Source organism: Medicago truncatula, chromosome 7 (genome assembly GCF_003473485.1).
Source record: "Medicago truncatula cultivar Jemalong A17 chromosome 7, MtrunA17r5.0-ANR, whole genome shotgun sequence".
Lineage (NCBI taxonomy): Eukaryota > Viridiplantae > Streptophyta > Magnoliopsida > Fabales > Fabaceae > Medicago > Medicago truncatula.
This window is the reverse complement of record NC_053048.1, coordinates 27,389,825-27,511,707: the sequence shown is the minus strand read 5'-3', so window position 1 is coordinate 27,511,707 and position 121,883 is coordinate 27,389,825. Positions and strand designations below refer to the sequence as shown.

Sequence of the window (121,883 nt, the reverse complement as noted above, 5' to 3'; positions counted from 1 at the left end):
GTTAAATATTAAAAATTTCAATGTATTGAATATACAAATTTTTACAAAAACTTGCCGTTAGAGATCTTTAAAGAATGTTTGGGTGGTACTAGCTACCATTTTCCTATCAATAATAATGAATGAAAGAAAAAATTTAGACTTTTTTTTTTTTTAATAACTTGAACAGTTAATGAGTTTACTAATGATATAGAAGCTTTAGAGTTGGATTTTTAGGTAGTGATCCGTGCCAAGTACGGGGAAATAAAAAACAAAATTGATCAAATATATAGATTTTATATTATGTTATCTTAAAGTTATAAGTGTTGTTATAATTTAAATTTGATATGGAAAAAAAATATCATCTTAATTTTGTATATATTTTGAAATATCTAAACATTGTACACAACGATTAAAGTATTTGGATTTATTATACTTATACTAATTATTTGTAGTATAATATGTACTCATTGTTAAACTTAGCATATGTAATATTTTTGCAAAAATACGCCGACGTACTGTATATTATTATTTGTTGACATAATGTATATTAATCATAAAAACTAAAAAATTTGTATTTCTTTTATATAATAGTGAGTGTTAGATTTATACACCTAGTATGTGAATACAAAAGATAAAATTTTTACGGGTGTGTATAAATATAGTTTGGGCTACAGAAACGCCGATTGTTATTTGTTTTTATTTTTTACAAAACCAATGGTCTAATGTAAATATTGTATTTTAGGGTAACAATGATGTAAAAAAAAGTTCCGCGTATTGTTATACCTGAAAAGTGCATCAGTTAAAAGTCAAAGGCAGGAGGATCTGCTTATATAGAAATTGCATGTCCTGTAATGACCAATACGCCTTACAAAGAAATTAAAAAAAAAAACTTTCAATCAATACACAACTCTAGTTTTCTAAATTATAGCAACAACGATTCTAAAACATAACTAATGATCATACTTTTTGAAAAACTTCACGATGCACAACATTTGTGGTCTCCTTGCAAACATTATTATCTTCATCCAAGATGAGCAGCTTCAAACCTTTTCTAGAAGTAACTCGAGAGACAGCGACATAGAGTTGCCCATGCGTGAACACGGGCTTAGGAAGATAAACTCCCACTCGAGATAAAGATTGACCCTGACTTTTATTTATTGTCATTGCAAAATAAAGCGACAATGGAAATTGTTTGCGCCTGAATTTGAAGGGTAGTCCTGAATCACTCGGAATAAGATTCATCCTTGGAATGAATACCCTGGTAGCTGCCCTTTTTCATGTAATTACGGTAGCAACTATCGTGCTCTTCCCTAGATGTGTAACTTTCAGCCTCGCAACAGTACACAGTCCATTGGCCTGATCGATGTTTCTCATCAGCATAACTGGACATCCCACCCTTAGTTTCAACCGGTGATTTGGAATTTCAGAGCTCTTAATACCATTAAGAAATTCCGTTGTGAACCACTCACTTTGGACATCTAAATTTTCACCCGATCAACAAACAGAATCAGAGCTTAAATACTCTTTCTCTTCACCAGGAATCAGTGACATCATATATTCGTTAACATGCTCAACTGAATCAAGCGTTGGTGCGAGTATTCCCCTTTCTTGGAAAAATAGCAGGTTACCAAGGTTATCATTCAGATCGGGATACACAAAGTCTATAAGTGACATCAACGGATTTGTTGTGTCTGATATGAGCAAATCTTCAGGAATTTCTACCTTCATTTCACCATTCTCATCCGAAACGTCGTTGCCGTCTCCAATTGAGAGTATCCACTTGTCAAAATTAGCAATTTCTTTCTGCTCTGCAGGTACCGAAGATGCACCCAATCTCATATTAACAGTAAGCCTCGATACATTACAATAAACCCATATCTTTAATGAATTGATTGATGCATCAACAATATCCTGCCTCGTTCCTTTTCGGACAACAGGCAATATCTACCTGAAATCACCACCTAAAACTACTGTGATTCCACCAAATGGTCTAAACTCGTTTAGGGGATCATTCTTGGACATGATATCACGCATTGACCGATGAAATGCCTCAAAACACCATCAATACATCATTGGAGCCTCGTTCGAAATTATCAAGTTTGCAGCACGCACCAGGTCTGCCCTAGGACTATCCTTTTCCATCGTAAGCGATGATGCCTCATAATCTCAATAGGGACTGTCATCGTCGGGTTCCACCTGGTAATAGAAGATTCACTATACCGCTGGATGCAACATTCAATACAATTAACCCCTTCGATCTAACAGCAATCGACAATGTTTTCATATAAAGGTTTTTCCAGTACCACCGTAACCATATAAGAAAAAGAAACCATAGTCGTCAGAACCAACGGACTCCATGATCTTTTCATGCACACATCTTTGTTCATCAATCAGCATCAGTAACATATCAGCGTGTGTCTTTTTCAGTTCATCTTTGTTGTAATTTAGCTCATCAACGATAAGCTTGTTTGTGAAAGTTGGCATGTCTGCTTCGTTTGGCATGTGCTAGATTTGAAGTCAGTAAGTGACTGTCTGTTTTCTTGAAGCAACATTTCAATTTCAATCAAACAAATGTTCTTCAAGTCATCGTCACCGATACGCAGATCTGTATATTAAATGTAAAGTCACGAAATTAATATTAACACCTTTGCATACATATGTGTGCACGTTGAAGAGAAAGAAAAAATATTAGCTTTATATGAGAATCCTTTATATTTAAACTTATCAATCTAAAAAATGTAGAAAATGTTGAATGATATCGTAGAGTTAGTAACTCTTAGTTTTTTCTTTACTATATCCTAATAAAAGTACATCTTAACTGCTTAAACTACTCTAATCAGCCTTTACTATACCCTAAAAAACACACCCCTCGAAAACAACCTTGTCATCAAGGTTGGAAGGTTGCAATTTGCTAAATTTCTTAATGTGTAATAGTCTTCAAATGCATCACCCTTATCCCTATTTTTTAAAAGTGAAATACTGTTTTGATTCTCACTTTAATTTGAACTCCTTGGTTCTACCAAGATTCTTTACTCCTAGCTAGGTCCAAAACCTATTAATTCTTCTAGTGTCTCTTTTTTGCTACTTTTCTAATCTCATATGTCATCTTATTCCACGTATCATTTTCCCTTCTATGTAGCTTCACACAACCTTCCTTCAAAATCTTTTGTAGGAAAACACTTTGGTTTTGATCCTTTAATTGTCACCACTTGATCCTTGTTTCCCAATCATGGCTTCTCATATCCGTTCTTATCTTAATCCTTACATCCATAACCAATACTATATGTTGGATAGTCAAACTCTCTCCATGTAAAACTTTAGGGGGTGTATTGGATTAGGATTTTAAAAGACTATTTTAATAAAAAAAAAGTCTTTAAAATTTTAAATGACTGTGTGAGATTGTATTGATTATGTTAGATTTTAAAAAACTTTTTATGTAAAAGACTTTATACACTCAAGATTTTAAAGGATTTATCACATTGACTTTTAAGGATTTTATGTGATTTTAAATTTTCAAAGGATTAAATGAATTTTAGGAGAAAAAGAACAAACTTTCAAGTGTGAATGATAAAAATAATGAACAAATAAATATCAAGAAAAATAAAACCAATAAAAACTTCTTTTACTATTATTTTCAAATTTTAAGAATTTTATGGATTTTATAAGATTTTAAGGGACTAAAACACACTCTAACACATTATTTTCAATACACATTTTTTATTTGTTAAAAATGTTATTCCCACAAAATTCAATTGTACATATTTAAAATTATGCCAGCACTTACAAATCTTTTAAAAAAAATATTGTGTCAGCCATTACAAATCGGTCGAGTTTACACGAGTTTACCGAGTGTTAACTCAGTCAAACTCGTTAAACCTTCCGATTTTACCAGAAATCGAGTTTACAAGACTTTTCTTAAGTTGCAAAAAGTCTTGATTGAATACCACAAGACTTTTTCATAATTAAAAAATCTTTTAAAATCTCATAGAATCCTAATCCAATACATCCCCCTTAAATTCAAACAAATATTTCTATCATAATTCCTAATAAGAAATAAATCTATTTGATAACATGAAATCCCACTATTGTATGTAATAAATTTCCTTTTTATTTTCCTAAAGTAAGATTAAAAGACAACTAAAAATCTAGGTTGAATTTACCTTATGCATTTATGTCCCGAAGGCTATACCCTCATTCAAGCCTTTAAAACTTATATCAAACACTTCTTACATGCTCAATTAGATCCCCTCCTAGAAAAACATTTTCTTCTTGTGGTATATCTTGAATTTAACCTTTCAAATCCTTCCAAAATTTAACTTTAGAATATTCTTCCAAACCTACCTAAGATGAGTGAACACTCCTAACATTAAAGATGTCTTATTTCCTTTTAAAAAATAAATAAATAAAGATGTCTTATTAAACTAAAAATTTGTGGGATACAATCAAATCTCACATCCTCTTTACATCCACAATATACTTTTTCAATTCTTTATCCACAATAATGCCTACACCATTTCTCGATCTAACTTTTACAGTTTATCAATGCTTAAATCTTGAACTATCTAATTCTTTCGCATTTTCATCTACACACATAGTTTTTTGTTGGCAGATAAAGTTAATCTTCATTTTAGTCACAACGTCAACTATTTCCATATATGTTGGGAGGAATCTCAATTGAATACCACCGGATTTCGTTGCCTTTAATAAAAAGTCTTGATTGTCTTGATTGAATACCACAAGATTTATTTATATTCTTTTTTTTTTTGTCAAGTAGCCTAGTGGCTAGAGCTCGCACAATTAAATGTGGAGAAGTGAGATGTCCGGGGTTCGAACCCCGGCCCCTACATATAATATGCAATATCCCTACCAACTGAGCTAAACTCACGGGGATGATTTATTTATATTCTATAAAAGTCTTGATTGAATACCACAAAACTTTTTTATTTTTAAAAAGTCTTTTAAAATTCCATAAAAATCCCAAATCAATACACCCCCTTAGACTTTTTTTTAATAACTTGAATAGTAAATGAGTTTACTAATGATATAGAAGCTTTAGAGTTGGATTTTTAGGTGAAATAAGTTTTGAAATTTTTTATTTATCTTTTCATCGATTCGTAATTATTACAGCATTTTTTCTTAAAATCAAAGATAAATAAGTTAAAAAAAATTGGCAGTGTATTTTTGATACAAAATGGTAGTTTCAAGAAGTAAATTAGTCCTTCTTCCCCTAAAAAAAAGTTAAATTAGTTCTTAAAAAAAAAAAAAAAAAAATTAGTCAAATACTTCACTATAAAAAGAAGACTCCATGCTCTCATTAAGGAGATGTGTTGCACTTGTTTGACAAATGTTACACAATAATATTTTGAATTCTGCTATTCTCCCAACACATTTTAATCGCGCCCAACTGAAATGGTAAGTATATCCCTGCGTAAGTTAACTCATGCATCGTGAGTTAACTAGCGCACCTTATAGACTCTGCGTGACTTAAGTAATGCTGCATGACTTAAGTGTATATGACAGCAAAACATAAACATTACCCTTCACTTTTCGAAAACATCCCAAATTCAAAAAATCTCCCCCCAAATGCGATTTTCACCAAACTCAAGCAAATCATCATCAAATCTCGCAATTGAACAAATAAATGTTACTTATTCTACATCGTTGCTTTTTTTTTTTTTTTTTGAAATTTTGTGATTTTTTAAAGAAATTAAACATTTTTAGGTTTTTAGAAATTTGGTTTGCATGTTAGTTTTTAGGATTGTTAGTGGTGAATTAAGTTAGGAACTGTTGTTTAGATGTTGTTTAGAGTACAATGTGGTAGTTTAGGGTTTAGAAATTGTTAGATTTCTTAGTTGTATGAAAATTGCACTCTGTGTGTTTGGTAAAATGTCTCAATGAATTTTTGTTTTGTTTTTTGGATTGCTAATGATGAAATTAGTTAAAATATAGTTTGTTAATGTTGATTATAGTATGTTTGACTACAATGTGGTAGTTTATGGATTGAAATGACACTGCCCAAATATATGTGTTGTTGAATTGGCTGGTCGAGGGTGAGGCAGACTAGAGGGCACGAGATTTGGTAAGGTTGATGCTGCGAGGATCTCACCAGCATGATGGACCCAATACAATATCTGTAACACCCCGTTACCCCAAACAATTTAATAATAAATAAATTCCATGGCATAAGCCCTCAACGGTTGAATGATTAACATTCCAGGGCATGAGCCCTCAACAGATTGAATGACAGAGCATTCCAGGGCATAAGCCCTCACCAATTTGAACGACAAGGCGTTCCAGGGCATGAGCCCTCACCGCTTTATGTTTATGTAATGAACTCGACTTTGTGTATATCAACATACAACTCAACTACGTCAACGACAACAACTGTGCATAATAACTATGACTTACTCCCCAACTTGGTCAACATCAACAACCTATGACTCCGTTACTTAGAACGACAACTTGCAACTTTTACAACGCGAACCTACACCTTGTGTATTCTAATGGAATGCAGTTAAGCACAAATCAGCAATCAACAACAATCAACAGCAACACAAACAATATACAAACAACATGATATAACAATATCTTATGCAATTCAACAATGTCTAACATTTCCATATAATCCAAGTAATGCGTATACATTTATAACATATTAAAAATAACCTCAATTCATCATAATCAGCTTCACAGATTATCAATTAATATCCTATACAACTTTCATTGTTATCCCAAAGTTCAACTCACAACCACTCGGCGACAAAGCCACATGAATCCTACACAAGGCAGTCTTTCTAGTACTAACTCACGAGGCGAGAGCCTCTACTCGCCATGGCGAGTTAAGGTAAAACACTCAAAAATCCATTCTGACACTATTCCAAGTTCAATCTCATTCTAAAATATTTCCTAATCATTATTGTACATGTTCAGGCCCTCATAAACATCTAAGGTTAAACTCACAGCTCAAAATCACAAAATCTTGCAAGCTCTCTGGTCACACTCGCTACGGCGAGTAAACTTGCTTGCTATGGCGAGCTGCGAAGTGCAACTCGCGAGACGAGTAACTCCTGCTCGCGAGGCGAGCGATGAATATCAGTAAGGGCAGATTGCAGTTTTTCTCAAAAATTCACCCAATCCCATGGTTCTAACCCCAAAACTGATTCTAAAGATCAATACATGAAACATCTAAGGTCTGTTCATCATTTCTACGTCAATTCACCCTAATTCTATCATTTAATCATCAATCCTCAACATAACCCTAATTTCCAATTCTCCAAATTTATTCACAACCTTTGTTAAAACAGAATCAGAATTATATAAACTAAAATCATTGCAAGTTAGCCTCACCCTTACCTTAGATAATCGAAATCGCAACCCTTCTAGGTCCTCTTCCCTTTTCTTGACTTTTCTCCCTTTTCTCTGTTGTACGTGAAAACTGCTTCTGACTTCTATTTTCTAATTCTTTAATAAATATTACCTCCCAATATTCCTTAACTCCTCTTAATTCTAATTTAACCCCAAACTCCAAACTAATTCCTAATTCTCACTTATTCTATTAAATAATAAAAATAGCCATTTAATAAAATACACCACACCACAAAATCAACATAAATCATTTGAAAATCATATAAAGGACTTTAAATCAACTAAAAATAATTAAATAAAATTGGGGCGTTACAATATCAACAACATTATCAGGAGTATCAGCAGGCGTAGAATCAACCTTATTATGAGGAGCCTCAACAATATCATTTTGATGCGTATCAGCAGCATTAATATTAGGATCATCAGGAGCGGTCTGGTATTGAGCAGCCTCAGCAGCAGGAGGGTCGGGTCATGCTTAGGGGGTGCCAAGGGTGGAGTACGAGGCCGGAAGATACGGTTGTGGAGGGGCCCCTCTTGTGCCCACGCTTTTACCTCACTTCGGTGAACATGTGGCATGCAGGATATGGGTTGATGCCAATGTAAGTATATTTATTGTTTATTTTACTTCTTTTACTGTTTAATTAACTTATTCTAATGATTATTTTACTTATTTTATGTTAGAATTAAAATTTATGTTAGAATATATTTAATGTTTATTTTACTTATTATTTTTTTAACAATGTTGTTTGTTGTTTTTTATTTTTGTATTACAATTTCGGAATAAGCATGGGAAGAAGTTGAGCCTTAAAAACTTGATATTGCCTCAGTTGGGTGCACAAAACCAATGGTTTTGGGACGAAGTGAATGCTTCCGGTCTTACCCCCTCCTAAATAGTGGGTACGAGAACATCTTTCACGGGTTCGTTTGTGCCCTGTCACAGAGATGACATCAGGAGACCAGCATCTTCCATCTACCTATTAGGGAGATGAACATCACACTAGATGACATGGTGTGTCTCCTAGGCATCCCATCACTGGGAGGCTCCTTCATGATAGAGAGTTAACTCGTGATGAGGGGATACAGATGATACATGAGGACCTACTTTTTATAGCGGAGGCTGCTGTTAAGGAGGTGGGAAGACAATGTGTTGCTCATGTCAGTTTTGGTAAACTGAAGAGGTGCTACAAGGAGCTCTTGAATAGGTGTAATCAACTGATTCAACCTGATACAAAGGAGGAGTATGAGGGGAAGGGTCAAGTTAGGTTGGCCCGTGATGAGTCAATAATTAGTGTTTTTAATATAATATTTGAGTCCGTTTTATTTATATTTGAGTTTATTTTATTTAAGTTTATTTCCTTTTTAGAATTATTCTACTTCAATTGCAAGTTATTTAATTTCAGGAACAAATATTCTAAAGATTGATACTTGGAGCAAAAGAAAGGGATTTGGAGCTTATTCGGGATGAAAATACGAAGATTCGGTGCAAAAATATAACGGAGGTGCAGAGCCGAGGACTTCTATGTATTTAATCCTGAGTCAAGGACCTTTATGACAGCGAGGTGCAAAGTCAGGGACTAAAGTGACCATTTTCTCAATAAAAGTTGTATGTGGAACTTCCTTTTATATAACAAATTTTGTTTTTAGTCATCATAAAAAAATTTGACAGGTTTTGATCCCTATAAATTTTTTAGCACATAGTTTTAGTCCATGTTAAATTAAAATTTGTTTCTATGCTTAAACTTTTAAACTTTTTAATGATTTTTTACTTACTCGTTTAAAACATTATAAAAATTTCATCCGCAATAAGTTAACTCGAAATTTCAATTTTATGTCCAAATTTTTATCCTGAAATTTTAGCGTTTAAAAAATTCATATTTAATTCATAACACGTTAAAATATTCTAATTATTTATAAAAGAGATTATTATAATGTTCTTAACATCCATGTAAAAAATCATTTAAAAATATAAAATTTTAAGTATAATTAAACAAATTTTAATTTAACAAGGACTAACACATACTATTAATCCTTGTAAAATTAATTTTTTTTTAATTATACCTAAATTTTTAATAGATTTTTTACATAATTATTTAGAATATTATAGAAAGTTCCTCCGCAAAAAAGTAGATCAAATATATATATATATATATATATTTTTTTTTTTTGAGTAAAGCTCAAAATTTTATTGTTAGGTCCAAATTTTTATTAATTTAATCTTGAAAATTTGCTTTAGGAAAATTCATATTTAATTCAATATATGTTAAAAAATATAAAATATTTTATAAAATAGTTTATTATGATGTTCTTAACATGTTCGTAAAAAAACATTTAAAAATTTAAAAGTTGAAAGATAATTAAACAAATTTGAATTTAATAAAGACTAAAATTATGTGCTGAAATATTTTACAAGGGCCAAAACCTGTCACTTTTATTTATATATTTAACCAACAAATAAAGCAGAAAGTGAATGAATATGAATGGACTAAGAAGTATTTTATGTTACAGTTTTAATATTGAAACCTAACCTTAAATGTCTCTATGTGTGAGGAAAGACAGTATTAGTTGATTGTGGGGGAGAGATGACATTGCTTCATCGATTTTATCCAAAACACTTACACCCAGGCAAACCGATTAAGCTAATACTGAGTCTCACTTTTTTTCTTCTTCAATAATTAGGTCTCTGTTTTTTTTAAGGAATAATTAGGTCTCTTTTGTTAATTTATTTCAATGGTTCCTTACATAAAATAAATTAATTCAAATAAGTATATTTTCGAATTATGTTAATTCTTTGTTTTTGGTCAAACCAATTATGTTAATTCTAAATATAGTTTTCATTTATATTAATACTAAATATATATTTTATTTATATTTATACTAAATACATATTTTTTTCCTTAAAAAAAATACATTTTATATTTAATTATCTATTTTTGGACATTCTGTAAATTTGAACCTTGATTAATGCGAGATCCTAATCCCTTCCCGATTTCTTCATGACTCATCATATCTAATTTTTTAAGTTATTTTTGATATTTAATTGCATAAGTTCAATTAATTTGAATAGGTACATTTTTCATTTATATTAATACTAAATATTACTGCATTTTTGGTCAAAATATATTTTCTATTTATGTTAATATTAATTATCGTTTACTTTTCATTTATACCAATACTAAATTTTTTTTTTTTATAATTTTTTTAATGCTTTCTCAAATCATTAATTAATAATATATTTTTTTTATTATTGATGTATGCCTCACTAAAACAACGTCCGCTCCATTCCACAATTCCGTTCCGCGCCAATTTTTGGATTGCCCGCGCGCCCCTATATGATATTAATAACTATATTTATAAATTCCTTCAAAAAAACTATATTTATAAATAGAAATAGATGGAGTATCTTTACGTCTAATTTGAACCTTGATTTATGTGAGAGTCTAATTCCTTCATGAATCATCAGAATCATTAAGCGATAATAACTACGTCCATTAGTTAAAGAAAGAAATTGTTGCAATTTATTACACATCTTTTTTTACAATTTATCGTAACATGCGATGCCGGTGGTATTCATACTCGACGATATATTTTTTAAAATGAATCGTGTAATTGCATAGATTAATCCATCGAGTTCATCGAGATACAACCTAACATTTACCAAATTATTGCAATTTATTACATTTTTTTTAAAATTTATTGTGATATGTGACGCCGGTGATATTCATACTCAACGATACATTTTTAAAATGAATCGTGTAACTGTTGAGATTAATCCGTCGATGTACAACCTAACATTTGCTTGCAACAGTTACATGTGATCATCTGTCTCTTTAAATATCCTTGTCTTCCATATGGTATTTCTCTTTCTCTCTCTATTCACTTTTTGTGTGATGAAACTTATAATGCGACTTCTTGCAGCACTTCACTGACAACACTCAACTCACCAAGTTCCATAATTCCATCCACTTTTTCCCGAGAAAATTCCCAGATTTTCTCGCTGTTCTCTCTCTCACACACACATTCTGACAACTTTCATCATCTGCACTCAAATTCATAAATAAAGGTTCTCTTTTTATTTCTTCTCTTGAAATTGGGTCCTACCCTCGTAGTTGATTTTGCTTAATTTTGTGTTTTCATGGTTTTAGTTGTGTTTTTGTATCATGGGGTGGTGATTTGAGGTTTGATCCAAGGAGCTTCTTGTATGTTTTTCTTTTTTCTTGTACAATTGTGAAAGATGGTGTTGATTTTTTTTTTAATTAATTGTGAAAGTTGTTATTGTTTGTATAATTGTGATAGTTTATGTTAATCTTTGTGTAAAATTTAAAGTTGATGATAATTTTTGTGAAAGTTGATGATGGTTTTTGTGTAATTGGTGAAATTTGATGTTAGTTTTTGTGAAAGTTGACGATAATTTTTGTATAATTTTGAAAGTTAATGTTAATTTTTGTGTAATTGTGAAAGGATGGTTAGAATTTAAGGGAATCAGAGGTGAAAGAAACAGAATTTGGGATTTAGTCTATGAAAATGAGAAAGAAAATTGTTTGGATTTTAATTATTTTTATTATGGTTGATTTTCCTGTTTAATGGCATCTACAATTATGATTGATTTTCATGTTTAAAGTCTTATAAAACTAAATTTTATTTCTTTGCAGAGAATACCATTATACCACAAGGTTCTTTGAAGTTGGGTTTGTCAGTATGAAGCCAACTTTGGGTCAAGCTCAAAGTAATTGGGAAGCTGACAAAATGTATGTTACTTATTAAATGCTTGACATTTTTCTTGCTCTTGAATTTGTTTTTGGTTTCTGTGTTTCATCATGGTTTATTTGATTTTGGTTTTGAGGATCGTGTTATGTTGATGTTCATATGTTTGTCTTGTTATGCTTCAGGCTTGATGTTTATATTCATGATTATTTTCTCAAAAGAAGGTTACACAACACTGCGAAAGCTTTTATGGCAGAAGGAAAGGTTTCAACTGATCCAGTAGGTAAGAAACTAACAACTGAGATTTTTTATCATTCTCTATGTTATGTTAATGTGTTGTAAAGAATTAGGTTAAATTGGTTGTTTATCGTTAGTTTATCGCTGGTCTTGTTCATTGTTTTAGGACTTTTTTTTTGTTAAAGCTGAAAGTGGTGACACAATTGAGTATATAGTGAGTTCTTTTTTTGTTTTTCTTTGTGTTTGATAGCAATTGATGCACCTGGAGGATTTCTTTTTGAGTGGTGGTCTGTCTTTTGGGATATATTCATCTCGAGAACAAATGAGAAGCATTCTGAGGCTGCTGCATCTTACATTGAGGTGACCTTATCATGTAACATCTGTATTTATTTCGCTAGAGTATGTTTGGAGGGGAGGACTTGTTTTTCTTTTCTAGCTTAAGGAAGCTATAAATATCTTTTTAAAAATAAATTAAGTGTGATTGAAATGTTAAATGATCATGTATCATATTATTCTGTAAATTTTTTCAAAATCTCACATATTTATACGTAGTCCTCAAAAACCCTCCCATATATATAGCCTTAGTTATTTTAAATATTGGAAGGCGAGCCTTGCCGCAATGCTAAGGTTTCTGCGTAGTGAGTGGAGGTTATGATTTCAAATATTGGAAACAGCCTCTCTGCTTGTTGGGGGGTAAGGCTATGTACATCTAACCTCTCCATACTCCACTTGGCGGGAACCTCGTGCACTGGGCCGATTTTAGTTTTTTTGAATATTGGTTGGTAGCAAACTGGATCTTATATATTAATATATGAATTTGTATGTTGGTAGACACAGCAAACAAAGGCGAGAGAACAACTTCAAATGCAGCAATTGCAACTAATGCAACAGCGCAATGCACAACTGCAGCGAAGAGATCCTAATCATCCTGGACTGGGTGGTTCTTTGAACCCCATGAACTCTGAAGGTATGTTGGGGCAGCCACCTGCAAGTGCATTGGCCATGAAAATGTATGAAGAACGAATGAAACACCCTCATTCAATGGATTCAGATGTATCTCCAAATCTTATTGATGCAAATAGAATGGCTCTTCTCAAATCAGCAACAAGTCATCAAGGGTAACTAAATTTTCTTTTCTGTATAGAAAAAGTATCACAATTAACTTGATCTATGAATTGAACTACTAATAATTTGAGTTATTTTCTGTCTCAGTCAGTTGGTTCATGGTAACTCAGGGAATATGTCTGCGGTATTGCAGCAAATGCAGGCACGGTCTGCTTTGAACAACGTAACTACTTTAACCATATGCTTAATTAGATATTGCATGTGTTTCATTTTTATTTTGAATTCTATCAATTTTATCCATTACTATGATAAGAAAGTTGATAAATTAATTTTACAGGACATCAAAGGAGAAGTTAACATTGGTGGAAGTCCAAAGAATTTTCCCATGGATTCATCAGTTTATCGACAATCAATTCTACAATCGAAATCTGGGTTAGGCAGTGCAGGTATTATTACTCTGTTCCCCTTCATGTTATTACTTCAAATTTCCACTTTTTATGGTCTGGGGATAGTGTTTAAGGTTCCATCTTTGTGTGTGTGTGTGTGATGGTTTAGAGGGACTGAGTGTTATTTAATGCAGCCTTCTATGTTTTATGTGGTGAAAATAAAAGATATATTTTCTGTTGATTTTCTTGATATTCCATTTTGGTTAGTGTAAAGTTATACTCCCTCCGTCCCCATAATAATTGTCACATTTTCAATATTTTTTTTTTCCTGAAATGAATATCGCTTTCAATTTTCATTGCAATATTAATTTGTTTTTTTCCCAATTGTACTTCCATATGAATACTATGTGCGTCACACCTAAGTCAATCAATATCTCCCACTTTGCATTTCTGATAATGATGAATACACCACCAATACTTTTTTTTTTGTGAACAAGAATACACCACCAAAACTTGATAAGGTTAATTGGTAAAATTGCTATTTTCTTTCTTTTATTTATAGTTCTTTCTTAATCTGTGTAAAATAAGCAAATATTACAATTACTGTGGGAAGGAGGGAGTAATTTCCAATATCATCTTCTTCAGCAATGAAGTAAACTCTTTATAGTACGATTTTTGTAACCTTGTAACCAATGCTACTTTTACGGCATTTGTAATGTTGGTTTCATTGAAGTTCGATGTTGATTTTTTGCAGCGATATTCCGCATGGTTTTTTTACGTTTAGTGTATAGTTTCAGTTATGGGGAATCCATTTTTCTTATTGTTTATTTAATTATCTTTCAGGATTAAATCAAGGAGTTACAAGTCTTCCACTGAAGGGATGGCCTCTAACTGTGAGTTGAAATGTTATCCTCATCGTTGTTTTTCTAAAGTTTGTTAAACTTTTTGTGAGAGAAATATGACCTATCCATTTTTAACAGGGAATTGATCAACTAAGACCTGGTTTGGGAGTACAAGTTCCGAAGCCTAATTTATCAACGCAAAACCAGTATCTTTTGGCATCACAACAACAACAGGTCTTGGCTCAGGCTCAGGCACAACAAAACAGCCTTGGAAATTCTAATTATGGTGATATGGATCCACGCAGACTTTCTGGTCTTCCTCGAGGTAGCTTAAATGCAAAGGATGGTCAATCTAACAGGAATGATGGATCTATTTCCTCCCAAATGCAATCAGGTTCACCTAAGGTTGGACTTCCTTTTCAAATATTAAAACTTTATCAATTATCAAAATCAATGCTTGGTTATCATTCATAATATCTTTAAATTTAGTGCACATCATTTGCATATATAAAGAAAATGTGTTGAACAATATGCGGGAAATTCAATTGATATAGTCAGTTATGTGGCTGCTTTTTTCTTTGTAGTTAGTGGCGGTTTTTTTTTTCTTTCTCAATGAGTGAACAATTTGTTCATTCTCTACATGCTCCTGCTTTTGCACAGGCTGCACTCCATGTACGCAATCGCTTACGAAACTTTAAGAATAGACTTACATAAATTTAGCTGAAGTTTGTTGAATTGCTTGAGCGAGAGCACTAAGCATCCTTGAACTTGATATGTGCAAAAACATTCCCTTTCAGTGACACACACATACACACGTAAGTACACAAGAAAATTTTGTGTCACCAAGGGGTCCCAATATGCTAATATCTTATTTCCTTTGTCCTTGCTATTGATTTAGAAAGATGCATGTATGTAGTAGTGCTGTTCTTACTAATCAAATAAAAAAGTAAGAAAAATGTGCTTGAGATGTATATTTATCGGTTTTGTCTGTCTGTGATAAGTAAGCCATATAAATCAGTTCTAAGATGGTAAATGTTTACATTGTTCTATTCTTTTTTGTATATTACAAATTGCAACATATTATGATCTTGGAGGTCAACTCTGAAATATTGATTTTTTTGTTCTTCAATTGTTGTCATACAGATGAAGATGGCCCAGTCACAACAATCACTGTCTCAGCAGCAAGAGCAATTGCAGCAGCATCAACTGCAGCAGGTTGTGTTTAATGTCTCTGCTTTTTCCCCCTTCTTTCCCCTTTTCTTTGTATGGAATGAAACCAGATGAACATGTAACCATTGAGAGTCCTACTTTGGATATGATATGACCTAAAATGTGCTTATAAATGGATTGAATCACTCTCCTTACAAGTCAGTTTTGTAGGGTTGCGTTAGTACCAACCCAAATTTCAAGATGTTGGTATCAAAGCCAATCCTATATCTGAGAAGCGTGGCTATGCTAGTATAGTAATATTATACTTCCTTAGTGCATTATATGTTGCTGCTGCTCCTGCTCCTATTAGATTCATTTGCATCAATTCAATTTTATTATCCCTCCCCAAATTTATTTCATGGCTAATTAACATATTTTTTTAAATAGCAAATATTAGTACTAATGTTATTGTTATGTTGGGAATGGAGATCAAATTATCTTCCTCCTTATGACTCCAGTCCTCAACTCTCCCCATCCCAATGACCAATCCAGCCATATAATTAACATATTATATCTGCTTTGTCATCAGAGTAACAGAAAAAGAAAGCAAGCTTCTTCTTCTGGACCTGCCAATAGCACTGGTACTGGAAACACAGCTGGTCCTTCACCTAATTCACCGTCATCAACACACACACCTGGTGATGCATTAAATACAGCAAGCAGCATGCAACATGTTAACAATGTGCAAAAGAGCATGATGATGTATGGTACAGAAGCAACAGGAGGACTTGGATCATCTTCAAATTTACTTGTAAGCTTTCTTAAAAATTTAGTTTGCATGTTTGTGTTTATCATACAAATGACAATGCATGGATATTTGATTTGGTGTAATTTTTATATTAGCTATCATGATTGTTGACTTGTATGTCATACTTTTCATATTTTGTATTTGTAGCTTGTTAAGAGTCCCATATCGGATAGGTGATGGCCTGACAATATGTTTATAAGTGGGGGCAATCCTCACCTCACAAGCCGGTTTTGTGGGGTTGTGTTAGGCCCAACCACCATTTCTAAGATAGCTTTCTGATCTATACGTTCAATTCAGTTATAATTAAATAACGGCCCTCTTTTGCCAATCATTAATCTTGATGTAAACGTTGGAGAGTAACTGTATTTGCCGCAATGTTGATTTTATAAGTTAAACAAAATATCATGTTTCTGAGTTCTGACACTATCATTTCATAAACCAGGATGATATAGATCGATTTGGAGATGTTGGTGCTTTAGATGATAATGTAGAGTCCTTTCTATCAAATGATGCAGGAGATGGTGGCAATCTCTATGGAACAATAAAACAAAGCCCAGCTGAGGAACAAAAAGAATCTTCAAAAAGTAAGCTTTATGTGTGTGTCTTTCTTCTCTGTTTGCTAAGTATTATGGGAATGTATGATTCAACACACTTTTGTTTCAGCTTTCACCTTTGCTGAATTTAGCTGCATAAGAACAAGGAACATAGTTACTTCTTGTCACTTTTCTTCCGATGGAAAGTTGCTTGCCAGTGCTGGAGAAGACAAAAAGGTAATTCACTTGCATATTCAAGGAACACCAACAGTTTGAATTATAACTTTTGCACTCTTCATCTGAAAAATAGCTTTTAAATTATTTTCTACTCTATAATGCCTTTCTCTTAGTTTGAAATTGGTATATTATTGTGATACCAAGCATCACCCTTTGGTAACATTTTCTACTAAACTTTATAGCAGAAGTATTTTCATTTTTTAATCTCATGAGTTATCTCATTCTACTGTGAGCAAAATTTCATCCAGTTTATAAATTTTAATTGTTGTATACATAACTTTTTCTGGGAGCATGTATCAGGTTACCCTCTGGAATATGGACTCTCTGCGGACAGAGCACACTCCTGAAGAACACAAATTAGTTATTACAGATGTCCGTTTTAGACCAAATTCATCTCAGTTGGCAACAGCCTCATGTGACAAATCTGTGCGGTTATGGGACGCAGCCAATGTAACATTACAGTCTTTTCTCAATTTACCTATTAGTTATTTATAACTTGTACATCTGATGTTTAAAGCATGCAACCATCTTTCGCAATTATATGCACAAAATACGATTTACTCCTTTTCTCTTTCTTTCCTTGCAGCCAACCTATTGCGTTCAAGAATATAGCGGGCACAGTTCAGCCATTATGTCCCTTGATTTCCACCCTAAGAAGACTGATTTTTTCTGCTTCTGCGATAGTGAAAATGAAATTCGGTACTATAACATTACTTCATCCTCGTGTACCCGTGTATCTAAGGTTGGTGAAACAAATTCATTCTGTCATATGTTTTTTCAACAATTTTATGCGTCCCTAGTATTCATCACAATGATGTTTCAGGGAGGGAATGCAAAAGTGAGGTTTCAGCCTGGATCGGGACAGTTACTTGCTGCAGCTTCTGATAAAGTAGTGTCTATTTTTGATGTCGAAACTGACAGACAAATTTACTCACTCCAGGTAAAATCTACCGTATACTTGTTTATCTATATCTATAATATAATAACATAATATAAACAAAGATCAAAGTATATATTTAATTCTTATGAAGGTAGATATATTTGAAATGCTTTATTCATATATTGATTGTCAGTCATGTTATCGAAGTTTCTTGTCCTAAATTTTGTGGATTTTGTTGTTAAATACTCTGTCTTTGTAGGGTCATCCTGAACCGGTGAACAATATTTGCTGGGATACTACTGGAGATATGCTGGCATCTATTAGTCCAAATTTGGTGAAGATATGGAATTTGACCTCAGGAGAATGTGTTCAGGAGCTCAACTCTACTGGGAACCAGTTTTATTCTGGTCTGTTTCATCCAAGCTATGCAACTTTATTAGTAGTCGGAGGGATTTCGGTAAGTGTTTTAATTTAATGAAAAGTTATTTTTTACTACATAAAGTTCACGAAAGTGTCACAAACAGTAAAATGACCGATAAGGATCTCTGGCTAACCAACCACACACAACATGATTGACTATAAACTTGCCATGTGCATGAGGTTTATTTTGTGACAACATTTTTGTTGAATTTATTTCAAAACTATAAAGGCATGTATGATGTCCGTCACAACACTGACGCATGTAGTTTCATTTCATCACTTTCATTTTTTCAAATTATTAATGGTATCTATGTGTGTCAGTGTAGATGTCGTGTCTAGTGGTAGTGTATATGTGCGTGATTCATTGGTTTCTAATATACTGTTTTCTTTATTGCTTTTTTCTGTTGGTGTGCAGTCCTTAGAGTTGTGGAACATGGCTGAGAACAAAAGCATGACAATTCCTGCACATGAGAATGTGATTTCTGCTTTGGCTGAGTGTGCTGCTACTGGAATGGTTGCCTCTGCCAGTCGTGACAACTCTGTAAAGTTGTGGAAATAATTCTCACATTTTATGATCTCGTATATTCTTTTTTCTTTCACTCTTTATTCTGAAAGAATTCAGAGATTTTTATTCAAAGCAAAAAGTATTCAGAGACCTTTACAAATAGTATGAAATAAGGTATAGTATAGAACATGAAACAATTTTTGTATTGTTGTACTAGCAGGATACCGTGCATGTGCACGATATTTATAATCTACAATCTACAAACTAAGTTATTCTACAATCTACATTCTGCAATACAAGGTTTATTTTTATGTATTATTATGCAATTTGACCAATTTTTTTGCATGGGTCTTTTAAGTTATTTTTATTTCATAATCGATCCTTTTAGTTCAATCTCGCTTTATTGATTAAATCTTGATGATAATGTCATTCTTGAACTGAAAAGAAAGACCAAAGGCATGGGTGTAGTTTTGAAAAGGTTGAAAATTTGATGTTTCTTTAATTTTGGCTGTGCTGTCAATCTGACTTAGCCAGCGTTTTCTGGCCTAGCGAGGACTCGCTTAGCCAACTTTTTGCGGTGACAACTCCAAATCAAAAAATTAATGTTTAAGTTTTATTTCTTGTATTTGAACTTTTTAAGTCCCAAATAATTTTTTTAAGGGGTTACTCTTCCTCTTCACCAGAAAACTTAAGAAATCTCTAATTGAAGAACCAATCTAAAATTATATATATATTTTTAAAAACTATTAAAATTAAACCCATTAAATCATAATTATTTAGAGTTCTTCAACTCATTCAAAATTGGATTAAGGAAACCACATTCTTTGCCGGACATTCTTCCATAAAGAACATTCCATCTTTCTAAACTTAGAACCCTATTTCAAACACTTCAAAATCACACATTTTCTTTTGCTCTAGATCCCTATTATCTTCAAACTCGTAAACTATTGACCACTTCATTGATTTTGCAAAGCATGATTTTCTTCTTTACTTAGTTGGTTAAAGAAACAAATATAGAAATATTGTGTTGAAAAATGGTGAATTCAACTTTATAAAAGTTTGAAAATCGTTGTTTTTCAATACATAACTACTGCTCCATTAGTTAGCATGACTTTTTGAAAATATGAATTGTATCGAAAGGCTAATTTTTTTACTAAAGTAATGAAGATCTATTTAATAGGAATAATTTTGCAAAATTAATTTTATTTGTAATATTTCTATTTTGATAGAAATGTAATTTTTTTACTCTCTTTACATAAGCACCCAATTAAATCGCACAACGATACCATATTTTTAGATTAGTTTCTAAAATATCTCTAGAAATTTTTTAGGTGGAAGATTCACTAGAGCTCCTTTCTAACCAGAATATTCACACAAAAAATTCTCTAAAATATTTGTTTGACGATATTTGACATGATTTTATAGGATGCATACATCTGATTTTTCTATACTAGCATGAAAATTAATCTTCTTTTATTATTTTATTTCTACATTTAAAACCTTAACGATGATAGAGTAATTAAACTATTAAACTATTCTTGTGAGCTTAACTAAGTTGTCATGAATAATACATAATATATATAAGCGTGTTCGAAACCGGATCACCACACAAAAAAAATTAACAAATGTATTAAACATTGAACATTGAACAACGTTCTTCGTGTTATCGTGTATAATTCTTAGATTCCATTCCAAATTATCTCTCTCTGCATTCAGAAAATGGAGAACACAACATTGAAACACGTTGATCACGATGAACATGAAGAAGAAATCCCCGATTCCTTTTGTTGTTGCGTTTGTCTGTAAGTTTCTCTCACCATCTTTCAATTCTATCCCATTTTTCCCTTTTGTGAAAAACACCCGTTGTTCAATTTTTTCTCTTTATATCAAGGTTCAATCTTTTCTCCAATTATTATTTACTATTCAAAAGGGTGATCGAAGATGCCTTTATTTTTTAAAATGATGAATTATTTTATTTTTTTCATTAGCTTTAGTTAATTTGATTGGAAAAATTCGATTTTGTTATTTTTGTTCTGAAGTTGATATGCGTGTAGGGAAATGTAAATGTTTATATCTTAAATTTCAATTGAATATCCAATTCACTGAAGATAATGCAAATGTAATTAAAATTTAGAAGAGGAAAAACTCATCATTGGTTGGTTTTTATCAATTAGAGTTATAATAATTCATTAATTGTTTATTCATTTTATTTGCAATTCAAACCCCAGAATGTAATGTGACTCGTTTGATATTTGTTTTTGGTGCTAACCCTAGCGTTCATAGGGGAAAGGGGATTTGGTAATTCACAGTTCGTACGGGAGGTAAATAAAGTCTGGGCTACAAACCCACATGGTTTTTCTAGTGAGCTTAGCTCAGTTGGTAAGGACAATGCATAATATATGCAAGGTCTGGGTTTCGAACCAAAAAAAGAAACCCACATGGTTTGGCCTTGTGTAGGCTTGAGACCTTGGAGTGTGCTCCTCTCAAGGTCTCAAGTACGAATCCTCCGGGTTCCAATTTATGTGTACTAGTCCATATAGAGCTTGGTGGGATTGGTCTCTAGATTAGTAGAGCTTGGTGGGATTGGTCTCTAGATTAGTTGGTCCTTTGACCGGATACTGTTTTTTTTTTTTTTTTTTTTTTTTAAGTTTGGCCAAGAATTGTTCGACGCAGGAATCAAATTCGGGCTCTCACGAATGATTTGTCTTTCGTTAGTCTTGCTGGTTGATATGGATTGCCTGTTAATGAAAATAGAATTTTTATTCTTAAGTTAAAAGGATGATGTTGGTTTTGGACATGTTGGTCAATGTGTCATTTTAAGCTAGTTATTGAGCTACCTTGTTTCTTTATTAAATTATACTTACTGATTTTAACTCTACTTTCATCATGCAGGGATCTATTTTACAAACCCATTGTACTATGTAAGACAACGTTATTTTCTTGAAATACATTGAACGTGTTAGCAGTGTGACGGTTTTCAGTATTTTTTCCTCCTTTTTTGCAGCTTGTGGTTACATGTGCTGTTTCTGGTGTATACATAAATCAATGAGTGGGGTGCGTGAATCTAAGTGTCCAACTTGTAGGCATCAATACTATCACTTCCCAACAGTCTGCCAATTGCTTCATTTTTTGCTTCTTAAGCTCTATCCTGTTGCTTACAATAGAAGGACGAATCAAACTCTTGGTATGTCTATTTCTCTTACTGTATGCATAAGCTCACTTGAATATACATGTGTGATTTCTGCAGTTTACCACAAATATGTATACTCACTAGTTGCTAGTAATTTCTCTCGAAGAAATAAGTGATATAATTATAATATTATCAGAATAACTTGTATTAATGAGGAAATAAAAAGCTTACTCTTATGTAACAAAATTATGCAATACTACGATATCATCATACTAGTATATCTATAGTTAGTATATGAAGAAATTACTAGAAAATTGGCTACTGTACGGTGTAAAGGAAGATATATATATATATATATATATATATATATATATATATATATATATATAAGATGCAAACTGTCAAGTAATTAAGTACCAATGACTCATTGAGCAAGCAAGAGATGTCCTAAAGGGGAAAGAGACTCTAAGGTAAGCCTTCATATGTATAGCCAAATGTTAGCTCATTCAAGTGCATAACTAGGCCACATTCAAAGTATCTAATAGAGAAGTTTTTGAAAGTCTATCCAAGTGTCCTCTACATACTTGATACATGTAGTCATACATTATGTTGGAAATTTCGCCTTCATTGCGGTCTGCCCCTAGCCACCTAATTGTCGCATTTGGGTTGCGTTTACTGTGTTGGGTGTATGGGGGTGTATTTAGTCTCATATTGCCTAGAGATATGGCATGGCTTGTGTGGTGTTTATAAAAGCCTGGGCAACCCGCACCTTACAAGCCAATTTTATAAGGTTGAGTTAGGCTCAACCCAAATTCTAAGATGGTGTTAAAGCCTATTCTAGATCTATTGTTACTAAATATATATTTTATTTATATTAATACTAAATACATTTTATATTTCCAAACAAAATACATTTTATATTTAATTATCTTTTTTTGTACAACAATTAATTATCTTTTACTATTCAGGTCCTTAACAAATAATAAATTTAGTTAATGATACATTTTTCTCGGTTATTGTACCCTCGACGGTAAAATAACACCCACTCCGCTCCATGCTTCCGCTTTACGCCAAATTTTGTGTTGGCCATATTGTGCTACTATCCGAGATTGTGGACAACAAAGTTTATAAATTGGAATTGAGGGAGGACATTCCGACAAAAATTCGAACCTTGATTCATTTGAGAGCCTAATCCCTTCCCTTTTTCTTCATGACTCATCATAGCCAATTTTTAAATTTATTTTTATGTTTTGTTGCATAAAATCAATTAATTCGAGTAAGTATATTTTTCATTTATATTAAAACTAAATATATTTTTTATTTATATTAACGTTAAAAATCAATTATTTATCTTTCACTTTTCATTTATACTAATACTAAATATTTTTTCATGCTTTCTCAAATTCTTAATTATTAAAACATTTAATATTTAACTAATAATATATTTTTTTAGTTACGAAATCTGCGTTGTTAAAATATTATTTGTTTTCCCCCGTGAGCTTAGTTCAGTTGGTAAGGAATTCATAATATATGCAAGGTCTGGGGTTTTTCACCACAAAAAAAAAAAATAGTATTCGTTATGCGCCGTTCAAATTTTGGGATTGGCCGCGCCGTTATTCAACATTGATAACTATGGTTTTTGGTTGGTAATTGATAAATTTATAAATGAACGGGTTAATTAAGTTTTTAGTCACTATTAATATTCACAGTTTTGTTTTTAGTCCTTACAAAATAAAATCACACTTTTTAGTTCTTATAAAATTTTTCATCAGCATTTTTAGTCCCTATAAAATGTTCCATCAGCACTTTTAGTCCCTGGCAAAAATTTTCATCAACTGTTTTGGTCCCTAAAATGCTTAAGAAAAATGTCACAGGGACTAAAAAGTGTGATTTTATTTTGTAGGGACTAAAAACAAAACTGTGAATATTTATAGGGACTAAAAACTTAATTAACCCTAAATGAATTGAAGGTGGACATTCTGTCGGAAATTTGAACCTTGATTAATGTGAGAGCCTAATGTCTTCCTTATTTGTTCATGACTCATCATAGCTAATTTTTTATTTTATTATTGATATTTTATTGCATAAAATCAATTCATTTGAATAGGTACATTTTTCATTTATATTAATACTAAATATTAATGCATTTTTTGGTCAAGAATATTTTTCTATTTATGTTAATATTATAAATCAATTGATTATCTTTTACTTTTCATTTATACTAATACTAAATATATATTTTTTTTCAAATTTATTTTTCATGCTTTCTCAAATCATTAATTAATAATAGATTTAATATTTAATTAATAATATATTTTTGATTATTGTTATTTGCGTCACTAAAACAACGTCCGCTCCTTTCCGTAATTCTGTTCCGCGCCAATTTTCGATTTGCCCGCGCTGTTATAGGGTATTAATAACCATATTTATAAATAGAAATAGACGGAGCAGCTTTCTGTCGTAATTTGAGCCTTGATTTATTGTAATTAAACAACGCGGTGGTATTCGTACTCAACGATAGATTTTTGAAATGAAGGTGTAACTGCAGAGATTAATCCATCGTGTTCGTCGAGATACAACCTAACATTTGCGAAATTATTGCAATTTATTACACATCTTCTTTTTTACAATTTATTGTAAGGTGAGATGCCGGCGATATTCATACTCAACGATATATTTTTTAAAATGAATCGCGTAAGTGCAGAGATTAATCCGTCGAGTCCGTCGAGGTACAACCTAACATTTGCAACAGTTACATGTGATAACCTGTCTCTTTAAATATCCTTGTCTTCCATATGGTTTTTCTCTTTCTCTCTCTATTCACTTTTTGTGTGATGAAACTTATAATGCGACTTCTTGCAGCACTTCACTGACAACACTCAACTCACCAAGTTCCATAATTCCATCCACTTTTTCCCGAGAAAATTCCCAGATTTTCTCGCTGTTCTCTCTCTCACCCACACATTCTGACAACTTTCTCCATCTGCACTCAAATACATAAATAAAGGTTCAGTTTTTATTTCTTCTCTTGAAATTGGGTCCTACCGTCATAGTTGATTTTGCTTAATTTTGTGTTTTCATGGTTTTAGTTGTGTTTTTGTATCATGGGATGGTGATTTAAGGTTTTTTTTATTTAATTGTGAAAGTTGATGCTATTGTTTGTGTAATTGTGATAGTTGATATTAATTTGTATGTAAAATTGAAAGTTGATGATAATTTTTGTGAAAGTTGATGATGATTTTTGTGTTATTGAAATTTGATGTTAGTTTCTGTGAAAGCTGACGATAATTTTCGTGTATCTGCGAAAATTGATGTTAATTTTTGTGTAATTGTGAAATGATTGTTAGATTTCAAGGGAATCTGAAGTGAAAGAAATAAAATTTTGGTTTTGAGTTGCCAGAATTTAGTCCTTATGAAAATGTTAAATTGAAAAATGAGAAAGAAAATTGTATGTATGTGAATTAGAAAGATGATTATAATATTTTGTGTAATTGTCAAAGTTGAAGATAATTTTTGTGCAACTATGAAGTTTGTGTTAACTTTTGTGCAATGGTGAAATGATTATTAGAATTGAAGGGTTTCAGAAGTTAAAGAAACAAAATTTGGGATTTAATTTGTTAAAATTTAGTCTTTATGAAAATCTTTGATTGAAAATGAGAAAGAAAATTGTATGAAGTTTGATTTTTGTTTGAGTCTAATTACTGACGTTGGTTTTTTGTGTGATCATGAAAATTGTATGGAGTTTAATTACTTTTATTATGGTTGATTTTCGTGTTTAAAGGCTTCTAAGATATATTTTCTTTATTTGCAGGGAATATAGCACAGGTTTCTTTGAAGTTGGTTTGTCAATATGAAGCCAACTTTGGGTCAAGCTCAAAGTAACTGGGAAGCTGATAAAGTGTATGTTACTTGCTAAATGCTTGGAATTTTTCTTGATCTAGAATGTGTTTTTTCTTTGTATTTGATCTTTGATTATTTGATTTTGGTCTTGAGGATCATGTTATGTTGATGTTCATATGTTTGTCCTGTTATGCTTCAGGCTTGATGTTTATATTCATGATTATTTTCTCAAAAGAAGGTTACACAACACTGCGAAAGCTTTTATGGCAGAAGGAAAGGTTTCAACTGATCCAGTAGGTAAGAAACCAACAACTGAAATTTTCGATCATTCTTTATGTTGTGTATGTGTTGTAAAGTATTTGGTTAAAATTGTTGTTTATCATTAGTTTATCGCTAGTCTAGTTCATTGTTTTAGGATGGTTGTTTTTTTGTTAAAGCTGAAAGTGGTGACACAATTGAGTATATAGTGAGTTGTTTTTTGTTTTGATTTTGGTTTGATAGCAATTGATGCACCTGGAGGATTTCTTTTTGAGTGGTGGTCCGTCTTTTGGGATATATTCATCTCGAGAACAAATGAGAAGCATTCTGAGGCTGCTGCATCTTACATTGAGGTGATCTTAACATGTAACATCTGTATTTTTTTCGCTAGAGTATGTTTGGAGGGGAGGACTTATTATTCTTTTCTAGCTTAAGGAAGCTATAAATTGTTTTTAAAAATAAATTAAGTGTGATTAAAATGTTATATGATCATCTATGATATTATTCTTTAAAACTTTTATTAATCTCACATACATATACATGTAGTCCTCCAAAACCCTCCATCCATATATATAGCCTTAGTTATTTTAAATATTGGAAGGCGAGCCTTGCCGCAATGCTAAGGTTTCTGCCTGTGCCTAGTGAGTGGAGGTTATGTACATCTAACCTCTCCATACTCCACTTGGCGGGAACTTCGTGCACTGCGCCGATTTTTGTTCTTTTGAATATTGGTTCGTAGCAAACTGGATCTTATATATTAATATATGAATTTGTTTGTTGGTAGACCCAGCAAACAAAGGTGAGAGAACAGCCTCAAATTCAGCAATTGCAACGGATGCAACAGCGCAATGCACAATTACAACGAAGAGATCCTAATCATCCTGGACTGGGTGGTTCTTTGAACCCCATGAACTCTGAAGGTATGTTGGGGCAGCCACCAGCAGGTCAATTGGCCATGAAAATGTATGAAGCACGAATGAAACACCCTCATTCAATTGATGCAAATAGAATGGCTCTTCTCAAATCAGCAACAAGTCATCAAGGGTAACTAAATTTTCTTTTCTGTATAGATTATAATTACAGTTGGCGAAAAAGTATCACAATTAACTTGATCTATGAATTGAACTGCTAATAATTTGAGTTATTTTCTGTCTCAGTCAGCTGGTTCATGGTAATTCAGGGAATATGTCTGCGGTATTGCAGCAAATGCAGGCACGGTCTGCTTTGAACAATGTAACTACTTTAACCATATGCTTAATTAGATATTACATGTGTTGTATTTTTATTTTGAATTCTACCAATTTTATACATTACTATGATAAGAAAGTTGATAAATTAATTTTACAGGTCATCAAAAGAGAAGTTAAAATTGGTGCAAGTCCGATGAATTTTCCCATGGATTCATCAGTTTATCGGCAGTCGATTCTACAATCGAAATCTGGGTTAGGCAGAGCAGGTATTATTTACTCTGCCCCCCTTCATGTTATTACTTCAAATTTCCACTTTTTATGGTCTAGGGATAGTGTTTATGGTTCCATCTGTGGTTGTGTGTGTGTGTGTGTGTGTGTGTGTGTGATGGTTTAGAGGGACTGAGTGTTATTTAATGCAGCCTTCTATGTTTTATGTGGTGAAAATAAAAGACATTTTTCTGTTGATTTTCTTGATAATCCATTTTGGTAAGTGTAAAATTATACTCCATCTGTCCGATAATAATTGTCACATTTTCAATATATATATATATTTTCCTGAAATGAATATCGCTTTCAATTTTCATTGCAATATTAATTTGTTTTTTCCCAATTTTACTTCCATATTAATACTATGCGCGTCACACCTAAAGTCAATATCTCCCACTTCGCATTTCTGATAATGGTGAATACACCACCAATACTTTTTTTTTTTCTTGAACAAGAATACACCACCAAAACAGTTTTCTTTCTTTTTTTTTTTCTTGGCAAAACTTGACAAGGTTAATTGGTAAAATTACTATTTTCATTCTTTTATTTATAGTGCTTTATTAATCTGTGTGAAATAAATAAGCAAATATTACAATTATTGTGGGAAGGAGGGAGTAATTTCCAATATCATCTTCTTCAGCAATGAAGTATACTCTTTATAGTACGTTTTTCTTAACCTTGTAACCGATGCTACATTTATGGCATTTGTAATGTTGGTTTCATTGAAGTTCGATGTTGATTTTTTGCAGCGATATTCCTCATGGTTTTTACGTTTAGTGTATAGTTTCAGTTATGGTGAATCTATTTTCCTTATTGTTTATTTAATTATCTTTCAGGATTAAATCAAGGTGTTACATGTCTTCCATTGAAGGGATGGCCTCTAAATGTGAGTTGAAATGTTATCCTCATCGTTGTTTTTCTAAAGTTTGTTAAACTTTTTGTGAGAGAAATACGACCTATCCATTTTTAACAGGGAATTGGTCAACTAAGACCTGGTTTGGGTGTACAAGTTCCGAAGCCGAATTTAACATCGCAAAACCAATATCTTTTGGCATCACAACAACAACAGGTCTTGGCACAGGCTCAGGCACAACAAAACAGCCTTGGAAATTCTAATTATGGTGATATGGATCCACGCAGACTTTCTGGTCTTCCTCGAGGTAGCTTAAATCCAAAGGATGGTCAATCAAACTGGAATGATGGATCTATTTCCTCCCAAATGCAATCAGGTTCACCCAAGGTTGGTCTGCCTCTTCAAATATTAAAAGGGTATCAATTATCGAAATAAATGCTTGGTTAACATTCATAATATCTTTAAATTTAATGCACATCATTTGCATATATAAAGAAAATGTGTTAAACAATATGCGGAAAATTCAATTGACATAGTCAGTTATGTGGCTGCTTTTTTCTTAGTAGTTAGTGGCGGTTATTTTTTTCTCAATGAGTGAACAATTTGTCCGTTCTTCACATGCTCCTGCTTTTCCACAGGCTGCATTCCATGTATGCAATCGCTTACGAAACTTTAAATAGACTTACATAAATTTAGCTGAAGTTTGTTGAATTGCTTGAGTGAGAGCACTAAGCATCCTTGTACTTGATGTGTGCAAAAAAAAATCCTTTCAGTGACACACACACACACACACGTAAGTACACAAGAAACTTGTGTCACCAAGGGGCCCCATTATTCTAATATCTTTTTTCCTTCATCCTTCATCCTTGCTATTGATTTAGACAGATGCATCTATGTAGTAGTGCTGTTCTTACTAATCAAATAAAAAAGTAAGAAAAACGTGCTTGAGATGTATATTTATTGGTTGTCTGTCTGTGATAAGTAAGCCATCTAAATCATTTCTAAGATGGTAAATGTTTACGCTGTTATTTTCTTTTTTGTACATTACAAATTGAAACATATTATGATCTTGGAGGTCAATTCTGCAATATTGAATTTTTTTAATCTTCAATTGTTGTCATACAGATGAAGATGGCCCAGACACAACAATCATTGTCTCAGCAGCAAGAGCAATTGCAGCAGCATCAACTGCAGCAGGTTGTGCTTAATTTCTCTGCTTTTTTCCCCTTCTTTCCCCTTTTCGTTGTATGGAATGAAACCAGATGAATATGTAACTGTTGAGAGTCCTACTTTGGATATGATATGACCTAAAATGTGCTTAGAAATGGGTTGCATCACTCTCCTTAAAAGTCAGTTTTGTAGGGTTGTGTTAGTACCAACCCACATTTTAAGATGTTGGTATCAAAGCCAATCCTAGATCTGCTGGGCCACCTGTTATCCCGCCCTCTAGCACACTCTCTAGTCCTGGGTGTGAAGGGGTGTGTTGACTGTTGAGAGGCCCCATTAAATGTGATATGACTTGAAAAAATGTTTATAACTTAATTAGTTGCCATCCTTCTCATTAAAAAGCCAGATTTTTGGAGTTGAATTAGGCAAACCTAAATTCTTTGAACAACAGTGTGTTCATCCTTCTATTATCATTTTTTCTTTTAAAGCGGGGAGGAATCTGAGAGAAGTGTGGTTATTTTAGACTTTTAGTATAGTAATATTATACTACATTAGTACATTATATACTGCTGCTGCTCATATTAGATTCATTTGCATCAATTCAATTTTATTATCCTTCTCTCCCATCCCACATTTGTTTGTCAGATAATTAACATATTTTTTTAACGGCAAATATAGTACTAATGTTATTGTTATGTTGGGAATGGAGATCAATTTATCTTCCTCCTTTTCACTCCACTCCTCAACTTTCCCATCCCATTGACCAATCCAGCCATATAATTAACATATTATATCTACTTTGTCATCAGAGTAACAGAAAAAGAAAGCAAGCTTCTTCTTCTGGAGCTGCCAATAGCACTGGTACTCGAAACACAGCTGGTCCTTCACCTTATTCACCATCATCAACACATACACCTGGTGATGCATTGAATACAGCAAGCAGCATGGAACATGTTAACAATGTGCAAAAGAGCATGATGATGTATGGTACAGAAGCAACAGGAGGACTTAGATCATCTTCAAATTTACTTGTAAGCTTTATTAATAAATTTAGGTTGCATGTTTGTGTTTATCATACAAATGACAATGCATGCATATTTGGTGTAATTTTTATATTAGCTATCATGATTATTGACTTGTATGTCATACTTTTCATATTTTGTATTTGTAGCTTTCTGATCTATACGTTCAATTCAGCAGTTATAATTAAAGAACGATCCTCTTTTGCCATTCATTAATCTTGATGTAAATGTTGGAGTAACTGTGTTTGCCGCAATGTTGATTTTTTAAGTTAAACAAGTTATCATGTTTCTGAGTTCTGACACTATCATTTCATAAACCAGGATGATATAGATGGATTTGGAGATGTTGGTGCTTTAGATGATAATGTGGAGTCCTTTCTATCAAATGATGCAGGAGATGGTGGCAATCTCTATGGAACAATAAAACAAAGCCCAGCTGAGGAACAAAAAGACTCTTCAAAAAGTAAGCTTTATGTGTGTGTCTTTCTTCTCTGTTTGCTAAGTATTATGGGCATGTATAATTCAGCACACTTTTGTTTCAGCTTACACCTTTGCTGAATTTAGCTGCATAAGAACAAGGAACATAGTTACTTCTTGTCACTTTTCTTCCGATGGAAAGTTGCTTGCCAGTGCTGGAGAAGACAAAAAGGTAATTCACTTGCATATTCAAGGAACACCAGCAGTTTGAATTATAAATTTTGCACTCTTCATCTGAAAAATAGCTTTTAAATTATTTTCTACTCTATAATGCCTTTCTCTTAGTTTGGAATTGGTATAATATTGCGATCCCAAGTATCACCCTTTGGTAACGTTTGCTACTAAATTTTATAGCAGAAGTATTTTCATTTTTTTAATCTCATGAGTTATCTCATTCTAGAATTTGCTATTCTGTCATATAGTATTAACCGTTTTTGTATGCTTAAAACAAAGTGAATCAACAACATGTTTTCTTAGAGCAACATTTCAGATGATACTAGTTTTAACTTCTAGAAAAGCACTAAACTAATTTTATGAGATTTTTGCTTTTGTTTCCCAAAGGAACTGACATAAACAAACAGGCCTTATATAAATAATAGGATGATGATGATTGATTTAATTATGCATATAATGATGTTTTATTTTCCGTAATCTTAATTTTAATTATCTAAACAACTACTGTGAGCAAAATTTCATTCAGTTTATAAATTCTTATTGTTTTATACCTTACTTTATCTGGGTGCATGTATCAGGTGACCCTGTGGAATATGGACTCTCTGCGGACAGAGCACACTCCTGAAGAACACAAGTTAGTTATTACAGATGTCCGTTTTAGACCAAATTCATCTCAGTTGGCAACAGCCTCATGTGACAAATCTGTGCGGTTATGGGACGCAGTCAATGTAACATAACAGTCTTTTCTCAATTTACCTATCAGTTATTTATAACTTGTACATCTGACGTTTAATTGCATGCAACCATCTTTCACAATTATATGCACAAAATACGATTTACTCGTTTTCTCTTTCTTTCCTTGCAGCCAACCTATTGTGTTCAAGAATATAGCGGGCACAGTTCAGCCATTATGTCCCTTGATTTTCACCCTAAGAAAACTGATATTTTCTGCTTCTGCGATAATGAAAATGAAATTCGGTACTATAACATTACTTCATCCTCGTGTACCCGTGTATCCAAGGTTGGTCAAACAAATGCATTCTGTCATATGTTTCTTCAACAATTTTATACGTTCCTAATATTCATCACAATTGATGTTTCAGGGAGGTAATGCAAAAGTGAGGTTTCAGCCTGGATCGGGACAGTTACTTGCTGCAGCTTCTGATAAAGTAGTGTCTATTTTTGATGTTGAAACTGACAGACAAATTTACTCACTCCAGGTAAAATCTACTGTATACTTGTTTATCTATATCTATAATATAATCTCCTTTAAACGAAGATCAAAGTATATATTTAATGCTTATGAAGGTAGATATATTTGAAATATATTGATTGCCACTCATGTTATCGAAGTTTCTTGTCCTAAACTTTCGATGGAGTTTCTTCCATTCTCTCTTTGCCTATTTCCAGTTTTCTTGTCCTAAACCTAGAAGATTCAATTAGCAGTATGGATAAAAAATATTAACTTGGAAAATTATGGGTGGAACAGCACATTGGGTTGCTCTATAAAGCAATTGTGTTCTTTTTCATTTCAAGGTTTTTCATCTTTGTGGATTTTGTAGTTAAATACTGTCTTTTTAGGGTCATCCTGAACCGGTGAACAATATTTGCTGGGATACTACTGGAGATATGCTGGCATCTATTAGTCCAAATTTGGTGAAGATATGGAATTTGACCTCAGGAGAATGCGTTCAGGAGCTCAACTCTACTGGGAACCAGTTTTATTCTGGTCTCTTTCATCCAAGCTATGCAACTTTATTAGTAGTGGGAGGGATTTCGGTAAGTGTTTTAGTTTAATGAAATGTTATTTTTCACTTCATAAGTGACATGTTCATGAGGTTTATTTTGTGACAACATTTTTGTTGAATTTATTTCAAAACTATACATTTGGACTACCTGCATCACACTCCTTAACTCCTATACTCCTTTATCTTTGCTTTTACCTTTGCTTTCATTTAACATGGATCCGAAGGTAGTATGAATTTTTTACATCTGAAATCATCAAAAGGAAAAAACAAATATGTAATAAATGTAGCACCACCACTTCAAATTGAAGGCATGTATGATGTCCGACACAACACTGATGCATGCAGTTTCATTTGATCACACATTTTTTCAAATTATTACTGGTATCTATGTGTCAGTGTAGATGTCGCGTCTAGTGGTAGTGTATATGTGTGTGATTCATAGTGTATTCATTGGTTTCTAATATGCTGTTTTTTTGTTACTTTTTCTGTTGGTATGCAGTCCTTAGAGTTGTGGAACATGGCTGAGAACAAAAGCATGACAATTCCTGCACATGAGAATGTGATTTCTGCTTTGGCTGAGTGTGCTGCTACTGGAATGGTTGCCTCTGCCAGTCGTGACAACTCTGTAAAGTTGTGGAAATAATTCTCACATTTTATGATCTCATATATTCTTTTTTCATTCACTCTTTATTCTGAAAGAATTCAGAGATTTTTATTCAAAGCAAAAAGTATTTAGAGACCTTTACAAATAGTATGAAATAAGGTATACTGATAGAACATTAAACAATTTTTGTATTGTTGTACTAGCAGGATACCCGTGCATGAGCACGATATTTATAATCTACAATCTACAAACTGAGTTATTCTACAATCTACAATCTGCAATACAATGTTTATTTTTATGTATTATTACGCAATTTGACCAATTTTTTCGCATGGGTCCTTTGAAGTTATTTTTATTTCATAGTCGATCCTTTAAGTACCCAAATATGTACACCGTGATTATTGTTGTTTTTTTATAATCCGGTTCAACTCGGTTAAAAAATAACCATATGGCTGTTAAACCCAGATATGTCCTCAATAGAATCCACCTTTGGGGTAGATTAATTGCTTATTGTGCTATAATTGATTAGTTAGTGTGATTATATGTATGTTAGTATTCCCCTATGGTAATGCATGTATGTGTTCATGTTCAATCTTGCTTTATTGACTGAGAAATGATATTTGTACAATTAATTTCTAACAACTTTTTGACAACTTTCTCTCTTATACTCACATTATATTCTTATTCTTTCTACCTTTTTCTCTCTCCATTGATTTTGACCGATCAAAATAGAGAAAAACAAAGTTGTCATGGAAGTTGTTTAGAAAGAGGTGTACAAATATCACTACTCTTACTGATTAAATTTTGATGATAATGTCATTCTGGAACTGAAAAGAAAGACTAAAGGCTCAAGTAATTTTGAAAAGGTTGACAATATGATGTTTCTTTCATTTTGGTTGTGCTGTCAATCTGACTTGGCCAGCATTTTCTGGCTTAGCGAGGACTCGCTTAACCAGCTTTTTGTGGCTTAGCAAGGGCGCTGGGGCGACAACTCCAAATCACCAAATTAATATTTAAATTTTATATTTGTATTTGTATTTTAAGGGGGTACTTGTTAATGTTTTTAAGGGGTTATTCTACCTCATCAATAGAAAAGAAACTCAAGAAGTCCTTGATTGAAAAACCAATCTAAAATTATATTTTGTAAAAAAAAAAACTATTAACATCAAACCCATTAAATCATAATTATTTAGAGTTCTTCAACTCATTCAAAATTGGATTAAGAACGTTCCATCTTTCAATACAAAACTACCGTTTTGAAAATCCAAATCGTACGAGAGGCTAAAATTTTACTAAAGTGATGGAGATCAATTTAATAAGAACAATTTTGCGATTTTTTTTTTTTTTTTTTTTTTTTTTTTTACATAAGCATCCAATTAAATGACATCACGATACCACCATTTAGATTGGTTTCTAAAGTATCTCTAGAAAATTTTGAGGTGGAACAGACTATGGCTAGATTTTACTCAACCTCCGACAAAATTTCGAATTACTAGAGCTTTTTCCTCTATGAATCGGAACACACAAAAAAAAAATATTTGTTTAACGATATTTGACAGGATGCAAAACTAATTTTTTCATACCAGCATGAAAATTAATTTTTTTTTATTATTAATATTTTTTCTGACAAAAACTAATTTTTTTGAAGAACTAATTTTTTTTGGAAGCAATAACTAATTTTTTTTTTAAATTGTTCATTTATTAATTATCTTTAGTCTAAATCTAAAACCTTAAAATAACAATGAGATTGTAATTAACTAAAACCTTCGTCCTCGTGAATTTAACTCAATTCATAAAATAATATATAAAATATATAAATTTGGGGATCAAAACCCGGCCTCCAAAAAGAAAAAAAATAATAATAAAATTAACTAAAACCTTCATATTATATTTCCAATGCTAATAGTCAAATATTAAATATTGAACATTGAACAACGTTCTTTGTGTACAGTTCTTAGATTCTAAATTCCCTCTCTCTCCTCTCAAAAAAAAAAAAAATTTCCCTCTCTCTGCTTTCAGAGAAAATCCAGAAAATGGAGAACACAGCATTGAAAAACCTTGATCACGATGAACATGAAGAAGAAATCCCAGATTCCTTTTGTTGTTGCGTTTGTCTGTAAGTTTCTCTCACCATCTTTCAATTCTATGCCTTTTTTTTTTTTTGGAACGAGAAACACCCTTTGATATGTTTTTTTCATCAAGGTTCAATTTTTTTCTCCAATTCTTATTTACAATTCATAAGGGTCATCAAAGATGCCTTTAATTTTTAAAATGATGGATTATATATATTTTTTCATTAGCTTAGTTAATTTGATTGGAAAAAAAATCGATTTTGTTATTTTTTTGGATCTGAAGTTGATATTCGTGCATGTAAATGTAAATGTTTGTATCTTAAATTTCAATTGAATATCCAATCCACTGAAGATAATGCAAATGTAATTAGAATTTACAAGAGGAAGAACTCATCATTGGTTGGTTTTTATCAAATAGAGTTATTTATTATTCATTAATTGTTTATTCATTTTATTTGCATTTCAAACCCAAGAATGTAATGTGAATCTTTCTTGCATTTTGATATTTGTTTTTAGTGTTAACCCTCGCGTTCCTAGGTGAAAGGTGCTTTGGTAATTCATGGTTCGTACGGGAGGTAAATAAAGTCTAGTCTAGAAACCCACATGGGTTGGCCTCGTTGTGTAAGCTTGAGACCTTGGAGTGTGCTCCTCTCAAGGACTCAAGTCCGAATCCTCCAGGTGCCAATTTATGTGTATGAGTCCATATAGAGCTTGGTGGGATTGGTCTCCGGATTAGACGGTCCTTTTACCGGATATTTTTTTTTTTTTTTTTTTTTTTATTTTAAAGTTTGGCCAAGAATTGTTCCACACATGAATCGAATTCGGGCTCTCACGAATGATCTGTCTTTTGGTAGTCTTGCTGGTTCATATGGATTGCCTGTTAATGGAAATAGAAATTTTTATTCTTAAGTTAAAAGGATGATGTTGGTTTTGGACATGTTGGTCAATGTGTCATTTTAAGCAAATTATTGAGCCACCTTGTTTCTTTATTAAATTATACTTACTGATTTTAACACTACTTTCATCATGCAGGGATCTATTATACAAGCCCATTGTACTATGTAAGACAACGTTATTTTCTTAAAATACATTGAACGTGTTAGTAGTGTGATGGTTTTCAGTATTTTTTTCCTCCATTTTTGCAGCTTGTGGTCACATGTGCTGTTTCTGGTGTATACATAAATCAATGAGTGGGGTGCGCGAATCTAAGTGTCCAACTTGTAGGCATCAATACTATCACTTCCCAACAGTCTGCCAATTGCTTCATTTTTTGCTTCTTAAGCTCTATCCTGTTGCTTACAATAGAAGGACCAATCAAACTCTTGGTATGTCTATTTCTCTAACTATATAGATGTATGATTTCCGCAGTTTAGCACAAATATGTATACTTACTAGTAATTTCTCTCGAAGAAATAAGTGATATAATTATAATATTATTAGAATAAATTGTATTAATGAGGAAATAAAAAGCCTACTCTGATGTAACAAAATTATGCAATACTACGATAGCATCATACCAGTATATCTATAGTTAGTATATGAAAAAATTACTAGAGATTTGGCTACTAGAAGCTGTAAAGGAAGATATCTATAGTTATATATAAGATGCAAACTGTCAAGTAATTAAGTACCAATGACTCATTGAGCAAGCAAGAGATGTCCTAACAGGAAAGAGACTCTAAGGTAAGCCTTCATGTGTTTCAAAATGTTAGCTCATTCAAGTGCATAACTAGGCCACATTCAAAGTATCTAATAGAGAAGTTTTTGAAAGTCTATCCAAGTGTCCTCTACATACTTGATACATGTAGTCATATATTATGTTGGAAATTCCGCCTTCATTGCGGTCCGCCCCTAGCCACCTAATTGTAGCATTTGGGTTGCCTTCATTATGTTGTGTGTGAAGGGGTGAATTTAGTCTCACATTGCCTAGAGATATGGCATTTGTGGTGTTTATAAAAGCTTGGGCAGCCCTCACCTTAAAAGCCAATTTTGTAAGGTTGAGTTAGGCTCAACTGAAATTCTAAGTTGGTATTAAAGCCTATTCTAGATCTATTGTTTGGCTTCCTGCGTCGTCCACGCTTCAGGCTCATTAGGTGTGTTGGAAATTGTGAAGTGGTGAATTTAGTCCCACGTTGCCTAGAGATATGGCCTGTGTAATGTTTTTAAAAGCTTCAGCAGCCTTCACCTTACATGCTGGTTTTGTAAGGTTGAGTTAGGCCCAATCCAAATTCCGAGACATTATAAGATTAACTACATCTCCTGGACTAAAGCATAAAAAAATGGATAAATTTCTAATGTTTTATGGATATTGCAAATATTATTATATGATTTTGCTGTGTCTTGTTTACTAGATTTTGATTGATCGTGTTTCATGCATACTGTTTGAGAGTTGTTATTGTCATTTCCCTTTCTCAACATCACCTTCTAGTAAATTGTATTTATTGCACAAGAAATTACTTTATCTAGTCATTGGGATAAGTTTTACAATCATTCTTCATTTCTCTTGTTTTAGAGGAAGAGAAGAAATCAGGCTACTACTCCCCTCAATTTGATTTCGACACATGTGAATCACAAGCTAAATTTGGTCATTCATGTAGCCCTTCTTCCTCCTCTACGATAAATCTGGTTTCCAACTCCAGCAATGTCGGAACTTCTGAATGTATGGACCAACCTGGGTCCACTTCCCATGAAGGAGAACCTGAAATTACCGGGACTCGAGTTGAAGAAAAAGCATTGCCTCTGGATAATCTTACACAGCAGAAAATATCTGTTGCTGACGTGATGTGTACAATGTGCAAGCAACTGCTTTTTCATCCTGTAGTTCTTCATTGCGGTCATGGTATTCAATGCATTTAAGTTTAATTTCAAGTATCTCTTTTCAAAGCTATCATTGTTAGAACAGTTAATTAACATTGTTTTTGTTATCCTTTCCCGACGTTTTCTCAAGTATATTGTGAAACTTGTGTCTACAAGTTAGCTGATGAGATGCTTAGATGCCAAGTTTGTCAAATTCCACATCCAAGAGGATTTCCAAAAGTCTGTTTGGAGTTTGATCACTTTTTGGAGGAACAATTTCCTGAAGAATATGCACAGAGAACAGATGCTATTGAACTAAAGGATGTCAAACTCAAACCTAAGACATCTTCCTCTTGTATGTATATTGTACTACATTTTATTTTATATTTTGAACTATATTGTTTTGTATTGACATCATTAGAAATTAGAATACACGTGCATATATTTCAGCTTTCCTTTTAGATTTTTTTAATATGGTTTGTTGGTTTGTCTAAGCAGTGAGAGTTAAATCCTTGCTAGCATTTGCACCTAAGAGAAATAGTTGAAATTTTAGTAAAAACTACAGAATGATATTGCCCTGAAACTTTTCCCCAAGGATTAGAACTCCTACGAGATAATTGTAACTGAAAAGACATTAAGTGATTTAGGTGTAAGTGGTATCAAGCCTATAATACTATTTCATTTTAACCATCAAAATTTATTCAAAATAACTGAATATTATAGATTAAATTACATTCTTTTTATATAGACAACCTAAAACAGTTTTATCCAAATGGGGGAGATAGTGTTATTATGCAAACTGAAAGATATTCACAGAAGAAATAAGAGCCAAGTTCCCAGCTCTGGAGTAAATTCTCTTGGCGTATCTTGGATTATCTCTTGGATTAATTTCCATATCTATTACTTATTGTTATTATCTGTTTCCCGATTTTCCTATTTATTTAGGATTGAGTCTATACAATCATTTTCCTGTGCTGGGACTTAATCCAAATTCTAAGAGTTTACAACTTACCTCATGAACTCATTTTTAGTGATTTATGGGGACTAGCCCCTATTCATTCTTGATGTGGTTATCACTGTTTCTAACCTGTGTCGATGCTCATTCCAAATACATTTGGATCATTCCACATATACAAAATCTGATACGTTGAAAATTTTCATCCAATTTAAATCCATGGTTTAGTTACAACTTAATACTTGTCTAAAATCAATCTAGAGGGGTGCCTTTCGATCAGAGTCAATATTTTTGGAAACTCTAGAATTATTCAGAGCAATTTTTCCCAATACTTACCATTATGGTTCAGTAGAAAGGAAGTACAAACATATAGCATCAACAAGACCTACTCTCTTATAGCCCATGCTAAGAATTTGAGAAGTGTTACAACTGGATTCCCGTTATTCGAAGCGGTACCTCAAATTCTGGATTGTAAGTTTTTCAAGGTCTTTGGTTGTGAGTGTTATCCTTTTCTCGAGGTCTCGTAAATTCTCTAATTCTGTGTCCTAGTCTCCTCAGTCGGATTCTCTTAACAAGGTTTGAGATCAATTGCTTTATTTTTTAATTGTATATTATTATTTTTTAAATCTGTCAAAATTATCCGGTTTTAGATAGAGACGAGGGAAAGAGAAACTTAGACTGAAAATTTTGAAATTGATATTGATTTGATGTGATACAAAATACAAAGCATATTAGAATTTTAATTCCGATTCAATAAGAAGATTATGACATGGAAGCCACTGCAAACATATGATCTATGGATAGATACCCTAAAATACACTGAAGATTCTAACATTCTCAAAACAGATACAATACCGTAGTATACATTCTCTGTTTTTTATACTTGCACTTTGATGTTTCTTTTTTATACTAAATTTCTATCTCTTGGCATTTTTCTAGTTTTAATCATTTTCTTTTTACTTAGGTTTATTGGATAACGGTAACCAAGGAGAAAATATGGAATGGTTGTCTGATCCTGACTCGAAAGCTCACTTTGGAGTTGGTTGTGACTTTTGTGGGGTAAGATCTTTTATTCTCTCATATACTGCTATAGTAGGTCATACCAATTTCCCCTGCTTCATACTAGATAGGTAGTCATCGTTTTACGTGGATGCTTGTCCTTGTTAAATGCATGCTTATGATTGCTTGAAGTGGACCTTTTAATTCTACATATTGTTAAATTTGGCAATTGCATTCTGTTAAAAACCATATTATGTATATGATTCCAATAAGATAATCGATATGATCTTTTTCACTAAATTTCCTTTCTTCTTTTAAGGGAGCATATTTGTTCCTTATTATTTTCAGTTTTCTCCTGTAGTTTTGTAATGAAAACATGGGTTAATACGTAATACTGTTGTCACAGTTTGAGATATCTAGATGAGAAGTCCTATTTATTTTTCTTTGTTGCTTATTTCATATAACTAAGTTGCAGTGGCCTACTATGACTCATTTGAAAGGATAGTCTTCTTAATTCTATAAAGACCGATTCCAAACTAATTCCATTCTTTACTTGGGATATAATTTGTGAACTCCTAAAAACTACTCAGCTGACATATTAACAACAATGTTTGTCAGAACCACAACTTTACACCTGTACCTCAAATATCAGTCTTCCAAAACATTAACCACTGGCAGCACACACATTCCCTAGATTGGTCATGTGAAACTGAAATCATTTAAGAAACAAATTGACATTATAAGTTTATAGATGTTAATGGAGAAGTTAAACAATATAGTTTTTGACAAAATTGAGATGTAGAAGTTAATATCAACTGATTCAATAAGTTATTATTCAACACTTATAGTTCCTTTGAAATTCTTTTTGTATTTATTTTTCTGAGTACCTTTGGAAAAGTTTATGCAAACTCGCTCTATATTTTTAGTTATCTGCATTGTGATAATGTGTGGCTTGTATGTACAGGTATTACCTATCATTGGAAATAGATATAAATGCAATGACTGCAAGGAAAAAATAGGTTTTGATCTTTGTGGCGATTGCTATGACTCTCGCTCCAAACTTCCAGGCCGATTTAATCAACAACATACCTCAGATCATAGTTTCAAGCTTGTAGAACCTGATCCTCGTCGTAACATAATGTTGAGGCTGATCACTGGACAGTTAGGGGACCGTTCTTTCAACATCCAGTCTTTAGGAAACATAGAATTTACAGCCGAAGCACTTGGGTTGTTTGATGGTGGCGTAGATAACCAAAATGAACCTGATGCTACAGATTGAAAATTTGAACCCAAAATAATCATGATCTACTGTTGATGATATTAGCTTTTTCTGATTCAAGAGATGTAATTTTTGGAGCAAGTTTTCCAATAAATTTCCAACTGAATCTTTCTCTAGCTTGTGACAACCTACGACTTAGCAATCAAGTGCATGCAATGCAATTATGTTTGGCCTTAATAGTAGGAATCTCATAGGTGAGTATCTGAAGATATTCAGAAATGTACATATTTTTGAGTTTGCATGAGATATATGAACAAGTTTGTTTTTATTCTATGTTGAATCATAATAGGATGTACTATATGGTTACGAATTTACATAACCAGCTGATTGAACCTGAGTGGTTAATGCGTTGCATCTAAGAAAAAATCGTTTGGTTTTTGTCCGAACTTTGGATTACTATGGGCTATTCTCCTATCGACTAGATGGTCAACACCGTTATTTATTAATTTTTTTAATTACCAATTTGTTACTTTTTCAAAACAACTTAAATTGGGCAACCAACATCCCATTGGCGTTTATTTATTTCCAATGTGGTTAGAGTATTGAACCTAGAACAAATTTTTCAACCAGATGATTCTGGGAAAACCATCCGGCCGTTGGTGTATGTTTGGTTTCAAAAACCTTCATTTTTATTTATACGGTGACTTATAGAACTGTCAAATTTTTTTTTACCTATAAATGGTTTTAAAGATTTTGTACAGGAGAAGTTGAAAGTAAAAAATGTTTTCATTATTTTTGTACACAAGTCTGAAAAACTAAGGAAATCCATTTCAAGGCTTTTAAACGTACAATGGCTGTAGTCAAACACCAAAACAAACACATACTTACATTTTGTTCCACCATGCATGTCGACTTCCAACTTGAATCACAAGTAATTGTGGACTATCTTCATGCCCTTGAGACTATTTGTAAGACATGAAGGGATAGAAAATTTAGTTCCATCAATCCTAACGATGCACTCAAATTTTTAGGTAGACTTTATCCGGAATGAAACATAAGTAAAAGAGATAGTTTTTTTATGAAAGAAGTAAAAGTGATATTTGAAAAGTCAATATTTGTAGTTAAAAATTTAGTCAACATCTATCAATATTTCAATTTTCAACTACATTTTTTTTTTTTTTTTTTATGTTTATATTTTTTGTTTATATTTCATTTCAAAGGAGTAGTTTACTGAGATAAAAGTTATGACAATCATATAATTGCATGATTTTATCTTGACTTAGTTCCAATTATACTTTAAGACAACTTTTTCAATAACAATGATTGTTGCTGGTGTCATTAAAAAGATAAGAATTCAGATTATATATTTTTTTGTTATATCGTTGGTGTCATTGAAATAGATAAACAACATTAGTTTGATTTGTTATAATTTGACATCAACAAAAATTTACATTTATACTTTAAATCAAAATTTCATATAAAAACATCGTTTATAATTTTCAAACTTTAACACAATAAAAATAACGAAAAAACAGACTCGGACTTTTCGCTAGTAACAATAAAGATGAAAGTGACACATAATTGAAATTGTTGTTTGTGACTTTGTGTTGTTGTTGATATGACATTAAGCAGGGATTGATGTCCTTGTCAGCTGTGAGAACATTACACTCAATTCACTTTAATGGCGGGAATGCCTCGGAGTTTACACTATGTCTTCAAAGTAATTTGGTTTGCTTGTGTCTGGATGATTTTGAAGGATCGTAACGACAGAGTCTTCAAAAACACGGGATTAAATTCTTCCATCCTCATTGAGAAAATCAAACTAAGTTCTTATTTATGGATTAAAGCTAACAAACCGTCTTTTAATTTATGTTTTCATGATTGGTGGCAACACCCGTTACACGGTTAGGGTGTTGCTTGTAATTATTTTTTGGTGTTGGAGGTGCCTTATTGCTTGGCATCTCTCGTTGTACTCTTTAAGCGTTGTCTTTCCTTTGCACTCCTTGTGCAGGGGACTACACCATTGTTGTTAATATATATCATTTTGACTTGTGAAAAAAAATAAAAAAATTGATATTTTGTTTTTGGAATGAGGGCGTGGTTAGGATTTTATTAGAAACCAAAATTTTGTAATTTAGAAATTTTTCATGTCTAGAAACTTTTTAATCTTAGTGTGTGTGAACGGGCTGTATCAAGCATATTCTTATTAATTTTTTCTACTCGTTTTCAACTTTAGTCTTATATAAATTTTGATATACTTAGGGCCCGTAAAACAGCTTATGTAAACAAATAAGTTTTTATGTATTATTTATAAGTTTATTAAGGTGGTTTATGAAAAAACAGTTTTTGAAGATACAATTTTTTGTAATTAAAGTTTATTTATTTACATAAACTATTTTCTATAAACTCAAAATAAGTTCAATTTTATTTACATAAACTATTTTTCATAAGCTCAAAGTAAATTTAATCCAAATAGAAACTTATTTTACTTTTATATAGATCAACTGAGACTAAAAACACTACTTCTTTTTAATACTACATGAAAGTTTAAAACTACTATGAATCCTTATTTAAATACCAACAAATCTACCCACATGAAATATCAAGTACTAAGAAAGCTTATCCCAAATAATTTGATCATTCTAAAGGAAATGTTAACAAATATTTCTGTGAGACACTTTAAAACTTTTAAATGGTAATTTTTATATAATCAAATCATTGATAATTGAAGTATTTGATTTTTTTAAGAAATAGTTTCTTTTTTTTCAAATCCTTAAGAGTGCTTTGGAAAAATAGATCCTATCATGTCTTTATTGTTGAGTCATCTCTCATGTATTTCATCCAAAGGTTGAGTTCATAATAAATAAATAAATAAAAAACAGCAGTTTTGGAAAGAGAGAATAACATAGATAAATGGCACAAGATGGCAGGACAGACAGCAGCCGAGAAAATGCAAAAGAGGATTAAGATCTATGTCCTGAAAACACTCGTTAACAATATCCGTAATTTATTTGAACATGAATAGTAAACCCAAAACTAAATCCAATGGACTGTCTGTACAGTACTATTCCTGCAAGATCCGAAGACACGTTTTAAGTGTACATTTAATGTAGAGAGGAAATGCCATGATTGAACTGTAAAGGCAAAATTAGTGGCAGCATTAATCAGCTGAAAATCATATGAGCCTCAGGTAAACTTTAGAAATGTACAATGAGGTCAACTTAAGTGAATTGATTGTCAGAAACTGTGATCATACATCACTATTTATGGTTCATAGGCTTCAAGTAAGTTAGCTAGTAGTACAAATATCAAGAGGAAATGGAAATTTATGGCAACTCTTGCTAAAAGGAACTCTAATCACAAATATTTGGATCTATAAAACTTAAATAGACAGTACGGGTATGTGTTCTATACCATAGAAATATGAAAAGAAAAAAAAAAATGGAAGGAAGAAATATGCAAAAATTTTAAAATTCAAGTTACGATACAACTCATATATATTAACAAAAAATTTATAATTAAACTTAAATGCATGTATAATATGTACAAAAAAAATATGCGTTGATTTGTCTTCATTAATATATAATTATAAAAATCATAATTTACAAAAAATATAATACTATGATCAAAACGAAATGTATAATTTTCTTATCAATCATATTCTATTTTCATTCTTATGTTAAGTTATCGATAAAATAAGCTCTCTCACTCCCTCCCTAGCACAACCTCTAGAAGTGTGTAGAAGCTAAGGGAATAAAATCATTTAGGATACTACCTAAATTCTAGGGATACTTTTTGTTGTAATAGAAGGGAAGGGTCGTAGGAAAAGGCATTAAAAAAAGTTAATTATGAGTCTTATGAGAGAGCTTCTCTCTAGGTTAGGAGTAGTTCTGCTATGGTAGAAGTTTCATCAACTCTGGTTTATCTTTCCTTGCAATTTCCATCTTTTCTCACTTTGTAAGATCTTTGCTAATCCTCGTTTCATCAATAAAATCACAGTTTCCATTTTTCATTTCACAAACTTTATCATTGGTCTGACCTACCGGATTTGATCGAGAGGAGCCAGTGAAATTTAGTTATGACAACACAAATGTCTGAGATCGAGAGGAGCCAGTGAATTCACAAAGCTTCTTCTTGAACCTGGAAAAACATCGTCGTCACCAGTTCTTGAGGAGACGATGTTAGAGTATAAGATGTCGGTGAAGAAGTCTGAATTGCCTTCGTTCGACAGTGACGTTCCGGTTGGATGGATTACTCACGCCGAGACATACTTTGAGGTGGAAGGATCGTTAGAGGACGTGAAAGTGCGATTAGAGAAGGTATGTATGGAAGGTGCTACCATACACATGTACAATTTGCTTCGTGAAACTAAAGACGAACTGACTTGGTGGAAGCTGAAGAAGGCTTTGATTGAGCGATATGGAGGAAGGAGGAGCAATGATTTGTTTGAAGAGTTTAAGGATTTGCAACATATCGGTAATGTGGAAGAATATATATATCACTGAGTTTGAGTACATCTTCTTGGAAGTTGTTCGACTCCCTGAAGATCAGTATCTGGTTATTTCATTGGTGGTCTGAAGCCTATAATACGGTTGAAGACGAGGACTCTTGATCCTCTTCCGCGTATTCAGGTCATGAAAATGGCACACGATGTCGAAACAGAGTTACGAGGCTCGTTGCTTCCTCAAGGAAGGGGAAGAATTTGCTTACGTGAAGGAAAGGGAATCAAGTCAAACGAAACTGGATTTGAGCCAAGCAGAAATAAAGGATCGGGTCGAACCCTGACCCTATCCCCAACCAAAATGTGTCAGGTAGTGAATAAATCATGTCATTCCCAAATAAAGCAAATTCACCTCATGCCAACCCTAATCTTGGAACAAATTAAATTTTGTCACGATCAAACAAAAATGACGGTCAACGGGGGAGAAAAGGCGACCACCACAATAGAGGGATAAAGCATCTTCCCTACTATGAGATAATGGATCACAAGGCAAAGGGTTGTGTTTCCGTAGTGAAGGATATCTTTGGATAAACAACTTATTTAGAGCTTATATCATAGGTGCTTAGCATAATAAACGCTTATATGTAAGTCTTGATAAGCTATTTTATAGCAAAAGATAAGCAAATCCAAACAGGCAAGGTTTTACAACTCGAGAGTTTACCTCAACTAGTTTTAGCTATGTAAACTCGAATCGTAAACTCGACTCGTAAACTCGTACGAGTTTACCTAAAATTAAAATTATATAAAATTTATTATATATATAGCATATGTAAGCTAATATTTAAACAAAACATAATCAATTAACCATATTTAAATAATAAACTCTAACAATAAAAAACAAAATTTATCAATACATTTAAACTCTTTTTCATCTTCAGTTGTAACTTTAACTTCAATTGTTCCATTTTCTCATTTAAATACTTGAACAAATAATATATTTGAATGATTTCAAATCAATCAATAATAACAAGCTTCTGAATGCATTTCCTAAAATTCAATGTATGTCATTGTCACGCATTGACGTAACTTCTGTACATAACAAGCATGGAAAAACCGAGTTATGTTAACCGTAAAGGTAACATTTCATCACCTTGGGATTGAAAAAACAATTGGATTTTGAAAGAAAATGACACAAAAAAAATAACCAAAAATAAAAAAATAAAAAAATTCAAAGGTAAACTCGGACAAGTTTACACGAGTTTAACACGTGTTAACTCGGTCAAACTCGTCAAACTTTCCGATTTCACCAAAAACCGAGTTTACCTTCGAGTTAACACGTTTTTGTCACCTAAAATCGTAAACTCGGGCGAATTTACGTGTTAACACTCGATTTGTGAAACAGTGCAAACATGTCCTAAAAGATAGCATGGAGTATAATTGAAATTAAATAATTATTATTAATATTTTATTATAAAAAAAAAAAAAAATCAGTAAATTGAAAACGTGGTGATCGACCTTGCGCGCGTAAAACAGAAACTCTCAAGTTTATCTTTTTCTATTTTTTTATTTTATTTTTCACTGAAAACGAAGTCTGTGTTTACGGTAATACCCCTCCGTCGCGCCGCACTAAACTATATTCAACTTTCCTTTCACGTCCTCCCGCTTTTTTTTTCATTGGATTCCCCCCATATTCTTCTTTTTTTTTTTTTTTACTGTAACACACCTTTTTTTTTATTTGTTTAATTGTTTAATTTAAATATTTAATTAAAACAAGTACGGCATATATTTTTATATTGTGGCTAACTAAAATAATGACAAGTGCTCTGCCCTCTTTTTTGTATCGAAAAAGAAAAAATATAATGACAAAATCATATTCATACTTTAATTTTTTTTAAAGCCAAAAGATATGATGTAAAAAAACACTACATTTTTTTAAGGAGACAAAATAGATACATGGAACCAAACACAATGACAAAGTGTCTACGGCGAACACCGAAACCATAATCAATGAAGATCGACACCTAAACATTGGAGAGGATGAATAGTCCAATGACAACAATAAAAGGAAAATTTTTGAATTTTTGTTTTATCTATGAGTAGGTTAAATCGTATACTATGTCAATAATTACACCTGTGTAACAACCGTGTTGACCAAAAACAAAATTGTTGCGGTATTTTTTAAATTGATCAAATGCATGTCAACAAGATAAAGTAAAAAGTTAAACCGCACATTATTTTACGAGAAATGATATTTGAACATTCATTTAGTGACAACTTTTGCGATAATTTTCTCTTTCATATTCACATTATTTTTTACTTTATCTCTCTATTGTTATGGTTTCCGTGATAATACCACTTTTTTCTTTGTAAAATATGGTTGTCAAATAAATTGTCATCAAATTGATTGTTCAAATAACACTCCTCTTATTTTATAAAGACAAACTAAATTGTTAAGTTAAACCGCATGTAAAAAGTTGTTGTTAGACAATACACAGCTATGACACCCAACCAAGTCAAAGTATATGACCACACCTTACTAAAGAAAGGAACCGCTATTAACACATCAAACTTTTCATAGAAATTTCTTATGTTATAACCTATATATTATTATGATAACTTAATGGTAAGAGTTTAGCTTTTGTAACATCAACGTACAAAGTTTAAATCTTCTTAGAGATTGTTGTAAAATAAACATTAGTAACAGTGTTTTACCTTCCTGTAATGTAGATAATTTTTTATTTTTCACTTTGTAAAATATTTTGTTTGGTTTTCGTTCTTGTAATTTGAAGATTTTTGGTTTTGGACCTTCATGAATTTTGACAGTACAAAATCGACGACATGGCAGGGGGCTAAACCAAAATTCGCTCAAATTAACAGGGAGTAAACCAAAATTTTCTCAAATTACAGGGGGCGAAATTTGCCATGAAGGTCCAAAACCAAAAAATCTTCAAATTACAAGGATGAAAACCAAACAAAAAAATTTACAGGGTGGAAAACCGAAAATGACCTATATTACAGGGGAATAAAGCACTATTAACCCTTATTATTATTATTTTTTTTTTGTAGAGAAAAAGGGCCAAAACCCAAAAAGAAAGAGAACTGCAAGTTTACATGAATATTCTTAGGCATGCAAGTTCTAGAAATGTCATCGAAAAAGAGACTTGAATTTTTACTAGGAGAAGTCTCCATAACATGAATTTTAAAAGAATAGAGAAAAATTAAAATTAGTTAGTCAATCAGCACTTATATTCCCCTCTTGTCGTGTATGATTGAAACAAACATGCCAGTTCAACTTTAAAAACTCCTGAATGTGGCGCACCAAAGTAGGTGGTTTACCATTGAAATTGACAATCCCATAATTATATCATCCAAAGTTTTTGAGTCGCTTTCAACCTGAAGATGCTGGAAACATTGTCTCTAGGCAAGCTTCATAAGTACTCAAATATTAATGTCACTTCAATCAATAGAAATGTTATACTTTACCACTTTTCAAAAATAAAATTAGCGACAAAATTGTGATAAAAAAATTGAAACCCCATCACTAGTTTTTTGTCACAAAATTTAACGAGGAAATTAAGAGAAATTTCACTCTTTCCATTTTTAAGTTTCTTTTTCCAATTCATGTTTTTTTCAGTACCTTCTATAGTTATAAGGTATTTTTATTTATCTTTTTTAACACAAATAGATTTTTTTTTCAACAATTGTTTCCAACCATAAACATTTTTTTTTTAAGGTTATAATAATTATTTCAATACAAGAAGGCATATGATAATAAATGACGGGACTAGCTAGAAATGTAGCCTCTCTTAGTGAACTCTATCCTGGAGTTGATGAAGAAAGCGGAAAAGAGAGTTTTACAAGATGCAATGACATGTCCAAACTCAGAGACATCGTCTTTACTGGAGCGGAATGCATCACAAGTAATTTTAGAATCAAGCTCGAAGTCGATATTATCTAACGACATGTCACTAAGCCATTGGAGAGCTTCAAATAAGCCCATTGCTTCACCAACCGTAACTTGATGTAAACAAGGAAAACTCGTCATTTTTGCCAAGATGAAAGCACCTTCCTCATCACGAATGCAAATACCAATGCCTATACGGTTGAAATTTGAAGAAAAAGCGGCATCAACATTACACTTGCAACCATAAACATAAACACCATCACATATATATTTAGTTTTGAAAGCTATATCACTACCAAAAAGTTTTGAAAGCTACATGCATGTATGCACGTATTTAAATTTAACGCGCTTAATTGGGCTTAGCTTATAATTTAACACAAAAGTGAAAAGGGGATTTAAATCAAAACCTTTCGGATAATAAATATAAACAAAGTAAACCTAACTTGTTTCTATAGAAATGTTATGAAAATTGATGTTCACACATCACCGTTGGTTGAAAAACACAAGGAAAATACCGAAATACCCCTTCGACAGTTAATTGGAAGTTAACTAGCGGCAGTTAACTACCACGGAGCTTGAAAGTTCAAACCTCATTTTTTTTCAAAGTGAAATTAAATGCAAATTAATTTGTTCTCCCTAACATTTTCTCCATAACAAATAATCAATCAATGAAATTAAATGCAAATTAAGTATAACAAAATCAAACATATTTTTTTGCATATTTGAAATTAATTTGCATTTAAATTTAAGAGAACGAGAGCGACTCCACCAATATTAATGTGTAGATAATATATTGAAAAAAATAAAAATAATTGCGAAAGTATCATAATAATAATTTTGTCTTCAACCAATAACGAAAAATATGTCCCTAAGTTTTTTGATCGCATGCATGCATGGGCTTCACAGATGACAGGTAAAAACAAAAAAAGAAAAGCTAGAATTATTAAAAGTTGCAAAAGGCAATACTTATTGAACGTATAAAAAGAATGGGATGCACTTTTGTTTGTAATAACCGAAGAAAAAGCTATAAAGTGAAACCTAAAAACAATTTTTTTACGGTATAAAATAAAGCACCACTGCATAAAAATGCATTCAAAATAAACTAACTTTTTGTGTAAAAGAACTTAAAGAAGTACTTTTAAAAGAAAAGCGAAGGGTTTATATTTTTTTAGCTTCATGATGTTGATAACACTCCATATTGGGTAGCTTATCTGTTGAACCAAAATGAGTTTTGTATCATATTTTTGAAGTTTTGATGATAACAATATAAAAAAAAAATGGATATATTAACGTGTGTTCAAATATCCAGGATCATAGAATTAAACTCTAATTTTTAAATCAAGTTTTAGTTCTGAAACATCGAGATTTTGAACACTTACGAGTGCATTTGAAGCAAGTGAGAAGATGAAGACTTAAAATAAGATCTGAAAAAAAAGTCAACATTCTGATTAGAAGAGATTTTCCATCAAACTCTGAAGGATTGAACACTATGAAGGATGAAACATCTAAAGGACTGAAGACTCTGAAGGACCCAAGCAGATGAATACCACGTCAGCAGTTGAAGACTCTGATCAGTATGTCGTCTTCTGAAGAAAGGTCACTATTAGACTATTACATTTTGTTTTCATCTGACCACGTGCTGAAACAAACAAAAAAATTCAAGGGGAAAGAGAATGTAACAAATCATTCCATTAGAAGCAAAGAAATTTCGAGTGACTACTCAACCACATTATCTAGTTGAGGCAACATCTAAACGTCTATGTACAAACTTCTCAATGACTCATTTGATGCGCTGTCACTCTTCAACAATGACTCTCAGAACTTCTCCTATATAAGGACCTAAGCAGTTGAAGAATAATAACAAGACTTTTGTCAATTTTCAAGGGCTCTTAGCACACACACATTTAGAGAAATTCTTACAAACTTTTATATCTTAGAAGTCATTTGAACTTAATTTTTTTACATCTCTGATTGTATATCAAGTGTAAAATATAATCTTATTTATTTGCTAAACTCTAATTGTAGAAGTCTCTTTCTTATGTGTTTGAACAAGTAATATGTGAGATTATAGTTAAAATCCCTTGGAAGTACAAGGGAACTGAACTACTCTCGGTTTGTGGAAGGAACCAATATAATTGCTTGTTTTCCCTCTCAGTCTCTCTCTCTCTCTCTCTCATCCCCCCCTCTCCCTCCCTCCCTCTCTCTCTCGATTTGATTTTAATCTGCTCCTTAACTCTGCTTAAGACTCTGAAAAGAATTATGTTCGTTTTATACTTTGAACTGTTTTTTTAAACACTGAAAAAAGTTTGAAAAATGCAAGACAATTCAATACTTCCTTTTTTGTGTTTTTATCACCTTCACATTCGAATAGGAATTACTTTCACCTTCCAATCTAACTCCAACAAACGCCTGGGACAATAAATCGAACCCCACTCACACTCTCCAACCTATCGCCAATCAACATATTCACCATCACTTTAACAAATTCACGATCATCAGCTACCTACAATCTTTCTACAACAGTCTGAAGCTAAGCAAAATCCCCCCATTCACTCCACCACATACTTAAATTAAAACACATTTGTCTGCTCCATCTGTTTTAATATGAACCCACCCCTCCTTAGGCGTTGTTTGCGAGTTTGGAGCGAAAAAGATAGGACGATTTGGAAAAAAGAAAAGTATAAGTGGAAGAAATAGAAGACATTAAAAGGGGAGAACTTTGGGGACTTCATTTTTCTTCATAATACAGAATCCTCCTCGTTTGGAGGAACTAAAAAATTGTATATGAGGGTTTTAGGTGATTTTAGAAGGTTTATATGAATTTTTCAAATCTAATCTATGTTTCATAATATTCTTAAAATAAAAAAGTATATTAATCATAGGCATCTTTTTTAAAGAAACCAAACTAGCATTAATTTAATCCATGCTGTTATTAATCATAAATTTAATCCATATTTTTAAAGGTTCCAAGTAAGAAAACGCACAAGATGACTTAACTTTTTGTTGAAGTTAAATTTTAATTAAAATAAATTTGTAAAACTAAAAAAGTGAATTGGTGGAATACAAGCTCTGTGCAATTGTAGTCATTTATTATCGTGTTATTAAACATTAGGGTTTTGTTAACGAGTGTCCTAAAAAAATTGTTTAAGGATTCTGCTAAAAGAAATTTTGTATTGGAAATGGAATTTGTTAATTTTGCCAATGTAATAATTACATAAATTTCTATATAAACTTACTATTTTTAGTACTCTAACCAATGTCTTATGGACACTCGTTAGCATTTTCGTAAACATTATTCGGAAAATTAACAAACAAAATCTTTAAGACCCTGGGTAGCGAGTGTTCTAAAGGCATTTTCTAAGGATTTTTAATTAAGAAAATATTTATAGAAAAAACTAAAGACTCTAATTTCCAATGCATTGAATGAATCAATTTCTATAAAAATTTACTATTTAAAGGTTGTTAAATGGTTCTCTAAAGAAACTTGTTAGCATTTCCCAACCTTTAATCCTAAAAACCCGAGAAATTTTCTTCTTAAAAAAACTAAATATTTGCTTTTCCTACGAAGTATAGTAAGAATCTGTTTGTTACAAATTATAAGGAAATTGATTTTAAAAAAATTGAAAATCTAGAATTTTTTAAAATAAAATCAATTAAATTTTTTCTTCAAATCTTAATTTATTTTGGCTTAAATATGTAATTCGTCCCACTAAGTACGTGGGTTTTCGGTTTTCGTCCCTGTATCTTTTTTGTTCTAAAACAACCCCTGTAAGTTATAAACATTTTGGTTTTGGTCTTTGATGTTATCAGTTGTTACAAAAACGTCCATGTGGCAAATAGAGGATGACGTCGTGATGTGTGACATGGCAGACAACGTTGATGTGTCGTTCCATATGCTGAGTCACAAAGTTAGAGGGACCAAAATCAACAAATGAAATTTGCAGAGGGACCAAACCTAAATATTCATAGAAAACTTCATTTTCTTCCTTACTTTCTTCTTCTTCATGATCTTCAACACATCCTCGTCAAACTTCATAGAAAACCCAGAAATGCCCAAAAATTCATCAACAAATATTAACATCATCATCGACATTGCAGCACAAGAAATTCATAAAAAAAATTCTTTGAAACCCCCATTTAGCTTAACTAAAAGTGGAGAAAAAAATCGAAACCGAATTCCCACTTCAGGGACTACAAGAACAATTTATAACCCTAATTAATTTACAATTTTACTCTTTCATCGATAAACCAGAACTAAAGTACAGAAAATAAAACAGAGTGTAGTAGTGTTTCAATTTTGATGTGCTATTCACTTAAACTCAAAACTCCACACTCAATAGCGACTAGTTCCAATTTTCAAACCTCTCTTTTTACAACCTCTTAAAATACAACACACAAGCGTAACTGCAATGCCAATCATTATCCACCACCATGTCTCACCAACAACAACAACCTCTGCTAGATCAACAAGAAGAAGAAACCACTTACAATTCATCTGAAAAGGTTGTTGTTGTTGGAACCGACGAAGAAGAAGCCTAGAAGCTGACGTGGACTCTGGAGTACGAAATCCAACGTTTTCATGGAAGAAACAACGGTTATTCAGTGGGCTAGGTTTTCTAATGAGTATAACATTTTTGGATCCTGGAAACTTGGAAGGAGATCTTCAATCTGGTGTAATTTCTTGGTATTCGTTGTTATGACTTCTTATGTGGGCTACTACTACAGGGCTTTTGATTCAGCTAAGTGAAGTTAGATGTTGGATTAAAGAGATCTTCTTGAATGATTTTATGTATGTTTAACTTTTGAATGTTTTTTATGATGAGATTAGATGTTGTTGATGGGTTAATGGTGGTGTAGTGATTATAGATGACAATGATGTTGTTGAAGGTTGTTGTTTTTGGATTATTTTTTCTTCTGAATTTTTCTGAATGTTGATGAAGGCAGTGTTAAAGATGATGAAGTAAAGAGATAGAAAGAAAAAAGATGAAGAATTTTCTGGATTTTTTTTTTGGATTTTTTTAATGAATTTGTTGTCTTCTTGTTTTTTGGTTTTGATCCTTCTAACTTTCTGAGCCTGCATTGAGGAACGATACATAAGCTTCATTTGCCATGTCACATGTCGCCACGTTAGTTGCCGTTTGCCACATATGCGTTTTTGTGATAAGTTATGATGGCAGGGACCAAAAGCGAAACGTTTATAACTTAGATGAGTTGTTTTAGAACAAAAATAGATACATGGACAAAAAACAAAAACACGCAAACTTATAGGGACGATTCACATATTTAAACCATTTATTTATTTATTGTAAAATTTGTGTACCCATACACAAACACACTTCTAACCTTTGATTCATGGTTTAAAAATTGAATGACTTAGATTTAAGGTTGGCAACATGTATACTTTTTGTGGTCTACAAAAGTTGTTTATAAAGCGGTTCCTAAAAAGAAATTGTTTTTTAGGATAATTTACTTATTTATTAATAAAATATATATTAAAACTCCAATAATGAGTTGATGTGTTTTTTGTCAAAAAAAAAAAATTGAGTTGATGTGTTTTTCGTCAACTCCCTTAAAAAATATTTTTCGTCAGCTTCTAAATAATTGTTGCTATAGTGATAGTAATTAAAGAGTCCGTCTCTAAATTAATTGCCATAGGGAGGTTGATGAGCATCATCAACATAATAATAATTACAGGTTTTTATGGCTGAAAGCGGTGCCTCTTAAAGTAGTAATTATTTTTGCTTGGCACCTGTTCCTCAACCGGATTCCTACTAGAGACAAACTTTTTCAACGAAAGGTTTTGCTTGCATCTGAACAGGGGTGTATTGCTAATTATGGTTTTAATGAAGACATAGATCATTTACTTCTCACGTGCGGTTTTTTCGGCAGGGTGTGGCATATCATTGCGGCTTGGCTTGGCTACTCAACAGCTTTCCATTGTCACTTTTTTGAACATTTTCATCATTTCAGTGGTCTGCGTGGCTTCTCTAAGAAATCGATTGAGTCCATGCAGATTATTTGGCTTTCGGTATCTTGGACAATTTGGAAAGAACGGAATAAGAGAATATTCAAAGGAAAGGAGGATAACTTGCTAACGCTAGGTGAAAGGGCAAAGCTTCAATCTTTTTGGTGGTTGAAATCGAAATACATTAATTTTGATTTTGACTATCAAGAATGGCGGTGGAGTCCTCTAACTTGCTTAAACTTTATTTTCTAGCTAGTTGTTTCTTTGTTTCTGCGCCTTATTGACTTGTACATGATTGTTTTGTGTACCCATTGTGCCTAGGCGTTTTGGCACGCCTTGTGCTTTAGCGTCTAGGTTTGTTTAATATATATTTCATTTTAGCTTTTTTTTTTTTAAAAAAAATTGGCACAGGAATAAACAACAAATTTGTAGTAAGTGGAAACTTAAAAAAAAAAAAAAACTTGCAACAGAAAAAAATGCATGTGTATTTAAAAAAATTGTGTAAAACTAGATCTTTGTGTATTTTAAATGTGTTACAAACTCCTTCAAAAAAAATGTGTTACAAATAAAAGGAAATAGTTCAACAATGTTAAAAAAAAAGGTCAGTTGTGAAAAAAATACATCAATCCTTTTTTTAATGAAAAAATGCATTTCAAAAATTTAAAATATTTTAAGACCCAATTTATTAAGCTTTTGTACTGTATATATCATGTCGCATCTCATCACTACATCCAAACCATTCAATTTCAAAAGAACAAATTTAAGGTTAATAATGTGTTTGTGTATAGATACACAAATTTAACAACTTATACACCCTAAAAATCAGCCAAACACATATTATAAATGAAAAAAAACCTATAACAAATAGACTTCAAATATTTATTGACACACAACTGTGTAGATTAAATTTGTTTTCAATTTTTTAAAGCAATTAAAAGTGAAAAAGTATATATGAAATTAAATAAAATTAAATAAAGGAGAGAGAAGAGATAGTAGAGTACTAGAGTACATAAATTGCGTTGCCCCCTAAAACCCCTCAACCCTAAAATTCATTCATTTCACAATCTTCCCTCCACTTTTCCCTCTCTTTCTCTCTCTTCCCGCTTCTCCCTCTCTTTCTCATTTCAATGGGTAAATACATGAAGAAATCCAAAATCGCCGGTGACGTCGCCGCCGTAATCATGGAATCACCATCTCACGCCACCGCCGTCGGTGTCCGCACACGTGCCAAAACCCTCGCTCTCCAGAAATCTCCGCCGAATCACCCTGATTCCTCTTCCTTCCTCCAGCTCCGCAGCCGCCGCCTCCGTAAGGTTCCTCCGCCGCTTCCACCTCGCAAGGACACCGCTCCCGCTGGAAATTTGAGGCTTCGTGAATGTTCGGTTGAGAAATTGGGAAATTTATGTGCTGAAGAGGAAAATGAAAATGGTGATGATTTTGGTGTTGAAGGTTCTTTTGGTGAAAATTTTGCAGAGATTGATGGTAGAGATAGGTATAATCATTCTTCAATTTCGTCAATTTTTGTTTGTTTTTATTCAATTTTTGTGTTGCTTTTTTATTCGTTTGTAAAAAATTGAACTTTTATGATGTTATTTATGTGTTTAATTTTTTTTGGCAGTGTATTTATGTGTTGAATTAGTTGCATGTAAGTGTTGATTTGGTTTTGAGAATTTTCATTTGGGTAATTTCATGTTTCTATTTTTGTATGAAGGAAATTGAAATTCATAGTAGAGAATAGGGTTTTATGTATTTTTCAATTTTATTTTTTGCCCTGAATTTTATGCTTATGTATTTTCAATTTCATGTGATAATATTAAGAATTTTTCAAATAAGTGGGTTTTACAATTTTTTGTATGCATTGCCATTAAAAAACAATTTTTTATATGGACAATTGCAATTAAAAAAACAATTTTTTACATGGACATACAAAAGTCCCAACTCTTTTTACTTCTTCAGCTTTTTAAATTATAATATTAGTTATATATTTTTAAAAAAATAACAATATTAATAATATTTTTATTGTTTTTAACTGTCATGTGATTGTTGGTACTGAGTTAAACTTTCATACAAAAGTCCCAACTATTATTTTTTTTATTGTATGGTCTTAGTCCCTAGATTTTCGTTTAATGTTTTTAACTTTCATTTGATTGTTGGTAGCACTGAGGTAAATTTCTGTTAGTACAAAGGATTGCTCAAATTTGTAACTTCTTGTGATGGGTTCTCTGCAACTTGTATCTTCCTCAGTATAGTTATTGTATTTACTGCTGCATCTTTGTATTTTTTATCTGCTGCATTGGAATCTGTGTCTGTGTTTTTCTTCAATTACAGTCTCTCTCGTACATAGTTTATTAATGTTAGTACAAAGTATAGTAAAATTTGTTTGCTATTATTATCTCCTTACATTAATGAATTGTGGTACAATAACGCAGGGTGTTGACAATGTTTCAATCTTTTTTCATGTTAATTGATTACATAACCAACAAAATGGAAAATAATTTCTGGGACTTTGTTGAAAAAACATAGAGAAGATGCCTACTCTTAAAGTAGTTATGGGGGGTGCATCAGTGTCTCTACAGATTTAGCTGTTGATTAATTGTGATTTAGCTATCTTAATTCAGTCGTATTTTGAGGCCATTTTGCAATTTCCACTCGTTTTTTTTGGGCTATTTTCCACTCAATTTTTTTGGGTTATTTTCCACTCGTTATTTTAAAGGGAAAAAACGAGTGGAAATTACAAAATGGCAAATTTCCACAATCAGTCGTATATTAACTTGAGAAATTAGAATCCCATTTTGTATTTTAAGATTCTGATGACCTTAAAATGAATCTTGAGAGATTAGGAGTGTATGAATTTAACCTTGATTACCTTTGTTTACTATTATTCATCTGGGATTTTCTGCAGGTAGGGAAAATACACATTCACTTGTCCAGTAAGTTGGTACCTCTGAATGAAAGATTGGATGCTCCGAGTTCGCTTTGTAAATTGATTTTACCTAACGTAAAATATGATTTTCCAATCTTCATTAACCGGTTCCAATTTACTGACAGCTTGAATGTGTGTTTTTCATGAGCGAATATTTTTGGTCTTTGTTGAGCATGAGCGAATATTTCTGGTCTTTGTTGATTATGCTTAAGATATGTCATATATTTTGCTCCATAATAGTCAAGATGAAATGATTTTGACTATAACAATACCAGCAGCCATAACTCTCATGTGTCGTGTTAGGAAAGGTGTGTCATATACATTACATGGGGCCTATTTGCAGTTTGATGTGTTGCAGATTTCTGTTTGGTTTTGCAGTGAATGAGAAAGATATGGCTATCTCTTTCCTTGTAATTTTTTTTGTTGCTTGAGCCCACTGAGTCAGGGTTTGTCTCCAATAAATGCCAGTTACTCTTCTAGAGTAGGAGTTTGTCTCTAGTTTCCAATTTGAAAGAGTTTGAGTGAGCAAAAACAAACCTTTTTATTTTCTCACTAATTTTCATGTCAACAGTTATCATGCAGTTCTGGTACAGAAACTTTTGATATCAAGCCAACATTTGCATTTTCTATGACTGCTATTTCTTTTAATTTTTTCCTATACAATTAGATTCCTTTGCTAAGCTATTTTAATAGTAATTTTTTTGTTGTTAACAGAAGCACTAGAGAAAGCACACCTTGTAGTTTAATCAGGGATTCAAGTGTCATTCATACCCCTGGTTCAACCACAAGACAAAGGACGAACCACATAATTCAAGAACACATGCAAAGAAATATTCCAACATCTTATGAAATGGATGAGTTCTTTGCTTTGGCAGAGAAGCAGCAACAAGCATTATTTATGGAAAAGTATGTATTCATCTTAATCTTTTGACCCAATCTTAATCTTTGGATCTGTTTCCTGATTATTAATAGTAATATGCAATATGCCAATGTGTTATGTTGTTTATATTTTGCAGGTACAATTTTGATGTAGTGAATGATGTACCTCTCCCAGGACGGTACGAATGGGTCCCTGTACTTCACTAGGACCAGCCATTTGGATTTCAAGCAGAGCTATTAGACTTGTAATTTAACAGAGCTAGCAGCTTTCACTAACCATTTAGATCATTTGAGATCTTCTTGTTCAGCATAAGGGAAAGGGTTCTGTTTAGTTTAGCAGACATTTCTAATATATCACTCACTAGTTTAGACTTTAGATTTAGTTGAATGTAAGGGTAGGGAGGGTATATGGATCTCATCTTTTATTTTAATTTTAATTTTCTATGTTTTAACAGTTATCCTTGTGTTGATAATTTGGTAGGGAATAATCGTTAATCACTAGAGTAATTAACAGTTATCCTTTTATGTATTTTCAAGCTTGAAATTTATCTGTCAAGTTTTTAACTTTTGGGGACAATGCTATTTAACAGTTGTCCTATGACCTAAAATGAATGTCTCTAGTGATTTAAAGTTTAAACTGCAGGTTACATGACAACGAGACAACAACAATACATACCTGCAAAAGAGTACGGTAGCTAGAAAATTTTCATTTTTATTTTTAATTTGATTAATGCTAGCATTGCCAAAAATGTAGAAATGAACTCAGGAATTTAAAATATAATTGAGCTACTAATTTTGGGTGTTTATCAAAATACTTCCTTTCATTTTAACCATCGAAAGAAGGGATGCTTTTGGATAAAAGATAGGAGGTTAGCTCATTACACACTGCATACAAGTTTATTGTCTTAAAACTTAAATTGAGAAACACAAAAGGTGACTTTTGGCAAGACTTGTGTGGGTTTGGACAATTAACACTCCCAAAACAAAATAAAAGATGTTTTATAAACATTCTCTTTCTTTTTCCACTTCAAACACACTTCCAAAAATGATGACGGATTTCATTAAACTTTTGTATCTGATAGATAAGTATAAGTATAAAATACCACTCAAGCTTAGTCTATATGGCCAACCATAGTTCTAAATTGCGGTCTGCAGCTGCAATTGTGATACAGTGTATCTATTTCAAAGGTCTCTATGAAAACATCGTAATTGTAGGTAATAGACTAATTTGTTGTCATTTTACCATAATATTAAGGTTTACTCCGTAACGGCGACCAAACTACCATAACAATTTGGAACCACATGCCGCACCTCTCAAAATCCTCCAAAACCAATGTATTAGAAGTTTACCTTTTGGTATTTTAGATTATGGGTTAGTGCTTCTATTGATTTTTTCTTGGTGGCAAACTTCCATTTTGTACTTGAATGAGTGATAGGTGATATATTCTTGACCACTACTACATCAAACAAAGAAAAAAAAACGCAAAGGATTGTGCCAACAGAACGAATCTAGCATATACTTTTTAGATTCAGAATATCCTTAGGATCTATCAATTCACATTGTATCACTTTTATGTAAGAGATATCATTCACATAATGACATAAAAATTGACAATATATTCTTTGACATTTACTTTATAATAATTAGTTGAAACTTGAGTGGCCCAGTTTTTTGTCTTAAACATAGGAATACCTTTAGGTTCCTACTAGAGGTCAAAAAACCTAATGGTGGGTTATGGAAAACTAAGCACATAATGCCATGTATTAAATTGCATTATTGAAAAGAAATACAAAAAAATACAGTAACAGTTTTGTTTTATCAATTTGTTACCCTCATGAATGAATCAGCTTATTGTTTGAGTCTTAAAATTGGGGAAAAGATTCATTGTTTTATGAGAGTGATTCTTGAACGATTTTGGTTCATATGTATGTGAAAAAGGGGTGATTTTTATGGCTTGGAAGCTGTATCATGAAATGTCTGAAAGGAATGTTGTTATTTGGAATGCTATGATATGTGCTTTGGCTTCTCATGTGCATGTTGAAGATGCTCTTAGTCTGTTTCTGAGTACAAATAAGGAGGGGATCATCGTTCCTTAATAATGTCACATTTGTGGTGTTGTTTCTGTTTGTTGTTATGCTGGTTTGATTGATGTTGCTCGTGAGGTTTTTTATTCGATGAAGGTCGTGTATGGTATTAGACCGAAGATTGAGCGTTATGAATGGATGGTTGATCTTCTTGGGAGAGCTGGTAAGTTTCTAGAGGCTGAGGAATGTATAAAAGGGATGCCGCGGAAACCTGATGTGGTTATTTTGGAAGCTTTGTAAAAGCAGCTAGCAAGAATGATGGAAATGCCGAGGTTGATGAAAGAGTGGTGAAATGCATTCTTACTCTAGACCTGATAATCACGGAATTCATATTGCTTTGTCAAATATGTACGCAGCAGCTAGCAACAATGGCAGCCCCCTTTTGTGTCAAAACACCAACCCCTGTGAGACCTCATGCCACCGCATTATTGCCCTTAAGTTAATTTTGTTATTTTGGAGCATTAAATGTTCACGAGTTTGAATTTAAAAAGGAGGCAGGGAAGAAACTTGTCTAGTAACTTCTAGTTCCTACTTCAAATCTGATAATAACAACTGTGTGATTGATATTTGATGCAGCAGTATCCGCAAGAGAAGAAAACTGTAGGTCAGATGTGAACTAATGAATTTAATCAATGTGTCTCGTATTCAATGTGTGATCAAGTGCGCGATAATTTATTATTAAATATGCATATTTTGTATAGTGACATCAGCTGACTTAAATTTTATCAATCACACAGTCAATAAGACGATGCAGTCACGCAGTCATGCTTCCATGACCGGTCGATCAAGATGAGACGGTTCTCATTAAAGCCTGGTATTTTAGGAATTAAAAAATAATAACTAAACTGTTTTTTCTGGTTCTTCTGATCAATATCGGACAGTCATTAATGCCCTGACTACTTGAATGCAGGAAAATAGTAAGTGAATCTGATTTCCAAGGTAACTTGTATACAACACTTGCTGTCTCCTAATGCTACAAGATCGAGTTCAGAAAGTATATATATAATCAGAATAATTTTAGTAGCTTAGATTTGGACATCGATGGTCTCGTAACATAAACATATACAGGTACGAGATTTATTTATCTAGGGTCTTAAGTTGGTAAGAGGTAATAAATGTTTATGACATGAGTCCATCAAAAGATATAATGTCAACTGCTGTTTGGCTAGATAAGTTCTGATAAGTTATTGTTTTATCTGAAAATACAGACCAGTGTTTCTAATGTACTTAGGTTTTCAAATTTCATGGGAGAAAACAGTTAGTCAGGACATGACATCTATAAGCTCACCAGATTATAGTCTAGATAGAGTCATTCATCGTGTTAAACTCAAAACTTCATCTTCCTAGAACTTGGAATAGCATGACATGGAGAAGGTAGCACAGTGCTTTCAGGAATAGCATGAACTGGAACTAGCACACCAGTTGGGAGAACATGTGGTGTGAATTTGATGGAAAGTGGTACATTGGTAGGAAAGGAATGTACCGGAACTTGTTCACCCGTTGGCATAATATGGTTTGAAGTTCGTTGAAGTAGCACATTGGTAGGAACTGTAACTGGTTCACCGGTCGGTAAAACATGGTTTGGTTTTGGTGGAAGCACATGCTCACTTAAGGGATAAACATGAACTGGAATAAGAGTTAGTTCACCAGTTGGTAAACCATGGTGTGAAGTTTTGTGAAATCATGAACTGGAATAACTGGCTCACCAGTTGGCGAAACATATTGAGCAGTAGATTTTATGGATGAAATAGCACTCAGAAAAATGACCATTTATAAAAGGAAAAGTGCAGCCATTTGGTATTTAATATTTAGGATTTGGTATAGAATATTTTGGAAGTTGTCTATTTAAAAAGTAATCCACTACCGTAAAATATAACAAATGTCCTCTTACAAACTCAAAGATTAGTCTCATTACGACTCAATGACCCTGAGTCGACAGGATACTCTAAGATGTCTACTGGAGGTAAAATATCCTAACAAATTTGGGACATAAAAAAAAAAACACAAAGGGGCAAAGGCCCAATGTGTCTTTGTTTTTGAGGGAATATTTCTATTGAGGCTTGGATTAAATTGATCGTTATAGATGCATGGTTTTGATCTTATTGGGAGTAGTGGTAACCGGTAAGTTTCAATGAGCACAATATTGTGAAGAATTTGACCTGTATACGTTTCTAGTGATTAATATTACACGTGCATTTGACTTCTAATTACTGCAAATATATCATATGTAGCACATTAGTTGCACTGATTAATCCTATAAGAATACTTTTCAATGAGCTCGTGTCTGTGTTGTAGGTATACACGACGGAGATGGAACCATGATGCTCTTGGGCTCCAAAAATGGGAAAAAGAGGCGCATGCACCACCTCATTGGGAGAAACCGACGTACCAGAGGATCCACCACCACAAGCTTGACTCTGGTTTTGCTCTCGCCACACGATAAACTCAGAATTCAGAATAGCCTCTAAATCTAGGCTTTCAGATTCGGAGCATTGCTCCGGATGGCCTGGAGGGATACAACAAATACACTCATGGGCGCACCTGTTTTAAGGACAAAGCAATGCATACTTGTGTTTCTAGGACTTCAAAGAATCCGCGTAATTGTCGAACAACTTTCTCTTTTGGTGAAGGGACACCCAACTTTGAGGCCATGCCTTGTGTTCCCGTGAACTTTGACCATCGTAAAGAACAGATGAAGCGAAGGATGTTGCTCTTTGTACCATACCAGAACTGGAACACCTTCACGAGCGCCCATGACAAAGGACGAAGTTGAGAAGGCTCCACCTTCAAGTGATGGAGGAATCCCAGCTCGAAACCATTAAAAAGGTTGGACATGTCAAGCTCCTGCATCAAAATATCATACATGGTAAAACAACACCCTTTATATTGGTTGCTCACCCGACTTGACCTAAGGGCCCCTTCAATTTTCCACTTACCAGGCTGCCGGTCATCCCACGTGATTTCCTGGAAACTGTGAATGTGGGAAACGTCTATGCAGGAGAAGATTTATGCGATTCTCATGCCATATGCCACCGTCAAGAAAATCAGAGGATTGGTGCTAAGGACATGCTTTATGAATGTTTGTCTTGCAGATGGTACTACATCAAAGCATTTGGGCATGGTGAGAGTTATGAAGATAAACATTGATGGATTCAAATTTGGGATAGATGTTATAGTCTTGAAGGTCAACAATGCTCAAGACTGCCCGCTAATTCTAGGAAGATCATTAATGGTAACTTCAAAGTCTTTGCTAGACATGGAGCTGAAGGAGGTATACATAAGGTCTAATGGTTATTATCAATGCTACAAGGTAACTCCATCATCTGCAGACAGGGCCGTCTTAGACGATTTGAAGGCCCCGTTTCAAATTTATAAATTGGAACACTAAAAGCATAATTTAAAAAAATTGACTAATCAAAAGCATAATTTTAAAAAATTGACAAAAATCACTAAAAATGTGCACCGACAGGGATAAACAAACACTAAAAGCATAATTTAATTTTTTTGACTAAAATCACTAAAAATACGCACCACCAGGTATGTGAACCTTGGACCAAGCACCCACAAACATTGATCTGGACCGCTGCTGCTTGTTTGACATTATTTAACATTGATAGAATATAATAAATATTTTTGTTCCTTATATACAAAAAAAATATCATGGGTGATGAGTCATTAATTGGTGTCTTTTATTTAATATTTAAGTTTATTTTAATTAAATTTAATATGTTTTTATTTCCTTTTAGAACTATTTTACTTCAATTGCAAGTTATTTTATTTTAGGGAACAAATATTTGAAAGATGGAGTCTTGGAGCAAAAGAAAGGAGAATTGGAGCTTATTCATGCCAAAAATATGAAGATCTCATACAAAAATATCTTGTGCAAGGATTCATGCAAAAATTATGAAGATCTCATACAAAAATATCTTGTGCAAAGAATTTGAAGATCTCGTACAAAAATATAACAAGTGGCGCGCCGCATATTACCTTAAGTCAATGTTAGACTATAAATAGAGCAACCATCTAGTTTGTAAAAACTCCTTCAAAAAAAATCTAGTTTGTAAAACCATCTTTTGTTCTTGGAATAAAAGTTCACCTTTATTTTATTGTTATTTACTTTTATCTTCTTCTTCTTCTTCTTCTTCTTCTTCTTCTTCTTATTCTTCTCTTCTATGTCTACAATGAACGTGAGTGAGTAGACTCTTCTTGTCTTGGGATTGTTGGATAAGTCTAATGACATAATCCTAATCAAACCAAGCCATGAACCCTAATTTTATATAAATCTACTTTCTAATCTAATTTCCCCGTTTTTATAATGAATTAACAAATACCAAACTCATAAAGCGACAACGGAGGGTTAGTGTTTGTTAATTCATCATCACAAATATCAATTCATAAAGCGACAACAGAGTTTTGATATTGGAACAAGTGAAATTAGACAAGGATTGTGAAACATGAGAATAGTCTAGCAAACCTTGAGACAAATAAAGTTTCGTTCTTCAAGGATTCTAATAGCAGTTGTGACAAGTTCATGAACATTTCCAAATGTTTCTTTGTTCCAAATCTCGAGTCTTTGTTTGAGCAGCAGCAACTTCTTTGTTAAGATGAACATTGGACAACCTGTGATTGTAGTTTTCCAACAAGAAGCTATTGCGTCTTTACAATTATCATGCAGTGACCACATTTTTAAGAACTTGAAGCTTGAAGCAAAGGTAGAGTCTGCAGTTTCAAAATGAAGAAGCAAAGGGTAGTGGTCTGATTTTGTTTTAATAAGAGTTGAGCAGGAGGTGGATTGACACATGTCAAGCCATGCTTGATTACAAATTGATCTATCCAACTTTCTTTATGTATGTCTTCTACCCCCTCGATCATTATTCCATGTGTAGAAGGCTCCTCTAGTTGGTAGGTGCAAAAAGTTGAAGATTTTCGACCAGTTTTGAAAATCTGTCATTGGTATTCTAGCTGGTGGAAAGTGACCCTGATGTTCATGTGCTCCTATAATAGAAGTCACCAGTGAAGTTCCAAGGGATATTATACTGTTGTTGTAAGGTGTTGAGGGTTTCCCACAAAAGTCCTCTCTGGTAACAGGATGTTGAAGTATATACAGCAGAAATAGCAAAGATTTTTCCATTATCAGTCATGGAAAAAGAGATGGTTTGGTCATCAATGTGTAAGATATGAGGGTTAAGGTCAAGCTTACAAAAACATCAAAGATTCGGGATGAGGTTATCTCTGTTGTTTAGGGCAAAAGGTTTAAGGTTGAGTCTGGTAAACCAGTTAAATGGTACATCATCAAAATGCATCCAGGGCTCAGATATGAAAACAAAATCTGGATTGTTATTTAGAATTAGGTTTTTGAGTGCCAATCTTGATGGGACATTGACAAATCCCCTTATATTCCAGTATATGCACTTCATCTAAAAGGCTTGGGGTTGGAAACCTTAGACCTTGTTTGGTATAGGGGTTTTGAGGATGTGGTTTTTTGGGTTTTAGTTTTTCTTTTATTAGTGACTAATTGGAATGGAGGGTTTTGAAGTGTTTCATCATGCATGGGTTGCTCCAGTTCCTTTAATAACAATGCTTCTACCGCTTCTCTCTCTGCTATGTTGGCCCATGAAGCTTTGAAAAACTCAAGAGTTTCTAATGTTTCTTTCTGTAGAAGTAACATGTTGATTATCCCGATCTTCAATTATTGGTTCCTCCACTTCATTCTGATTTGAACAATCTGGTTATCTTCAGCACTTGTGAAGGTGAAAAACACAAGAAAGGAGGGGGGGGGGGGGGTTGAATTGTGTTTTCTTTTTCTCTTAAAAAATACTTCTTCTGATAAAACTTCAGAAGCAGTTTGATTGCTTCTGATGAAATGATCAGAATCAGATTGCAGCGGAAAAGAACAGAGTAGAGAAAAGAAAGACAAAGACACAAGCAGTTATCCTGGTTCCTTCCACAACACGGAAGTAGTCCAGTCCCCCTTGCACTTCCAAGGAGATTTCACTATAATAACAAAGATTACAAATGCTCAATACTTTCTAAGTATGAGACTTCACAAAAATGCTCAAGCACACACGCAAGAGTCTTCCAATGCTCAAGCACTAAGCAAGAGACTTCTAATGCTCAAGCACGCAGGCAAGAGACTTCTGATCAAACAAAAATACAGAGAATTGAGTTTGACTTGAACACTTGATATACAATCAGTGATGTTCACAATACAATACAATAAAGACTCTAGACTTTGAATTTCTAAGATGTATCAAATCAGTGCAGAAATTCAGTGTGCTTTGTAGAATCAATTTGACAGAGTTTTGGCGCTTTTGAACTTGTATATCTCTATATTCAATCTTCAAGTCTTCACACCTTTATATAGAGGTGTGAAAGAGACGTTGAGATAATCAGCACGTCTAAAGATTCGTTTGAAATCCATTGATCATCCACCAGTAATCCTTTGCCTGATTTGGGTGTAGTCCTTTGAAGAATAAGCTTCAAATTCATTCCCATCTTGAAGGTAGAAATTCTGCAGGCATGGCTGTTGTCTTGTCTTGTAGCGTAGACAGAAAACAGAGTAGTGGAGGTAGTGGTTGTACACTTGTACTTTGTCAACTCTATTAACGAGAGACAAGTGCTCAGTGCTATCCATATATCCGTTGATACCTCCCTTTCAATTCTTCGTTCTTCTTGGATAAGACTGAATTGAGAGTCAGCTACTTTGAATCTTCAGTTTGATTAAAGGATCAAACGTAGCTTCTGGTGAAGATATTGCTTCTGATGAAAACCTTTGCTTCTGATGACCTTCTGCTTCTGATGACGTCATCACTTCAGAAGCACTTCAGCTTCAGGAGCAGTTTTCTTCAGATGCTCAGAATTTCTTTTTCTTTCCATTGTTCTTCCAAGACCTATTGAAATAACTTGAGTAGCCTTTGGTCCTGTACACTTGAACAATTATTAGTAATAACCAATTGACAATTTTTAATACCTTGTTATCATCAAAACTCAATAAGGTTCATTGTGAAACACATTTTGTTCCAACAATCTCCCCCTTTTTGATGATGACAAACAATAGTATTTAAAATGTTCAATTGTTGTTGATCTAATTAATAAGTTGACCACTGGGATAGAGGTTTGTAAGCTCCCCCTGAGTCTAATAGATCTCTAAGGTGAGGTTTGTAAGCTCCCCCTGAGTTCTATTCTTATTAATTAAATTTCAATAAAATACTCATAAAAATAAATAATATCAGAAGTATTTAAAAAGGTTTTGAAGTGGTTATAGTGGGGCTCAGTGCCTTTAAATACTATACATTTACTCCCCCTTTTGTCATCAACAAAAAGAATAAAAACAAAAGAAAGAGTATTAGAGCAATAAACATATAAACCTTAAAATACAGTGTATCAGAGCAAACAACATTAAAAACAGTAAATATCATCAGAGTTAAAGCTCGTAAAACATATGATCCAGAAACAATGATAATATTTATATATAGAAAAGTTAAGATACAAATGCAAGGCAACTAAAGTACTTAGAACAAAGATTAAAACAAGCAAAGAAAATTGGGTGTGCAACTAAGGTTGGGCTTGCTTATACATCTGTTCCAAGAGATACTTAATTTGCTCATCCTTCTTCTTAAGTAGCTCATCCTTTTCTCTCATTCTTCTTTTAAACCCAGCATGAATTCTTGCAGCCCTTGTGATGTACTCTTCTTCTGGATAGAAAGGAGTGATGTCCAGCAGAGGCACATAATTCAGCTCTTTCACTTTAGCTGCTTCATGCATATCATCCAACATCTTTTTCAGCATTGCAGAGTGAGATGAGACACACTTAGTGCTTAGCTGATCCAGCAGCTCATCAAAACTCTTCTTCAGATCCATCCACTGATCAAGATAGTGAATAGGAGGTACAGGAACTGTTCTGCGAAGAATCAGTGTCTGAATCTCATCACTAAACCTGATTAGCTGTTCATCTATATACTCAGATTTTAGGATGGTGTCGGGGATTGGTGTTTGAGATGTAGAAGGTTTATTTGAGGCTGTTTGATGGTCAGAAGAGGTTAGGTCAATTATTGGTGGTTCTGGTTGTTGTTGTTGTTCTGTTGTTTGATGGTCAGAGGCTGTTTGTTGTTGGTCTGTTGTTTGATGGTCAGAAGCAACTTGTTCAGAAGCAGCTTGTTCAGGAACAGTTTGTTCAGGAACAGTTTGCTCAGGGATGGTTTGCGTTTCTGTTTGTTGGTTTTCTAAAACAGTCTTTTCAGGGACTGTCTTAGAGGCCTTTGTAGGTGTAGGTTGCATTTCACCACCTAAATGTTTTTCTAGATTGTGAAGTGTTGAGGATTCTTGTTGTTGGGGGATTTCTGAAGTAGTTGCTTCTGAAACTACTTCAGAGGCTCTTTGTGGAGTTTGGTCATTTTGTGGGTTTGTTTGGTTAGGATTAGGGTGTTGTACACTAACAGGTTCTGGAATTTCTGGATAAAGTAGATGAGTAGCAGACAAATTGAATTTCTCACAGAGTTTAATCCTATTCTTAGAAAATTCTATTTGAGTTTGCTCATAGTCAAATGTTCCAAAGTCTGTTAGTTTGGTAGGTTTGGTTTTTAGAAGTTTTTCTATGTGTTGGCTAAGGGGTTGGTCATCTGATTCTGTGGATGATGATGAGGGTGAAGAAGGAAGGTCAGGAATCTGAGTACTGATGTCAGTTTTTAGTGATGTACCTGAAGAGTGAGCTTCTGGAAGATCTGCTTCTGAAGCTTGAGAAGCTGGTTCTGAAGAAGTAGCTCCTGAAGCTTGCTTGTTTTTCAAAGCTTGAGAAAGCAGCTTCACTCCCTCCTGAACAGTTTCCTTTTCAACCTCAGCAGTCAACGCAGCAAACTCAGCAGCCTTCTCAGGAGCTAACTTGTACCCTGCAGCCTTAAGTTGTTCCTCTCTTTTCTTCTGCTGTCTCTGCTCCTTCATCTTAGCCATCCCAGTTCTAGTATAATTCCTAGCATATAGCCATTGTTCTGCTGAAGGAACATACTTTGGCATAACACTAGGCTTATTCTTAGCCTGTTTAGCACATGGCTCTTCTTCTGGCTGTTCAGCTTGATCTTCTTTGCTACCTTCAGCAGTCTTTAGATCTCTTGTTCTCTTGTCTCTGATAGTTTGAAGAGCAGCTTCTCTTTTCTTCTTAGGACTTAGAGGATTTTCAGAATCAGCTTGTTCAGAAGCAACTTGTTCAAAAGCAAGCTGTTCTGCTGTTTCTTGAGTACTCCTTTTCCTTTTCCTGATGAGTGAGACTTCATCCAAGTTCTCCACTTCCTCTTGAATAGTGGACAATGCTGATTTTTCCTTCTTAGCTTTTTGATGCTTCTGAGCACCCTTCTCAGTAGCATCATCAGCAAGATACTCTTCCTTGGTGATCTGCTTCTTCTTTGACTTTCTGCCTTTGGCCATAGGCAAATCACCACCATACATCTCCTCAGGAACATCTTTCAAGCTAATCTTCTTCTTGTAAGTTTTGTAGAAGTCCAAGATGTAAGCCCTTTGCACATCCAGGGGATCCTTCTTGCAAATAGGGATGTGATGAGTGACTAGATCAGATATGGCATCAGATTCATGCATATCAGAATCTAGTTTCTTGTAAGCATTTGTTGGAATCAATTTCATCTTCACAAGAGTTGATCCATTGATTATCTTTCCAGTGACTGCTCCCAGCTTCTGGTTATCATAAATGCCAACATCCTTCAAGGCACTTAGTATTCCTCCTTCTTGAAAGATTACAGAGAGCAGCCTTCCATAAGGAACAAACTTCCTGTTCTCCATCTGACTCTTCTTTAGTTCCTTGATCATGTACTTGAACATGTACTTAGGAACATTCATCGTGGTTTCTTGAGTGATGGTGTGATGCAGGAAAACCTTGTGTCCAAGTGAAGGTTGATCACTTCCTCCACCTTTGGGAAAGATGTTCTCATTTTGGATTTTCAGAAGCATCTTCTTCTCCATGCTTAAGGTGCTGTATGATTGAGCAACCTTAGACACATAAATGGTTTCATTAACAATTTCCTTCCAGGAGCTGGTTCTTGGATTAGGAATCTCTTCTCCAAAGTACTTGCCAGAGGTATCCCTTCCCATGGCTTGAGCAATAATCTGCTCATTGATGTTCAATATCAATGAATTGTATATCTAAAATCCCTTTTTGAACATAGTCTCTGATAAAATGGTGTTTGATCTCAATATGCTTGGCTCTTGAATGTAGAATTGGATTCTTTGACAAACAAATAGCAGCAGTATTATCATAAAAGATGGGAATACTGTTAGCATTAATCTGATAGTCTTCCAACTGATGTTTCATCCAAAGTAGTTGTGTGCAACAACTTGCAGTTGAAATGTATTCTGCTTCTGCTGTTGACATAGCAATAGTTGCTTGTCTTTTGCTTGCCTAGGATATCAGATTCTCTCCCAGGAATTGACAATTTTCACTGGTTGATTTTCTTTCAATCCTGTCACCAGCATAATCAGCATCACAGAATCCAATCAACTTATAATCTAGGGATTTCCTATACAAGAGTCCAAGATTAGTTGTTCCTTTCAGATACCTGAAGATTCTCTTAACTGCAGTTAAATGAGATTCTCTAGGATCTGATTGAAATCTTGCACACAAGCATACACTGAATAAAATATCAGGTCTAGATGCAGTGAGGTATAACAGAGAACCAATCATACCTCTGTATAGCTTCTGGTCTACTACTGTTCCAGTATCTTCTTTGCTTAAGGTGCAGGTTGGATGCATTGGAGTGTTCATCACTTTACAATCTTCTAGCTTGAACTTCTTCAGAAGCTCCTTTGTATATTTTGTTTGATGAACATATACTCCTTCTTTACTTTGGTTGATTTGAATTCCAAGAAAGAACTTCAATTCTCCCATCATACTCATTTCAAATTCATCCTGCATTAACTTAGAAAATTCTTTGCAAAGAGATGCATTAGTAGAACCAAATATTATATCATCAACATATATTTGTACAATCAAAATGTCTTTCTTAAGAGTCCTTCTGAAGAGTGTTGTGTCAACTTGTCCTCTTTCAAAATCATTTTTAATTAAGAAATTACTTAGTCTATCATACCAAGCTCTGGGAGCTTGTTTCAAGCCATATAGTGATTTCTTAAGTTTATAGACATGGTCAGGATGCTTAAGATCCTCAAACCCAGGAGGTTGTTTGACATATACTTCTTCTTCAATGACACCATTAAGAAAAGCACTTTTGACATCCATTTGATACAATATTATGCCATGATTAATTGCATAGGATAGAAGTAACCTGATTGCTTCCAATCTTGCAACTGGAGCAAATGTTTCAGTGTAATCAATGCCTTCTTGTTGACTGTAGCCTTGAGCAACAAGTCTGACTTTGTTTCTGGTTACTTCTCCTTGTTCATTCAGCTTGTTTCTGAATACCCATTTTGTTCATATAATGTTCTTCTGAAAAGGTTTGGGTACCAGATCCCACACATCATTCCTTTGAAACTGATTTAGCTCTTCTTGCATAGCTAATATCCATCCATCATCTGAGAGAGCTTCTTCAACAGTTTTAGGCTCAATTATTGAAAGCAATCCTATTAATGACTCTTCTTGTCTGAAATGTGATCTTGTTCTTCTAGGACTATCTTTGCTTACAATGATTAGCTCCTCAGGATGTGAAGATTTGTGCTTGAATTTAGGTTGAATAACCTGCTGAGTGTTATCTTGAATATCCTCAGAAGCATTTTCATTCTGTACTACTGGACTAGGTTCTGCTTCTGAATTAGACTCAGCTTCTGGAGTGATTTCAGCTTCTGGACTAGATTCAACTTCTGAATACTTTTCAGAATCAGAAGGTTGATCAGATTCTGATGCATCTTCAGAATCTGTTGTACCTGCATTACTTTCACTATGCTCTGGAGTTTTACTTCCAGGCTCTCTATCATCAAATTTTACGTGCATAGATTCTTCAACACAATGTGTTTCTGAATTATACACTCTGTACGCCTTTGACCTTTCAGAGTAACCTAAAAAGATTCCTCTTTGAGCCTTGGCATCAAATTTCTTCAGATAGTCTTTAGTGTTTAAGATGTAACAAGTACATCCAAACTGATGAAAGTAAGAGATATTGGGTCTTCTTCCTTTAAAGAGTTCATATGCTGTTTTCTCCAACATAGGTCTGATATAGATCCTATTTTGAATATAACATGAAGTATTAACTGCTTCTGCCCAGAAATGTTTAGCTAAATTGTTTTCATGGATCATGGTTCTGGCCATTTCTTGTAAAGTTTTGTTCTTTCTCTCTACAACCCCATTTTGTTGTGGAGTTCTAGGAGAAGAAAATTCATGGAGAATCCCATGTTTTTCACAAAAAAGTTCAAATGGCTCATTTTCAAATTCTCCACCATGATCACTTCTGACTTTCAAAATTTTCAATTCTTTTTCAGATTGTATTTGAGTGCAGAAACTGCTAAACACTTCACATGCATAGTCTTTACTTTTAATGAATTTTACCCAAGTCCATCTGCTGTAATCATCAACAATGACTAATCCATATTTACTTCCATATAAAGATGCAGTATTAACTGGACCAAAAAGATCAAAATGGGTCAAGAGAGTCACTGGTGCTAGTAATCAAAGTAGAACACCTGATTCAAAGAAAAATGAGGCATCTGATTCAAATAGGTTTAAATGGTTCTATCAATATTTAGTCGACTACTTTGCTATTTCATTTGGTTAACATGTTCTTAATGCTTTTTATGTGATCAATGTGAACTAACCCTAACTTTGTTACATAAATCGATAAATAGGTCACAATGATTACTAACTCTGACTTTGTTGGCTTGATCTAGTTTATCCATTCAATGATTTGATTCGATTTTGACATAAACTAATAATATATAGTTGGTACTTACTTTGATGTTCTAAAACCTTCAATTGGTTAAGGCTCACCTAAAACATTAGCGAGCAGTAGCCATTGGAGACTGTTAGTGACCAAGACATTGGCCTACTTATTTTGTTCAAAGGTATTGAAATCAAGTAATCAGTAGCATTGTATAGTTTTTAGTTAGTCTATTAGTTCAGAGAAGAACATTTGACATGACCTAGTCGTTTTCTCACTCTCGTTTAAGGAATTAAAACAAACCCATTTGTCACATGCAAACCTCTATTTGTTACTATTAATCTAATCATTATTGTTGTAGTTACGTTAAAACTACACAATCTCTGTGGAGACAAACTCTTTTCTATAAGTACTAGGACTTGACGACTCACTGGTACACTTGTTAGTCTTTTTGTTCATTCGCGATGAAGCTGGAAATTTCTTCCCAAGAGAATAGTTCTTGATTTTTCTATTTGTTTCTTATTCTTTTCTTTTGTTTTGATTAGCCTTGTTTAAACAAATATATAGATATAGAGGATCTAAATTGTCAATATTGGTACTTTGCATGTAGTATGAAAATATTTACTTTGATCTCAAATTACGATCTAGACTTTTTTTATCATTTAAATCATAGATCTCTCATTGAATGTAGCTAAATCCCAAAAGATTCTAAAGTTTCCCTTTCTTTCCTCGTGGTTGCTGAACCATACCTCTCTATTCTTGGAAAATATTATTTCATTTCTTGCTCTCATGAAATGCTCCATTTATGGCAACAACAAAACTGAAATCTCATATTATTGTGTTGATTGCAGAATTATGAAACCTCTTTCTTTTTGGTGGATTCATGCAAGGTATGTACTAATTATTACCTAAGGACTATATAAACGATGACTAACCTCGTGGGATAAAGATTCTCGTCGCTCCAGATCATGTCAGATTGCTTTATACTAAACATAACCTAAATTAGGAAAACCATGGAATTATCCTCCCACAAGTAATTTAATTTAGAACATGTTGCTCCTTGTCGCTATTTAAGGGACTTATCTTCACATAGAAGCATGAGTTGCCATATGTCAGATTGCTCCCAAGACGGGGACTTACACGACATGGGTGTCTTAGAACCTAACCATCATACCCTAAGGATCCTAGTTTATCTCTTGGAGCCATAGTTTTGTTAGGCTTTTTTTTTCCTTCCTATTTTGTGTCATTATTGGTCTTTGGTAGGGGGTGTACTTTTCTACATATTTCTTTAATTTTCTATGCTGTTTGTGTTGCTGTAATTTTGTTTTGCCTTAGCATTTTTTAGGTTGCTCTTTTTGTTAGCTAGCTCATGTCTACTTTGTGATGGATAGGAGTGCCCTTTGTAATATGTTTTTGCTCCTCAAAGATATATTAATTATGCAAATAAAAAAACAAATTATAATTTCAATTTATATATTAATCTTTATAATATCTCGACAACAATGAGATGTAAGATAATTTATATTTAAAACAAGTTCGACACCTTCTAGAGGACCGTCAAAATAGTCTTCTATTTCACATCTTTCCGCCATTGGATCACTCATGACATTTGAACTAGAGCCACTCTACATTTTACTCAAACGTATTTAAAAAATTTCAATGTCCTCCTTTTTCCTCCATCTCATTATTCACAATTTCGTTAGTTAGATACCGTTGGAGAAGTTTTACTCCTTTTAGAGCAAGTTATCATCTCAGGCCCCTGCAACAAAAAAAAGTTTCATGTTATTAAAATGTTGAAACATATTGCTCTTCATTAATTCATTGTTTGAATAATAAATATAATTTACATCATGTTCAGTAGCAGATTCAGCAGACTTTATCTCCTTGCTTCTTTTGCTTGGAAGAGATTCATGGAGTATGAATCGAATCAGTTCAGGCTTTGAGCGGAATTTTTGGTTCGAAGGTATATGTGTAGAAAACTGCATAAATTATACAAAATTTTAGTTCTCATATAATGTCAAATTTATTGAATTTATAATATTAGCAACATGTGAAATGTTAATTTGTCACAATTTGTTTTTTCTGGGGGATTTGTCACAGTTCAATTATATTGAAAATTTGATAAAAAGAATTCGTGTTATTTAAAAAAATAAAAATTGTAACGATATCTTACAACATCACACGTTCGATTATCATCTCTTTTGCTCATTTCCATTGTCCAGTTCTTTGCTCTTTCAGTGAGTGTAAATCTTCGACGTTCAAATGGAGTAATATCCCCGCCTTTTTTCGGATTATAATTCTTTGGAGGGGTTGCAAGTATCTGTTGAAAAATCACCATAATGATATTTATAATATGATTTTAAAACTTTATTTGACTATAATTACTAAATACAAACAAGAAAAATAATAATTGCAATTTATTACAGATGAAAACACTAAATAAATTAATATTTAAATTATTAAACAACAAAATATATTTTTTTTATAAGGTGTACTTGAACCGTTCTAAAAAGGATCAACACCATAGAAGAAATATAAAGAGACATAGTGACCCAAATATTGGGAAACACTAACAAAGAGACCTAAGAGATTCAGAAAGGCAGTACATGCATCACCACAAAGCATCCAAAAGTGATTTTAATATTTTCATTTTCAACAAAAAAATATATTTTTTAACAATACTGTTAAAAAAAACATACACATACATATTTAAAACATTAAAAAGGTTTTTTTTTCAATAATCCACACTCTCTTTAGTATCATGCTTACCCTTTCAATGCCAATGCTTTCATCATAACAAAAAAAAGGAAGGTCAAAAGAGCATGAGATCGGTCTAGTCCTTGCGTTTTTAGTCTTCCTTCCTCTCTTTTTTTCCTTCACCTATATAAGATACATCATCATATACATAAGTCATACCACAATATAATTTTACGACAATGGAAGAAAAAAAAATTCTAAAACTTTCTCATCAATAAAGGTTGATAGATCTAGTGAATTGGTTAAACAAAACAAACATATAAAAATCCAAATTCCCATAAGTTAAAACCACAAGAGTTATTGTAGATTTTGAGTGAGTATTTACTTGGTTTGCACCCTCGGCCAATACAACCTTTTCCAAAGCATGCTCGGGATCTTTATAAAATTCCAGTGCTTTTAATTTGTTGACATGCATCTGGTATCAAAGAAAAATGAAATGTCAATCAATTGATTCTCTAACCAGACTGAAATATAAGCAAAAAATGTTAAACAAATCAAATATATTTGAACCGAATTTGAGATCAAATACATTTGACTTTTATGATTTTTTTGGTTTATATATTTCGTTTAGGGAGCAGTATCTTAGTTATATACACTGTACTATAGGAATGAAAAATGAAATCTACAACCAGAGCACTTACATCAAATTCCTTCTTGAGGTGATCGTCAATTTGTTCACGGAGAGTCTTATAACGGTTTAAGGGTACCACCATCAACATCAACGCTTGTTTCTTCAGATTACAAGTAGCCTCTGGGCCCTCCAAGCTATTTTTCTGATCCATAGATAGAACACTCACAAGATATAATGAACAGATATAAAGGAAGAACCTTTAAAAAAAATGTATGAATGAAGAAAACTATTTGTGCATAAGCATCAGATTTCTGGTTGTATATATATAGCCAAAAAAAACTAATAGCTACGTATATGATTTCCATAAGTTACTTTAGAAACATTGCAATGCATTCAATGGTTTTGCCCTAAATTAACAAAACATTTATGTGTTTCCTAGTATTTTTATTTAATGTTTTTATTTACTTTTAAATTCAAGAAATATGAAATTCAAATAAGTATGTGCCAATCCACCAACCGTTGCCTATTTTCGTTTTGGAAACTTTTGACCAATGGTTACAACAACGGTACATAAGAAAGTAAATATTTTATTTCTTTAAAATATAAAAAATATTTTGTTTGGAAACAATAATATCTATATTTGCCTTTCAAAAAGATATCTATATTTAGCACATCAAATACAAAAATCTTTTTTTTGACAAAATCAAATACAAAAAACTTAATTAGTAAGTTATTCGTTATTATATTTTCACAAATATTATAACATTATGCATCAAATTAAATTAAATTAAGAAGAAAAAATGTTAGAGAGAGGAGAGAGAGAGAGTCTGGCGAAAATGTCTAGTGCCCTATCACTGTTCATTGTCACCTTCATTCGCAACAAAGTAATCACCAACCACCATCCTTTTCCATAGCCGTTCTACCATGTCCTCATTTCAAATTCATTGGAAATGTTTAGATCTTTCTGATAACCCACCGATCCCAACCAAAACCCAAAACAAAGCCCAGAAAACGTTTGCTCAAGTTTTAGCGAATGTTTGCGAAATACCAGCGTCGCAGATGCCTCAATGTTGGGTATTTGTATTGGCTGCATTATTGCTAAAACAAATATCCTTGTTTATGTAAGTTGGAACCAGTGTTTTAACATTTGTTTAGGCATCTCTGTAAGATGTTGGATATGATGTTCCAACATCCTGGCACGGTTCAGTGTGCCTAGGTTCATGCCTATTTGTACGCGCACTCTTTATTGTTTAAGGAAACAATATTTCCTTATCTTATTGACCAAGCAACGCGCATATCTATACAAAATCAACTGTTGAATATTTCTAAAGTAGTATTTATATTTTAGGAAATATTTGTTATTGGGTGGAACGATCCTAAAGATGTTCCGACATTTTAGGACTTTCCATATTTGTTTATGATTCTTGTTTTGCAGATTAGCTGAACCGATCTGCTTTGTGCTGAAGCCCGACTAATGTATTTATCCCAAGTTGCTTCAGTATATAAGGGAGACTTCAAGACCTAATTGATCATTCAATCCGTCATACTAAAAAGTTTAGATTTTTAGGGTTTTGAGTCTACATGTGCTCTACTCTTGTATCATTTGTGATGCAAGTTTAGAACATATATTGTGATCCTTTCTTGTATCATTTGTGATACTTGTTTAGGACTGTGTGTGAGTTTGATACTCTTGTGTACTACACTGAAGTTGTGAAACAAGGTGTTAGTTGTTTGTTTGAAGGTAACTTCAACTTTGAATTTTTGTTTAGGTCTGATAGGTCACAGGGGCTGTGACTGACCATTAGGATAGTGAGATAGGATCTCAGATCTAGGAGTTCCTAGGTTGAAGTCTATCTGGATAGGTCCTAGGTCTTTAGTGTAAACGAGGAGTTTGCTGAGAGCTATAAAATAAGGACTACACTAGTGGATTTCCTTCCTGGCTTGGTAGCCCCCAGAGTAGGTGTGTTTGTCACCGAACTGGGTCAACAAACTCATTGTGTTCTTTACTTTCCTGTCATTTATTTTCTTGTTTTTTATTTATGTTTACTTCGTGATGTTGGAACATTGCAAATTAAAACATTGTACAAAACATTTTAAAACAAGTGCGCTAGAATTTCACTCAACCTTGTGTTAAAGGTGATGATCTTTCTATTATGATTCTTGAGGATGAATACACGAGAAATGTAGAAGCATGCAAGCTGAATCTACATGGTAGTGTGATTTGGCCAAAGGGTGCAAGACCTTTAACAGCAGTTGCCTTGAAGAACAAACTAGCTACGTTCTGGAAAGATTTATCCTAGTGGGGTATCACATCGTTGGGGAAAGGCTACTATGAGTTTGTTTTCTCAACCCTAGAAGATTTGAACAGGGTCAGGTATGTATCCTCTTGGAGTTTAAATCCAGGTATGTTAAAACTGTTTGCTTGGTCTAAGGACTTTAACCCTAAATCACAAAGAAATTCAAATGCTCAGGTCTAGGTTAAATTCTTTGGACTCTCACAAGAATATTGGAGTAAGAATATTCTCTTCACTATTGCTGGTAGTTTAGGTTCACCCATATGCACTGATGCCACCACTACTAAACCTAGATTTGATAGAACTTTTGGCCAGTATGTTAGGGTTTTAGTGGATATGGATCTTTCACATACCATTAGATACAAACTGCTTGTGGAAAGAAAATGGTACGCCTTTTTTATTGAGGTGGATTATGAGAATCTTCCTGATTATTGCTCTAACTGCAAAGCTATTGGTCACTATGTTGAAATTTGTAAGAAATTGAACCTTGAAGAGGTAGCTGGCCAGTTGCAGGATTCACTAAAGAGGAACTATCAAGCTAAGAAACCTGATAAATTGTTTGTTCAGAAGAAGGATGGCCGTTTGAATCAGGGGAAGGAGACTTCTGATGATAGGCAAGTTAACATAGAACAGGAGGATAGGCCTGTGAACCTGAGCCTTGATGCTGAACTTGAGAAGGAACTTAATGAAGAGCTGACAAGGAGAATCTCTTTAGTGGAGATAGCAAATAAACGTCAATAGGAAGCAGAGAGAAACACTAAACCAGTGAGTAATCAGAACATATATGAGGCTTTGATTAATGTAGAAGAGAAGGAGCAGGAAGAAAACAACTCTCAAGATGATGAGAGTTCTCAAGAGTCTAAGTTTTTTTATGCTACACAACTTGATAATAATGTTAATGAAGATGGTGCAAGTTGTTGGAACAAAATGTGTTTCACAATGAACCTTATTGAGTTTTGATGATAACAAGGTATTAAAAATTGTCAATTGGTTATTACTAATAATTGTTCAAGTGTATAGGACCAAAGGCTACTCAAGTTATTTCAATAGGTCTTGGAAGAACAATGGAAAGAAAAAGAAATTCTGAGCATCTGAAGAAAACTGCTCCTGAAGCTGAAGTGCTTCTGAAGTGATGACGTCATCAGAAGCAGAAGGTCATCAGAAGCAAAGGTTTTCATCAGAAGCAATATCTTCACCAGAAGCTACGTTTGATCCTTTAATCAAACTGAAGATTCAAAGTAGCTGACTCTCAATTCAGTCTTATCCAAGAAGAACGAAGAATTGAAAGGGAGGTATCAACGGATATATGGATAGCACTGAGCATTTGTCTCTCGTTAATAGAGTTGACAAAGTACAAGTGTACAACCACTACCTCCACTACTCTGTTTTCTGTCTACGCTACAAGACAAGACAACAGCCATGCCTGCAGAATTTGTACCTTCAAGATGGGAATGAATTTGAAGCTTATTCTTCAAAGGACTGCACCCAAATCAGGCAAAGGATTACTGGTGGATGATCAAAGGATTTCAAACGACTCTTTAGACGTGCTGATTATCTCAACGTCTCTTTCACACCTCTATATAAAGGTGTGAAGACTTGAAGATTGAATATAGAGATATACAAGTTCAAAAGCGCCAAAACTCTGTCAAATTGATTCTACAAAGCACACTGAATTTCTGCACTGATTTGATACATCTTAGAAATTCAAAGTCTAGAGTCTTTATTGTATTGTATTGTGAACATCACTGATTGTATATCAAGTGTTCAAGTCAAACTCAATTCTCTGTATTTTTGTTTGATCAGAAGTCTCTTGTCTGCGTGCTTGAGCATTAGAAGTCTCTTGCTTAGTGCTTGAGCATTGGAAGACTCTTGCGTGTGTGCTTGAGCATTTTTGTGAAGTCTCATACTTAGAAAGTATTGAGCATCTGTAATCTTTGTGATTATAGTGAAATCTCCTTGGAAGTGCAAGGGGGACTGGACTACTTCCGTGTTGTGGAAGGAACCAGGATAACTGCTTGTGTCTTTGTCTTTCTTTTCTCTGCTCTGTTCTTTTCCGCTGCAATCTGATTCTGATCATTTCATCAGAAGCAATCAAACTGCTTCTGAAGTTTTGTCAGAAGAAGTATTTTTGAGAGAAAAAGAAAACACAATTCAACCCCCCCTTCTTGTGTTTTTCACCTTCAATTTGTATCAGAGCTTGCTCTGTTATCACAGCACTTAACCGTGTTACAGTTCAAGATCTATTAGAAAAACATGTCTGGAGATGAGGAATCAGTTACTACAAAATACACAAGTGTCAAGCATGACTATGATACTGTTGACAAGAAAACAGACTCTGGAAAAGCTCCAAAGTTTAATGGAGATCCAGAAGAGTTTTCATGGTGGAAAACAAATATGTACAGCTTTATCATGGGATTGGATGAAGAGCTATGGGACATACTGGAAGATGGAGTTGATGATCTGGATTTAGATGAAGAAGGAGCTGCTATAGACAGAAGAATACATACTCCTGCTCAGAAGAAGCTTTATAAGAAACACCACAAGATAAGAGGAATCATTGTGGCTTCTATACCTCGCACCGAATACATGAAGATGAGTGACAAATCTACTGCGAAGGCTATGTTTGCTTCACTATGTGCAAACTTTGAAGGCAGCAAGAAGGTGAAAGAGGCTAAAGCTTTGATGCTAGTTCATCAGTATGAACTTTTCAGAATGAAGGATGATGAGAGTATAGAAGAAATGTACTCAAGATTTCAAACTTTAGTTTCTGGATTGCAAATACTGAAGAAAAGCTATGTTGCTTCTGATCATGTTAGTAAGATTTTGAGAAGCTTGCCTTCAAGATGGAGACCCAAAGTAACTGCTATTGAGGAAGCTAAGGATCTAAATACTTTAAGTGTTGAAGATCTTGTTAGCTCACTCAAAGTGCATGAAATGAGTTTAAATGAGCATGAAACCTCTAAGAAGAGTAAATCCATTGCTTTACCATCTAAAGGAAAGACTTCAAAATCTTCCAAAGCCTACAAAGCCAGTGAATCTGAAGAAGAATCACCTGATGGAGATTCTGATGAAGATCAATCTGTAAAGATGGCTATGTTGTCCATCAAGCTTGAGTATCTGGCAAGGAAGCAGAAGAAATTTTTGAGCAAGAGAGGTAGCTACAAGAACTCCAAGAAAGAAGATCAGAAGGGATGCTTCAATTGTAAGAAGCCTGGTCATTTCATTGCTGATTGCCCTGATCTTCAGAAGGAGAAGTTTAAAGGCAAATCTAAGAAATCAAGCTTCAGCTCCAGTAAATTCAGAAAGCAAATCAAAAAGAGCTTGATGGCGACCTGTGAAGATTTGGATAGTGAATCTGGTTCTGATAAAGAAGAAGCAGATGATGATGCTAAGGCAGCCATGGGGTTAGTGGCAACAGTATCATCAGAAGCAGTATCAGAAGCTGAATCAGATTCAGAAGATGAAAATGAGGTATATTCCAAAATTCCTAGACAAGAACTTGTTGATTCTCTAAAAGAACTTTTATCACTGTTTGAACACAGAACCAATGAGTTGACAGATTTAAAAGAAAAATATGTTGATTTGATGAAACAACAAAGGACAACTCTATTGGAACTGAAAGCTTCTGAAGAAGAACTCAAAGGGTTTAACCTCATATCAACAACATATGAAGATAGACTCAAGATTCTTTGTCAGAAGCTACAAGAAAAATGTGATAAAGGTTCAGGCAATAAACATGAGATTGCCTTGGATGATTTTATTATGGCTGGAATAGACAGAAGCAAAGTTGCTTCTATGATCTACAACACATACAAGAACAATGGCAAAGGGATTGGATATTCTGAGGAGAAATCCAAAGAATACAGTCTCAAGAGCTACTGTGATTGTATCAAGGATGGATTGAAATCCACCTTTGTGCCTGAAGGATCAGAAGAATAAAGCAGTTACTGCTTCTGAGAAAACAATACTAAAAGGTGTCAAACCTAAAGTATTGAATGATCAGAAGCCTCTCAGCATTCACCCTAAGGTACAAGGGAGGAAAAGTAAAGCCTCCAGAACTAACCCAAAAGGACCCATGAAGATATGGGTACCTAAATCCGAATTGGTTAAAAATGCAGGTGTGCCTAAGGGCAAGAGAGAAACAAAGGTCATGGTACCTAGACAGCGGATGTTCAAGGCACATGACTGGAGAGAAAGCTTTGTTCCTTACCCTTACAATGAAAGATGGAGGAGAAGTGAAGTTTGGTGGCAACCAGACTGGAAAAATCATTGGTACATGTACTATTGGTAATTCCTCCATCTCAATTAATAATGTGTGGCTTGTAGATGGTCTGAAGCATAACCTATTGAGCATTAGTCAATTTTGTGACAATGGGTATGATGTAATGTTCAGTAAGACCAACTGCACACTAGTCAACAAGGGTGACAAATCCATTACATTCAAGGGAAAGAGAGTTGAGAATGTCTATAAAATAAATTTCTCTGATCTGGCTGATCAGAAGGTAGTTTGCCTTCTGTCAATGAATGATAAAAAATGGGTATGGCATAAAAGGTTGGGACATGCTAATTGGAGATTAATTTCTAAAATTAGCAAGTTACAACTGGTCAAAGGATTGCCTAACATTGATTATCATTCAGATGCACTTTGTGGTGCATGTCAGAAAGGGAAAATTGTGAAAAGTACTTTCAAATCTAAAGACATTGTATCAACCTCCAGACCCTTAGAATTACTCCATATTGATCTTTTTGGTCCAGTTAATACTGCATCTTTATATGGAAGTAAATATGGATTAGTCATTGTTGATGATTACAGCAGATGGACTTGGGTAAAATTCATTAAAAGTAAAGACTATGCATGTGAAGTGTTTAGCAGTTTCTGCACTCAAATACAATCTGAAAAAGAATTGAAAATTTTGAAAGTCAGAAGTGATCATGGTGGAGAATTTGAAAATGAGCCATTTGAACTTTTTTGTGAAAAACATGGGATTGTCCATGAATTTTCTTCTCCTAGAACTCCACAACAAAATGGGGTTGTAGAGAGAAAGAACAGAACCTTACAAGAAATGGCCAGAATCATGATACATGAAAACAATTTAGCTAAACATTTCTGGGCAGAAGCAGTTAATACTTCATGTTATATTCAAAATAGGATCTATATCAGACCTATGTTGGAGAAAACAGCATATGAACTCTTTAAAGGAAGAAGACCCAATATCTCTTACTTTCATCAGTTTGGATGTACTTGTTACATCTTAAACACTAAAGAATATCTGAAGAAATTTGATGCCAAGGCTCAAAGAGGAATCTTTTTAGGTTACTCTGAAAGGTCAAAGGCGTATAGAGTGTATAATTCAGAAACACATTGTGTTGAAGAATCTATGCACGTAAAATTTGATGATAGAGAGCCTGGAAGTAAAACTCCAGAGCAAAGTGAAAGTAATGCAGGTACAACTGATTCTGAAGATGCATCAGCATCTGATCAACCTTCTGATTCTGAAAAGTATTCAGAAGTTGAATCTAGTCCAGAAGCTGAAATCACTCCAGAAGCTGAGTCTAATTCAGAAGCAGAACCTAGTCTAGTAGTACAGAATGAAAATGCTTCTGAGGATATTCAAGATAACACTCAGCAGGTTATTCAACCTAAATTCAAGCACAAATCTTCACACCCTGAGGAGCTAATCATTGGAAGCAAAGATAGTCCTAGAAGAACAAGATCACATTTCAGACAAGAAGAGTCATTAATAGGATTGCTTTCAATAATTGAGCCTAAAACTGTTGAAGAAGCTCTCTCAGATGATGGATGGATATTAGCTATGCAAGAAGAGCTAAATCAGTTTCAAAGGAATGATGTGTGGGATCTGGTACCCAAACCTTTTCAGAAGAACATTATTGGAACAAAATGGGTATTCAGAAACAAGCTGAATGAACAAGGAGAAGTAACCAGAAACAAAGTCAGACTTGTTGCTCAAGGCTACAGTCAACAAGAAGGCATTGATTACACTGAAACATTTGCTCCAGTTGCAAGATTGGAAGCAATCAGGTTACTTCTATCCTATGCAATTAATCATGGCATAATATTGTATCAAATGGATGTCAAAAGTGCTTTTCTTAATGGTGTCATTGAAGAAGAAGTATATGTCAAACAACCTCCTGGGTTTGAGGATCTTAAGCATCCTGACTATGTCTATAAACTTAAGAAATCACTATATGGCTTGAAACAAGCTCCCAGAGCTTGGTATGATAGACTAAGTAATTTCTTAATTAAAAATGATTTTGAAAGAGGACAAGTTGACACAACACTCTTCAGAAGGACTCTTAAGAAGGACATTTTGATTGTACAAATATATGTTGATGATATAATATTTGGTTCTACTAATGCATCTCTTTGCAAAGAATTTTCTAAGTTAATGCAGGATGAATTTGAAATGAGTATGATGGGAGAATTGAAGTTCTTTCTTGGAATTCAAATCAACCAAAGTAAAGAAGGAGTATATGTTCATCAAACAAAATATACAAAGGAGCTTCTGAAGAAGTTCAAGCTAGAAGATTGTAAAGTGATGAACACTCCAATGCATCCAACCTGCACCTTAAGCAAAGAAGATACTGGAACAGTAGTAGATCAGAAGCTATACAGAGGTATGATTGGTTCTCTGTTATACCTCACTGCATCTAGACCTGATATTTTATTCAGTGTATGCTTGTGTGCAAGATTTCAATCAGATCCTAGAGAATCTCATTTAACTGCAGTTAAGAGAATCTTCAGGTATCTGAAAGGAACAACTAATCTTGGACTCCTGTATAGGAAATCCCTAGATTATAAGTTGATTGGATTCTGTGATGCTAATTATGCTGGTGACAGGATTGAAAGAAAATCAACCAGTGGAAATTGTCAATTCCTGGGAGAGAATCTGATATCCTGGGCAAGCAAAAGACAAGCAACTATTGCTATGTCTACAGCAGAAGCAGAATACATTTCAGCTGCAAGTTGTTGCACACAACTACTTTGGATGACACATCAGTTGGAAGACTATCAGATTAATGCTAACAGTATTCCCATCTTTTGTGATAATACTGCTGCTATTTGTTTGTCAAAGAATCCAATTCTACATTCAAGAGCCAAGCATATTGAGATCAAACACCATTTTATCAGAGACTATGTTCAAAAAGGGATTTTAGATATACAATTCATTGATACTGAACATCAATGGGCTGATATATTTACAAAACCTTTATCTGTTGAAAGATTTGATTTTATTAAGAAAAATTTGAACATGCATTTTGTGTCTGATTGAAAAATTGCTTGCCTCTGAATAAGAAGTTTGGTTTTGAAGTCTATTCAGAAGCATTTAGTCCATCAGAAGCTCTTAACTGAGGTCCTGAGGAAAATGTGCTTCTGAAGATGACGTCAGCACTAAGACTTCAGAAGCGGTATTCTTTGCTTCTGAATAGCAAGGCTAGTGGGAACGTTGGCAGTTACTCTTGGTAACAGCTGTCCCATTACCCAAAAGTTAGTTTTCTGAAAAGTCTCTGACGTGGTCTATTTGTATTGGAGTATAACAAAAAGGGCAATGATGTTTTATTTGCTTTTAAACATACTAACACGCGCCCCCAATTTGTCATTAATGCTATGTTTGTTTGTCTCTTTTGAATTGCAAACGTTTTACTTAAAAACACTAAGTCAATTCACACACTACTCACTTCACAACAAACACTTTCATTTCTTTTCAAAACCTTCGTTGTAACGCCCACTTTCGTTTAATCGTTGATTTAATTGAGTTTAGGCAATTATATTATAATTATATAGTATATGCATGATTTTGGTATGTTTTGATGATTTGATTGATGACGTGATAAGTTATGAGTTTTGGAGGATTTGATTATGATATGAGATTTATTTTATTGTTAAATAAAATAAAGATTTGAAAATAATATAAAATATTTAGTTGATGGCTGTTTTGATATTTTAGATAGTTTTGGGGGTGAAAGTGAGATAAGGTAAGTAATTAGGAAGAGATATAAATAGGAGAAGATCTAATATTTTAGAAACTCATTGTACGTGAAAACTTTTGGAAAAGGGAGAAAAAGCTTAGAGAGGAGCAAGAGACCAAGAGGGCTGCGATTTTCTTCATAACCAGGTAAGGGTGGGACTAATAACTCAGTAACATTAATCTCTGTAATTCTGATGATTAGTTGACAAAGTTAGGATTGATTTAGAGAAGTTTTGGAATTAGGTCAAAACCCTAAAATTTGAGAATAAACGGTAAAACTTGTTTAGATTGATGAAAGAACCGTCCTTTAACCTTAGAATATGTTTAGGAAGAATTCTGGAATCAAAACCAAGCTTAGAACCATGTGAATCGACGGATTTTGGTGTTTTTAGGAAGCCTGGCCGTAGCGACATTCATCGCTCGCCACGGCGAGCTATGATCCTCGCCTCGCGAGTGATGAAGTTCATCGCTCGCCACGCGAGCCTTTTCCCTTCGCCTCGCGAGTTGTTTGGTGCAACTCGCCATGGCGAGCAAACCTTCCTCGCCTCGCGAGCTTAGGCAGAGTGCATGTCATATTTTGTAGTTTCGACTTTTTAGTTGGACCTTGAGTGCCTTTAAGTGCCTAAACATACCTAGAGATGATTAGGAATGATTTTAGGACAGGATTGAACCCAAAACAACATTAGTTGGGAATCTGAGTGGTACTCGCCATGGCGAGTAAGAACTCTCGCCTCGCGAGCAAGTCCAGAATGTAGCTGTTTGAGTGGTTGTGCGATCTGTGTCGCACCTTTTGATCAAGAGTGAACCCCTATTTGGTAATGAGACCTTATGATAATGTTTAATGTAGTCTGTAAAAACTATTAAGATATGTTGATATTAATTGACCATGATTAATGTATTATGCATTATGTAAGATATAATTGAAATGATTATGATTCTAGTAAATTGTTGTTGATATATTGATATCTCCTTGCTGTTATGCGACTTGACTATGCTGCTGCTGTTATTTAACTGAGTATGCAATGTTTATATATGAATATAATGAAAATGATGACGTTTTGCATCAAGTTATTGAATGCACATGATTACGATGATTATGATGTTTTGTTCATATGTGTCCATGCATAGCATATCATTGAGCTTAGTCCTCACCACGAAAATTAGGAGCTTTGTCCTCCGCACGTTTTATAGGAGCTTTGTCCTCCGCACGATTAAAGTATATTAATACTTATGATGACGATTGGTACCACATGCATATAAGGAGTCTAGGAGCATTGTCACATTGTCATGATTAAGATGCCTTGTTGATAATGATTGAATATGTGATTACGTGATAAGTGTTTATTGATTATGTTATGTTCTTCATAATGATTGGATAATGATTACGCGATAACTGTTTAGCATTTATGCAAAGTTAATAATGGAATGATTATGATGTTAAATTATGATTCGCAATTACATTGATTAATGTTATTTTATTATGAAATCTCACCCCTTCTGCTTGAAAATGTTGCCCTTCGTATGGGTAACTTGCAGGTGATCGTGCTTAGTGTGCAGTTGCTTCTGTGAGTGGCCTTGCCTCACTATGTCGTCTAGGTCGCTCTGATACGTAACGGGATGGGGTTATTTGCTATAACATGCTTCATTCTTTTACGTGAACTGCTTATGTTTTGATAAACTCTTTTGAGATACTTGTTGGGCCTGCGTGCCAAATCGTTTTACGAATTATGATTATGATTTTCCGTTGCTATGTTAAAGATATTTGTGAAGGTTAAATTATCATTTAACTGTTTTTGGATTACGTTTCTATGTGATATCCCGTTTATGGTTTTTACTCTGATAATTGTTTATGAAATTTGTATATTGGGAAAACGGGGTGTTACAATTGGTATCAGAGCAGGTCGATCCGTCCGGTCAATTAGAGAGTCGTGTCGAGTCTTAGTAATATTTATATTACTATCTTATGTTGTTGTTGCTACTTTTGTAGAATATCAGAAATGGCTGGAAGGAACGATGCTGCGTTAGCTGCTGCTCTACAAGCTGTTGCCCAAGCTGTGGGACAACAACCTAACGCAAATGCTGGTGCGAACGCGGAAGCTAGGATGTTGGAGACGTTCATGAAGAAGAACCCTCCGACTTTCAAAGGACGTTATGACCCTGATGGAGCCCAGACGTGGCTTAAGGAGATTGAGAGGATTTTCCGGGTTATGCAGTGCACGGAGGATCAGAAAGTGCGGTTTGGTACTCATCAGCTGGCCGAGGAAGCTGATGACTGGTGGGTTGCTCTTCTGCCTACCCTTGGGCAGGAGGGAGCTGTTGTGACTTGGGCTGTTTTCAGGAGAGAGTTCCTGAGAAGATACTTTCCGGAAGATGTTCGCGGGAAGAAAGAGATCGAATTCCTTGAGCTGAAGCAAGGAAATATGTCCGTGACAGAGTATGCTGCCAAGTTCGTGGAGCTGTCTAAGTTCTATCCGCACTATACTGCAGAGAATGCTGAGTTCTCGAGATGCATCAAGTTCGAGAACGGTTTGAGGCCCGACATTAAGAGGGCGATTGGGTACCAACAGCTGAGAGTTTTTCAGGATTTGGTTAATAGCTGCAGGATCTACGAAGAGGACACGAAGGCTCACTACAAGGTAGTGAATGAAAGGAAGGGCAAGGGACAGCAGAGTCGTCCTAAGCCGTACAGTGCCCCCGCTGACAAAGGAAAACAGAAGATGGTCGATGTTAGGCGGCCTAAGAGGAAGGATGCTGCAGAGATTGTGTGCTTCAATTGTGGTGAGAAAGGCCACAAGAGCAACGCTTGTTCTGAGGAAATCAAGAAGTGTGTCCGGTGTGGTAAGAAGGGTCATTTGGTGCTGATTGCAACCGTACAGACATTGTTTGCTTTAATTGCAACGGAGAGGGTCACATTAGTTCACAGTGTACTCAGCCTAAGAGGGCGCCGACTACTGGTAGAGTCTTTGCTTTGACTGGGACTCAGACAGAGAATGAGGATCGTTTGATCAGAGGTACTTGCTATATTAATAATACTCCTTTAGTTGCTATTATTGATACTGGTGCTACGCATTGTTTTATTGCTTTCGATTGTGTTTCTGCTTTGGGTCTTGATTTGTCTGATATGAATGGAGAGATGGTTGTCGAAACTCCAGCTAAGGGTTCGGTGACTACTTCTCTCGTATGTTTGAAATGTCCTTTGTCTATGTTTGGTCGTGATTTTGAAATGGATTTAGTTTGTCTACCTTTGAGTGGTATGGATGTGATTTTGGGTATGAACTGGTTAGAGTACAACCACGTTCTTATTAATTGTTTTAGCAAGTCAGTACATTTCTCTTCCGTCGAAGAGGAAAGCGGTGCAGAGTTTTTATCTACTAAGCAGCTGAAGCAACTGGAACGCGACGGTATCTTGATGTTTTCGTTGATGGCTACTTTATCTATTGAGAATCAAGCAGTGATTGATAGGTTACCGGTGGTGTGTGAATTTCCTGAAGTTTTTCCAGATGAGATTCCTGATGTGCCTCCAGAGAGAGAAGTTGAGTTTTCTATTGATCTTGTTCCTGGAACGAAGCCGGTCTCGATGGCACCTTATCGTATGTCTGCTTCCGAGTTATCTGAGTTGAAGAAACAGTTGGAAGACTTGCTTGAGAAGAAGTTTGTTAGACCAAGTGTTTCACCTTGGGGAGCGCCGGTTTTGTTAGTAAAGAAGAAAGATGGTAGTATGCGGTTGTGTATTGATTATCGACAGTTGAACAAGGTAACTATCAAGAATAGGTATCCACTTCCGAGAATTGATGATTTGATGGATCAGCTAGTGGGTGCACGAGTTTTCAGCAAGATTGATTTGAGATCAGGTTATCACCAGATTAAAGTAAAGGATGAAGATATGCAGAAGACAGCTTTCAGAACGCGTTATGGTCACTATGAATATAAAGTTATGCCTTTTGGTGTTACCAATGCACCTGGAGTGTTTATGGAGTATATGAATCGCATCTTCCATGCATTTTTGGATCGGTTTGTGGTTGTGTTTATCGACGATATTTTGATTTACTCCAAGACTGAAGAAGAACATGCTGAGCATCTGAAGATTGTTTTGCAAGTGTTGAAAGAGAAGAAACTTTATGCTAAATTGTCTAAGTGTGAATTCTGGTTGAAAGAAGTGAGTTTTCTAGGCCATGTTATTTCCGGAGATGGTATTGCTGTGGATCCGTCTAAAGTCGAAGCTGTATCGCAATGGGATACTCCTAAGTCCGTTACTGAAATTAGAAGCTTTTTGGGTTTAGCTGGTTACTATAGAAGGTTTATTGAAGGATTTTCTAAGTTAGCTCTTCCGCTAACGCAGTTGACTTGTAAAGGTAAAACTTTTGTGTGGGACGTTCATTGTGAGAAAAGTTTCGGTGAATTGAAGAAGCGTTTGACAACTGCTCCAGTGTTAATTTTGCCGAAGTCAGATGAACCTTTTGTGGTATATTGTGATGCGTCCAAGTTGGGTTTAGGAGGTGTACTTATGCAAGAAGGTAAAGTGGTAGCTTATGCTTCAAGACAGTTGAGAATTCATGAGAAGAATTATCCTACGCATGATCTCGAGTTGGCGGCCGTAGTCTTTGTATTGAAGATATGGAGACATTACTTGTATGGTTCGAGATTGGAAGTGTTTAGTGATCACAAGAGTTTGAAGTATTTGTTCGATCAGAAGGAATTGAATATGAGGCAGCGAAGATGGCTTGAATTGTTGAAGGATTATGACTTTGGTTTGAATTATCATCCAGGTAAAGCTAATGTTGTTGCAGATGCCTTGAGTAGGAAGACATTGCATATGTCCGCCATGATGGTCAGAGAGTTCGAATTGCTTGAACAGTTTAGAGATATGAGTTTGGTTTGCGAATGGTCACCTCAGAGTGTGAAACTGGGTATGCTGAAGATTGATAGTGAATTTCTGAAAAGTATCAAGGAAGCACAGAAAGTTGACGTAAAGTTTGTGGACTTGTTGGTTGCTAGAGATCAGACTGAAGACAGTGATTTTAAAATCGATGATCAAGGTGTGTTGAGATTCCGAGGAAGAATTTGTATCCCAGACAATGAAGAGATTAAGAAGATGATTCTTGAAGAGAGTCATAGAAGTAGCTTGAGTATTCATCCGGGAGCTACGAAGATGTATCATGATTTAAAGAAGATTTTCTGGTGGTCTGGTTTGAAACGAGATGTGGCACAGTTTGTGTATTCCTGTTTAGTTTGTCAGAAGTCGAAAGTTGAGCATCAGAAACCTGCTGGAATGATGGTACCTTTAGACGTGCCAGAATGGAAATGGGATAGTATATCGATGGATTTTGTGACGAGTTTGCCGAATACTCCGAGAGGGAGCGACGCAATTTGGGTTATTGTTGATAGGTTGACGAAGTCAGCTCATTTCCTACCTATTAATATTAGTTTCCCTGTTGCCCAGTTGGCAGAGATTTACATCAAAGAGATTGTGAAGTTGCATGGTGTTCCTTCGAGCATTGTATCAGATAGAGATCCAAGATTTACTTCTAGATTTTGGAAAAGTTTGCAAGAGGCTTTGGGTTCAAAGTTGAGATTGAGTTCGGCGTATCATCCACAGACAGATGGTCAGTCGGAGAGGACAATTCAGTCGCTAGAGGATTTGTTGAGAATTTGTGTTCTTGAGCAAGGAGGAACTTGGGATAGTCATCTTCCGTTGATCGAGTTCACTTATAATAATAGTTATCATTCTAGTATTGGAATGGCACCGTTCGAGGCTTTGTATGGTCGGAGATGCAGAACTCCGTTGTGTTGGTTTGAATCAGGAGAAAGAGCGGTCTTAGGACCAGAGATTGTTCAGCAAACTACTGAGAAAGTTCAGATGATCCAAGAGAAAATGAAGGCGTCGCAGAGTCGACAAAAGAGTTATCATGATAAGCGTAGAAAAGATCTTGAATTTCAGGAAGGAGACCACGTGTTTTTGAGAGTCACTCCTATGACTGGTGTAGGACGTGCTTTGAAGTCAAAGAAGTTGACCCCGAAGTTCATTGGTCCGTATCAGATATTGGAAAGAGTTGGAACGGTGGCTTACCGAGTGGGTTTACCGCCGTATCTTGCGAATTTGCACAACGTTTTCCATGTGTCGCAACTTCGAAAGTATGTTCCGGATCCATCTCATGTAATCCAAAGCGACGATGTACAAATTAGAGACAACCTTACGGTAGAGACTTTACCGTTGAGGATTGATGATCGTAAAGTGAAGACGTTGAGAGGCAAGGAGATACCTCTCGTGAGAGTCGTTTGGTCGGGAGCGACTGGTGAAAGCTTGACGTGGGAGCTTGAGAGTAAGATGTTGGAGTCTTATCCAGAGTTGTTGCTTGAGGTAAATTTTCGAGGACGAAAATCTTTTAAGTGGGGGAGAGTTGTAACGCCCACTTTCGTTAAATCGTTGATTTAATTGAGTTTAGGCAATTATATTATAATTATATAGTATATGCATGATTTTGGTATGTTTTGATGATTTGATTGATGACGTGATAAGTTATGAGTTTTGGAGGATTTGATTATGATATGAGATTTATTTTATTGTTAAATAAAATAAAGATTTGAAAATAATATAAAATATTTAGTTGAGGGCTGTTTTGATATTTTAGATAGTTTTGGGGGTGAAAGTGAGATAAGGTAAGTAATTAGGAAGAGATATAAATAGGAGAAGACCTAATATTTTAGAAACTCATTGTACGTGAAAACTTTTGGAAAAGGGAGAAAAAGCTTAGAGAGGAGCAAGAGACCAAGAGGGCTGCGATTTTCTTCATAACCAGGTAAGGGTGGGACTAATAACTCAGTAACATTAATCTCTGTAATTCTGATGATTAGTTGACAAAGTTAGGATTGATTTAGAGAAGTTTTGGAATTAGGTCAAAACCCTAAAATTTGAGAATAAACGGTAAAACTTGTTTAGATTGATGAAAGAACCGTCCTTTAACCTTAGAATATGTTTAGGAAGAATTCTGGAATCAAAACCAAGCTTAGAACCATGTGAATCGACGGATTTTGGTGTTTTTAGGAAGCCTGGCCGTAGCGACATTCATCGCTCGCCACGACGAGCTATGATCCTCGCCTCGCGAGTGATGAAGTTCATCGCTCGCCACGCGAGCCTTTTCCCTTCGCCTCGCGAGTTGTTTGGTGCAACTCGCCATGGCGAGCAAACCTTCCTCGCCTCGCGAGCTTAGGCAGAGTGCATGTCATATTTTGTAGTTTCGACTTTTTAGTTGAACCTTGAGTGCCTTTAAGTGCCTAAACATACCTAGAGATGATTAGGAATGATTTTAGGACAGGATTGAACCCAAAACAACATTAGTTGGGAATCTGAGTGGTACTCGCCATGGCGAGTAAGAACTCTCGCCTCGCGAGCAAGTCCAGAATGTAGCTGTTTGAGTGGTTGTGCGATCTGTGTCGCACCTTTTGATCAAGAGTGAACCCCTATTTGGTAATGAGACCTTATGATAATGTTTAATGTAGTCTGTAAAAACTATTAAGATATGTTGATATTAATTGACCATGATTAATGTATTATGCATTATGTAAGATATAATTGAAATGATTATGATTCTAGTAAATTGTTGTTGATATATTGATATCTCCTTGCTGTTATGCGACTTGACTATGCTGCTGCTGTTATTTAACTGAGTATGCAATGTTTATATATGAATATAATGAAAATGATGACGTTTTGCATCAAGTTATTGAATGCACATGATTACGATGATTATGATGTTTTGTTCATATGTGTCCATGCATAGCATATCATTGAGCTTAGTCCTCACCACGAAAATTAGGAGCTTTGTCCTCCGCACGTTTTATAGGAGCTTTGTCCTCCGCACGATTAAAGTATATTAATACTTATGATGACGATTGGTACCACATGCATATAAGGAGTCTAGGAGCATTGTCACATTGTCATGATTAAGATGCCTTGTTGATAATGATTGAATATGTGATTACGTGATAAGTGTTTATTGATTATGTTATGTTCTTCATAATGATTGGATAATGATTACGCGATAACTGTTTAGCATTTATGCAAAGTTAATAATGGAATGATTATGATGTTAAATTATGATTCGCAATTACATTGATTAATGTTATTTTATTATGAAATCTCACCCCTTCTGCTTGAAAATGTTGCCCTTCGTATGGGTAACTTGCAGGTGATCGTGCTTAGTGTGCAGTTGCTTCTGTGAGTGGCCTTGCCTCACTATGTCGTCTAGGTCGCTCTGATACGTAACGGGATGAGGTTATTTGCTATAACATGCTTCATTCTTTTACGTGAACTGCTTATGTTTTGATAAACTCTTTTGAGATACTTGTTGGGCCTGCGTGCCAAATCGTTTTACGAATTATGATTATGATTTTCCGCTGCTATGTTAAAGATATTTGTGAAGGTTAAATTATCATTTAACTGTTTTTGGATTACGTTTCTATGTGATATCCCGTTTATGGTTTTTACTCTGATAATTGTTTATGAAATTTGTATATTGGGAAAACGGGGTGTTACATTCGTTGCTAAGAAACTTCAAAACCCTAGAACCCTCTTCAATCTTCAATCAATCAATGGAAAGTTCAAGTTCTACTCTGGGTTCATCTTCAAACATGGAAATAGATACTCCTGCGTATGAGATAAAAGGAAGAACCATGTCTATTGAAGAATGGGAGTTAATCATTCAAGCAGAAAACCCAGTGGATTTCGCCTCCTTAACCCACCATGGATGCGACCTGGTAAGGTTCTACAAGAAACAAAAGTTAATGGGTTATTTCAGTCTTCTCAATGGTCCAACGTATGAAGTTCTGGTCAGACAATTCTGGGTAAGGGCTTCAATCTTTGACATTGATGCTGCTAGACAGGAAGAAGCTCAATTGATTCTGGTTGATCCTACTCTGAAGGGAAAAACCAGAGAAGAAATGGGTCTACTCTCCTTCACTAGTACAGAGATAAGATCAAATGTCATGGGTATTCCTGTAACCATAAATGAGCAGATTATTGCTCAAGCCATGGGAAGGGATACCTCTGGCAAGTACTTTGGAGAAGAGATTCCTAATCCAAGAACCAGCCCCTGGAAGGAAATTGTTAATAACACCATCTATGGATCTAAGGATGTTAAACCTTACAGCACCTTGAGCATTGAGAAGAAGTTGCTGCTGAAAATCCAAAATGAGAACATCTTTCCCAAAGGTGGAGGAAGTGATCAACCTTCACTTGGACACAAGGTTTTCCTGCATCACACCATCACTCAAGAGACCACGATGAATGTTCCTAAGTACATGTTCAAGTACATGATTAAGGAACTAAAGAAGAGTCAGATGGAGAACAGGAAGTTTGTTCCTTATGGAAGGCTGCTCTCTGTAATTTTTCAAGAAGGAGGAATACTAAGTGCCTTAAAGGATGTTGGCATTTATGATAACCAGAAGTTGGGAGCAGTCACTGGAAAGATAATCAATGGATCAACTCTTGTGAAGATGAAATTGATTCCAACAAATGCTCACAAGAAACTAGATTCTGATATGCATGAATCTGATGTCATATCTGATCTAGTCACTCATCACATCCCTATCTGCAAGAAGGATCCCCTGGATGTGCAAAGGACTTACATCTTGGACTTCTACAAAACTTACAAGAAGAAGATTGACTTGAAAGATGTCCCTGAGGAGATGTATGGTGGTGCTTTGCCTGTGGCCAAAGGCAGAAAGTCCAAGAAAAAGTAGATCACCAAGGAGGAGTATCTTGCTGATGATGCTACTGAGAAGGGTACTCAGAAGCATCAAAAAGCAAAGAAGAAAAAATCAGCAATGTCCACTATTCAAGAGGAAGTGGAGGACTTGGATGAAGTTCCACTTATCAGGAAAAGGAAAAGGAGTGCTCAAGAAACAGCAGAACAGCTTGCTTCTGAACGAGCTGCTTCTGAACAAGCTGATTCTGAAAAACCTCTAAGTCCTAAGAAGAAAAGAGAAGCTGCTCTTCAAACCATCAGAAACAAGAGAACAAGAGATCTAAAAACTGCTGAAGGTAGCAAAGAAGATCAAGCTGAACAGCCAGAAGAAGAGCCATGTGCTAAAAAGGCTAAGAATAAGCCTAGTGTTATGCCAATGTATGTTCCTACAGCAGAACAATGGCTATATGCTAGGAATTATACTAGAACTGGAATGGCTAAGTTGAAGGAGCTGAGACAGCAGAAGAAAAGAGAGGAACAACTTAAGGCTGCAGGGTATAAGCTAGCTCCTGAGAAGGCTGCTGAGTTTGCTGCGTTGGCTGCTGAGGTTGAAAAGGAAACTGTTCAAGAGGGAGTGAAGCTGCTTTCTCAAGCTTTGAAAGACAAGCAAGCTTCAGAAGCTACTTCTTCAGAACCAGCTTCTAAAGCTTCAGAAGCAGCTCTTCCAGAAGCTCACTCTTCAGGTACATCACTAAAAACTGACATCAGTACTCAGATTCCTGACCTTCCTTCTTCACCCTCATCATCATCCACTGAATCAGATGACCAACCCCTTAGTCAACACATAGAAAAACTTCTAAATATCAAACCCACAAAACTAACAGAGTTTGGAACTTTTGACTATGAGCAAACACAAATTGAATTTTCTAAGAACAGAATTAAACTCTGTGAGAAATTCAATTTGCCTGCTTCTCATCCTTTGTATCCAGTCATTCCAGAAGCTGTTAGCATACAACACCCTCAACCCAACCAAGAACCTAACAAAACAAACCAACAAAATGATCAAACTCCACAAAGAACCTCTGAAGTAGTTTCAGAAGCAACTACTTCAGAAATCCCCCAACACCAAGAATCCTCAACCCTTCACAACCTAGAAAAACATCTAGGTGGTGAAATGCAACCAACACCCACAAAGGCCTCTAAGACAGTCCCTGAAAAGACTGTTTTGGAAAACCAACAATCAGAAACTCAAACAGAACCTCAAACCATCCCTGAGCAAACTGTTCATGAACAAACTGTTTCTGAACAAGTTGCTTCTGACCAAGAGCTTGGTGCTTCTGAACAGTCTGTTCATGAACATCATGACTCTGACCAACAACAAACAGCCTCTGACCATCAAACAACAGAACAACAACAACCAGCATCACCTTCTATAATAGACTTAACCTCTGACCAACCCTCCACATCTCATACAACTCAAACTGAACCCTCACCCATTCCTGACAATATCCTAGAGTCTGAGTATATAGATGAACAGCTAATCAGGCTTAGTGATGAGATTCAGACACTGATTCTTCGCAGAACAGTTCCTGTACCTCCTATTCACTATCTTGATCAGTGGATGGATCTGAAGAAGAGTTTTGATGAGCTGCTGGATCAGCTAAGCACTAAGTGTGTCTCATCTCACTCTGCCATGCTGAAAAAGATGTTGGATGATATGCATGAAGCAGCTAAAGTGAAAGAGCTGAATTATGTGCCTCTGCTGGACATCACTCCTTTCTATCCAGAAGAAGAGTACATCACAAGGGCTGCCAGAATTCATGCTGGGTTTAAAAGAAGAATGAGAGAAAAGGATGAGCTACTTAAGAAGAAGGATGAGCAAATTAAGTATCTCTTGGAACAGATGTATAAGCAAGCCCAACCTTAGTTGCACACCCAATTTTCTTTGCTTGTTTTAATCTTTGCTCTAAGTACTTTAGTTGTTTTGCCTTTGTATCTTAACTTTTCTATATAAATATTATCATTGTTTCTGGATCATATGTTTTACGAGCTTTAACTCTGATGATATTTACTGTTTTTAATGTTGTCTGCTCTGATACACTTTTTTTTAAGGTTTATATGTTTATATGCTCTGCTACCCTTTCTTTTGTTTTTATTCTTTTTGTTGATGACAAAAGGGGGAGTAAATGTATAATATTTTTAGGCACTGAGCCCCACTATAACCACTTCAAAACCTTTTTAAATACTTCTGATATTATTTATTTTTATGAGTATTTTATTGAAATTTAATTAATAAGAATAGAACTCAAGGGGAGCTTACAAACCTCACCTTAAAGATCTATTAGACTCAGGGGGAGCTTACAAACCTCTATCCCAGTGGTCAACTTATTAATTAGATCAACAACAATTGAACATTTTAAATACTATTGTTTGTCATCATCAAAAAGGGGGAGATTGTTGGAACAAAATGTGTTTCACAATGAACCTTATTGAGTTTTGATGATAACAAGGTATTAAAAATTGTCAATTGGTTATTACTAATTATTGTTCAAGTTTACAGGACCAAAGGCTAGTCAAGTAATTTCAATAGGTCTTGGAAGAACAATGAAAAGCAAACGAATTCCAAGCATCTGAAGAAAACTGCTCCTGAAGCTGAAGTGTTTCTGAAGTGATGACGTCATCAGAAGCAAAGGTTTTCATCAGAAGCAATATCTTCACCAGAAGCTACGTTTGATCCTTTAATCAAACTGAAGATTCAAAGTAGCTGATTCTCAATTCAGTCTTATCCAAGAAGAACGAAGAATTGAAAGGGAGGTACCAACGGATATATGGATAGCACTGAGCACTTGTCTCTCGTTAATAGAGTTGACAAAGTACAAGTGTACAACCACTACCTCCACTACTCTGTTTTTGTCTACGCTACAAGACAAGACAACAGCCATGCCTGCAGAATTTGTGCCTTCAAGATGGGAATGAATTTGAAGCTTATTCTTCAAAGGACTACACCTAAATCAGGCAAAGGATTACTGGTGGATGATCAAAGGATTTCAAACGACTCTTTAGACGTGCTGATTATCTCAACGTCTCTTTCACGCCTCTATATAAAGGAGTGAAGACTTGAAGATAAAAGATAGAGATATACAAGTTCAAAAGCGCCAAAACTCTGTCAAATTGATTCTACAAAGCACACAGAATTTCTGCACTGATTTGATACATCTTAGAAATTCAAAGTCTAGAGTCTTTATTGTATTGTATTGTGAACACCACTGATTGTATATCAAGTGTTCAAGTCAAACTCAATTCTCTGTATTTTTGTTTGATCAGAAGTCTCTTGCCTGCGTGCTTGAGCATTAGAAGTCTCTTGCTTAGTGCTTGAGCATTGGAAGACTCTTGCGTGTGTGCTTGAGCATTTTTGTGAAGTCTCATACTTAGAAAGTATTGAGCATTTGTAATCTTTGTGATTATAGTGAAATCTCCTTGGAAGTGCAAGGGGGACTGGACTACTTCCGTGTTGTGGAAGGAACCAGGATAACTGCTTGTGTCTTTGTCTTTCTTTTCTCTGCTCTGTTCTTTTCCGCTGCATATCTAATTCTGATCAGTTCATCACTCACAAACTGCTTCTGAAGGTTTATCAGAATAAGATTTTTTTTTAGAGAGAAAAAGAAAACACAATTCAACCCCCCCCCCCTTTCTTGTGTTTTTTCACACCTTCACAAGAATCACAAGTTTTAACAGAAAAGAATAAACTTAGCTCAGTTGATGGTGACAATGTAAGATCCGAGGTTCAAGCCCCGACCACCACCAAAACAAGAAAAGTATAACGCGAAGAGGACACAAAAGAAAGTAATAAATAATATAATTGTGGCTCACCAGATGATTAAGAGTGTATTCTTAATCCAAGTCATTGATTTGTATCTCACGTCTATTATCAATTGTTCTTGTTTTTCTCATGAATAAAATGTTTTCAATGAAGTCGCTCCCTATATATGTGTGTGCGTGTCTATATATATATATATATATATATATATATATATATATAGAGAGAGAGAGAGAGAGAGAGAGAGAGAGAGGGAGTAAAGGGCTCCAGCCATCGGAGACATCAACCTACCTTTCGTCCTTGCACAAAGTATATACTTTCTAGTAAAAGGAGCATATCAAGCGTTGTGGAGCTTCATATTGGATTTTTTTTTTTTTTGTCAGTGTATAGGTTACATGAAACATATCTAACTCTTATTTCTGGACGGCTCGTTTTAGTGATGTTACACATTGGTGTTGAATTGATTAGGCATTATTCATCTTAAAAGAACATGTTCGATCATTTCATGGCATTTGTTTGAACTGTATATGTATAAAAAAAGACAAACGATAACCTGCGTTCTCAAATACGTGTGACACTCTCGTATGTTAAAATATTAATTGTATTTTTAATTTAGAAAATACTAGTTAGGGTTAGGGTGTTATATAGTTCACTTGTAATATCTCATACTGCTTTAAACCAACATGAGTCTTTTCGGTGTCAGAATGTCACCCATCCCAAAATTGATACAAGTCATGCATGTTTAACTGTGAAGTTCTTATGGAATGAGCTACCGAAAATAATATACATCTTGTTGGTATAGGTATTACAAAATAATTCTTATAAGTCATCCTTCAATCATGCAGTCTCATACCTAGATGGCCTCAAGACCACTCTCATTCCGATGTTAGTTTGGTTGCTGAGAAGCTGGCAAAAACCATTCATTATCATGTCTTGCGCATCAGCGACCAGTGGCGGAGCCAGGAAATTTATAGAGCCTGGGCAAAATAAAATAATGATAAGTTTTACCTACGGAAAAAACCGTAGGTAAAGGTGGAAAACATGTCGTGACAGCCATTTGACACTGACAGATGGATTTAGCAACATAATTTTTTCCTATATTGACGGATTTTAGCCGTCACAAAAATTCAAATTTGTTGTAGCGATACAAAGAAAGTATGCGCAGTGGCGGATCCTGATTATATTTGTTATGGGTGCCTAAACTGTATATAATATATATAGAACCGTTTCAATATATAACAAGAAGTGGTAAGTAGATAAAGTGGTTAGGTTGTTTTAGTTTTAGTGTGGGGGAGCCGGTTCAAGTCCCTACAGGGACACTTTTTTGAATAAAATATTAATATTAAAAATACAGGAGAAATACTAAAAAGTAGAGGCAATAGGACTCGAACCAGAGACATTACACAGAAAACGCGCTCGCCATTCCACTACAACAGAGTAAACTAATTTATCATTTTTGCCCAATATGATATATATAGCAACCTTGAGGAATGGTATGGCTCCCATAGGTCCCCAAAGAGATCCGTCCTGAGTATCGGTTGAGCCCGGGCGCGTGCCTAGGCTAGCTGGGTGGTGAAACCGCCCATGTCAGCGACCACTCCTCGTCCTGGTCAACCTCAAAGACGATTTTTCTATAATATGTACACTTGCACATTTTTTTTAAATAAAGGTGTTTATATCATTTCATTAATACTAATATCGTTAATACTAGGGATATTAAAATAAATGGTACATCATTTCTTCTCATAACGCGGCATCTCCTGCTAGAGCATGAGCCACCTCATTTGCTTGTCGCATGTTAAACTCCACCTGAGAGTTTGTAAGTGGGAAATGAAAATTCGTTTTCATTCTGATATAATATCGCCAAATGCTTAGACATCGGACTTGTTGGAATGAAAATTATCATTTCTATAATATGTACACTTGCACATTTTTTTTAAATAAAGGTGTTTATATCATTTCATTAATACTAATATTGTTAATACTAGGGATATTAAAATAAATGGTACATCATTTCTTCTCATAATGCGGCATCTCCTGCTAGAGCATGAGCCACCTCATTTGCTTGTCGCATGTTAAACTCCACCCGAGAGTTTGTAAGTGGGAAATGAAAATTCGTTTTCATTATGATATAATATCGCCAAATGCTTAGACATCGGACTTGTTGGAATGAAAATTATCGTTGGTTGTTTTGGAATCCACTACAAAATTGACGTTATCCATCTGCATGTCACTTAACCATTCTAACACATAAAATAAACCGAACGCTTCGCCCAAAAAGACGGAACATACCGGAGAAAAACTCACAGTTTTTACTAAAACAAAGGTGCCATCATCATCTCGCACACACATGCCAATACTAGTGCAATTCAAAGTCTACGAAAAAGAAGTTTCCATGTTGCATTTAACACTACCTTGTTGAGGGCACTGCCGTCACACTTCAGAAGCCGCACCTGAGATGGAACTCGACTACAAAGTGCTCCTGTTATGGAAAGCTGGAGGAGCTTGCTGATGATTATGCACATTTTGGGGAGTATTAGCAGGATGTCAGTCATCTATAAGGTGGCATGCTCTATCGTCCACATTTGCACATAACTCGTTTTTTTTCTTCCATCGTTTTGATGCTTCGATGTTTCTAGAGACTCCAAAGAATGGCTGCCATACGTTGAACATGTTCTTGTGATAAATTTTGCAACAAAAGAAAATATAACATCTACAACCGAATTAGTGATAATAACCGCATGATTAACCTCGTTCCAAAGACAAACCATTTTCTATACCTGCAACGCAAAAGGACATTCAAAAGCAATATGTGTAAGGTCTTCATGGTTAGAATTACAACGAACACAAGTTGTTGGACATTAAACCCCTTTATCTTGAAGACGAATTCTAGTTGGCAAATATCCGCCAAATAAGATGCTTCACCTTTGGAGGAACTTTCAGCCTCTAGATACTCGACCCAAATCCCAGACACTGCAAATAAGAGGTGTCAACTAATTCGTTAAACAAGCAACTTATACACACTACGAACATAATACATACCATTTTTTTTTCTGCTTTCCAAACAATAGGGTAAATACCTCTTTTTGTCCCTGTAATATTAGCGAATTCCGGTTTTAGTCCCTGTAAAAATAAAATTTAGATTTAGTCCCTGTAATTTCAGATTCTTTCACTTTTGGTCCTCCTTTCATCACGTCAACATAATTTGCATAAATTACGTCCCTGTAATTTCATATTCCTCCCACTTTTGGTCCTTGTAATTTCATATTCTTCCACTTTTGGTCCCTCATTTTACGTGCCATGTATGCAGATTCTGCTTATGTGGCGGAATGAGGGACCAAAAGTGGAAGAATCTAAAATTACAGGGACTAAATCTAAATCTTTTTTTTTTACAGGGACTAAAACTAGAATTCACTAATATTACAGGGACGAAAATAGATATTTACCCCAAACAATATGATAATTAGGAACCCAATGAATTAATGGATTTCGAGTACTAGAAGACGTAATGTACTAAGGAAACACTTGTCTCACTAAAACAACATTCAAACTTTTGGAATTATTGTCAATTAAACTAGTAAATTTGTATTGAAATTTATGCATTTTATATGATATATATAACTTTTGATAAATAGTTGTTACTTGTAGTTTCTTAAACACGTGTAATATTGCAAACTATATATCAACTTAAAAAAAACGAAAAAGTATACATCAAATTAAATTAAATATCTAAACATTTTTTCATAAAAGGAAAGAGTATATATATCAAATTAAATTAAATTAAATAAAGAGAGAGATGAGATTATATACTTTGACAAAAGGAGAGAGAAGAGATAGTAGAGTACATAAATTGCGTTGCCCCCAAAAACTCGTCTCTTTCTCTCTCTTCCCGCTTTCTTCTCAATTTCTCAATTCAATGGGCAAATACATGAGGAAATCCAAAATCACCGGCGACGTCGCCGCCGTGATAATGGAATCACCATCTCACTCCACCGCCGTCGGTGTCCGGACACGTGCCAAAACTCTCGCACTCCAGAAATCTCCGCCGAATCACCCTGATTCCTCTTCCTTTCTCCAGCTCCGCAGCCGCCGCCTCCGTAAGGTTCCTCCGCCGCTTCCACCTCGCAAGGAGAGCGGTTCTCCCGGAAAATCCAGGCTTCGTGAATGTTCGGTTGAGAAATTGGGAAATTTCTGTGCTGAAGAAGAGAATGAGAATCGTGATGGTGATTTCGCTGTTGAAGGTTCTTTTGGTGAAAATTTCGCAGAGATTGATGGTAGAGATAGGTATAATTACTCTTCAATTTCTTCAATTTTTGTTTGTTGTTATTCAATTTCGTCAATTTTTGTGTGTTCCTTTTTTTCCCCCTTTTTGTTGTTTCTATATACCATTTCTAAAAAATTGAATTTCTATGATTTCATTTATGTGTTGAGTTAGTTGCATGTTAGTGTTGATTTGGTTTTTAGAATTTTCATTTGGGTATTTTCATGTTTCTATCTTTGTATGAAGGAAATTGAAATTCATAGTAGGGAATAGGGTCTTATGTATTTTTCAATTTTATGTTTAGCACTGAATTTTATGCTTATGTATTTTATTTTAAATTTCATGTGATTGTTCTGTATTTTTTTTATATTAATTAAATTAAAATTGTTATGTTTTTTAGTGTAGTGAGTGAAAATAATAAGAACTTTTCAAATATGAGGGTTTTGCAATTTTTTGTATGGACAATTGCCATTAAAAAAACCATTTTCAATATGGACATACAAAAGTCACAACTCTTTTTTACTTCTTCAGCTTTTTTAATTATATAATAGTTATATATTTTTAAAAAATCATAATATTTTTATTGTGCTTTAACTTTCATGTGATTGTTGGTACTGAATTAAACTTTCATACAAAAGTGACAACTATATTTTTTTTACTGTGTGGTCTTTGTGCCTAGATTTTCGTTTATTGTTTTTAACTTTCATGTGATTGTTGGTAGCACTGAGGTAAAGTTCTGTTAGTACAAAGGATTGCTCAAATTTGTAACTTCTGTGACTTGTGATAGGTTCTCTGCAACTTGTATCTCTCTCAGTATAGTTATTATTTACTGCTGCATCTTTGTATTTTTTATCTGCTACATTGGAATCTGTGTTTTTCTTCAATTACAGTCTCTCGTACATAGTTTATTGAATTTAATGGTACTAGTAAAATTTGTTTGCTATTATTATCTCCTTACATTAATGAATTGTGGTACCAATAATGCAGCAGGGTGTTGACAAAGTTTCAATTTTTTCTCATGTTAATTGATTACATAACTACCAAAATGGAAAATAATTTCTGGGACTTTGTTGAAAAAACATAGAGAAGATGCCTACTCTTAAAGTAGTTATGGGGGTGCATTACTGTCTCTACAGATTTAGTTGTTGACTAATTGTGATTTAGCTATCTTAATTGAGTCGTATTTTGAGTTCATTTTGTTATTTTAAAGGAAAGAATCGAGTGGAAATTACAAAATGGCAAATTTCCACAATTGGTCACATATTAACTTGAGAGATTAGAATTCCATTTTGTATTTTAAGATTCTGATGACTTTGAAATAAATCTTGAGAGACCAGAAGTGTATGCATTTAACCTTGATTGCCACTGTTTAATATTCATCTGGGATTTTCTGCAGGTAGGGAAAATACACATTCACTTGTCCAGTAAGTTGGTACAACTGAATGAAAGATTGGACGCTCCGAGTTCACTTTGTAAATTGATTTTACCTAATGTAAAATATGATTTGTCCGATCTTCATTAACCGGTTCCAATTTACTGACAGCTTGAATGTGTGTTTTTCATGAGCGAATGATTCTGGTCTTTGTTGAGCATCAGCGAATATTTCTGGTCTTTGTTGATTATGCTTAAGATATGTCACATATTTTGCTCCATAATAGTCAAGATGAAATGATTTTGACAATAGTAATACCAGCAGTCATAACTCTCATGTGTCGTGTTAGCAAAGGTGTGTCATATACATACATGGGGCCTATTTGCAGTTTGATGTGCAAATAGTCATGATGAAACGATTTCTGTTTGGTTTTGCAGTGAATGAGAAAGATATGGCCATCTCTTTCCTTGTATTTTTTTGTTGCTTGAGCCCACTGAGTCAGGGCTTGTCTCTAATAAATGCCAGTTACTTTTCTAGAGTAGGAGTTTGTCTCTAGTTTCCAATTTGAAGAGTTTCTGAGTGAGAAAAAACAATCCTTTTTATTTTCTCACTAATTTTCATGTCAACAGTTATCATGCAGTTCTGGTACAAAAACTTTTGATATAATGCTAACATTTGCATTTTCTATGACTGCCATTTCTTTTAATTTTTTCCTATTCTATTAGATTCCTTTGCTAAGCTATTTTGATAATAATTTTTTTTGTTGTTAACAGAAGCACTAGGGAAAGCACACCTTGTAGTTTAATCAGGGATTCAAGTGTCATTCATACCCCTGGTTCAACCACAAGACAAAGGACGAACCACATTATTCAAGAACACATGCAAAGAAATACTCCAACAACTAATGAAGTGGATGAATTCTTTGCCTTGGCAGAGAAGCAGCAACAAGCATTATTTATGGAAAAGTATGTATTCATCTTAATCTTTTGACCCAATCGCAAATTAGTGATTTACTTTTTTCTTTTGTTTTGGATTAATATTAATATGCAATATGCCAATGTGTTATATTGTTTATATTTTGCAGGTACAATTTTGATGTAGTGAATGATGTACCACTCCCAGGACGGTACGAATGGGTCCCTGTACTTCACTAGGACCAGCCATTTGGATTTCAAGCAGAGCTATTAGACTTGTAATTTAACAGAGCTAGCAGCTTTCACTAACCATTTAGATCATTTGAGATCTTCTTGTTCAGCATAAGGGAAAGGGTTCTGTTTAGTTTAGCAGACATTTCTAATATATCACTCACTAGTTTAGACTTAAGATTTAGTTAAATGTAAGGGTAGGGAGGGTATATGGATCTCATCTTTTATTTTATTTTCTGTTTTAACAGTTATCCTTGTGTTGATAGTTTCGTAGGGAATAATCGTTAATCACCAGAGTAATTAACTTTTGGTGACAATGTTATATAACAGTTGTCCTATGACCTAAAATGAATGTCTCTAGTGATTTAAACTGCAGGTTACATGACAACGAGACAACAATACATACATACCTGCAAAAGAGTACGGTAGCTAGAAAATTTTCTTTTTTATTTTTAATTTGATTAATGCTAGCATTGCCAAAAACGTAGAAATAAACACAGGAATTTAAAATACTAATTTTGGATAATACTTTCTTTCCTTTCAACCATCGAAAGAAGGGATGCTTTGGAATAATAGATAGGAGGTTAGCTCATTACATATATTGCAAACAAGTTTATCTTCTTATTCCTTATTCCTAAACAAAGCTTTGTTGCCCTAATTTTAACCTAATAGTTTAACCTAATATTTTAGCAACTTTTCCCTCCTTCAAAACCTAACCATATTTCCTAATTCCCCTCCTCCAAACCCTAACCATGATTTCCTAACTTCACTCCTCCTAAAACCTATCTAATTGATTTTCATAAACCATATCTCCTAACTCCCCTCCTCCAAACCCTCACCAATATATTTTAATCTTTTCTCCTAAACCGAAATCTCTTTTTAAAACCATACCTTTCTCTTAAACCGAAATTTCTACCTATCTAATTGATTTCCATAAACCATATTTCCTAACTTCCCTCATCCAAACCCTCACCAATATATTTTAATCCTTTCTCCTAAACCAAAATCTCTTTTTAAAACCATACCTTTCTCTTAAACCGAAATTTCTTAATCAACATGGCTTCCATCCTTTCAATCCCTTTCAATCTTTTGTAGGTCCGTTGGTGAAAAACCCTCTTTCCGATCTTGACAAAGCATTCAACAAGCTGAGACTGAAATACAGATCATATATCGTTGAATATGACATTGATGTTGTATGTGTTTTTTGCGAAATATACATATTCTTAATTATTTGCATTCTATTTTATCAACGTTTGTGATGTTTTTGTTTGTTATTTTTTAGGGAGTAGTATGCTTGCCAAACATGTTTGGCGGTGATTTCGGAGATCAAATTGGGCGCTATGCAATATTGACTGATAGTTTCACAAGATTATCCCCTACTCGGTTTTTGATCCCCCTATCCATTTCCTTCTTGACAAGATGAATTTGCAAGCAACTTTCGATGACTATCTCCCCCCAATAACATCTCTTCTCGCTTATCGTCACAATATCACTGACATGGTTCTTGATTTCGAAAAAAAATTAACTGAGTATGATGTTACTAAAGGTTGCATGGTATGATACACTTTTCGTGTCCACCTTAACTTCTTTTGTTCCTTTTCCGTTTAGTTGATATAAGTTACATGGATTTCTAATTTTGCAGATTCTACTTTACACCGGCAATGTTCCGCAGATGCTTGATACACTCTTAACAACTGTGAATATTATCGATGATTGCGGTAACAAATGGGTTTGTGAGCTAACTTTTGCAACTTTTCCTTATGAACACTTCAAGATAGGACGGCGTTGGAATAGGTTTGTGGAAGCTCGCAGGCTCCGTGAAGGTGTGAAGATATGAGGGGGTGCTCCGATGGTTGGGTCACATGATACCATCTACCTTGATGTTATTTACAATTAGTGCATGTTTAGATAAATTGTGCAACACCTTTCCACTTTGAATTTTAAGTTTTAGTTTCTTAGAGTTTTGGAAGCATCTATTTTTTTGTCTTTGAATTTAGCAAATGTCCCTTGAATTTCATAAATAATTTAGCCTTGCTTGCTTTGGTTTTTGATTTATATATTTGTGTTTGTGCTGCTCAAACAATTTAGTAACGTGAATTTTGATAACAAGGGAAACTTATATGTGTGTGTATGTTTTTGTGTTTCTGAATCAATTTAGTAGCATAGTTGTGTTACTGAAGCATTTTAGTAGCATAGCTTTTAGTAACATTATTAGTAACAATTACTACCTTTTGGTGACACTTTTAGTAACATTATTACTAACAATTACTAATCCTATTCTCTAAAATACGTTTTGGGTGGAAACAAACTAAAATCCTTATTTCTCTCATTCAAGTAACTACTAAAGATTTCATCCACATCTCTAAAATATTTTTTAGGTGGAAACAAACTAAAATCCTAATCCTAATTTCTCTCATTCAAGTAACCAAGAGATTTCATCCACATCTCTAAAGTAACTTTTTGGTGGAAACAAACTAAAATCCTTATTTCTCTCATTCAAATAAGTAGGGGATTTCATCCACATCTCTAAAATATGTTTTGGGTGGAAACAAACTAAAATCCTAATCCTAATTTCTCACATTCAAGTAACTGATCCACATCTCTAAATTAACTTTTTGGTGCAAACAAACTAAAATCCTTATTTCTCTCATCCAAATAATTAGGGGATTTCATCCACATCTCTAAAATATGTTTTGGGTGGAAACAAACTAAAAATCCTAATTCCTCTCATTCAAGTAACTACTAAAGATTTCATCCACATCTCTAAAATATGTTTTGGGTGGAAACAAACTAAAATCCTAATCCTAATTTCTCTCATTCAAGTAACTAAGAGATTTCATCCACATCTCTAAAGTAACTTTTTGGTGCAAACAAACTAAAATCCTTATTTCTCTCATTCAAATAATTAGGGGATTTCATCCACATCTCTAAAATATGTTTTGGGTGGAAACAAACTAAAAATCCTAATTCCTCTCATTCAAGTAACTACTAAAGATTTCATCCACATCTCTAAAATATGTTTTGGGTGGAAACAAACTAAAATCCTAATCCTAATTTCTCTCATTCAAGTAACTAAGAGATTTCATCCACATCCCTAAACTAACTTTTAGGTGGAAACAAACTAAAATCCTTATTTCTCTCATTCAAATAAGTAGGGGATTTCATCCACATCTGTAAAATATGTTTTGGGTGGAAACAAGCTAAAAATCCTAATCTCATTCAAGTAACTAAGAGATTTCATCCACATCTCTAAAGTAACTTTTTGGTGGAAGCAAACTAAAATCCTTATTTCTCTCATTCAAATAAGTAGGGGATTTCATCCACATCTCTAAAATATGTTTTGGGTGGAAACAAACTAAAAATCCTAATTCCTCTCATTCAAGTAACTACTACACATTTCATCCACATCTCTAAAATATGTTTTGGCGAGTCAACTATGGTAATTCTTAAGTAAAAAAAAATGTCCCATCAAAAATATTAATTTCATTTTATTCATATTAATCTTTATCCAAAAATGTTGGGCATAATTTTATTCCACTTCAACTACATCCCTTTATTGCTTATCCTGATAACTAATTCTTTATTGCTCAACCGACATATCCTACTAACACGTATTGCTCCTTTTTCCCTATAAATATATCATAACCTATTAGCCAAACCATCTCAATCTAAATAAGCATCCTCTTTCTTGGAAAGGAAAAAACAAGCCAATGATGTCTTCCAAATACACTCCAATCTCAGCTGTTTCTGGAGGAAGAAAGAATCTCAAGATGAGTGTGCGAGTTGCTCACATTTGGCGCCAAAGAATACCATTGTTGAACAGGTTAATGATTATGTGTTAGACTTGATTCCTGGTGAAGAAAAAATATATTTGAGTTACGATACACCTTATCATAAAAACATAAATGGTGACGCAGTAGATGACATCCACACTCCTGAATTCCTCAACACCATTGTGGCGTCTGGATTGCCAAATCATCGGTTGCGACTGAAAGTAGGAGCACCTGTCATGTTACTCAGGAACATGGATCAAAGTTTGGGCTTATGTAACGGTACGAGATTGATCATTACAAAGATAGGAAAATTTGTGCTCGAAGGACGGGTAATATCAGGTTCTAATATCGGTGAGAAGGTGTTGATTCCAAGGTTATCGCTAACACCATCTGATAATAGAATTCCTTTCAAATTTAAACGAAGGCGGTTTCCGATATCTGTCTCATTTGCAATGACTATTAACAAGAGTCAGGGTCGGTCGCTAGAACATGTTGGTGTCTACCTACCGTCTCCTATTTTTTCACATGGACAGTTGTACGTCGCAATATCACGGGTTACTTCGAGGGGTGGTTTAAAAATATTGATTAATGACGACGACGATGATACCGATGTTGCATCAAATGTGGTCTACAGAGAAGTTTTCCGTAATGTGTAGGACTTTTTTGTGTACTATTCATTTTCTTACTTATTGAAACTATTTGCATGTCAACGAACTTCAATTTCCCTTTCAAAATTATATGTTATTTTAAAGTAACAGGAACTACGTACTAGAATTATGGAACAATAACAAAGTCTTTGGTATTGACATTTTGCTTTGATTCACGACAATTTTTAGATTCACGCGAACTACAATGTCTTATTTTTTCAGTGAATATTATCTTTTTTAAATGACACGTGCGTTAGCACGGGACAATGGTCTAGTTGTCTTAAACCTTAAACTCTCTAAATTGAGAAACACAAAAGGTAACTTTTGGCATGAGTTAGGTGGGTTTTGGACAACATTAAAAATGTCAAACACTCCCAAAACAAATTAAAAGATGTTTTATAAACATTCTCTTCCTTTTCTCTTCAAAACAAGATTATGATTATAAACATGCTTTCATTTTAGTTACTTCTGTATGTGGTGATAGATAAGTACCACTCTTTGTAAAAAATAAATATAAGTACCACTCAATCTTAGTTTATATGGCCAACCATAGCTCTAAATTGCGGTCTACAACCGCTATTGCAATCACAAGAAGGTCTATGTGACAACATCAAAATCATAATTGTGGCTGCATTGACTAAGGTTGTTGTCATTTTACTATAATATTAAGGTTCACGATGTAACCGCAACCAGACTACCATTGCAATTTGAAACCACGTGCCCCACCTCTCCTCCAAAACCAATGTATAGAGTGTTCGGATATGCGTTTAAAGCTTGAATCTCGGGTCCCTAGGCAGTTTTACCGTGGAAATAAAGAAGCTACAAAATGTAGCATCGGTGCAAAGGTACTTTTTTTTTTTTTGGTTCCCATCGCTTCAACAAACACATGCATATTAGAAGTTGAGCGGTGCTAGCAACACTCTCTTTTCAACACTCTCTCAAACACTCACTTTTTTATTGGCTTAAATCATGGTGAGTCTCACACTTTAGAAATGAGTTCCATTCAAAGTAGTGGGTTATACATTAATTTCACCGAATAAGAAAATAAATGTTTAAGAAAGTGTCCTCAGCATCATTCCTCTTAGAAGTTTACCTTTTGCCATTTTAGATTATGGGTTAATGCTTCTATTGATTTTTTTTTTTTTGTCACATTCAAATGAGGAAGTTTATTAAAAGAAAAGATCCATATGATTTTCAAATACAGGGATGTTACACCAAAAGATATATTAAAAATATTTATTGCAAACTTCACATTTTTTTTTTAAATAAAAGAAAGTTTAGGTCAGTTAGGTCATTGAGACTCATCACTCTAAGCATGGTCGTTCTAATAAAATTGGAGGCTCGGTTCTGATATTAAAAATGATTCCTAATAAAAAAAGTTAATGATAATTTAAACAATTACAAATTAACAATAAGTATTATTTTGATTTTAATTTGTTCTTTTGAATGTTTTTTTGTTGACAGATGTGTGGGTTTGGCCTTACTTATCCATTTATTATTTATTTTTGTCAAATTATAAGTGTTTGATTTGGACTACATAACAAAAGAAAATATTATCTTACATCCCAACAATTATACTCATACTTCTACAAATAATTGAAGCCCGCATAAATCAAAGGTCCGACTCTGTAGAGTTCTTTGCGCTCGCCTAAGAACACCTTGACTTTAAGGGTAAAACTCAAAATTCATAAAAACTCAAAGGAGATATATACAAATTATAATACCAATCATATCCATACATTGACTGCTAGAGTTGAACTAATGCTCTTATTGTGGGGGTATGATGAGCCAACTCCCCAAATGACCAACCTATCTTGATAGCAAACTTCCATTTTGTACTTGGAATAAGTGATAGGTGTTATTTTCTCGACCACTACCTGAAACAAATAAAATGGCAAAGGATTGTGCTAACAGAACGAATCTAGCATATACTTTCTAGATTCAGAATATCTTTAGGATCTATCACTTCAAATTGGATCACTGTCCCCTTCACTTTTATGTAGGAGTCTAGGAGATATCATTCACAATAATGACATAAAAATTGACAATATTATTCTTTGACATTTACTTTATAATGAGTTGAAACTTGTGGCCCAGTTTTTTTGTTTGTTAATATTCATAGAAACGCTTAATATCCAATCCTGGCATTATCTTTTCAACTATTTTCATGAGTTAGTGTTTTCTTTCTTAAAAAACAAAAAAGGCCATAGCCACCAATATGATTCTCCCAAAAGAGACCTCATTCAACTTTTTACAGTCGTCCATTTAAAAAGCAACCGACCATTGAATAAAATAAAAGCAAAAGTCCTCATACAAATTAATTCAAGATTAGTTTCAATGTTTCATAACCCAATTGTACTAATCAGAAGGGATGTTTTGAGGTATCTGTTAGAGGTCAAAAAACCTAAGTATAGTGGGATTGTTTCTTTTCTTATCCTATGAGTTTCTCGTGCTATACAATTAAGATTATAGAATTCGAACAACATAAATATCTTATAAAATTCTCAAAAAACATGTTGAAACATTTTAGATTTTAAAATCCCAATAGAACGCGTGAGAAACTTATAACATGGAAAAAGTAACGGCCGTATAGTGGATGAGCAATGCTATATATCAAAAAAGATTCAAGAATGATATGGCAAAATAATCACCCTTAAATATTTTTGAACTTGAATAAATGTTATTTTTTTATTGAACTTGAAATAATTGTTATTTTTTTATTGAACTTGAAATAATCACCCTTATGAGTGATTCTTGAACGATATTGGTTCCATATGTAAGTGAAAAATGCCTGAGAGGAGTGTTGTTACTTGGAATGCCATGATATGTGGTTCGGCGTCTCATGCAAATGTTGAAGATGCTCTCAGTCTGTTTCTGAGTACCAATAAGGAGGGGATCATTGTTCCTAACAGTGTCACATTCGTCGGTGTTTTATTTGTTTGTTGTTATATGCAGGTTTGATTGATGTTGCTCGCGAGGATTTTTATTCGATGAAGGTTTGTGTATGGGATTAGACTGAAGATTGAGTGTTATGAATACATGGTTGATCTTATTGGGAGAGGTTGTAAGCTTCTAGAGGCTGAGGAACGTATGAAAGGGATGGCGCGGAAACCTGACGTGGTTATTTTGGAATTTTAGAAATTATTTTGGAATTTTGGAATGAAAGGGATGCTGCGGAAAGCTAACTTTTTAATTCCTAACGCTGCAGTCAATAAGATGACGCGGTAACGTAGTCATTCTTCCGTGACCGTTAGATCAAGATGAGTCGGTTCTCATTAAAGCTTGTATTTTAAGAATTAAAGAATAATAACTAAACTGTTTTCTCTGGTTCATCCGATCAAGATTGGACGGTCATTAATGCTTGACTGCGTGAATGTAGAAAAATAGTAAGTGAATTGAATTTCCAAGGTAACTTGTATACAACACTACTATCTCTGAATAAAATGCTGCAAGATTGAGTTCAACTAGTATATATAAAATCAGAATAATTTTAGTAGCTTAGATTTGGACATCGATGGTCTCATAACATTAACATATATAGGAATCCACTTGGGTTGACCTGATGGTATTGGTTTGGGACCTGGGAGTGTGCTCCTCCTCAAAATCTCAGATTCGATTATCTCCCGTGTCAATTTTGGATGGATTAATTTAGCTTCTTATAAAAAGATATATATAGGTACAAGATTTATGTAGCTAGCTAGGGTCTTAAGTTGGTAAGGGCTAATAAATGTTTATGACGTGAATCCATCAAAAGATATAATGTCAACTGCTGTTTGGCTAGATAAGTTCTGCGAAGTTATTGTTTTATCTGAAAATAAAGACCAGTGTTTCTAATGTACTTAGGTTTTCAAATTTCATGGGAGAAAATAGTTAGTTAGGACATGACATGAAAACATAAATTAAAAGATATAATGTTGATAAAGATAATGAATATAGAGATAGAATAAAAATAAAATGCTAATTAATATATCTGTTTTATTAGAATGTGGAATTCAAATTATATTATTGTTGACATCTATAAGGTCACCACATTCTAGTCTAGATAGAGTCTTTCATCATGTTAAACTCAACTTCATCTTCCTTGAACTTGGAATAGCATGACATGGAGAAGGTAGCACAGTGATTTCAGGAACTGGCACACCAGTTGGTAAAACATTGTGTGAAGTTTTGTGAAAATCATGAACAGGAATAACTGGCTCACCAGTTGGCAAAACATCTTGAGCAGTTGATTCTATGGATGAAATAGCACTCAGAAAAAATACCATGTATAAAAGGAAAAGTGCAACAATTTGGTATATAATATTTAGGATTTGGTATAGAATATTTTGGAAGTTGTCTATTTAAAAAGTAATCCACTGATGTAAAATATAAACAAATGTCTACACCAACTCAACGATTAGTCTCATAACGATTTAATGACCCTGAGTCGACGGGATACACTAAGATGTCTACTGAAGGTAAAAAATCTCAAAAAAAATGGGGCAGAAAAAAACACAAAGGGTGTCTGTTTGTTTGTTATCTAATGTTTTCTTTTAAATAATTATTTTTTATTTTGGTAAACTTGAATAATTGTTATCTAATGTTTAGTATGACATTGATGAACATTATTATTGTTTCGCCTCTTAAAATAGGGATTATTCTTGCATGGTTACGAGACCAAATACAAATTTTTAAAACACACTTAAAAAATATAGATTTCACATCTTATTCTTTTAATTATTTCAAAAGTACTACCTCCGTCCTTAATTATAAGATCTTTTTGAGAATTTTTTTTTGTCCCTTTTTATAATTTACATGCATGCTCCTATTTATTATACATCTTTTTCTTCAATAAGCAATAAATAACATGTTGAAAACATAAATCAATTCTCTCTTAAAGGATAAAATTGTAAAAACAATAATAATTACAAACATATTTAATACAAATATCCACTATCTTAATTCCCGTTATTTTTCAAAAGGGTCCTATAATTAGGGACGGGGGTAGTAATAATAAAGTTAATTTTATATTTTGACTTTATGTGAGTGTGTCTATTAATAGATATGAATATGAATTTGAAAACAGAAAGTCAGATGTCTTTAATTAAATGGCTAAGTTGTTAAGTAGCCTATTAAATTAGCCTCTTAAATGAATGTGGTATTTGAAGTTCGAAATCCGACACCTATATTTTAATTTTATTTTTAAGGAAGATGCTTAAATCATTTTATTAATAATCAAATGAGCAATACTTGTTGATGCATCAATGGAAATATTGGAGTTAACGAAAAATATGATTACCTCTACTAACGCGTGAATAATTTTGCCAATCTTCGACTAAACTCAAAGTTTACAAAGTAAGAAACAAAACTACTTAAGTGCCTTTCCTTCTAAAGTAAAAATGATATGATATGTGGTTTGGTTACATCAATGAAGATGCTCTTAGTCTAATGCCACATTTGTCGGTGTTTTATTTGTTTGATTGAAGTTGCTTGTGAGGTTTTTTGTTCGATGAAGGTTGTGAATGGGATTGAACCGAAGATTGATGCGTGGTTGATCTTCTTGGGAGTGGTGGTAACCGGTAAGTTTCAATGATCACATCCACAGTCTCTTAGGCTTGTTTGTTTTGGGTGAAAGTGAAAGGAAAGATTGAGGTAGGATAGAAAGTAGAAGGAATGAGATTCTTTCCATAGTTTGGAACAACTTTAAAAAGGGGAGGAGGGATTCTAATAGCTGGGCCCCACATAAAAAATGTTTCCACTCTATTATATAGACAGAAAGCATGGGGAAGACACTATTTTGAGCAAAATTACATAAAAAAAACCCTCACTCTCTTGTTCAATCTAATCAACAAAATTTAAGCTATTTTTTTTTTCTACTTTCTTTTTCGGATGTTGGTGCACTTTGCTGTCTATTATGTAAACGTATTCTTCTTCCCTCAAAAAAAATGTAAATGTATTCTTAACATATATATATACTATAAATCCTTTTCAATGTGATATTAAAATATATTAAACAAACAATTAGAATATAAATATTGAAAATAAATTTTGACGTTGTGTTCTATAGAAATAAAAAAAGTGGTATGGCTTTATTATCAATAAACATAATTTTAACTTACTTTTATATAAGGATATTTTAGTCATTTTATTAAATATAAATCTTTCTTTCCTTACACTTTCATTGATACCAAACAACTAAAAAATCATTTCACTTTCTGCTCTCTTTCTATTCACTTTCTTTCCTTTAACAATCATTTCTAACACTTTCTTTTCTTAAACTTTTCCATACTATCCAAACAAAGTCTAAAGAATGTGACCTGTATCTTCTTGGGAGTGGTGGCTTTTCTAATTACTGCAATTATATCATATGTAGCACATTTTTATATGTATACTAAAATTATAAAATAATTGTTCAACCTTAAAATAATTGTAAGCCTACTTAAAAATGTACATTTTTATATGTATACTAAAATTGTATATACCATCATACACCCTCGGTCCTTATTATAAGAAACAAAATCAAAAAAACATCAAAATTAATATGTATTCATTGATTAATGTAACTTTTTAAATATTTTTACAAATATACCCTCATAAAAAATTGTGAAACATTAAATACACATACTAATATTCAAAAGAGAGACATTAAATAGGGATAAAAAAATCATTTAAGCAATAACTACACCTTAAAAGTTATGACATTTTCTTATAAATAGAACCAAAAAAAAAAAAAAAAAAAAAAATTTATATTGAGGACAGGAGGGAGTACTATTTTCTTTAAGGTACATTATACTATTTTGCTATTGTGTTTTTATATAGATGCTAAATATTATTTGTACACCCTTTATATTATATCTAAGGCTTTGTTTGCGAGTTTTGAGAGGAAGGAAAGGAAAGGCTAAGGAGGGGAAGGGAAGGAGAGGGATGGAAGGGAGAAAGGAGGGAAAACTTTTCCCCTTGTTTGGGAGTTAAAACACCGACAAGGAAAGGAGATGAATGACTTATGTTATAATTTTAATATTTTACCATTTTTTCTCTTAAAATTAATACATTGTGTTATACTTTGTAATTTATCTTCTAATTTATTCAAAAGAGCTTATCTCATGAAAAACAAATTATTTATAGAATAAAAAAAACTTATTTGAATAAGCGGTTTTTGAAAATGAGGTCGTAATAAGCTGTTTTGTATAAATATGTTGTTTTGAATAAGTTGTATTTGAAAAAGATTGTAATAATTTAGTAATGTCTAAAATTGGAATTTTGAATTATTATGAGAGCAAAATTGTCAATTTGTATGTTTAACCCCCCAAAACCTCCCAATTTGGGGGAATTTTAAAATTGGACAAATGAAGCCCTTCAAAACCCCCAAAACCTTTCCCTTGTTTTTTTAAAACTCGCAAACAAGGATTTACCACTCCATAAGCCTTTCCTTCCCTTCCCTTCCCCTCCAAAACTCAACTCGCAAACAAAGCCTTAAGAGTTCTATCCTACTATGATTAATTTTTTGAAGTTATTGTCATAATCATATGGAAAACAATTCAGCTGCTCATTCCATAGACTTCTAGATCCGTATGTGGTACATGGTTTTTGTGTAATCTTTTCTTCCGTTTTTAGCCCTCAATTAAACTATATCTTTTTTTTTTTTTTAACAAACTACATTCTTATATTATTTGAATTACAAATTAAAAAATTAATTAAGTTCCATTGAAATAGGAAGAGTACACTACTATAAGAACAATATTAAACACTTAAAAGAAAATTATTCATTTGATCCAAATATACACTTAAGCACAATAAAATAATTAGTGTCCGTTTATCCGCTATATGAATCATAGCATGCTATCCAAAGCTCGATCGCAACAAAAATGAATTTCAATCGCAGCAAAAATGAATTATGTGTTTAACAAATTACTACTAATCTAGTGGCTAGAATTCACTTTTTAAAGTGAATAAGTGAGATGTCTGAAGTTCGAACCCTAACCCCTGCATATAATATTGCATTGTTCTTGTCACCCGAACTACACTCACGAGACAATGAACTACTACTTATTTATCTATAAAATACAAATGCCACAACATAATATTAATTTATTAAATCCGTTGAAGAAATACAGACTGCTGGTACAATAATAGACAAAAGTAAGACTTATAATCTTCTCCAATTTGGTATACATGATAGAAATAAACATTCGGGTTCATATAAATTTAAAGCTTAAATATGTCTTTTGTGCTTGCAAATATAAGTTATTTGAATTTTCATCTATGAAGTTACTAATCCTTCCAATCTACCACTGTAAATATTAATCATTTAACTTTTGATCATAATTAAGTTTTTTTTGCTGAGGTGGGCTGTCATTAACGACGTGGTGCCCATGTGGCAAATGATGATTGGACAAGGTGGTTGACTTAAATAGATATTTCGTCCCTTCAAATATAGGTCATTTGAATTTTCGTCCTTGAAGTTACTAATCAGATGTAATTATGACCATTTTTCAAATGATTAATATTTGTAGTGGCAGATTGGAAGGATTAGTAACTTCATGGACGAAAATTCAAATGACCTATATTTGAAGGGACGAAAGACCTATTTAAACCTAAATTTAATTTAATACGAAAAAGTATATTTTTTTTTTTGAGGGGATAGTACGAAAAAGTATTGAAAAGAAAGTATAAAACAAATGTTATTAACAATTTTCT

General features: G+C 33.9%; 5 protein-coding genes across 9 annotated transcripts; all 5 read left to right on the top strand.

Moving 5' to 3' along the window:
• The first annotated feature begins 11,193 nt into the window (after nt 1-11,193).
• On the top strand, nt 11,194-19,428 carry LOC11425348 (transcriptional corepressor LEUNIG_HOMOLOG). The gene is made up of 18 exons (XM_003622881.4): nt 11,194-11,404; nt 11,994-12,089; nt 12,231-12,328; nt 12,533-12,642; nt 13,114-13,400; nt 13,495-13,570; nt 13,685-13,793; nt 14,577-14,626; nt 14,714-14,980; nt 15,719-15,790; nt 16,314-16,535; nt 16,975-17,116; nt 17,196-17,302; nt 17,603-17,752; nt 17,889-18,044; nt 18,126-18,242; nt 18,442-18,639; nt 19,018-19,428. The coding sequence occupies exons 2-18, from the start codon at nt 12,040-12,042 to the stop codon at nt 19,159-19,161; spliced, it is 2,355 nt and encodes a 784-aa protein (XP_003622929.1). The 5' UTR covers nt 11,194-11,404; nt 11,994-12,039; the 3' UTR covers nt 19,162-19,428.
• A 1,347-nt stretch (nt 19,429-20,775) lies between these two features.
• Nucleotides 20,776-34,104, top strand: LOC11425347 (transcriptional corepressor LEUNIG_HOMOLOG). 4 transcript variants are annotated; one of them, XM_024771455.2, is made up of 21 exons: nt 20,776-20,909; nt 22,000-22,028; nt 22,112-22,291; nt 25,100-25,244; nt 26,049-26,137; nt 26,277-26,374; nt 26,579-26,688; nt 27,126-27,379; nt 27,493-27,568; nt 27,683-27,791; nt 28,629-28,678; nt 28,766-29,032; nt 29,771-29,842; nt 30,622-30,843; nt 31,156-31,297; nt 31,377-31,483; nt 32,064-32,213; nt 32,351-32,506; nt 32,589-32,705; nt 33,067-33,264; nt 33,733-34,104. In XM_024771455.2, the coding sequence occupies exons 5-21, from the start codon at nt 26,088-26,090 to the stop codon at nt 33,874-33,876; spliced, it is 2,322 nt and encodes a 773-aa protein (XP_024627223.1). In that variant the 5' UTR covers nt 20,776-20,909; nt 22,000-22,028; nt 22,112-22,291; nt 25,100-25,244; nt 26,049-26,087; the 3' UTR covers nt 33,877-34,104. The 4 variants fall into 4 exon arrangements, with proteins under 4 accessions (XP_024627223.1, XP_003622927.1, XP_024627222.1 ...); XM_003622879.4 differs by having other exon boundaries at nt 27,120-27,379; nt 33,733-33,876; XM_024771454.2 differs by lacking the exon at nt 25,100-25,244 and having other exon boundaries at nt 27,120-27,379; nt 33,733-33,876.
• A 1,665-nt stretch (nt 34,105-35,769) lies between these two features.
• On the top strand, nt 35,770-42,283 carry LOC11420563 (E3 ubiquitin-protein ligase PRT1). The gene is made up of 7 exons (XM_003622878.4): nt 35,770-35,953; nt 36,942-36,970; nt 37,055-37,234; nt 38,422-38,748; nt 38,857-39,060; nt 40,625-40,719; nt 41,624-42,283. Exons 1-7 carry the CDS (start codon nt 35,871-35,873, stop codon nt 41,936-41,938), a joined length of 1,233 nt encoding a protein of 410 aa, XP_003622926.2. The 5' UTR covers nt 35,770-35,870; the 3' UTR covers nt 41,939-42,283.
• A 14,917-nt stretch (nt 42,284-57,200) lies between these two features.
• On the top strand, nt 57,201-109,162 carry LOC11430275 (cyclin-dependent kinase inhibitor 4). 2 transcript variants are annotated; one of them, XM_003622876.4, is made up of 3 exons: nt 57,201-57,680; nt 59,826-60,017; nt 60,128-60,554. In XM_003622876.4, the coding sequence occupies exons 1-3, from the start codon at nt 57,316-57,318 to the stop codon at nt 60,195-60,197; spliced, it is 627 nt and encodes a 208-aa protein (XP_003622924.1). In that variant the 5' UTR covers nt 57,201-57,315; the 3' UTR covers nt 60,198-60,554. The 2 variants fall into 2 exon arrangements, with proteins under 2 accessions (XP_003622924.1, XP_039683594.1); XM_039827660.1 differs by lacking the exons at nt 59,826-60,017; nt 60,128-60,554 and adding exons at nt 108,416-108,607; nt 108,727-109,162 and having other exon boundaries at nt 57,215-57,680.
• Nucleotides 109,163-110,075: 913 nt separating this feature from the next.
• LOC120577195 (uncharacterized) lies at nt 110,076-110,683 on the top strand. The gene is made up of 2 exons (XM_039828337.1): nt 110,076-110,341; nt 110,430-110,683. Exons 1-2 carry the CDS (start codon nt 110,207-110,209, stop codon nt 110,622-110,624), a joined length of 330 nt encoding a protein of 109 aa, XP_039684271.1. The 5' UTR covers nt 110,076-110,206; the 3' UTR covers nt 110,625-110,683.
• Nucleotides 110,684-121,883: the final 11,200 nt, after the last annotated feature.

What these genes read in the sequence shown, in the direction of transcription:
- LOC11430275 (XM_039827660.1), top strand. Translation starts at nt 57,316, where the DNA reads ATGGGTAAATACATGAAGAAATCCAAAATCGCCGGTGACGTCGCCGCC. An exon ending in GAGATTGATGGTAGAGATAG is followed by an intron (nt 57,681 to 108,415) that starts GTATAATCATTC and finishes TGTTGTTAACAG; the next exon opens with AAGCACTAGGGAAAGCACAC. An exon ending in CAAGCATTATTTATGGAAAA is followed by an intron (nt 108,608 to 108,726) that starts GTATGTATTCAT and finishes TATATTTTGCAG; the next exon opens with GTACAATTTTGATGTAGTGA.
- LOC120577195 (XM_039828337.1), top strand. Translation starts at nt 110,207, where the DNA reads ATGAATTTGCAAGCAACTTTCGATGACTATCTCCCCCCAATAACATCT. An exon ending in ATGTTACTAAAGGTTGCATG is followed by an intron (nt 110,342 to 110,429) that starts GTATGATACACT and finishes CTAATTTTGCAG; the next exon opens with ATTCTACTTTACACCGGCAA.
- LOC11420563 (XM_003622878.4), top strand. Translation starts at nt 35,871, where the DNA reads ATGGAGAACACAGCATTGAAAAACCTTGATCACGATGAACATGAAGAA. An exon ending in ATACAAGCCCATTGTACTAT is followed by an intron (nt 36,971 to 37,054) that starts GTAAGACAACGT and finishes CCATTTTTGCAG; the next exon opens with CTTGTGGTCACATGTGCTGT. An exon ending in ACCTAAGACATCTTCCTCTT is followed by an intron (nt 39,061 to 40,624) that starts GTATGTATATTG and finishes CTTTTTACTTAG; the next exon opens with GTTTATTGGATAACGGTAAC.
- LOC11425348 (XM_003622881.4), top strand. Translation starts at nt 12,040, where the DNA reads ATGAAGCCAACTTTGGGTCAAGCTCAAAGTAATTGGGAAGCTGACAAA. An exon ending in AATTGGGAAGCTGACAAAAT is followed by an intron (nt 12,090 to 12,230) that starts GTATGTTACTTA and finishes GTTATGCTTCAG; the next exon opens with GCTTGATGTTTATATTCATG. An exon ending in AGCAGCATCAACTGCAGCAG is followed by an intron (nt 15,791 to 16,313) that starts GTTGTGTTTAAT and finishes CTTTGTCATCAG; the next exon opens with AGTAACAGAAAAAGAAAGCA.
- LOC11425347 (XM_024771454.2), top strand. Translation starts at nt 26,088, where the DNA reads ATGAAGCCAACTTTGGGTCAAGCTCAAAGTAACTGGGAAGCTGATAAA. An exon ending in GGTTATGGGACGCAGTCAAT is followed by an intron (nt 32,214 to 32,350) that starts GTAACATAACAG and finishes CTTTCCTTGCAG; the next exon opens with CCAACCTATTGTGTTCAAGA. An exon ending in GACAAATTTACTCACTCCAG is followed by an intron (nt 32,706 to 33,066) that starts GTAAAATCTACT and finishes CTGTCTTTTTAG; the next exon opens with GGTCATCCTGAACCGGTGAA.